The sequence below is a fragment of the Dama dama genome, chromosome 33 (genome assembly GCF_033118175.1).
Source record: "Dama dama isolate Ldn47 chromosome 33, ASM3311817v1, whole genome shotgun sequence".
Lineage (NCBI taxonomy): Eukaryota > Metazoa > Chordata > Mammalia > Artiodactyla > Cervidae > Dama > Dama dama.
In genome coordinates this window covers 23,764,181-23,908,359 of record NC_083713.1, presented here as the reverse complement: position 1 = coordinate 23,908,359, position 144,179 = coordinate 23,764,181, and the positions used below count along the sequence as shown (strand labels likewise).

Sequence of the window (144,179 nt, the reverse complement as noted above, 5' to 3'; positions counted from 1 at the left end):
AAATGTCTGTAATATACATGGGTATACACATGAGTCAAATAAATGATAGATAAGGTCTATCATTCATTTCTTCAACAGGGAATTCAGTACTTGAATGTCACATATGTTCAATTTTCATCCTACCGGTTGGAAACCAGCTCTGAATTGTGCTGATAAAAGCAGAATTCATGACTAGCAAAAGAATAAGGATACCTTTAGCTTAAGTAAAATGGAGAACCAAGAAATATGGAAAACTGCACTTCTGATTATCATTTTTTCATACCTATAAAGCAAAACCAAAGGAATGCTGCCTTATATGTTAAAAGCAAGTTTATAAAGATACAAACAAGCTTTTTATAAGAATCCACATTCTTAATGAGCTTTGCATTTTCATGGAGAGCAACACAGAAATATTCTTTCTTGCATTTTCTGTTGCAGGAAGACAAAATTTCACAGTGGTTTGTGAGATAAACATACAAAAGAACAGGTCTAGTTAAGCCTCTGGGGGCTTCCCAGGTGGCTCAGTGGTAAAGAATCCACCTGCCAATGCAGGAAACACAAGAGGGGGTGGGGAGGTTCAATCCCTGAGTGGGGAAGATCCCCTGGAGGGGGAAATGGCAACCCACTCCAGTATTCTTGCCTGGAAAATTCCATTGACAGAAGAACCTGGTGGGCTACAGTGCCTGGCATCGCAGAGTTGGACACGGCTGAGTGACTGAGCACACACACAGGGTTGAGCCTTGAGGACTGTAGTTAGGAGTTAGATAACCATGGTGAGAAGATGCTAGTTCTTTCACTGTTTTATTTCAAAGTTGGCTTATTTCATTAGTAACTTGATACCTCTAAGTACGTGTGATAAAACTTAAAATAGATGCTTATTTTTTCTAACTATATTGTGTATCTCCATTTGTCTGAAATTGTGAAAATTCTGTGGAGCATCAACTCTGCAGTGGGTTCCATCATTTGGTTGTTCTGGGTTTCCCAGTACCCACTCTTCCTTCCTCTAACAACTCTTCACTTTTCCTGTGGGGAAAGGAATGACTGGTTCTCATGCCCATGGTGGTGATGCCACCCCTGGGACCTTTCAGGGTGTTCTCAGTGGCCTGTGGAGCCACCCCCAAGCCTAGTTCCACAGCCCTCCTGGAGATAACTAAAGTTAATCTTTTTTCTTTTTTGTTTAAATGGATTTGAATGGGTGTGATATTTGTCTCTCAAAATCCTGTGTGATGCACTGCCCTCAAGGAACTTATACACTCAGAAGTAAGGAAGATGAGACAAGTCCAAAAATAATGTTAAGTGGTTTAGGGGAGTTTCACATGCTGAGGATGGTGTCTACACAGCACAAAATGAAGTGGCAGTCTGGCGTGCATCCAGTAGCTTTAATAATTTTGGCAGCTCACTGAATACATAAAGCTGCAGAGTGAATCATATCTCTGGAGAAGGGGATCCTACAGCTTCCACTGGGAGCTTGCTGGAGCTGCTTCACAGACTCTGGCAATGGAAAAGAAGAGAGGATGTTTTTTTCCTTTATCTCTTTTGGTTCCCAAGAGCTTTCTCAGATCAAAGTGGGATTTTTTTTTTTTTTTTTTTTTTTGCCACATGGCATGTGGGATCTTAGTTCCTCGACCAGGAATCAAACCCATGCCTCCTGAATTGGAAGCACGGAGTCTTGACCACTGACTGCCCTAGAAGTCCCTCAAGGCAGGAATTTTGACAATGATAATAAACATCTCAATATCAATTGCTTCTTGCTTGGGTTCATAGTTTGATTAATTGTAATTCCTTCTGTTTCCATGCTCTTCTGTGCTCCACAATGAACTTCATACATGTCTTTGATTGCAGGTTATCACAGTGATTTGTGTCCATGTCTCTCTACTCCAGGGCAGGAGCTGTAATATGTTCATCTTCCTAACTCTGGATTCTCTACCACCCCCAGTTTTGCTGTGTTTAGTGTTATGCTGACTTTATTTATCATAATTACTGAAGACCTTTTTTTTTTTTTTAAAGAATTGTCCATGTGCTCTACTTTGGTCCTTTTAGAAGTTGCTGCCTCCCATGCTCAGGTTAGAATGATAAAGTAAGACAAGTTTGTCTCTCTATCTTCTTTTTCTGAGGTACCTTCTGCCATTACTCCCGTGTGGGTATACCTCCCAGTCAGTTGTGGATTAAGTCAGCTCTAAAGCACTAAGCTGACGATGTTCTGTCTTAACCTGGTTACATGAGTGGTCCCATTATTGTCTTTTAAACTGTACCCCAAAATTCACTGTACCCTTCTGCAATCAAATTAAGTGAAACAATGCACATTGAAAGCATGGGTCTACCACTACATATTACTGGGTTTCCCTCTGTATGAGAGCGAAGGCTGTTTTAATACATTTTAAGCTTCTTCTAGAGGCAAGAATGAGACTGGGCGTATCAAACACTGAGATGACATGAAAAGCAGCCTTGTAAGATGAATTAGATGGGAAGAGGCAGAAGTCAGCCAGGCCATTTCAGGGTTCATTTCAATAGCCTTGATGAGAGATGTTGAAGGCTTGAGGCGAAGAAGACAAAAACATAAAACAGACATTTTGGAGGAAAAATGGGAAAGCATTAGTGACTGATGTAAAAGGGGAGCAGTAAGACCAGATACAGACCTTAGAGCTCTAGAAACAGAAATGACTAAAATAATTTTTTATCATGTTAATATACATAATTTAAAATTTATCCTTTTACTCATTTAAAAATATACAACTCAGTGACATGAAGTACACTCATATTGTTGTGCAATCATTACCGCTGTTCATCACCAGAAGTTTTTCGTCATCCCAAACCAAAGCTCTGTACCCATTAAAAACTAACTCCCCATCACCCTCCCCTCATTCCCTGGTAACCTCTACTTGCTTTCTATCTCTGTGAATTTGCCTATTCTAGGCACCTCATATAAGTGGAATCATATAATATTTGTCCACTTGTGTCTGGCTTATTTAAATTAGCATAATGTTTTCAAAACAAACAATTTTGTTATGCCTTGCCTCCATCACAAGTCACTTAAGATAAAGTTGTATTTTTCAAAATGACATCAATTATGTATATGGTTAAATTTAAAAGGCCTATTTCTGGGTTTTCTGATTGCAAATTTCCAGATAAATGAAGCCAAACTTTTCTACGTGTGTCTGGGGTGTGAGTGGTGTGTGTGTGTGTAGGGGTACCCTCTGCTCCCCTACTAGGTGTTCCTTCACTACTCAGGAGGCCTTCTAACACCTAGAAAAGCTACAATTTCAGATCTTTCTTGGATTCTCCCCAGATTCAAATGTATCTGGCCAGTCTCCTATTCCCTTTGGGCTCTGTTCTCTACTAAAAGGTCAAGGAAGGTGACAATAGATTGGTGTGCATTTCCCAGGTTAAATATTTACATTTTAACCAGGAGTTTTTTTTTTTTTCTAATAGACCCTAATGAATCCTGGAGACAGTGTGGGAATGGAAACTTCAGGAGAATGACAAGCTGATGGAGGAGGTGAGACTTGTGTGACCAGGGCAGGAGTGTGACTCTCCCAAACCCCCTTTGTAGATGAGCACTCGGGATGGCTGCATGGCCCCAGCACACCTGGCTGAAGGTGGAGGTCCTTTAGGTGCCATGAGGCAGGGTAGAGGCAGAGCCCCTTGCAGCACAGAATCCTAATTGTTTGGGCTGGAAAAAGGCTTAGTGATTGCCTGGTCCAGTCTCAGAACGTAGGCCTGGTAATCAGAGGGCCTGGGTTTGAATTCTGTCTCTACTCCTTACTGTTTGACCTTGGGCATGTCACTTGACCTCTTCTGTGCTTCAGTTGCCTTGTGGGGAAATGAACAAAATGGTATCTACCTCATAAGATTGTCATCAGGATTAAATAAAGACAATCTATTAAAAAGTGTTTAAGGACAGTTTTTGGTATAGCTTGTATCTTTACTATATAGTAAGCACTAAATCTATGTTAGCCATCCTTCACTTTACTCTGAAGCCCAGAGATATTGCCCTAATAGCTCAGTGTAGAGCTAGATTTGGAGCTGCAGTAATGGGAGCCATTATCTCTCCAGGTTTCTTTTTTTTTTCAATTGAAATATAGTTGATTTATAGTGTCACATTAGTTTCAGTTGTACAACATATGATTCAGTGTTTTTGTATCTCTGGGTTTCTTTTTTTTGGGCCGTGCCACATGGCATGTGGGATCTTAGATCTCCATCCAGAGATTGAATCCATGCTCCCTGCGCTGGAAGCACACAGTCTTAACTTGAACCACCAGGGACGTCCCATCTCTGGGTCTCTTAAGGCCAGGAGGAGGGGGAGTACCAGGTCATAATCAAGAATCTTTCTATGGAAGTCTGAGGGAGAAGATGTAACCTAATGCTCAAAGCACTACATTTTGTTTTCCCACAATAGAAAGAAGCCAGAGTGGGGGAGGGGCTGTGTCAATGAGCCTGTTTTACACACACACTCACACACACACACCCTCACTCATAAACATCCCTACCTGTCATTTCGCCTTTTTATTTTTAAGTGAAAGATTCTGGTTAAAGTATAAATGTCCCTCAAGAGAGGTTATATATTAACCCCGTATATTGGTTACCTACTGTGGTATAACAAATCACCCCAGACTTAGTGGCTTAAAGCAACAATAACCATTCATTAAACCTCTCAGTTCCTGGGGTCAGGAATTCTGGAGTGGTATGACTGGGTGGTTCTGGCTCAGGATCTCCAGTCAGGTTTCAGCCGGATGCCTGCTGCACTAACTCAGTCTGAGGGCCTGAGTGAGCCGGAGGATTCACTCCCAGCAAGTTTCCCTCACGTGGCTGGTGGCTCTGTCCCCTCTCGTGGGCCACTCTGTGAGGCTGCTGGAGCGGTCTCCTGGCATGGCTACTGCCTCCCTCCAAAACAAGCAACCTAAGAAGCCAAATGCTTTCTGATCTAGCCTCTGAACTGACACGCCATCACTGAGGAATGTTCTGTCAGTCAGCTGTGAAGACCAGCAGGTGAGGCTCTCAGAGACTGGCTACCATGCCCATCTTCAGCTCCAATGCCAGTCATGAATTAACCAGGAACTGGAGAAACATGGAGGTGGGGTGGTCTGGAGGGAGGTCTTAAATTGGCCCTGAGTGGGGAAACAGGAAGACAGGAAAGCAAGATTCATCCACCTTTCTCCACCTCAACAGAGGCCGAAAGTCAGCTTGAATTGGGAAGGTGTGGCCCCCGAAGGTGCTTTGCTAGAGCAGCTATGAAGAGATACCCCACATCCAAGGTAAGAGAAATCCCAGTAAGACAGTAGGCAGTGAGAGAGGGCATCAGAGGGCAGACAGACTGAAACCACAATCACAGAAAACTAGCCAATCTGAGTACATGGACCACAGACTTGTCCAACTCAGTGAAACTAAGACATGACGTGTAGGGCCACCCAAGACGGACAGGTCGTGGCAGAGAGGTCTGACAAGGTGTGGTCCACTGGAGAAGGGAATGGCAAACCACTTCAGTATTCTTGCTTTGAGAACCCCATGAACGGTATGAAAAGGCAAAAAGATAGGACACTGAAAGATGAACTCCCAGCTTGGTAGGTGCCCAATATGCTACTGGAGATCAGTGGAGAAATAACTCCAGAAAGAATGAAGGGACAGAACCAAAGCAAAAACAACACCCAAAAACAGCACTGTGGATGTGACTGGTGATAGAAGTAAGGTCCAATGCTGTAAAGAGCAATATTGCATAGGAATCTGGAATGTTAGGTCCATGAATCTAGGCAAATTGGAAGTGGGCAAACAGGAGACGGCAAGAGTGAACATCGACATTCTAGGAATCAACGAACTAAAATGGACTGGAATGGGTGAATTTAACTCAGATGACCATTATATCTACTAATGTGGGCAGAAATCTGTTAGAAGAAATGGGGGAGCCATCATAGTCAACAAAAAGAGTCCAAAATGCAGTACTTGGATGCAGTCTCAAAAACGACTTCTGTTCGTTTCCAAGGCAAACTGTTCAATACTATGGTAATCCAAGTCTATGCCCCAACCAGTAATGCTGAGGAAGCTGAAATTGAACAGTTCTTTGAAGACCTGCAAGATCCTTTAGAACTAACACCCAAAAAAGATGTTCTTTTCATTATAGGGGACTGGAATGCAAAAGTAGGAAGTCAAGAAACACCTGGAGTAACAGGCAAATTTGGCCTTGGAGTACAGAATGAAGCAGGGCAAAGGCTAATAGAGTTCTGCCAAGAGAACGCACTGGTCATAGCAAACACCCTCTTCCAACAACACAAGAGAAGACTCTACACATGGACATCACCAGATGGTCAATACTGAAATCAGATTGATTATATTCTTCGCAGCCAACAATGGAGAAGCTCTCTACAGTCAGCAAAAATAAGACCAGGAGATGACTGTGGCTCAGATCATCAACTCCTTATTCCCAAATTCAGATTGAAATTGAAGAAAGTGGAGAAAACCACTAGATCATTCAGGTATGACCTAAATCAAATCCCTTATGATTATACAGTGGAAGTGAGAAATAGATTTAAGGGACTAGATCTGATAGACAGAGTGCCTGATGAACTGTGGACAAAGGTTTGTGACATTGTACAGGAGACAGGGATCAAGACCATCCCCAAGAAAAAGAAATGCAAAAAAACAAAATAGCTGTCTGAGGAGGCCTTACAAATAGCTGTGAAAAGAAGAGACATGAAAAGCAAAGGAGAAAAGGAAAGATATACCCATTTGAATGCAGAGTTCCAAAGAATAGCAAGGAAAGATAAGGAAGCCTTCTTCAATGATCAGTGCAAAGAAACAGAGGAAAAGACTAGAGATCTCTTCAAGAAAATTAGAGGGACCAAGGGAACATTTCATGCAAAGATGGCCACAATAAACGACAGAAATGGTAGGGACCTAACCGAAGCAGAAGATATTAAGAAGAGGTGGCAAGAATACACAGAAGAGCTGTACAAAAAAGGTCTTCATGACACAGATAATCACAATGGTGTGATCACTCACCTAGAGCAAGACATCCTGGAGTGTGAAGTCAAGTGGGCCTTAGAAAGCATCACTACAAACAAAGCTAGTGGAGGTGATGGAATTCCAGTGGAGCTATTTCAAATCCTAAAAGATGATGCTGTGAAAGTGGTGCACTCAATATGCAAATATCAAATTTGGAAAACTCAGCAGTGGCCACAGGACTGGAAAAGGTCAGTTTTCATTCCAATCCCAAAGAAAGGCAATGCCAAAGAATTCTCAAACTACCACACAATTGCACTCATCTCACACGCTAGTAAAGTAATGCTCAAATTCTCCAAGCCAGGCTTCAGTAATACGTGAACCATGAACTTCCAGATGTTCAAGCTGGTTTTAGAACAGGCAGAGGAACCAGAGATCAAATTGCCAATATCTGCTGGATCATCGAAAAAGCAAGAGAGTTCCAGAAAAACATCTATTTCTGCTTTACTGACTATGCCAAAGCCTTTGACTGTGTGGATCACAATAAACTGTGGAAAATTTTGAAAGAGATGGGAATACCAGACCACCTGACTTGCCTCTTGAGAAACCTATATGCAGGTCAGGAAGCAACAGTTAGAACTGGACATAGAACAACAGACTGGTTCCAAATAAGAAAAGGAGTACTTCAAGCCTATATATTGTCACCCTGCTTATTTAACTTCTATGCAGAGTACATCATGAGAAACGCTGGGCTGGAGGAAGCACAAGCTGGAATCAAGATTGCTGGGAGAAATATTGGTAACCTTAGATATGCAGATGACACCACCCTTATGGCAGAAAGTGAAGAAGAACTAAAGAGCCCCTTGATGAAAGTGAAAGAGGAGAGTGAAAAAGTTGGCTTAAAGTTCAACATTTAGAAAACTAAGATCACGGCATCTGGTCCCATCACTTCATGGGAAATAAATGGGGAAACAGTGGAAACAGTAGCTGACTTTATTTTTCTGGTCTCCAAAATCACTGCAGATGGTGATTGCAGTCATGAAATTGAAAGACGCTTACTCCTTGGAAGGAAAGTTATGACCAGCCTAGACAGCATATTAAAAAGCAGAGACATTACTTTGTCAAAAAAGGTCCGTCTAGCAAGGCTATGGTTTTTCCAATAGTCATGTATGGATGTGAGAGTTGGACTATAAAGAAAGCTGAGCACCGAATTGATGCTTTTGAACTGTGGTGTTGGAGAAGACTCTTGAGAGTCCCTTGGACTGCAGAGATATCCAACCAGTCCATCCTAACGGAGATCAGTCCTGGGTGTTCATTGGAAGGACTGATTTTGAAGCTGAAACTCCAATACTTTGGCCACCTAATGTGAAGAGCTGACTCATTTGAAGGGGACGACAGAGGATGAGATGGTTGGATGGCATCACTGACTCAATGGACAAGAATTTGGGTAAACTCTGGGAGTTGGTGATGGACAGGGAGGCCTGGCGTGCTGCAGTGCGTGGGGTCACAAGGAGCTGGACACGACTGAGCGACTGAACTGAACTGGCCCCTGAAGGAAGAGACAGGCCTCAGAAGTACACTGGTACCTGATAAAACGATTTCTCTTTTAAGCAAAGTAAGTACCACTTTGAAGATTTTGACAAACATTCCTCGTGCTCACTATCACCTGGCTGGACAGCAGTTTGAGATAGCTGCTGTTGCTCCTGCTAGCCTACTGTGTGTTACCAGAAGTCTGGCTCTTTATGTCTTACTGTATCATCCCTAGAATGGGTTTGACAATATTAATTCACTGGTGGTTGTTTTGAAGGACAGGTTTATCATTATCAATACATAATAGATTCATTTTCATGTTATCATTTTGCTTTAAAAAGTTCATTCATCTGTTTAAAAGATAGTGCAAAGATTCTCACAGATGCATTAATCAACACATTTACTTGCTCATTTTTCTTTTAATTTTAGTTTTCAAAAATACCCAATGGCTGCATCCATTACAGGGTAATGGACTGCAAAATCTTACTTAATTGCAATGAACATATTTACTGGAGTTACAGAAAAGGAAAAATATATAATTTTGTGAACTTCTATCAATTTAAAGGAATTAAAACAACCCCCGGCGAGGGTAAGAGAACGCTTCCTTGTCTTCTCACTCTCCCTCTCGCTCCCTTCTCTCCTCATTCACTTTATTATTTATTTTATTATTGGAGTACAATTGCTTTATAATGTTGTATTCGTTTCTGTTGTACACCAAGGTGAATCAGCTATACACATGCCCCTCCCTCCTGGGCCTCCCCCCCCACACCCCACCCCACTCCTCGAGGTCAACACGGAGCACTGAGCTGAGCTCACTGGGCCTTAGCCCCACTGACCTTGAGAAATCAGGGGACCTTGGGCCAGAGAATTCTTGTACACTCAGAAGGCCCGAGATCCGTGGCTCAGAACTCTTGGGAGATGGATGTGTCTAACACACTCCTGGTTTGATTCTGATACAGGGCTTTAGGGTGACTCCCCACCAGCAATTTTCCAGAGCCTTCCTCCTCTGCAGACCGAAATGCTCAGCAGTTGATCATCTGGGGGACCCTTGTGCCTCCAGCTGCCCCACTGTCTGTGAGTTGTTCTGGTGTATTCCCTACTCACCTCAAATATAGTCAGGGCATTTTTTGAGGCGACTAACCATGACCTTACACCAACAATCTGATTTATGATTCTTGGATTATAAAATAATTGAAAGAAACATTTTCCCCATACATTTAAAACTGATAATTAAAAATAGACAAAATACACACATTCGGGTACACGTAATTCACCCCCATTTTTCATATCCTGGTGCCGTGATTATTTCGAACTGGATTTGCCTGCTGTCTATTTCTGGTTCCTCAGGGATCCTGTGAAAAATCCAAGGAAATTCCTTGCTGATTGGGGAGATATTAGACCACAACATATGGCTCACACATGTGATTAGTATTCCTCCAAGGAAAAATGCAAAGGGTTATATTTAGAATATGGGATACGTGTTCAGTGGTTCTGGATGACCCAGGGGATTATTAGATTCTTTGTGTGGAATTTTCTGTAGTTGAAAGAGGAATCTGGAATTCTGAGTGGAGTGAACGTTGGAGCCCATCTGTAGGTTTTGTCAGGTGTGAGGTCTGCCACATTTTCACCATTGTGTAGTTTCTTGAAAGCTGTTCCTATGGCTCTTGAGAGATTTTCTGCATTTGGAGGTCTCTACCATATATTTTAGAAGAGCCTTTTGACACAGGTACTCTCTAAAGTAAAAATTAATAGTTCATGAACAGTGTTACTGGCCCCCAAATGAAAAGTATTGAGCCTATAATAGCACTGGCACCTAACTTAAGTGAAATAATTATACATTTTATTATTTTTCCTGATGTTTCACTACAATTGTGTTTTACTATGTATTTGGGCATGAAACTAGATAATAGGACAGGGTTTCTGATGAAATTCTGATGCTCATGTAGTGGTCCTGAGAGGCAAAAGCTGGTAAGTCAGGGTTACTGCTGCTTTGGTCCAAGGCCTTGACTCATGAGACCACCTCAGAAGTTCCGCAGTCCCTCCTCCATTGCCTGGTAGGATTTCGTGTGCCGCACTATGAGCTCCTAGTTTTGTGTGTACAACTTAAGCCACTGAAGGCCCTAAGAATGTAAGGGCTGTCTATGCTTGACTTTTCCACCTCAATACCCTACGTCCAATTCAAAATCAATACCCCCACCCAATATCCTTCTCAGAGCTGAAAGAGTCCCCTTCCCAGTCACCTGACTACTGTCCATGTGGGGACACCTACCTCTCTTTTTTAGACAGGTGAGAACTCTTGGGAACTACACTTGCCTTCACTGTCTTACACTGATGTCTAAGTCCCTTTTTTCATTTTTCTCTTCAAGTGTTTGGATTCACTTTCCATGTTCTTCTTTAACATCTCATGGGAAACTTTGACCTAGCTCTTTTCCATGATGCCCATGTTCTTGCCATCCAGCTGAGCCTCAATCCTTCTGCCAGTGATTTTTCATGAACCGTCTCTTTCCTTCCCTCCCTGTCCTTCTCCCTCCTTCCCTCTTTCTCCTTCCCCCACCCTCTTTTTCTCTCTGTTGTGAGTGCTGACCTGAGCTCTAGGCAAACTGCAGCAAGCTTAACTAGTTTATCCCACTTTCAAAGGATGACTCTAATAAGAATTTGCTTAACTTACCTGGCCCGATTTTCTACTACTGCCAAAAAACTCTTCACTTCAGTCACACTAATTGCCTTTTGTCTTTTATTCATATTAAGATTTTATTTACTTCTGTTTATTTTTTTTTATTCCTGAAATATTCCTTTTCCCATTTCCCAATTCCCCATATTCAGACTTCTGATAACCTTAGCTCAAAGTACTTTCTTCCTTTCCTGCACTTAAAATGAACAAAATAGATCAAAACCATAAAAATGTGTTCATGTTCTTTGACCCAATAACACCATTTCTAGAACTGCGTCCTAAGAAATGAACCATCAACAAATGAGAGAAACCCCTTGTGCACAAAGTTTACTCTCCCATACAGTGCTATTGAGGATAATATTGAAGAACTGGAAATAAATTGTATATCCAATAATATAATTAAATAATTGTCTTATATCACTCTATGGAAATTTTGCATGCACCAGATGAATATTATAAAGACTGGAAATAAATGAAACTTTATTTAAACTATAAAGTTAAACAATAGAAAGAGAACATATATTATATGCATATACACATTTAAAGTCAGTCCTTAATGTGCAATTTTTAAAAAAGCTTGGTTATTCCATCTTTCTAGATAATTTAACACTAAAGACATTACTGACAAAAGAAAAACACATCCATTTACAAGTTTCTATGTAAGTTTAAATTTTTCTTAAAAAGAATCTAACATCTAGAATTCATATATGACATTCTAGTTACTTTATAATCATTTAATCCTTACAACATACCCAGTGAGACAGGGGTTACTAGCTCCATTTTATTGATGAAAAACAAAGAACAAGTCAGAAGAGGGTAAATCATTTTCCCAGGATCAATTGGCTAGGAAACGGCCGGTTCAGAATTTTCACCTGACTGCAGCATGATCATCTGAAAACAAATGTTCATCATTTGAGGACTTGAATATTAAATAATGTGACAATTATGCTCCTTTATAAGCAGAGGGTAAGAGCAAAAGAATTTTGGAATTACTTCCATGAACTTCTTCCTAAAGAGCAGTGGACAACATCACAGAGGTTCATGACAAAGGTCATGCTGGTGGACAGGGTGCCTTCTGGGAGTCTCAGTTCTCCATTTTTAGCTAGGATTTATGATCCAGAAGTGACAGTGATAAAACTGTTCAAGCACTTGAATGGCTTGATTAGGATATAACCTATCCTCAAAATCAGATAGCAGATTGGATGCTACCATCTTCTATAGGCATCAATTCAGCGTGGTCCTTCATGACCCCTTGTTTATTTATTTATTTTTGGCTTTTCTGGGTCTTCATTGTTGCATGGGCTTCTCTCTAGTTGCGGCAAGTGGGGGCTACTCTCTAGTTGCGGTACACAGACTTCTCATTGGGGTGGCTTCTCTCGTTGTGGAGCACAGGCTCTAGGGTGCACAGGCTTCAGTAGTTGCGGCTCATGGTCTCTTGAGCACAGGCTCAATAGTTGTGGTGCACAGGTTTAGGGTTTCGCAGCATGTGGGATCTTCTCAGATCAGGGATCGAACCTGTGTCTCCTGCATTCATTGACAGGCAGACTCTTTACCACTGAACCACCAGGGAAGCCCCGTCACGGCACTTTGGTTTCATGTGATCTGTCAGCTTTCCAAAGGTAGTTGGAGCTCCAGACTCAGGGCTGTTTCTGGAGCACAGAGGACACTGGAGTTATCTCCTATGTACAGATCATAAGAAGCTGTGAGGTACGGGCAATCCTTGGCTGCAAGTGATACCTTGATCTGCATAGAATCTTGGAAAAATAATGTTGACAAAAAGCTAATTTTACTGAGTTCATAGAACTGGTAGCCACCTGGGAAAGGGTATTTCAGAGATTCATATACTTTTCTCTGGGACTTGTAAGTGTGGATTCCTAGTTGAAGAGGACAGGTAAAATGCTGTTTTGGGGCTTCTTCCAGGCTCTTCAGTCTCTATGGGGGTGACCTAGGCACCATGGATGAAGTGCTAGTGAGAATTTTAACCTCACAGTGATTTGATTATTAGGTCAACTTTGATTCTACCCACTGTATTGTACTTGTCAGAGCCTACAGATAACTTATGCCATTAGTTAAAAAGATGAGACTGTTTATACTTAAGAAAACTCAAAATTTATTTCTCATGGCGTGGGCAGAAACCATTTCTCATGGTTCAGTGGTCATTTATTTACTCACAAACACCTGCAGGTAATTCTCAGAACAGTCCATGGGGGTAGCATGAATTGGGGCAATACTGCTTGGAGAGCTCTTTGTTGCCAGAATGTCCAAGACAGGCAAAGATGGAGTGTCCATGTGCAGTGTGGGAGGAGGGTTGAGGTAGGAAGGCTGAAATTCAGGTACAGCCAACTCTTACCGAGGTAAAAGGGAATGGAACGGCCTGTCCCCCTTGCCCTACACACAATTCAGGCTTCATGTTATTCATATTGCATTTATAGGTATTATTATTCATATTATTCATATTGCATTGTTTTCACATTTTGTTTGCTTTCAAATCTGCCCATACTGTATATTTTAACTTGAAATCTATCGTGCAAAAATTCTAGGGTACAGAGGTAGTGAGGAAATCTTAATTTCCCCAAACATGGTGCTAGCTTTTGTATCTCTCTCAGGGTGGCACTACATTGGTTACAATTTGCAGTTTTATGAAATCTGTTCCTTGTTGAAGAGTGAGGAGTCCAAGGTTGGAAGTGCCTCATGTCCACCAGTAGCCTTAACTCAGCTGTGTGCTATTTGCTAATGTGGATTTTAAAATCCCAAACAATTAAAAAAATAAAGCTCTTGATGTGAGCAGCTTCAGGGGACAGCAAATGTTAAAATAGGCAGAGGTGCATGGAATGGTGAAGAAGATCCACAAACCCCTCTACCTGAAAACCTTAAGTCCAGAGAAGAGAAGAGAGGCCCACTGGATCTTTTTCTTTGTTTCTTTTAAAAAGTACTTTTAAGCCTACCTAAATTGTCTTTTTATTATGGAAATTTATGAACAAATATGAAGTCTAAACTTACCTTGAGTATTCTATTCACCAGGATGATTTCCAAGCTTGATAACTAATGAAGCAACTTGGATATTTTATTAGGTTATGTTTTCTGAAAAAAGATCCAATGTTTTGCTTTTGATGTATTTCAGATGAGCCAAGAATAGAATATTATTCCTAAGTATGCTATTTAGGGATTCTATTATAGCAAAATTTTGGAGTTGTCATACTGGTTGTTACATGAATAGTATCAGTTTTAATAAAAGCGTGACTTTTGGCCATCACATTATTCCTCTCTCACTGGGATATAAGCAGCATCAGATAACTTTCTTGAGACTGTGAAGAAAAAGCCCTATTATTCTATCAGTGACCTTTGGCAGGCAGCTGCTCTCTTGAACTGCTCATGTCTCTGGGGTGTCTGAGTAAGGTGTCTTCCGGTCAAGTCATCGACAATCCAAATGTCAAACAACAATATGGCCATTTTTCATCTTGAAATAAGTGTTTCTCTAATAAGATGATCAATTAGTCTCATTCACATTTTCAATACACCTCTCCATGTATTTTTATGCCATGCAAGGATCTCTATAGTCCTATTACCTTCTTATTACAAAACCTCTTCATTTAGATTTCAGGCTATTAGAACACATAATCAATCCAAACACGCCTCATATATGACCTATATGTATTGACAGTTTCATTATACCAATACATCCTGCAAAGGTGGTATTATGAAAAAAACTCTCTTCTTAAGGAATGAACTAAAGTCTTTCAGAGAAAATATATCACTTTATTTCAGGTTCTGGAATTTTTTTTTATTGAAGTAAGCATATTTAATTAATTACAAATAGTTTTTTTTTTTCACTTGGAAATAGGCATTTCATGGAATGCTATGTAAGAAAAATTCCAAAGTGTATTTGCATTTTTCTGGAAAGACACTTAAGATGTCATATTTTCTTCTAAAGAAAATTATAATGTGGGAAACATCAGATGTACATTTTGAGAAGAATTCTCAGAGAATCATTCCGTATGATTTTTGGAAAGTATGACTGCTGTCTGGGTTTGTGTAGATACAGCTATTACCACTGCTTCCAATGCAGCCTGATTTTCAATATTTTAAACTATTGATTTTTCTTAATTCCTTGTTAATGTTGCATCACCCACATCTACCCAGGTTTTGGAAACCATTTTGCATTACAGTTGGATGAAACATAAATCCTGTCCAACAGATACCTACATTTTAGAGAGACTTATGAATGCTCTCATTTTTAGAGAGCTCATTTTTAATTAATGAAATTTAAAAAGGTCCTTTCAGAGAATGTTACTTGGGAACTCAGAGTGCTTACACTTTTGAATATAAACTATTTCAAATTATTTTGGAAAGCACAGTAAAAATATCATGCTAAATATGCATGTCCATGTGTGTCTCTGTATAGTGAGAGAGGAAAAATATTTTCACGTCCAGAATCAGTTTTCAGTAACACACTTCAGAAACTTGGAATATTTAACATATTCAAAGCAGCTGGCTTAAAATAATAACAAAATGCTTTTCGACATTTGAAAGTGAAACAGCAGTTCCAGTAGGCATTATAAATAGAATGATCTTCATTGGTTTATTAATTCTTTCTTTCCTATGACAAGTCAGTGACAAGCACCTAATCTGGGCCAGGTAATGTACAAGGCACTAGAGATACAAAGATAAATGACAATCTGTGCCCTCCTGGAGAGTTTTTTTCCTCCTGGAGTTTTAATGTTTAATTTCTTTTGTGCTTTTTTTAGGAAGGAAGGGCAAAAGAGGAGGAAAATGACCATCTAAAAAAGGAATGGAAGCTTGAGTCAAGCTATCATTCAGCTTTTCTTGGGAGATTCTGAACTCATTCCATTATTAGATTGTTCTCAGTTCTCCGACTGAGATGAAGCATACAGATTTCTTTTCTCTCATACAAAGATAGGATGGATAGTAACAAGAATAAAGCATGGGGGTCTGGAGTCAGGAAGGTATGGGCTGGAATACTAATCCTGCTGCCAGTGTGATTGTACCCTTCTGTAACTGACTTAACTAGCCTCTTCATAGATTGCTTTCCTCATTTCAGAATGGAAATAGAAATATCAGTTGATCCTTAGTAAAAGCCGATTATTCCCCCTTTTAGTCCCTACCTTTCCCTTCAAGCACTGAATATATTTGATTGGAAAATGAGGCTCCAAACAAAAAATTTAAAATAATTTGAAACCTGGGAATTGTAATTTTCAAATGATGTAGCTTAACTGCTACCCTTGGTGTTTTATAAGATGCTGGAGTAAAAATGATGTCAGAGCCCCCTAGTCTCTTGGTCTGGCGGTACATGCTTGGCATTGGTCCCAGACTAAATATAGCACATCTTGCTCCTTGGGTCAATATAATTTCTAATCCCTAGGCTGAATGAGCAAACCTCCCCAGACAAGATTTAATTCTCAAATACATTTAGGTAGGCACTGGATGTATCTACCAGTGCATCACGAAGTGAAAACAGGTCATCAACATTAGCTCAGCTAACTGAAAAGAAACTTGCATTAAGAAACCAGCAGTCTCACCAACAAATCCTGCTGGGGATTGACTGAACATAATTGGTAATTGAAAAAAAATTAAACATGGAGTATTAGGGAAATATTCTCTCACTGATAGCTGCACATAATTCCCTGAAGTGTTAATACGGAGCTCAGCAAGTGCATCCTCTGAAGAATCTACCTCTTAACGTCCACATTCATCTCTCAAGCTCCATTCACAGACTCTTGAAGGGGGGGGGGGTGAAAAAAAAGAAAGAAAATCCCATGGGATTTGCATGTAAGAGGAGTCCATCTCTTTGCCCTTCCAGTTCATCACAGCACAGCCTTAGCTTTAGAATGGCTGAACTGTTTGGAGTCACGCATTCCCATTCTGAAGGATGGACTTGGTTCTTTACCTTTCCAGAATAGAATAATGGGTTTTATCTCACTTACTTCCATGAAGGACAAGGTTTAAAATGCCAAGCCCCTCTGATTTAGGTGGACAATTAAGCACTTATTTTTTAACTTTGGTTCAAATGTTTCTGAATTCTTAGACTTAAAGCTGAAAACAGGCTTTATGCTCACAGAGTATCAAGAGAAGTTAAACGTCTTTATTTTTCCATTCATTTCCCTTGAAATAAACAAGCCTATTTTTTCCAATTTCTTCACTAACTGGAATCAATTTCTGTGGTAGATGAAAGTTACTATCACAACTCAGTGTGAAAAGTCAATGAGAAATTTAAGACTGCTGTTTCTGCCACCACTCATAACGATTACCATGGCAGCCTTAGACTGCCTGCACAGTAGTCCTACAAGCCAGACCCCAAAGATTCCTTATATCTCTGTGCAATTCTTCCTAGTAAAATAACCATTCAATCTAAATGAGACTGAAAAAACTATCCTTTGGCAATTTGTCGTTTGGCTTGCGGCTTGTATTAGTTTTCTGTAACTGCCTTAGCCGAGTAACACAGGCTTAGTGGTTTAAAACAATCTAAATTGATTATCTTACAGTTCTGGAGAATTCTGATGTGGGTTTCACTGGCCTAAAGCCAAGGTGTTGGCAGGGCTATATTCCTTCATAGGCGCCTTAGGGGAGAAACTGTTTCCTGGCCTGTCCAGTCTCCAGAGGCACTGGATCCTTGGTTCAGGGTCCTCAAGGCCAGTAGTAGTCAGGTGAGTCACATCGCATCCCTCTGACACTGATTCTTCTTCTGCTTCCTGTCCCATTTTTAAGGACCCTTGTGAATACTGGAAAACCCAGGATAGTCTCCTTGCCTTAAGGTCCATTGACTAGCAACCTTAACTCAGTTTGTAAACTGTATCATTCCTTGCTCTGAAACATAACATATTCACAGTTTCTGGGGATTAGGACACAGATATCTTTCCCTACCATAGGCTGTGTAAAACCTCCTCCCCAAACAAATGAAAACAGGCAACAACCAAAAAGCCAATATGTTTCCCTTTTTCAGAAGAGTAGAATAAAACCTCTTCTCAGATGAAGACATTTGTCATTTGGTTGGAACCTTTGGGAGCAACTATTTTTGAATCATAAACTCCAGTTGAGTCTTGTCGAGCTGGAGGAGTTCCCGGACTAGTGACAGTCACAGCTAAAATAAAGTTCTGAGTCTTCTGGGGGTTCACCTCCTGTTTCAAACAGTAAACTGGAGTAAACAATTACTTTCTTAGAGGTGTCTGGAGGCAACAGTTTAAATATGTATTATTCTAATCTGAACTGGATTGAGAGAGCTGGGCAAGTCTCCGTTCCTAAAAGCTTACAAGTTCCTGTTCTGGGATGTGGGGGTGGGATGAACTGGGAGGTTGGAACTGACAGTCCCAAAGCATAAAATAGATATTAACTAATGAGAACCTACTGTACGGCACAGGGGACTCAACTCAGTGCTCTGTGGTGACCTAAGCGGGAGGGAAGCTGAAAAGGCGTGGGTATATGTGTGTGTGTAACTGATCCACTTTGCCGAAAAGCAATAAACTAACACAACATTGCAAAGCAACTATATGCTACAATAAAAATTAAAAAAAAAGATTTAGGTGTGAGGACCCTATGGTACTGGTAATCCAGGGTGGGCAATTTTGCAGAGAGTGATTTTAATGGCAGCTGGGGCATGGTTGGAAACAACTATCATTCCATAATTGATGAATTTTTTTCTGTTTCTTTCTGATAATTTGGGGGTATGGAGTTGTCTTTATTTCTTCTTCTTCCTCCTAACCCTAATTTCTTACTGCTTGTGTCTTTGATCTGTGAGGGTTACCCAGTGCCTCCCAAATGGAAGGGTAGAAGTCACCTTTCTGTGAAAAGGGTGAAGCTTTTACACTATAATCCTATGTAACTGAAACAAACCACCAGATTTGGCTTGGTTTTCCTCTGTTGCATTCTTCCTCTGACTTTAAAAATGTGCTGTAAAGGGTCTTTCTGAAGTCAGAAGATTGAAAGACTAGTCGGTCAAGGATGAAACATAATAAAATTCTTTAGGATTTGGGTGGTGGGTGGTAAAAGGAAAAGTTCTTCTTAGATATCAATAGTATACTGTTTCTGTCCCCCCTCACCCCTTAGGCCTCACCCTCATGCCACCCCTGGGCCTTTCTGAAATGGCCCCAAAGGGCCCGTACATTCCTAGAAGCGTAAACTTTCAGTGTGCTTAGAGGCTTCTGATTTACTCCTACTGATACTTTGCTAGAAGACGTTGCTGATTCCTATTTCCCAAGAATTTATGGGTCACGGGCTGATTTTAGACTAGCAGGTGATAAAAAGAAAACAGCACTTATTTCACAGGTCTTAGGTTTTAACAACCACTGTGGTAGGCAGCCTTTAAGATGGCCTCAATGATCTCCCATTCCTCGAGTCTGGGCTGAACATAGGGATTTTCTTCCAACCCACAGAATATGGCACAAGTGAGGACATTTTGGCTCTGAGATTAGGCTACAAAAATGACTCTGGCTCCTGTCACACTTGTCCGCGTTGTATGTTTGCTCTGATGAAAACCAGCTGCCATGTTTTCATGGAGAGGCCATGTGATGAGGAACTGAGGTAGGTACAGGGTGGCAGCCATGGAATCAGAATACTGGCCCTCAATGTGATAGTGACCTGGGTCCTTGGGCTCTTTAATCAGCAGAAGTTGAAGAGGCCAGGTGAGGAATTCAGGCAAGGCTTTATTGGGACTCATGCTGAAGCACGAAGGAAAGGAGAACAAGTATCAGGTACGCAGCTCCACCTCTGGGGAGAGCAGGATGGTTCCTTAAGTGGGTGAAGCCGGGGGCAGACTGGTGGGTTGGGCCTGAGGGGTGGGGCACCCCCTTGCTGGTGATGTGTGCATGGTATCCTGCTTTTTGCTCCTGTCTCCTCAGAAACGGCAGTTGGTTTGTGGCCATTTTGTAGCTTTTGTTCATAATTTGCCCCAGCTGTGCGTGTGAGCCGTTGTTTGAGGAGTCATTTGCCCAGGTACAAGGGCAAGGACTCCAATAGGGGGTCCCAGGCCCCAGCCTACCTCAAATGTCACAGTTTCACTTATAGAGGAACTGAATCTCACGGCGACCACCTGAATGCTCTTGGAAGTGGCTCTTTTCTTGGTCAAGCTTTGAGCCAACTGTTGTCCTGGAGGCTGAAGCATCTGGCAAACCCGAGTCCTTGACCCACAAAACCTTTGGGAAAACAAGTGCTTGATGTCTTAAGTCTCTAAATATTAGGGTATCTTGTTCTAAAACAGTTGATAACTAGTACAATAATGACATGGTATTACAGTTTGGAAAATAAAGGAGGAAAAGAATCACCCATAATTCTGCCACTCAATCACAACCATCCCTTTAATTTTTGCATGTTTTATTTAAATCTGCATACATATGTACACATATATTTATAATGCTGATAAGCATCCAGCGAACCAGTGAATTTGTTCAGTCGTGTCCGACTCTTTGTGATCGCATGGACTGCAGCCTACCAGGCTCCTCCATCCATGGAATTTTCCAGGCAAAATTACTGGAGTGGGTTGTCATTTCCTTCTCCAGGGGATCTTACTGACCCGGGGATCAAACCCAGGTCTCCCGCATTGGAGGCAGATGCTTTACCGTCTGAGCTAACAGGGAAGCCCTGATAAGCATAATTTTAATAAAATTCTGCATTTTATTTTTATTAAACATAAAAACATAAGTATTTCTATATAGCTGTAAAAAATCTTGGTACTTAGAATTTTTAATGGCTGCATGATATTCTCTTAAGTGGAAGCACAATAATTTAGCTGATTTCCTCATTTTGGGGGGCATGTTGATTACTTCCTATTTTATTTGCAGTTGAAAATAACATAGCAATTATCTTGTATATGTGGCACTGTCTCTCTTTTTTTACTACTTTGATTTTTCCCATGCCATTGCTTTCTTTGGTACAGTTCTCAATTTGCTATAGTAAATCCTTCGATAATCCTTAGTGGTAGGTGATGACAAAATTTCTCTGTCATTTCATGTCCAAAGCTATCTTTGTTTTTCTCTTCATTAAATATTAATTTAGATGGCTATTGATTTTTGGTTGAAAATTGCCAGGTACAAATATATGGCAATAGCAAACAAGAAAAATTGTATCTCTCCATTAAGAAGATAGTTTAAAATTTTTACACCTAAATTGAATATACAGTTTTATACATGAAAACATAATAGGTAATATGTGTTTGTAATATCTAATTTTATCATTAATTTTGTAACACAAGCATTTAAAGCAGTATATTACAAAAATCAATTTTTATTTTTGGTTTGAAACACTGCTTTCATCATTTTTACTGAAGTCTTTGATTTTTTTTTGTGATCAAATATACACAACACAAAATTACTGTTTTAACAATTTTTAGGTGTACAGTTCAGTGGCACTAATTATATTTAAATTGCTGTGGAACGATCACTACCATCTATCTCCAGACTGGTATTATCTTTCTTCTGGATTAGGAATTTACTGTGGGTGTGACTATGGGGTTAGAGCAGGAGTCCCCAACCACCAGGTCGTGGACCGGTACCTCCTGTCAAATCAGTGGTGGCATCAGATTAGAAATAAAGTGCACAATAAATGTAATGTGCTTCAATCATCCTGAAATCATCACTTCCACTCCCAGTCCTTGGGAAAATTGTCCTACACGAAACCAGTCCCTGGTGCCAAAAAGGTTGGGGACCTCTGGGTTAGAGGGTTTGAATCACATGCCTGCTTTGAAATTCAATAATATGTAGTGTCAACTGCATAGACTTAAATCTTGTATCTGAGTAATATTTTGCAACATCGGGGAAGTTATCTAATTTCACTAAATCTCTTGTTCCTCTTCTCCAAAGTGGCAATAATAATGGCACCTAATAATACCTAATAATAATTGGCATAAAATACTTAGTATGGTGCCTGGCACACAGTAGATATCCATTATTTATTTAATAACATGTAAACATGCAGTATGTAAGCCTGTTATTTATCATTAAAATTATCATATTCATAATCGTATGGAATCAATTGTTCTCTGAATACTGTGGCTTCTGGCATTTTACCGCTTCTGTCATATACTGCATTGTAAGGAGATTTTAAACAATATTTGCATTGTGATAGTATCAGGATTGCATAAGGTGCCAGTAGGGTGATTCTCGTTAAACTTGAAGGATCACCTTAAACCACAACAGTACTCGCAGCAAAAAGTGAAAGTCGCTCAGTGGTGTCTGACTCTTTGTGAGAGTCCATGGAATTCTCCAGGCCAGAGTACTGAAATGGGTAGGCTTTCCCTTCTCCAGGGGATCTCCCCAACCCAGGGATCAAAGCCAGGTCTCCCGCATTGCAGGTGGATTCTTTACCAGCTGAGCCACAAGGGAGGCCCAAGAATACTGGAGTGGATAGCCTATCCCTTCTCCAGGGGCTCTTCCCAACCCAGAAATTGAACCAGGGTTTCTTGCATTGCAGGCGGATTCTTTACCAACTGAGCCACAAGGGAAGCCCATATCACAAGGTAAATTTCAATATCAGATGAAGTGCAGTGGAAAAGACTGAACAACAATGAGATAGAGATAAAGATGGAGACAGAGATAGAGAAAGCTAGAGAGAGAGAAATAGATTGATTTCGAAGAGATAAGTAGAAACAGAGCCGGAGAAGCTCTTTGTTATTAAGTCAATAAGGAAAGCAATTGTAGAAAAAGAGGGGATCAGAATATAATCACATTTCCCTGGTGGCTTAGTTGGTAAAGAATCCGCCTGCAATGTGGGAGATCTGGGTTTGATCCCTGGATTGGGAAGATCCCCTGGAGAAAGAAATGGCAACTCAGTCCAGTATTCTTGCCTGGAAAATCCCATGGACAGAGGAGCCTGGCGGGCTGTAGTCCATGGGGTTGCAAAGGGTTGGACACCACTGAGCAACTGAGTCCTACAAATATCTTCACAGTACACTCATGAGACAGTGAAGGGTGATTAAGCCAAATACAGAAAAGCTTACTTTTCCCAATATCACACAGCCGTTTATTCGCTGATTAGAATTTAGGCCCCCAATCCCATGATTCCATTTGCCTCTGGCTCACTGACTAAGGACTGATTTTAAGAAGAGTTCCTTTTTACTTGAAATAAGTAAATCTTTACACAGGCACAGACTCATGGAGAATGGAGACTCACAGAGAGCACAGCTGAGCCAGAGAGCTGCCATTTGTCCCCTGAGATCCCTGCCTGCCCTTCTCCATCTTGTTCCCTGCATCAGAAGTGGCAGGCAGAGGTTGCATTAAAGGGCTCTCTCTTCGTCTCCAACTTCCTGTTGGCTTTGACCAAAGAGACAGGAGGGATGAGAGTATTATCCTTCCAGTTTCCTCCCTGAGGGTTTTCATCAGGCTGGCTGTGTCCTGGCTCCTGTTTGGCATCCCTCTGGGCACAACCTCTCAATCTTCAGGTTTCAATAACTTCTCTATACCTTGTTTTGCAGAATGAAAACAGTCCCCTGGGCAGTACCGTACTATTCCTTGTTGATTCCTTATACTCTGATCATACCCTTTTAAATAGTCCTTTTACCAAAATTTCCTCCAACTATTCTCATATTATCAGTTTTCGGCTGAGATTCTAACTGATACATGAGTTTTATTGCTACCAACCAGAACTTTTGGGGAAGAAAGAGAAGGTGACCTAGCCTAAAAGGGATCTAGTTTCTTACCACTCCAGACTGGGATTGGCACATAAAAAGGGTAAAGGGAGGTGAGGAGAGTTATTCCAACAGCTGTGGATCCTTGCTCTTCCAGTCAAAGGTGAGATGACATTTCCATCAGTGGAGTCTCACCAGATCAAGAAGAGAGGTCTGGATCAGGAGTTGTCCTGTTGCTCTGGGCTATCATGGAGAGATGGCCATGAGGTCCCACCTCTGGGGACAACCTTGTCTAGAGTGGCCTGGCAATTGGGGGTGGGCTGCCTAGGCATCTGCTTGTTCTTAAAAGTCATGAAGCTAAGAGGCAACCGAGTCCTTACATTTCAGACCTATCACTAACAACCTAAATTAAAATATCATAATCAAGCTTTATATCTAAGACTTTCAGGCTTTGGATACTTTAAGGACTTTGGTCCTTTAAAGACTTTGGTCTAGTGACCAAAGACAGTCAGCTGTTTGGCAGTCTCTAGACCCAAGAGAAGAGACTGTCCTGGGAACTCCTACCATAACACCACTGTTGTCCCATATGGGGATGGCAGTTTTACATTGGAGTTGCTCCCTTATGTCTTCTTTTGGGAATGTCTCAAAGGGCTTCCCTCGTAACTCAGTTGGTAAAGAATCCACGTACAATGCAGGAGACCTCAGTTCGATTCCTGGATTGGGAAGATCCCCTGAAGAAGGGATAGGCTACCCACTCCAGTATTCTTGGGCTTCTCTGGCAACTCAGCTGGTCAAGAATTCGCCTGCAATGTGGGAGACCTGGGTTCGACCCCTGGGTTGGGAGAATCCCCTGGAGAAATGCTACCCACTCCAGTATTCTGGCCTGGAGAATTCCATGGAGTGTATAGTCCATGGGGTTGAAAAGAGTCAGGCATGACTGAGCAACTTTCACTTTCACTTTCGATAGGACACGGTCCCCAAAGCTGCTAGGCTCTAGCTAGGAGAGCTTCTTTTACTCTGCATGAAATGGGAAGGCCCAATTCTAACCTTATCTCCAAACCCATTGACTGTCATTTAGCTAACTTCCCTTCTCTATCTGCTTCAAACTTTAATTTGCTACCCCTCACTTTGGTACCCGACTATGTAGAGTCTACCTTTTTTTGTTACTTTGATGATGTATGCTCATTTATTTATTCAGTATTTATTGTGTGGGTAGAGACTGGGCCATCACAGGCTGCTGTAAATATAATGAATATCATCTCTACTGTCCTAGAATTCATAGTCTAGTGGAGGACACAGATACATGAATAGATAATAACACATTTGTTCCTTGTTTTGCAAGTTTATTGTAAGCTTAAACTTATATACCTACTGTTTTGTATCCATCAAATATCAGATATATAGTAACATTCAGTAAATACTTTGCTTTATATAATACATTTCCTGCTTATAGTTCAAAGTTTGTTATTCTGTATGCTTTGTTGTCAAAGGCGTCAGAGCTGGCCTCCAGGCAAAGAAGGAAATCAGAGTGAGACTGGGAACTGATGCTTCCTCATCCCTCTCTGAACACTCTGGGAAAGGCGTCAAATGAGATTAGCCCACTCTGGGTGTCTGCTAGACCCAGCCAACTCTCCCATTCTAGGCCTTCTTCCTGGAGGCACAGGTGATCTCCTTACTGATGAGCCTCCCCATCCCAGTGGGAAGAACTATTTTCCAGTAAGGAAAAGAACGAGGAAAGGACAACAAGCTCTGTAGCTAAACCAGTTTCATCTCTCAGGGATAAGAAGCTGTTCTCCAAATGACTTCACTGTAAGAAAGGGGAAAGGAAAGGCTCTATATGAGGCTCACTGGAGTTCAGCCACTATCTTTTACTTCAGTTTCTGGCTAAATTCTGGATATTTATTGCCACTGCTTTATGTATTTTGCTGTTGCTCTTTTAGGAACTAAAGCCTAATTATTCCGAGTAACATATTCTAAGATTGTTTGGGAATGGTTTGTTTCAATTATTAATTTGATTTCCAACATTCTTTTTTTTCTAACCAACATTCTTGATATTTTTAAACTTTTAATTAAAATGAATTTGTTAAATGCATCAGGATTTGCATGATGGAAATGGTTCTTTGCAAGCAGATTCTTTCCAAACTGAGTGGTTTAAAATGGACAGTAGAACGCGAGGGCTCCATAGCTCAGGGGTTAGAGCACTGGTCTTGTAAAATGGACAGTAGATATTGGTCAGTATCATTTGGTATTAATAATACCCCTTCCATCTAGATCAAATTAAAGACAAATAAAATTCAAATTAAAGAGTTAAATCAGCTATAGTACTAATTACATTCATAACCTTCTTCAAAATTTTATTTTTATGAAGTTACTACTTACTTACCTTAATTTTCATTCATCTTAACCAGTTGTGATTTTTATTTAAGATTGTGATTTAACCTGTAAACCTGTGTATCTTATATTTATAGTAATTTGTTCATGACCTTGGGCTTTATTATGTATGTATGTATGTGTTTCCAGTTTTATTGAGAAATAATTGACATATATCACTGTATAAATTTAAGGCATACAGCAACATAGTTTGATTTTCATATATTGCAAATACGTTCAGCTAACATCCATCTTTTCATATAGACAAAATGAAGAAAAAGAAGAAAGGAAAAAATTTTTTTCTGCTTGAGATGGAACTCTTAAGATTTACTCTAACTTTCCTACATATCACACAGCAGGGTTTTCTGTAGTGTATATTACCACCCTAGTACTTATCTTATGATTGGAAACTTCTACCTTTTGACCAGTTTCCTTTGATTTCCTCTCACAAGTCTGATCTCTTCTATGAGCTTGGCCTTTTCTTTCCTTAGATTTCACATGTGAGATAACATGGTGTTTGTCTTTCTCTGTCTGACTTATCTCACTTAGCAAAATGCCTTCAAGATTCATCCATGCTTCTGTAAATGGCAACATTTCATTCTTTTTTATGACTGAATAACATTCATATATATATGTGTATATACATGCCATATCTTCTTTATCCATTCATTTGTTGATAGGCATTTAGGTTTCCTCCATATCTTGGCTATTGTAAATAATGCTGCTATGAACATTGAAGTGCGTATATCTTTTTGAATTAGTGTTTTCATTTTCTTCAGATATATACCCAGGAATAGAATTGCTGTATCATATAACTGTCCTATTTTTAGTTTTTTGAGGAACCTCCATACTGTTTTTCATAGTGGCTGCACCTATTTACATTCCCATCAACAATGTAAGAGGGTTCCCTTTCCCCCCACATCCTGGCCAGCATTTGTCATCTGTGGTCTGTTTGATGATAGCTATTCTATTCTGGTGTGAGGTGATGTCTCATAGCTTTGATTTGCATTTCTCTGATGAACAGTGATGTTGAGCATTTTTTCATATGCCTGCTAGCCATCTGTATGTCTTCTTTGGAAGAATGCCTATTCAGGTCTTCTAGATTAGGCTTTATTTTAAATTTTGAGGCCATTGGAACTTCTACCACTGTCTACAGGGCACTACCTAGGTAAAGGGCTCCTCTGCTGTTTACTCTGCTGCTAGGCTAAATCCTCAACTACTCTTCTACACCCAATCTGATTTTCCTCCACCCCACTGAGATTTTCTCCACAGGTGACTATAGCTCATTTATCCATTATAGATCATTTATGTATCTAGTTCTCACCTTGTCCTTGGGATTGGAAGTGTTCCCTTGTCCTCTGGCTTACAGCTTCTGTATTTCCTAATGTCCCCATTCCAGCAATAACTTCAATGGCTACCACAGAAAATGCTCTCCCAACCTCCACATCCCAGGGGAAGTAATGTTTCCTTCAGACTTCTCCCAGGCTTGAGGTAGAACCCAGATGCCCTGTTCTTTAAAAAAAAATTATTTTGCTAATTAAACATTGTATTGTGTAAGCTGGTAGGTGGGTAGGATCAGAAACCAACCTAAAGTTGGGGTTAGGGCTGAATGCTTTAGATAGAATTAGAGTATAGCATTTGGGGGTTCCCCAATGGCTCAGATGGTAAAGAATTTGTCCACAGTGTGGGAGACCTGGGTTCAGTCCTGGGCAGGAAAGATCCCCTGGAGAAGGAAATGGCTACCCACTCCAGTATTCTTGCCTGAAGAATCCTATGGACAGAGGAGCCTGGTGAGCCACAGTCCATGGGGTCACAGAGAGTCGGACATGACACACACAGAGACAGAATTTAGCATGCTTTAGCAGAATTAGAATATGACAGAAAGCCAATAACTGATATTTTCAGCTATTACTTTAATATTTGCAGCTATTCCACTATTTAAATCCTTTTTATAACTAGGATGAATTAACTAGATCTGCGAAGAACATAACTTTCCTTAAGGGGTCTCTAACAGGAGCAATGATTTCCAAAGTAGAGATAAAAGTTTAAGTGTTAAGACTGAATAAACCAGGAATCTGTAAGAAAATGAGTAGGGCCCAGCAACCCACTCCAGTGTTGCCTGGAGAATCCCACAGACAGAAGATCCTGGTGAGTTGCAGTCCAGGTGTTACAAAGAGGCAGATACAACTAAAGTGACTTAGCACACACGCAGAATTATAAGAAATATAAGAAAACATATCTGTGACAATTAGACCTTGTAGCAAGTAACAGAAACACAAAATAATAATGGCTTTACCATCGTGGAAGTTTATTTCTCTTCATGTAGAAATATTTCTAGATTTCTACTTCTGAAATCATCAGGGATTAAGGCTCCCCCTGTATTTTGGCTTTACTGTCTTTAGTACTCTACTTTTGGCCCAAAGTGGCTGCTAAAGTTCCAGCTGTCACATTTCAGCCAACAGGAAATAAAGCTATTACATACATATATCTTATTTCTGTCACATTAGTTATAACTTAGTCATATGGCCATACGTAGTTGCTAGGGAAGCTGGGAAATGATTTTTACCAGGTGGCCACATGCTCAGCTAAAAATCAGTACTATTGCAAGGAAGAAGGAAAAATGTTGGGGAAGAGATAAAAACAATGTACCTGGGGACTGTTTGGGGGTAAAAGGATCCATGAGCATTTTATGAAAAATCTCCCAAAAAATATTTGCCTTCGAACATTGTTATTCAGTCAGTAGGTTGTGTCCAACTCTGTGACCCCATGTACTGCAGAACACCAGGTTTCCCTGTCCTTCTCTATCTCCTGGAGGTTGCTCAAACTCATGTCCACTGAGTCAGTGATGCTATCAACATTAAGCAAATAATTTAAAATAGACGTTAAATCATTTTCAGGAACACTTTAATATGGAACTACAGTACAACTCTCAAGAGCGTTTGTAGAAGCACATCACAAGTTATAGCTCTTAATGTAGGTGTGGAGAGTGAAGAAGAGTGAGTGAGTGTTGAAAACAAAGACCTCAGAGACGGTTGGATGAAGAGACTCCCGCCGTTTAACAGCAGCCTGTGACAATGTAAGAATGATTTTGATCATTGTCATAGGAGGACCTCTAACTCACAGATTTGGGACTTGGAGAGTTTTACTTGGGTCAGATTTTCCCAGGCAGCAATTTAGTACTTAGATTTTCAAATCAGAGAAACTACAATCTCAACTCCAAAGGATACCAGTTTTCTTTTCTTTTTGTTTTTTCCAAAGGAGCATTTTTCCTCTCAAATGAGTCAATTTCAGTCCTTTCTTGTTATTTTCCTAAGCAGTAATATATTTATCCAGGGTTCAGGTGTGCTAAGTTGCTTTAGTCATGTCTGTCTCTTTGAGACCTTATGGAATTGAGACTCTATGGGCTGTAGCCCACCAGGCTCCTCTGTCCGTGGGGGTTCTCCAGGCAAGAATACTGGAGCGGGTGGCCATGCCCTCCTCCAGGGGATCTTCCTGACCCAGGGATTGAACCCGCGTCTCTTATGTCTCATGCATTGTCAGGTGGGTTCTTTACCACTAGCACAACCTGGGAAGCCCTTTATCACGGGTACTTCAAATTAACTTTAGGTACTTAATCTGTTATGAGGGAATGATTTATTTACCCCCAAAAATTGAGTTCACTAGTTTGTGTGTGTGTGTAGGAAACCCAAAAGAATGTTCCCTGTGAATCAACAGATCACTCACCATTACCTCTGGCCTCACGTGTTACCTCTGCAGAACTTTTAGATCAAACTCTCTCGGGGCTGGGGAATCTTTCACTTGCTATATACCAAGTGCCTAGCACAGTGGCTCTCACAAACCTAGCTCTCTGTAAACATTTGTTGAAATAGTCTGAAGATGGTTCATCAGAGATACTGACAGAAAAGCACACAATAAAATTTAACAACACAACTCTTGATTAGTCTTCGGTCATTTTTAGTACTTCCAAGATAAAAGAAAATTCACGGCAAGTCAGCCCTGGGAAGTCTTGAGCTTTTGTAAAGAAGTGATGAAGGAAAAATATTTGTTTGACAACTGCTCTTCAGTGTGAAAAATCCACAGCTGTAAACTACAATGAAGCAAAGAAAACCTAATCTATAAGAGCTTAAGCATTTTACCATATTAGATTTCAGGACACATGATTATTCCTTTTGCTACTTCTGTTTGCCAGTTCTGCCCATTTGCCAAAATAAAGATGTCCTTTTTCCAGCCAAACCTCAGCTGTGAGAGTGAATTAATGACTTCAGAATGGAAGACAGATGCTTCCTACAGAAGGATTCCTGGGGTAGACAAAGAACATGTAACCAGAACTGGCCGCAGAGTTTGTGAGGCTGGGTGCAGAAGGAAAATGTGGGGGCGACTTTGTCCAAAAGTCAGGAAAAAAGTGGCATTAAAGGTACTAAAATATAAAACCTTTTCTTTCTTCTGCCGCCTCTCTTGACTTGTTATATTGCTTTTTACTGTCACTTAATTTTATTCTAAGTAAAGAAGAATTAGGCATTTTAAATTAGTGGCATGATTTTTATCATTCATCTTTTTATTTTAGAACTCCAGTTTTAAATGTAATTATGAGAACATTTAACTTCCATGTGGAATCACTGAAATTACACAATTTGTATTTTGTAGCTATTACATGTATATGCATTTTGTTCTTACTAGAACACTGGAAATGCTGGAAAAAACAACTTGCATGTGTTTTATTTCACTTCTTGATAGACGCACATTCTACCAACATTCCACAGAAGCCAATGGCTTCTGTAAAATGCTTACCTTGTATTCACTGAGTCCTGCTCAACTTGCACACTTAGTTCACGGGAATTCTGTCTCTGCAGCACCAGGGGTACTATATGCAAACGGGCTGGCCGGGAACTATGGATGTACACATATTGTGCATATCTACTCATGCTGTGCTAAGATGTGCCTTTGGACTTGATTTACAAAACACAAGTTCAAAGATAAAATTAATATGAATTTAACATAATGACAGTAGAATATTAAACTTAGGGTGGGGCCCTTCTGAATGTGGGGCCTTGTGTGACTGCCCAGGTACATAGCCATGAAGCCAGCCCTCCGTGTAGCCAAAGTAAAAGTTACTCTCCCTTTTTCAATAATTTGAAAAATGAGTAATCATAAATGTTAGTCACTCAGTTGTGTCTGACTTTTTGAGGCTCCCTGGACTGTAGCTTGCCGGGTGAGCCATTCTCTTCTCCAGAGGATCTTCCTGACCCAGGGGTCGAACCCAGGTCTCCTGTATTGCAGGCAAATTCTTTACCATCTGATCCACTAGGGCACAGAACAAAATGAGCACATGAAAGTAAAGTTCAATCGAGAGTCTGAAGTGCAATAGTTACATAGTTATGTGGAAAATTAGTGGATTAAAAATTTTTAAAGTCTGAAACAATTTGGTTTATTACTGCAAATCTTACAACTTTTAGGAACTAATGTTTTAAATTATAAAGTGGTAGTATTAACAAGATACTCTCACAGTTTTAATATATTTTGAAAAGTTCATTGCATATCTCTATAATAACCATTTTTACTTCTAATTCAGCAAGGTGATTTAAGAATAAGCAATCTTGTTCTTTTCATGCACTAAAATTTTGTGTAACTTTATTGATGAGAGTCAGCACCATAATAGCCGCAAAGGAAAATCCATCTAACATTTTCAACTTGAAGGGTTTAAAAAAACAATGATAAATAAGCCATTAATTTGTTTTCATTTTAATGTATCTTGTTTTATATTAGGGTGAAGAATTCAGCTTTATTTTCAAATGATCTATAAAATATAAATAGCTATATTAGAATGATACGGGAAATCATTTGTGACAAGAGGGCAATGATTAAGTTGTATGATATATAGCTTTATGAATATTAAAGTGTTGCTGCAAAATAAAGATGTATTATATACTCACTAATAATTTTTATAATAAAATTAACCAAAAGTCAGATTATTCTTTTGCTTCATCAAATATCCCTTAAAAATAACTTTTCTAATGTATATTATCTAGGGTGAAACAGATCACCAGCCAAGGTTGGATGCATGAGACAAGTGATCGGGGCTGGTGCACTGGGAAGACCTAGAGGGATCGGGTGGAGAGGGAGTTGGGAGGGGGGATTGGGATGGGGAACACATGTAAATCCATGGCTGATTCATGTCGTTGTATGGCAAAAACCACTACAATATTGTAAAATAATTAGCCTCCAACTAATAAAAATAAATGGAAAAAAAAACTTTTCTAAACACACACACACACACTTGACTATGGATTGAATATTTCAGAAAGGACATTCAAGAATATGTAATTATGTGGTTCCACTCCTCTGGGAGTGAGAGGATGTTGAGAGAAAGAATTTTACTTTTTACCTTTACCCCAGCTTCTATGCTATTTGAGTTTTTGTCACAGACTTGATTTTATTTTAATAATTTAAAACCTGGTTAATTAGCAAAAGTAGCCCTTCAGTGTGTATACACTAAAATACAGTCGACAGGCACACAAGGAGTGTACAAGTTTCTACATGTATGCCTGCATGCCTTTAGGTTGGCTCCAGTCAGTCTCTAGCCTGGGGGGAATCTTTGTATTAATAATGTCATTGGGGTCCCCAGAAGAACAAGCATCTGCAAATGAGAGGAACTTTTTACAATAGAAAGGCTTCTTTTAAGGAAGGGCAGTACCCATAAACTTTTTCTTGTCATATGTTGTATGTAAATGACATGCCCTTATACTATTAAAACATTTTTTTAAAAAGAAAAATTCAGATATATATACAAAGGTGGAGAGAAATGAGGCCCCACGTATCCATCACCCAACTTCAACAATGGTCAACTTATGTAGAATCTTGTTTTGTTTATAACCCCCTCTCCCAGCTGAATTATTTTGGAGCAAAGCCAAATATACTATCTTTTCATCCATCAATATTTCAGTATGTAGTCCTACAAGGACTTTTTAAAAAAAGTAACCATAGTGTATTATCACATCTAAAAAATTTTCAGGAATTCCTTATTATTGTTAAATATCCAGTTATTCTTAAATTTTCCCTGTTTGTCTCATAAATGTATCTTTTTTCCAGTTGACTTGTATCTCTAATTTTTTCTCACCCTTTGTTTGTGGAAGAAACCAGGTACTTTGTCCCATAGAGTTTCTCAAAATCTGAATGTTGCTGATTGCATGCCCCTATTATTGTTTAACACGTTTTCTGTCCCGTGCATGTCTTATAAATTGGGAGTTAGCTCTGGGCGCTTGGTCAGAGCAGCCCCCACTGTTGGGGAAGGCTGCTTCATAAGTAGTGCTGTGTGCTCACTCCTGCTTCGCCTCAGAAGGGGTACAATGCCTGGTCGTCTCTGTGTGAGGTTAGCCTTGGCTGGCAGCTGAGGGGCTGTCAGCAAAGTGCCCTGCAGTAGGTCTCCCCACTCTGCCCTTGCTCCCACCCCACAAAGGGTATTTTCCAGGGGGAATGAGTCAGGGGTTGGCTGGGCGATTCTACTGATCTCAGCTGGGCTTTGGCTGGCTGGTTTTTCTGGGCTCATCTAGGGCTCTCACACCAGTTGGTCAACCAGCTGTCTGACAGGATGGCCTCCAGTGGGATGGTATAAGCCCAGTGGGATGATCCAAGAGTTTCCTGTGTTTGATACAATCTGACTCACTAAAAAGATCAGTCTTAGCAAATTCTTCATCAGGCTTCCAATTAGTTTTCAATATGAGCATTTAATACAGATATACTATCTGATAGAGTTGACCTTTCTGAAGTTTTGGCAGTTTCGTTTTGTCTCTTATGTAACAGGATAAGGTTTATTATTAATGCTTTCTAGTTCTTGTACTTACATAGTCTTATAGACCTTCCAACATGATTAAAGGTCTTTATCATTTTATTCTTGAGCTTGTCAGTTCATGCCACACTAGAATTCTTTATTTCCTTTAATTTGTCTCATTGACTCTTTTACTTCCTGCACAATTCTTCTCTTTCTTTTGACAGCCCAAGCCGATTTACAGTTTTAGCTATGCTGGCCTATCTATTCAGTTTATCCTTGGGAGACTCAGGAGAAATCTGTTGTAGTTAGCATTTATAAGCTTTTGTAATATTTACTTAACAAGTGTGGCCTTTAGGAGATCAAGATAGGCATAGACTGAGTTGACAAATAAGAAAAATAGTGGAATGGCAAACAGGCACAGGTAGACAAGAGTCACTTATATGAGATGAGGAATATTTCCCCCCATCCACCCCCCACAAAATAGAAGCAACTCTGTCAAATTATTCATTTCTTCAATAATTTACAATTTCTTGGGTCTTTTAAAGTATACAAACTATAAATCTCTATATTTATATCTTTTCCTCCAGTGGTTTGACCAAATGTAATATCTTATTTGTTGTTTCATGTTCTTCAAACTATTTTAAAAGTAATAATTCACTTAATAGTGACAAGACATTGTATCCTACTTCAGGAAGTATTAATTCATAGGCAAAAAAAAAAAAAATCCTAAAGCTCAGGAAGATGGCTTTCCTCTAATTCATGGGAGAGATGAGAGCACAGAAATCCAATTGTATGTTGACAGGCAATCCCATACTCACCCCATGTTCGGAGACAAGATAACTGACAGCCAGAACTTGAAGGATGTTACATAATCAAGTATTTTGCTGGAAATTAAGAATTGAAATCTTTGGATGGATTTTGCGAAACAACACAGTGATCTGTGAATGCCAGATAAGTAGAAAAGAAAAAGAAAAGCAATTCTTTTTTCAGAGCTTAGCCAGCCTCATGTGGGTCTCTAAGGGACAAGTTCAACACTAATTTAGAACAATAAAAAGCTTGAGTGTCTTACATTATAAGCATACTTGCAATCTGGGAACTACAAAAAGCCTTCTTGAATATCATTATCACCAGTTTAAAATATTATCAGTTTAACATTGATCATCAATAAAACACTATCGGTTTAAAAATATTTCTTGAATGACTTAACACCGTGTTCAGTATTTCTGAGGAAGGCAGATGAAATTTGCCCTTGTAACTTTTTAAAGAGACAGTAACTTCTTTTGGTTACTCTCTTAAGGATCATATGAAAGCTATGAATTTTCTCCTCAGGAAATTACACATCTGAATATACACTTCAAATTTTACATTGTTTTGGGGGGCTGTATGGGCTTTCCAGAAAGTGAAGAGGAATTAAGGAGCCTCTTGATGAAGATGAAAGAGAAAAGTGAAAAAGCTGGCTTAAAACTCAACATTCAAAAAGCGAAGGTCCTGGCATCCAGTCCTGTCACTTCATGGCAAATAGATGGGGAAAATGTGGAAACAGTGTCAGATTTCATTTTCTTGGGCTCCAAAATCAATGCAGACGGTGGCTGCAGCCTTGAAATTAAAAGACGCTTGCCCCTTGGAAGAATAGCGTCTATAGGTTTGTCTATAATAAACCTGGACAGTGTATTAAAAAGCAGAGACATCACTTTGCCAACAAAGGTCTGTCAGCTATGGTTTTTCCAGTAGTTATGTACAGATGTGCAAGTTAGACCGTAAAGAAAGCTGAGTGCTGAAGAATTGACGCTTGCAAGCTGTGGTGCTGGAGAAGACTCTGGAGAGACCCTTGGATAGCAAGGAGATCAAACCAGTCAATCCTAAAGGAAATTAACCTTGAATATTCATTGGAAGGACTGATGCTGAAGCTGAAGCTCCAGTACTTTGGCCACCTGATGTGAAGAGCTGACTCATTGGAAGAGACCCTGATGCTGGAAAAATTGAGGGCAAGAGGAGAAGGGGGTGACAGAAGATGAGATGGTTGGATAGCATCACTGACTCAATGGACACGAGTTTGAACAAACTCAGGGAGATAGTGATGGACAGAGAAGCCTGGCATTCTGCAGTTCACAAAGAGTTGGACACAACTCAGCGACTGAACAACAATAACGTGGGCTTTCCAGAAGCCCTTTCATGGGTCCTCTTGGGATGAGTTATGGATTTCAGTTGCCTCTGGTGTACTGGAAAGAAACCAAGTAGAAGTCAGATATACTTCTAACTTGCCATCTGATTTTGATGAAGTCATTCAGCATCTTTAGGACTCAGTTTCTCCATCTGTGAAAAAAAAACAATGGCCCACTAAACTTTACATGACTTCCTCTCTCCTTTGGGAACCAATAATCTGGCTAGAAAGAGAAAATGATCACAAAAAATTCAAGGCATATTTTCCCAACATTTATAGTGAAAAGTGTAAAACAAATAGTGAAAACAGGAGAATTTTACAGTGACCAGCCATATCTCCTTCACTTGAATTCTACCATTAAGTTTTATCCATATTTATCCACTTAGTCATTCCTCTAGTCATCTCTCAATTTATCCCTTTAAACGTGCATTTCAAAGTAAATTAGACATCCCTACTTTCTAAGTTCTTCTGCTTGCATATCATTAAGTTGAGTTCAACATTTGTTTGCAGTTTTCTTCTTTTGATGTGAAATCTACATATAAGAGAATGCCCAAATCTCAAGCTTACATTTGTTGAGTTTTGACAGACTAAATAGTCACTCTATAATTGATCCCTTGCTATGCCCCAATTCTCTTTTCCCTTCTCTCTTTATTGTACTCAGCTGGAGAAAACAAAACTCTGCTTAAATCCAACTCTCCAGCCAATAAAAGCTTATCTCTACTGTTGAATGAGATGGGATAGAAGAAACTGTTTTGACTGTGTGTATTTTAAATTCATGATTACTAACATCAAGTGGATGCTTCATGCTTCCTAGTAGTTATACTGTTTACTTAGTCTCTCCCATATTTTAAACGAGGGTTTTTCAAATTGTGGTGAAGGGCCAGTTTCTTATAATTTAAAATTTATCTTAGAATGTTACTTTTATAAAATACAGGCTTCCCTGGTGGCTTAGATGGTAAAGAACCCACCTGCGATGTGGGAGACCTGGGTTGGGATGATCCCCTGGAGAAGGGAATGGCTACCTATTCCAGTATTCTGGCCTGGAGAATTTCATGGACAGAAGAGCCTGGCAGGCTACAGTCCATGGGGTCACAAAGAGTTGGACATGACTTTATAAAGTATAACTAAAATGAGTTGCAAGAAAAATTAAATAAAACAAAAACATGCAAAATGCAAGTCCCAAATTTTTATTATTAAATTTAAATCTAAAAATTACTCTGTCAAATTGCTAGAAAAGATTCTAAATGCTCACTATTAATTTCTGTACCTATCCTTTCATGGGCAGGTAACAAAAAATTTGCAAGAAAGCACTGGTCTCTTACTATACTTTGAGTAACGCTACAATGGCAACCCTCCTGGAAAATCCCATGGAAGGAGGAGTCTGATAGGCTACAGTCCATGGGGTCGCAAAGAGTCAGACACGACTGAGCGACTTCACTTTCACTTTCACTATAAATGTCTAGATTATTTTGTACCTTCCCTCCTCAAACTGCCTGCACCTCCTTGCCTTTCTAAACTCTCAACTGATGACTTTTATTCACCAGTACACTTGAAGGAATCATGAGGGAATTTCCAAACTCTCACCATCACATCTGGTTACCTACCTACTGTATCTGTGTCCATATGCACTGTTGCTTTCTGATGTTACTGAGGATGAACGGCCATGTTCCTAGGAAAGGCCAATCTTTTCACTCATACCTGAAGTCATGCTTTCTCAACTCAAGGATATTGCTCTGGCAACTCTCTCCCTCTCTTCTGCATCATGGTTGTGCCTCCGCCTCTCTATACATCATTCCCTTCAGCATACAATCACACTATTATTGCTGCCATTTAGAAAACTTCCCTTGGCTCTCCCTTCTTGTCCAGCTACACACTTACCTCTCTGTTCCTTTCTTGCAAAACTCCTTGAATTAGATGTTTATATCAACCCTCTCCAATTTTTTTCCCTAATTCCCTCTTGGACCCACTTTAGGCAGATTTTCACCCCAACACTGTGTGGAAACTGCTGCTTTTTTAACATCACTAATGACATTCACATTTCCAAACCAGTAGTCATTTCTCAGTCCTCACCTTCCTTGACCAATTAGCATCATTTGACAGCTGATGATTCTGTTCCTTGGAACATTTTCTACAGTCTTCCAGGAAACCATTCTGGCTTGTTTTTCCTCTGACTTTTCTGGCCTTTCCATTTCAGTTTCCTTTAGTAGTGTTTGAATACCCAGTCCTTGGACTTCTCCTTTTTCCTGTCTCTACTTATTCTTTACATGGTTTTATTCAACTTCATGATTTTAAATACCATCTATAGGCTGATGAATCTTAGGTTCCAGGAACCTCTCCCCTGAACTCCAGATCACCTATTTATCATCTCTCATTGGTTGTCTAGTGAGCATCCGAGCATCCCAAACTTAAAATGTCCAAACATGGCTGATATTTCCTTCTGCCCCCCACATGATTTTTAGTCCTCTCTATTTTACTTAATAGCAGCTCCATTTGTCCAAAGCTAAAACTTTGGCATCACCACTGGCATTTCTCTTTTTCTCACACATCATATCTAATACCTCAGTGAGTCTTGTTAATTATCTCAGTTTATCCAAATGTGAAGAGTTTTTGCATAAAGATTGAAAAGTAATACTTTCTTTTTTGATAAAAACCAAATTTATTTTCCAAAGTCAATTCTAACATTTGAGCTTCATGTAATTTTCCCAAAGCCACCTATAATTTGATCATTACTGTCTGATATATAATTATTTGGAAATTTAAAAAATGCTCCTACTTATATGTTTTGAGCTTACTATGATTTCCTGGAACATTTTTAGCCAGCAAATCAATAGTTACAAACACTCTTGTTAGCAGTCTGATCTTGCTACAACTATTCTTATGGATTACTTTTTAATAGAGTGATTTGTTCTGGTTCACTTAAAAAAAAAAAAACAATTTTCCTTAGGTTTTCTTTATAGTAAAACATCTACAACTATTTATGAGTATCATATCAAAAGGCAACTTAACCTCATAGATCAGTGTGACTACTTTGAGTTAGGTAAGCAATGCAAATACAGTGAATGTAAGATAGAACATTTTGGGCATTAAAGCCAGTCACAGACATAATCCTGAAGGAGTATTACTTTTCAAAACAGAAATACTGTGAGAATGCAAAGCTTCTGTGCCCACTGACTATGGGGATGGAAAATGAGCAGCCCCCACTCCAGAGGCTGCAGATGGTTGCTGGGGCACAGCAAGTTGTGAGATTCTCCCCAGGCAAGAGATGAGTCAGGTTTTGTGAGGAGACTGAGGATGAGAGGAATTTGCTAATGGCAGAATTACTGTTCCAGAAGGCACAAAAGAGAAGATATGGGAGACACCTGGGAGATTGTGTCATCATCCATTACCATCATCATTGAGCTAGTCGCTCAGTCATGTCCGACTCTGCGACCTAGGAGGAGCCTGCCAGGATCCTCTGTCCATGGGATTCTCTAGGCAAGAAACTGGACTGGGTTGCCATTTGCTACTCCAACCATCATCATTAAGTACTCTAATACCATATCAGAAGAATAGTAGGGATACATATACATATAGGTACATTGGATTGGATCCTAACATCTTAAATATAATATACATGTGGCCATGGTAACTTAATAATTTAATGCCAAGACCAATAAATCAATAAAGAAGTTCTAAATTGTAGCTAAACTATAAGAATTGAAGAAAAATGATAAATGCTGTATGATTCCACTTATATGAGATACCTGCTGCTGCTGCTGCTAAGTCGCTTCAGTCGTGTCTGACTCTGTGCAACCCCATAGATGGCAGCCCACCAGGCTCCTCCGTCCCTGGAATTCTCCAGGCAAGAACACTGGAATGGGCTGCCATTTCCTTCTCCAAGGCATGCATGCATGCTAAGTCGCTTCAGTCATGTCCGACTCTGTGCGACCCTATGGGCAGCAGTCCACCAGGCTCCTCTGTCCACAGAGATTCTCTAGGCAAGAGTACTGGAGTGGGTTGCCATTTCCTTCTCCAATATGAGATACCTAGGGCAGCCAAATTTACACAGACGGAAAGAATGGTGATTGCCAAGGGCTGAAGGAGGAGATGAGGGAGGGGAGTTAGAGTTTCATGGGTAGAGAGTTTTGTTTGGGGAAGATGAAAAAATTCTGGAGATTGATGGTGGTGATGGTGGTTGAACAACAATGTAAATGTACTTCACGCTGCTGAACTGAACACTAAAAAATGGTTAAAATGGTACATTTTATGTTTTTTATTTTTTACCACAATACAAAATTGGAGCCGGGTGCATTTTAACACTTGCTATTTCAAGTGAGTTCACAATGTCAATGGCACAGCCTAATAGGGATCTGATGCTGTGGAAAGGGTTCTATTCAGTTTTTCTTATTTAATCCTCACTCAACCTCATCAGGGAAGAATAGCTATCTCCATCATTGAAGAAGGAAAACTGAAAGAGAGTGTTTCTTTAGCTCTTTTTTTTTTTCTTTTCGGTTGGTTTATAATGTTGTGTTAGTTTCAGGTGTAGAGCAAAGGTTATATATGTGTGCTTAGTCACTCAGTCATGTCCGACTCTTTGCGACCCCCAGGACTATAGCCCTGCAGGCTTCTCTTTCCATGGAATTATGCTAGGAAGAACACTGGAGTAGGTAGCCATTCCCTTCTCCAGGGGATCTTGTGACCTAGGGATTGAACCCAAATCTCCTGCATTGGAGGCGGATTCTTTATCATCTGAGCCACCAGGGAAGCCTTTGGTTTTGTTTATATTTATATATCCTTTTTCAGAAGAATATATATTCTTTTTCAGATTCTTTCCCATTATAGGTTATTACAAGATATTGAATATAGTTCTTCCCTGTGCTATGTTGTAGGTCCTTGTCGCTAGCCAGAGTAGTATTCTCATCCAGTCATGTAGCCAGTAAACAATGGAGCTGGGGATTATATCTAAGCAAATGTGTCTCCAAAGCACTATGTGCGTTCTGCCTGTTAGCCCCATCACACTGCAACAGGGGAGATGTCAATTCCGCTTTTAAAATGCTCTGAAGTCCATATTTGAAGCACATGACACAATAGTGGACCCCTGGGAGGGGTCCTTAACTGTCTAGCAATAGACAGTTAAGGCAACTTCTTTTAGACAGAAGCCAGACTGTGCTTAAGTTGAGAAGCCAGTTCTCTGAACCAGAGCGAGTTCCAGAAGTGGCCGAGCCCTTGAATGAAAGAGCACTGCTCAGTGGGAATGCTGTGGACAGACTCACACTCATGCATCCGATTTCTCAGTTCTCTCTGCATACAGAGGCAGTAATTGCTCTCACTGGGCACCCCCCCTGGATAATGCACAGCCAAAACACGATGTGCTCAGAGGTAAAATTAAAATTTTATATCAGTACTTTAGAAATATAAGTGTTTCATAAATACAAGGCATTAAAATGATTTGGATTCCACAAAGCAGTCTGGGAACAGGAACAGTTTTATCAGATGAGTGTCATAAAGCTCATGAACTGCCAAAACAACAGTGCCCGAAAGGAATTAGGTACAGACCACTCAGGGAAGCCTTTTATAATGCAAACTTGAACATTTTTTTTTTCTTTTCCCCACCAAAGCATGTTTTGGAAAAGCTATGTATGTATCCTATTGTATAGAGAACTTCAAAAGACTAAAGTGGACCACTGCAGAAACCTCAGAATACTGTCTTGAGAATACTTCAAATATTTCCAAAACACATCAGTATAAAACATCTGCATTGTAAATTAAAGATGCCAATTGGGTTGCCAGTAAAGGCAAAGTTTAATATTCCCAGATGGTATTATACAGTATCTATGATATGTTGGCTGAGTAGGGTATGCACATTTGCGCATTGTGGTGTTTTTTCAAAATGTAAATCTAGTCCCCAGAGATATAACAAGAGCAAGACTGAATAAATTGTCTGAAAAGTAAAATTCATATTTCTTTTTTTATTAGTAGTTTAAAAGGTGGGGGAAGGGAAAAATTAAGAAAACTAATTTCTCTATTAAATGATATTTTTTCTTATCAAAGTTATAAGCAAATTCTTAATATTATTGATATGAAAAGAATAGTTTTTTATTTTGGCATTAATTATTCCTATTACACTGCTTTGAAAGGAAGCAGTGGAAACCAAACATGTTCATTTGCTTAATAAGTTCTCTTGCTGAGGTACTGACCATATTATAGCATACTCTATTTTTAAAGCTTCCTGTATTTTAAGACAAATTTTATCTAAGATGTTCAAAACAAAATGAAGCAAGGTGATTTTACAACATCAAAAAGTCATACCTATATTATAGAAGTGTTTTGGAGGGTTTAGTAATTTGTAAGTTCCCTTGTCCTTGTTGGAGTTGGTAGCAAGGATAAAATAGTAGCAGCAGTTTCATTCTGGAAGCTTTCTCCTACTTAATTCCATTTGGAGTTGAAACTCAGTGATAATAACCATAAAGAACATTTTTTTAAGTGCAAAATTATTTTGGTTAGCCCAAAGGACAATTTTTACCCAGTCACTGTCTCGTTCAATTATTCAATAGATTTTGAACTCAAAATATCATTATAGAAAGCAGAAGAGGAACATTTTCAAGTATGTATATTCTTTCTAAAAACAACACAGCTAACGTACCATTCTCTAAGTACTTTGACATTATGCAAAAACTTTCAAGGTACAGATCAGGAAATGAGGTTTCTAAATTCTAACACTAGCTAGTTGTGCGACCTCGGAAAAATAATGTCAGCTCTTTGGAACTATGTTTCTCTATTTTAAAAATAAGAAAGTTAAGTTAGACTAGTTTTTCTGCCCCACCTCATCATCAGAGTATCTAATTTCAGCAGTTGTCAGAGGAGTCCTAGTTGGGAACCTCTAATTCATTTATGCAGTCAATCTGAGGACTAAGGCACAATATCTGTTAGATGTGAGGCTAGCATCATGGAGTTTTCAGTTTCCTTCCAACTCCAGCAGCCCATGGGCCTATGACTTATTTGGTGCCTATCCTTCAATCACCTTCAACAACAACGTGTTATGGGGTGCTTATTATTTTACCATACTGGGCAAGGCAAGGAGGATACTAAAAGTTTTAAAAAGATTCCTCTTCAGTCTGGTTGGGAAGAGAGGTTACATGGATAGAATTAGGGTAATAGAATAATGTGTCCTGGTTGGGAATGATGCTCTAGGGCCAGAGTGTTGAGGAAGGCCTTCACAGATGGCACTGGAGAGAGCTTAACAAGGTAGAAGAGGGTGGACCTGTAGAAAGGAGTGATAAGGTCTTTCTAGGTGGGATAAACAGAGTAATTGGGAATATGGGAGCGGGGATATTTAATGCCTGTCTTGGAATAATGTGTAGGCCAGTTTGACTGGAAAGAATTGTGTTACTATTTAATGAGTCTTTAATCCCAAATTGTGTATAGCAGCTTAGCTGTTATTTTAGCAAACGTGGTAGCTATTATTGCTATATTTAGCCAGTCTGTGGTACATCAGACTATCCAACTGTTCACAATTACTTTTATTAACCCTAGGGAAATTATCGATGTGTCTCAGAATCTAACATGGACATAGTGGAACAACTGACAAATATTTATTGAATCCATATAGTGTGCAAGTCTGTATGGGGTGTAAAGCTGGATTGGACAGTTTCTGGCTCTAATGGAGAAGACTAGTTGCTGTTATAAAATGCCGTCAAGGAAGAAGCAAAATAAAATCCAAGACTATACAGCCCGTTTACCACTTTAAAAAAATAAACCTTCAAGCCAACTGTACTTAGAAAAATGATCTTATTCATGCCCATGTTGAGAATGATTATCTTCATACACTGATCAGACTAAACCTCTAGCTCTGGCCCAAGTCACTTTGTTTTTTTTGGCCTCATTTTGTGGCTTATCTTAGTTCCATGACCAGGGATTGAACCCTGGGCCATTAGCAGTGAAAGTGCAAGAGCAGAGTCCTAACCACTGACTGCCAGGAAATTTCAAGTCACTTCTTATCCTCATAAGCTCTGAAACAGCATTTCCTCTATTTTTTTTCACTTTGCAGATCTTTACATGATATCTTGCAAGCATGCCAAATTTTAAGCTCCTATAGAATACATAATCCTCTTTCCCAGGATATCATCTCTCTCCAAAACAATATATAACAAAAACAGAAACCACTTCCATGGCCCCTGCTATCATAAGAAGTTCAGTTCAGTTCAGTCGCTCAGTCATGTCCGACTCTTTGCGAACCCATGAACCACAGCATGCCAGGCCTCCCTGTCCATCACCAACTTCCAGACTCCACCCAAACCCATGTCTATTGCGTCGGTGATGCCATCCACCATCTCATCCTCTGTCGTCCCCTTCTCCTCCTGCCCTCAATCTTTCCCAGTTCAGGGTCTTTTCAAATGAGTCAGCTCTTCGCATCAGGTAGCCAAAGTATTGGAGTTTCAGCTTCAACATCCGTCCTTCCAACGAACACCCAGGACTGATCTCCTTTAGGATGGACTGGTTGGATCTCCTTGCAGTCCAAGGAACTCTCAAGAATCTTCTCCAACACCACAGTTCAAAAGCATCAATTCTTTCGCACTCAGCTTTTTTTATAATCCAACTCTCACGTCCATACGTGACCCCTGGAAAAACCATAGCCTTGACTAGTCGGACCTTTGCTGACAAAGTAATGTCTCTGCTTTTTAATATGCTGTCTAGGTTGGTCATAACTTTCCTTCCAAGGACCAAGTGTCTTTTAATTTCATGGCTGCAATCACCATCTGCAGTGATTTTGGAGCCCCCCAAAATAAAGTCTGACACTGTTTCCACTGTTTCCCCATCCATTTGCCATGAAGTGATGGGACCGGATGCCATGATGTTAGTTTTTTGAATGTTGAGCTTTAAGCCAACTTTTTCACTCTCCTCTTTCACTTTCATCAAGAGACTCTTTAGTTCTTCTTCACTTTCTGCCATAAAGGTAGTGTCATCTGCATATCTGAGGTTATTGATAATTCTCCCGGCAATCTTGATTCCAGCTGTGCTTCCTCCAGCCCAGCATTTCTCATGATGTACTTTGCATATAAGTTAAATAAGCAGGGTGACAATATACAGCCTTGACGTACTCCTTTTCCTATTTGGAACCAGTCTGTTGGTCCATGTCCAGTTCTAACTGTTGCTTCCTGACCTGCATACAGGTTTCTCAAGAGGCAAGTCAGGTGGTCTGGTATTCCCATCTCCTCCAGAATTTTCCACAGTTTATTGTGATCCACACAGTCAAAGGCTTTGGCATAGTCAATAAAACAGAAATAGATGTTTTTCTGGAACTCTCTTGCTTTTTCAATGATCCAGCGGATGTTGGCAATTTGATCTCTGGTTCCTCTCTCTTTTCTAAAACCAGTTTGAACATCTGGAAGTTCATGGTTCACATATTGCTGAAGCCTGGCTTGGAGAATTTCGAGCATTACTTTACCAGCATGTGAGATGAGTGCAATTGTTTGGTAGTTTGAACATTCTTTGGCATTGCCTTTCTTAGGGATTGGAATGAAAACTGACCTTTTCTAGCCCTGTGGCCACTGCTGAGTTTTCTAAATTTGCTGATATATTGAGTGCAGCACTTTCACAGAATCATCTCTTAGGATTTGAAATAGCTCAACTGGAATTCCATCACCTCCACTAGCTTTGTTTGTAGTGATGCTTCCTAGGCCCACTTGACTTCACACTCCAGGATGTCTTGCTCTAGGTGAGTGATCACACCATTGTGATTATCTTGGTGATGAAGATCTTTTTCTGTACAGTTTTGTGTATTCTTGCCACCTCTTCTTAATATCTTCTGCTTCAGTTAGGTCCATACCATTTCTGTCCTTTATTGAGCCCATCTTTGCATGAAATGTTCCCTTGCTATCTCTGATTTTCTTGAAGAGATCTCTAGTCTTTCCCATTCTGTTGTTTTCCTCTATTTATTTGCACTGATCGCTGAGGAAGGCTTTCTTATCTCTCCTTGCTATTCTTTGGAACTCTGCATTCAAATGGGTATATCTTTCCTTTCCTCCTTTGCTTTTCATGTCTCTTCTTTACACAGCTATTTGTAAGGCCTCCTCAGACAGCTATTTTGCTTTTATGCATTTCTTTTTCCTGGGGATGGTCTTGATTCCTGTCTCCTGTACAATGTCACAAACCTCTGTCCATAGTTCATCAGGCATTCTATCTATCAGATCTAGTCCCTTAAATCTATTTCTCACTTCCACTGTATAGTCATAAGGGATTTGATTTAGGTCATACCTGAATGATCTAGTGGTTTTCCCCACTTTCTTCAATTTCAGTTTGAATTTGGCAATAAGGAGTTGATGATCTGAGCCACAGTCAGCTCCCGGTCTTGTTTTTTGCTGACTGTATAGAGCTTCTCCATCTTTGGCTGCAAAGAATATAATCAATCTGATTTCAGTGTTGGCCATGGTGATGTCCATGTGTAGAGTCTTCTCTTGTGTTGTTGGAAGAGGGTGTTTGCTATGGCCAGTGCGTTCTCTTGGCAGAACTCTATTAGCCTTTGCCCTGCTTCATTCTGTACTCCAAGGCCAAATTTGCCTGTTAATCCAGGTGTTTCTTGACTTTCTACTTTTGTATTCCAGTTCCCTATAATGAAAAGGAAATCTTTTTTGGGTGTTAATTCTAGAAGGTCTTGTAGGTCTTCACAGAACTGTTCAACTTCAGCTTCTTCAGCGTTACTGGTCAGGGCAGAGCCTTGGATTACCGTAATATTGAATGGTTTGCCTTGGAAACGAACAGAGATCTTTCTGTTTTTGAGATTGCATCCACATACTGCATTTCGGACTCTTTTGTTGACTATGATGGCTACTCCATTTCTTCTAAGCAAAACACAAAAGCAAAAACAATACCCACTTGTGGATGGGACTGGTGATAGTGCAAGGTTAGATGCTATCATAAAAAAAACAACCACCAAAAACTCCAAACCAAGTATATCCACATTCATCTTTTCTCTGGCAAGGCCCCCCTTGATGAATGGCACTGCTTCCAATAACCCAGTCACTAGGTCTGAAACTTTGGCCTGTGGAAGAGTGGTTGATGAGATGAAGGAGCATGGCATACAGGAAGAGGGCAGGGAAAGTAACCATTATGAGGCCAAAGGATATGTTTGTCTTAATCACTGTGTTTCTACAGTACTTGTCACTTAGTAATTGTCTAATAAATGTTTGTTAAATTAAGTAGAACGTTGCCCAAGAGCAGAAATTATTGCTTTGTCAAAGGGGAGGAGTTGTTAATATTTATACTTTTGCTTTTTCTGGACAGCGTAACATTTTGACCCACAGATTCTTGAACTGGTACTGAGCACTTGAGTACAGTTTCCTTAAAGGCCTTAGATGTCTGTGAACTAGCTTCAAAATCTAACCAGATACAAATGAACTTATTTACAAAACAGAAACAGATTCACAGACTTAGTGAACAAACTTATGGTTACTGGGGGAGGTGGGAGACAGGTTGGGATAGGGAGTTTGGGATGGATATGTATACACTGCTATATCTAAACTGCATAACCAACAAGGTCCTTTGTAAAGCACAGGGAACTCTGCTCAATATTATGTAACAACCTAAATGGGAATAGAATTTGAAAAACAATAGATACATATATATGTATAACTGAATCACTTTGCTATACACCTGAAACTAACAGAACACTGTTCATCAACCATACTCCACTATATAATAGAATGCAAAAAGCAATCTAACTATCATTTATAATCTGACTTCTGAGGGAGATTGTATTCAGAGCCACTTCATTATTTTTTAGTATTTAATTAAATCACAATAATGCAAAAATCAACTAAATATTACTGAGCACTTTTTGAACTGCATAATAACATGCAGTAATAGAGTATCTAATTTTTGTCTTCCCAGTACCAAAACTTACCTAAATGTTCAATTTTATTCAACAATGACCAACAAAGTAGACCCCCTCAAAAAATACTGTTAAGCAACCACTTTATAAAGTAACTTTTCCAAACTTTTTTGTAAATTAGGGATTCTCTGTATTATATGTGACAAATGATGAGTAAGTATTTCAGCTGCTAAACACTAATGGAATGCTCAAAAGGGTAAGCTTATTTCCAGGGGGTAGATGAGAGAAGTTTTCAAGATGAAAGATTTAAACAGAAACTTTAAAAATGGGCAGCGGTTGAATAGGAATAGAGAAGGAAGAAGAACATTCTAGATGACAATAAAATTATGAACAAAAGCAAGGATTAACAAGGAGTACAGGGTGGTTAGTGAGTAAATGTCTAAGTTGTGTAAGGAAGTATGAGAGATAAGCAAGAAGCATGTCACTACAAGAGCAGCTTTTTAGGAGGATTATCTGGTGATTATCTGTGGCATGATTTGTAATCGAGGGAGACTGGAAATGGTAAAATCAGTTAAGAGTCTATTTCATAAGTCCTGGTATGAGGTTTCATCCTATTTATTTAACGTTGATATTTAAAATGTGAGACAGTTTGGCTGAGGCTTAGTGGTAGGGATCTCCGTGAAGTAGTGCTAGTTTTAGTTGGATGATGAATAGTGGTTGTGGGATTTCTATCCAGCTGGGAGCCAGACCCCAGCCATCAGGTACAGCACAGGAGTAGTGGTGATGATCGTGGTGGTTAAGGGGTCAGAGTGAGCAGTGGAGGATTGAGCGTGTCAACCTGCTGACACGAGGGTGATTGGCAAGACCCTAGTCAAGAGGGCTTGAGTTTAGGGTAGATGTATATCCTAGGAGAGGAATGAGTTACAAAACAAATTGGAAATGAAGTCCTGTAATGCAGGTTAGATGTGCACAAACAAGGGGTAGGGAAGACACGACACATTCAGGATTTGGACTACTGGTGCCCAGGCTACCAGACTTCGATCAACAAGACTAATTCCAGACCTCACATACTGATGGGAATGAGGTTTCCAATATGCTGCCGGGCTGGGTTAAGACTTGATGAGAACTTAAGCAAATTTAAGACCTAAAACTGAATGAAATTCCATGAGACAAGCACGAATACATTTGATTGTATTTATATACCCACTTATTTCTTGCCCTTATCCAATACCCACTTATCCAATGTCCTTAGGACTTAAATGAAGACTCTTACATTAACATTGGGTAATAAAGCAATTGTCTTCCTCTTTAATTTACTAAAAAATATACAAATATTCCTTTTACACACAATATAGTCTCTATTTAAGTGAATTCTAGTATTCTTGCCTGGGAAAGCCCATGGGCAGAGCCTGGCTACAGGCTACAGGACATCCCGTGGTTAGAGGGCTACAGTCCATGGAGTCGCAAAGGAGTTGGACACGGCCTAGTGACTAAGCAACAAGGAACATCTTGATGAGCAGATTTATCATAAATTCATCCAACTCTTTGTTATCTGGCTCACACTGTCACTAGAACTTCTTTTTTGGTGTTTACTAGAGAAATGTTTTTCCCTTTGATGATAAAGTATCTTTTGAGGAGTGATTTTTTGTCTTAGAAAATTTTAAATAACATTTTAAATGAGTGAGTTTAGAATATTTTGTTTGCAAGGGGAAATTCCAGTCAGCCCTGTCCCCACCCTAACTGCCCACCATGTTGGTGCCCGTCTACAGGTTCCATCTGGACAGGCTGTGTCAGGAGCTGCTCCCTTCTGGAAAAAGCCTGGAGCTGCCAGACTCCCAGCATTGAGGATCTGCTTCTGAGAACCAAAGACTTTTTGGCTCTCGAGCATCAAACCTCTTGGGAACTGTGCTACCAGATTGCGTGTGAGTTTCCAAATATTCCTGGGCCTTTTGATTCCACTGGTTTAGTGTTCTCTCTGCCCTCACAGAGCCCCTCTCTTCCTCAAAGCACCCTCCCCTTCCCTTCAGCTCTCAGGTGCCTGCTTCAGGGTAATTCTCAGCACGCTGTTCAGCTGGGGCAGGGGGGTGTCAACACTGGGAGTACTCTGTGGCAATGTACCAGGGTAGGAAAGTTCTGTTTCCTGTAAAATAAAAATAAAATTCCTAGATTCTGTTTTTGACTTTGAAGGCAGAGAGGAGGCTGAAGAAAACTGATTTGTGGCATGGTCTAAATTTCCGAAGTGTATTCCAAGATACATCTTATCCTGAGAATCTTCTTTGGAAAAAAAAAAGATGTGTAAAGGCATGATTAGGTTAATTTGCTACAAAACATTATGCAAATATTTCTTTTTGCACATAGTATAAGTTCTGTTGAAATGAATGCTACTTCTCAATGAATAGATTTATGGTAACCCCCATCCAGCTCTTTATCTGGCTTCCACTGTTGCTATAACCTCATTAACCTTTAGTTGGTTAGAAAAAAAAGTGTAGAAATCTGCATACTGCTGTCTCTTATGGGAATTCATAATCCGTGGCAGCATGCTAACAGTTCTGAGAAGTCCTATTTGATTTTGATTAATCCAATGTTTTTCAAAACTTTTTGATCTCCATAACGTTTTTTTAATAATACCTATCCTGAAGGAACTAGAATGCTGGGGACCCAGCTTTGGAAAACATGAGAATTACCTGCATCTAATGGCATTTGCTTAGGTTTCATTGACTTTACAGCTTTTGCAGAGAGGCCCACTTTTACTCTGGACAGTTCTTTCTTGGCCTCCGTGACTTCCCTTAATCTGATGTTCCTCCTACCTCCACTCTGCATCCTAAACCTGGATATTCCTCACGGTTCAGGCTTCAGCTCTCAGTTCTTTTTCTTGTTCTTCTCCCCCACCCTTTCCTTTTAAATAACCCTCTTTCTCTTATATTACATTTCCTCTGTAATTTCCTTATATTACATTTATATTACATTATAAACATTACATATTACATTTTATATTTATATTTATTATATTTATACTTACACTTTATGTTTATTATGTAATTATTTTATATTTGTTTTGTAATTATTATTATATTATATATTTATATTTATATTTTATATTTATATATAAATATATTACATTTATATTACATTATAAACATTTCCTTATATTATTATCATCACCCATATATAGATAAAAAATTCAGTCCCTAATTATTTCTCTTAGCCTGAGTCCTGCATCTCAAAATGTTTCCAGAATATTCCCCTTGAATATTGTTCTGCCACCTAAAATTCAACATGTTTCCCCACTTCTCTTCCGATAATATATGTCCCTTTCTGTGTATATATATAAATAATAACCAGTTATAGACTATGAATTTAGAGAAAACCCCATTTTTAATAGCAATAAAAAAGATTAAATACTCAGGAATAAACATAATAAGAAATGTGCAAAACCTAGATGTGAAAAATTTAAAACACACCTGAAAGCCAAAAATGTAGACTTGAACAAATGGAAAGACATTCTCTCTTCCTGGATAGGATGACTCAACATTATAAAGATGTCAGCTCTCCTTAAATCAATTTATAGATTTAATGCAATTCCAATAAAAATACCAACAAGCTTTTTTTTATGAAGCAATATAAATTGATACTAAAGTTCATGTGGAAAAATAAACATGAAAGAATGTACAGGGTAACATTCCAAATTTATGAGAAAAGAAAGACATTGATGATGATGAACTACTTCATGTAAAAAGGAAGGGGATTTTAAGAAAATAAACATTTATCTGCTAACTTGTACAAAAGAAACATAGGAAGGATAAACCAGAAATAATGAGATACAAGGAGTGGATGAAAGTGAGTGGAGACAATGTGTACTGTGAATGAGAGGAACTGACATTTCTCTGTGACTTCTTTTTATATTTCTTTGACTCTTATAACCATGGTAATGTTTCACAAGCTCATCCCTTTCCAAAAGAAATAACTGAAATAAGCCAAGACTTGGGGATAACCTCAAATAGAATATGAAAAGCAATAAATGAAACCAAGTGTATTAAATGAATAACACAGTCACACTGAAATGTGTGGTGAAAAAAAGAACTAACCTAACTAACCTTGGAAAAATAGTTTTTTGGCTATAAACTATAATGCTTAAGCCAAAAGTCCTGCACAGAAATGCTGTACTCAACTTAGTAAATTTATTTCCCACGGGGATATGGGTTTGCAATTCTGAAAGTACTTTATATGTACACTGTGTATGTGTGTATGTTAGTTGCTAGTTGTGTCCGACTGTTTGAGACCCCATGGACTGTAGCCAGCCAGGCTCCTCTGTCCATGGATTTCTCCAGGCAAGAATACTGGAGTGGGTTGCCATTCTCTTCTCCAGGGATATGTACACTATGATTGAACAAATAAGAAAATATATTGTAGATAATGAGAGCCAGACTTCTCAATGTCAGATAAGGATATTACAAACAAGGAAAGCGGGGAATGGGGTGGGGGTTGGGGGAAACTTCTTGGTGGTCCGGTGGTTAAGACTCTGCACTTCCAGTGTAGGGAGTGTGGATTTGATCCCTGGTTGGAGAACTAAGAGCCCACATGCTGTGGGGCTTGGCCAAAAAAATAAAAAAATAAATAAGGAAAGGGTGACAGGCTAAAATGAAATTTGGATAAACTTGAAGGTATCAGTATGAACTCATGGTTTTATATATATACATATGCATTGTGAAAATAAAGGAAATCTTATTTTAAATGGTGTGAGGGAGCTCTCATACACTACCATTTGCCACTGCTTGCAAGATGCCAGCAAGAAGAAGCTTGCTTTACACCTCAGCAGAAGGTGGAAAGATTTTTCCTCTTTCCTTAGCAACAGGCTAGCCAATGAGAAACCACCACTCCCAGCCAAGAAGAAGCGACCACCACCTCCTAACTTCCTCCTTTTCACTGTAAAAGAAGATGGCCTCTATTGTGTTCTCTAGACTTGCCTGTGGTTCTCCGTGGTTTGCATGTCCTGAATGCAATTCCTCTGCTAGTCTTTAATAAATTTGATTTTGCTGGCTAAATCACTAACCCTTTTGTTTTAAGGGTAGAATATATATATTTGCTGTTTGTTATTCTGTCGCTCAGTCATGTCCTACTCTTTGCGACCCTATGGACTGTAGCATGCTGGGCTTCCCTGTCCTTTACCATCTCCCTGCTCAAACTCATGTCCATTGAGTTGGTGATGCCATCCAACCGTCTCATCCTTTGTCATCCCCTTCTCTTCTTGCCTTCAATCTTTCTCAGAATCAGAGTGTTTTCTAATGAGTCAGTTCTTCGCATCAGGTGGCCAAAGTATTGGAGCTTCAGCTTCAGCATCAGTCCTTCCAATGTATATTCAGGACTGATTTCCTTTAGGATTGACTGGTTTGATCTCCTTGCAGTCCAAAGGACTCTCAAGAGTCTTCTCCAACACCACAATTCAAAAGCATCAATTCTTTCTCACTCAGCCTTCTTTATGGTCCAACTCTCACATCCATACATGACCACTGGAAAAACCATAGCTTTGACTATATACATAGACTAATATGGGCTTCCCTGGTGGCTCAGGCAGCAGAGTCCGCCTGCAATGCAGGAGACCTGGGTTCTACCCCTGGGTTGGGAAGATCCCCTGGAGGAGGGCATGGCAACCACTCCAGTATTCTTGCCTGGAGAATCCCATGGACAGAGGAGCCTGGCGGGCTACAGTAAAGAGTCAGACACGACTGAGCAACTAAGAACACAGCACATAGACTATATATATAGAGAAAGACAGTATATATATATATATATATATGTATATATATATATATGCATGAATAGTTTTAGAAATAAATATAGGTGTGTGTATTACTACACACATATTTATCTCCTACCTCTGTTCACCGAATGGGTCTGAAAGCAACAATGGCTCAGTAGTATTGGGCATACCTAGCAACCAGATGTTGGTTTCTAATCACCACTCCACTAAAAGGAATCAGGGTTCCTTGGGAAATTATTGATTCTATGACTAGAGCTGGAAAAATGCAAAATGAGCCTGGAACATCTTCTAGCTCTTGAAAATATGGAAATGTTCAAAAACTGATAGTAAGTGAAAGTGAAAGTCACTCAGTTTTGTCCGACTCTATGTGACCCCATGGACTATACAGTCCAGGGAATTATCCAGGCCGGAATACTGGAGTGGGTAGCCTTTCCCTTCTCCAGGGGATTTTCCCAACCCAGGGATAGAACCTAAATCTCCCACATTGTGGATTCTTTACCAGCTAAGTCACAAGGGAAAAAACTGATACAGGAATTTTGAAAAAAGACACAGGAATCAACTTGAAAGATCTACCAATAGCCAAATCTGGGGAAATTTGAGCAATAAAATAAACAATGATAACTTTAATTTTAGAATAAAATTAATATTCACAAATCTATACTGATATAGATGAAAAATTGAATAAGTAAAAGGAGAGAAAGCACACCTTTCTTTTTTTTCAGAAAATGAAAATGTTTACTCCTTACTTTCTTCTTAAAATTTTTTTTTATTAAAGGATAATTGCTTTACAGAATTCTGTTGTTTTCTGTCAAACCTCAACCTCAATCAGTCATAGCTATACATGTATTCTGTCCCTTTTGAACCTCCCTCCCATTTCCCTCCCCATCCCACCCCTTTAGATTGATACAGAGCCCCTGTTTGAGTTTCTTAACCATACAGTAAGTTCCCCAGTTGGCTATCTGTTTTACATGTGGTAATGTAAGTTTCCATGTTACTCTTTCCATACATCTCACCCTCTCCTCCCCTCTCCCCAGGTCCACAAGTCTATTCTCTATGTCTGCTTCTCCATGCTGGCCTGTAAGTAAATTCTTCAGTACCATTTTTCTAGATCCTGTATATATGCATTAGAATGTGATATTTATCTTTCTTTTTCTGACTCATCACAGCTCTTTCTTGAAGTAGGATTCTATTTCTAAATGTGGGAGGAAAAATAAAAGTAGAAAATCATTACTAGGCAAAGATCAAAGTAATAATTGTTGCAGGCAAGAACAATCAATAGATATCAAAATTAGAGACAGAATTTTGTATAGTCTCAAAGTATCTTCCACAATGTACTTATTAATTACAAAAAATGTAACTGTATAGTGGAGAAAACTCACGGATAGCATCTTAACCAAGTGATCAAACTGAACATGACCAGTATTAAGATGTATTGATGTGTACCCCTGATATGATGTAATGAAAAAGACACAGCATCAGTTCTGGGCAAACTCTTGCCAAAAACACATAACCTCAGTTTATCATGGAAATATCAGAGAAACTCAAATTGAGAGACATTCTACGAGATAACTGATGAGTATTTTTCAAAAGTGTCAATGTCATGGAAGACAAAGAAACTAGAGAAGCTGTCACACACTGGACGAGACTAGAGATATGACAACTAAATGTGTGTGAGATCCTGGACCAGAAAAAGAAGGTTAGTAGGAAAACTGGAGAAATTAGTATAGATCTGTAGATTAGCTAATGGTAGTACATCACTGTGTTAATTTCCTGGTTTCAGTAATTTTATGATGTTTTATTTTCCATTTACAACTGCACATACATTTTGCAAATATATGACATTTGCAAATATAATTTTGCATGTACATAAAATACAAAATTATCATTTACCATAAGATATTAACATTAGAACTAAATTAACAAGAGAAATGAATAAAGTCCCAGATGGTGCTAGTGGTAACAAACTCGCCTGAACCCGCCTGCGAATGCAGGAGACGTAACAGATACAGGTTCAGTCCCTGGGTCAAGAAGATCCCCTGGAGGAAGGCATGGCAAGCCACTCCAGTATTCTTGCCACTCCAGTCTTCTCTGGAGAATCCCATTGTCGGAGGAGCCTGGTGCAGCTACAGTCCATGAGGTCTCAAAGGGTTGGACACGACTGAAATGACTTAGCCCAGCATATCACACCATCCAGCGTATACGGGAACTCTGTACAATTTTTATCACTTTTCTATAAGTCTAAAATTATTCAAAACAGATAAAAGGACTTCGGCTACTAGCAGGATATACTTCAATACTCAAGAACTGAAATTAAAAAAAATTACTGAGAAGGTTATGTTTTAATCCAACTTACACTTTCCTTAATATGCTTTCTAACCACAAAATGATTAAGCAGTGCTGGTAAGCTCCAAGTGTTTTCCAGTATGCCATTCTTTTCCTAAGAGCCTTATGTGCTGAGTTGTTCAGTATCCGATTCTTTGTGACCCTATAGACTGTAGCCCGCCAGGCTCCTCTGTCCTTGGGGATTCTCCAGGCAAGAATACTGGAGTGGATTGCCAGGCTCTCCTCAAGGGGAATCTTCCTCACCCAAAAATCGAACCCAGGTTTCCTGCAATGCAGGTGGATTCTTTACCAGCTAAGCTATCTGGGTAGCCAAAAACCTTGTATCTTGCTGTTAACATATATTTAAACATTATGGGCATTAAAGAAAAGTTGAAAGATATATTTTTAGTTTATCATAAGAAAAATATATTGATTATTATATGACTTTTAAGTTAAATACCAAAGTAAATTTATTATTATTAAAAATATTCCCTTAGATATAATTTTTTTCACTGTTACATCTCATTTTAAGATACTGAGATTTTTTTAAGATACTGAGATTGTTTTTCATGCTTGAGTTTATGTTTGTGTGAAAATGTGTGTGTTAGTTGCTCAGTCTAGTCCGAGTCTTTGCACCCCATGAACTGAAGCCCACCAGGCTCCTGTGTCTGTGGGATTCTCCAGGCAAGAATACTGGAGTGGATAACCATTCTCTGCTCCAGGGGATCATCCTGATCTAGAGATTGAACCCAGGTCTCCTGCACTGCAGGCAGATTCTTTACCATCTGAACCATCAGAGGACACTACTTACAGAGATACATTATGTATGCAAGTTCTCTTTTCTCAGATATGGGGGGGGTTTAGTTATAAATCCTCTGGAGAAAACTGAATGAAGGAGCCCTGTGTGAAGAACAGAATTCTCTTATCCCTCCATAGCTGGTGAAAGGCCTTCTTATTTGATTTTCTAATATTTCAGCCTTAGATTGCAATTTATTGTTCAGTTGCTCAGTCGTGTCCTACTCTTTGTGATCCCATGGACTGTAGCATGCCAGGCTTCCCTACCCTTCACCATCTCCCGGAGCCTGCTCAAACTCATGTTCTTTGAGCTGGTGATGCCATCCAACCATCTCACCCTCTGTTGTCCCCCTTTCCTCCTGCCTTCTATCTTTCTCAGCATCAGGGTCTTTTCCAATGAGTCAGTTCTTCGCATCAGGTGGCCAAAGTATTGGAATTTCAACTTCAGCGTTTAGATGCGACTAACGTACTTTGAATGCTCCTCATTCAGTATCTTTTCCCTCCTGATTTTGGAGTAGTAGCCTGACAACAGTACTAGTGTTATAAATATGACTTTAAAGAAAGCAAAGGCAGATGTTCTTTGTGACTTTTATATTTGAAATTAAGTTCTTTAGTGATAGTAAAGTACAGACAAAACTAAATAGAAGATCTCAGCAAAGTTCGTGTGGGTTCATGTGACCAACTGGGCTCAGTAGCAAAGAGAGGAATATTCAAAAAAAATTTGCAGAGAGAAAAGGGGAAACACTGCCATGATTGGTGAGAAGTGCTGCTTTCCAATATCAGTTGCTTTTATTCCTTTTGAGTTCCTGTGTTTTATTTCTGGAATACTGTTTTTAAAAAGGGGAAGCTGGTAAGATACCAAATGTTTTGTGCTGAAATTTGAACTGACCAACAGCTTAACATGGTTGCTTTTAATTTTGAAATGTTTTCACTTTATCTAGAAAGGAAAAATATAATGAATCCCCATGAAGAGAAGCATGTTGTGCCCCTAAGACTGTGAAGTTCAAGCATATGCCAAAATAAAGATTGCTCATTACCCCTGCAAAAGCTATTCGATAACCTTTAAGATTACTGAAGGTGCACTTTATACCACTCCGAGCACTTATTTTTTTTTTCAGACATCTAATTTCAGAAAGACATTCGGTATCCTGGTAAGGGCATCATTTCACTTACCCTGAAGAGTTGTGGTAGCTATGGCAACACAGCGACTTAAAACATTTCTTAGGTAACATTTCTTGCCTATGACTTTGGTTTGGACACTCATAATGCTTATTACATTGTGTTGAAATGGCTTGTTTGTTTGTCCATTGTCTCAGCTGGGTCCATCTCAATTAGGCTGTAATTCAGAGCAGACTCTGAATCTTGTTCACCATGGTATCTCCATGATCTTGTTTAGGGCCCAACATTACAAAATAAGGTCCAATAATTACCTGATGAGTGACTAAATCTCATGAATGAGTGACTAAACATCATGAATGAGTGACCAAATCTCACTCTGTCACAGAGATTCTGATTTGACACAAAGGCAAAGGAAAATAGTGGTGGCCGTGTTGAATGACATCATCTTATAAATGCCGAATATGTATCAGAGGTGACCTATTTTTCCACCTTGAGAACCTTTTTTCCAAAGTGTCTCCAACTGTTCAGGGGTCCTTTTAAACGTCTGCTGTCTTAGGCCCATCTACCAGTTGTTGGTGGCACCCGTGTTGCAGACACACTTGCTTCAGTCTCCCTAATCACCATCCTCAACTCTTCAGTTTTGTTTAAGGATTATAAAGTGAAATATGACAACTCAGAGTTTAAAATCAATGCCAAACCATCATCAAAAGCAAGAGTGTCTGTAATTGGTCTACAAAGTTTGCCAGTTTTTCTCTGTTCAACAGGAAGTCACAGGAGTGACTTCACAACAGGAGTCACACATTGAGATATATCTTGCCCAGGTGTATACAGCATCGAGTAAGGACATACAATCAAACGATAATGTATCTTGGACATTATTCTGTCTGCATGTGTTCTCTACATTACCACAGGAGTGAATCTCTGCTATGGAATAGGGAGGTGGTTCAAGACAGGTTCTCAACAGTATAATTAAGGCTGTGGAGACCTATGCCATGTGAGGCCTGGATATAGACAGGTCAGAGGGCTTGCCATATTAGCCACCTTTAAAAAAGTTCTACTCAGTGTGATAAAAGTACTTATTTTTCTAAGTGGTAAAACTGGCATAAAAGCATAGAAAAAAAAAATCCCATCCCTTTGTTATGACAGCTTTATTACATTTAAGAAATCCCAGCCAGGTTTTTTTCTTTTTTTTTGTACATAATTTTACATAGTGGCATTCACAATAAGGGGCTTCCCTGGTGGCTTGGAGTGTAAATCTGCCTGCAATGTGGGAGAACTGAGTTCAATCCCTGGGTGGGGAAGATCCCCTAGAGAAGGAAATGGCAACCCACTCGAGTATTCTTGCCTGGAGAATCCCATGGACAGAGGAGCCTGGCCGGCTACATTCCACGGAAGCACACAGGGTTGGACAGGACTGAAGCGACTTAGCGAGCAAACGAGTGATGTTTACGGCTACAGTGATTTAGGACTGAGTTAACTTATTACACTTATGTGAAAGTAATCACTACTTTCACATAAATATAATAATGTCATGATAAATTATATAAATAATAAATATAAATTGTTCAAAGTTCCTCAGCTCTTCCTTTTAGTTAACACAATCATCTGAATTTCTCTCCCCTTCCCTCACCTCAGAGGCTGTAGTTAAGGCATCATTACATTTTATTATCCCTTTTGTGGAAATAAAAATTACCAAAGAGCTTAAATGACTTTTCTAGCTTTAAAACTAGAAGAGGCAGCCACAGCATAGGACTCTTGAGTCTTACTGTAGACTGTGGTACTATGATTTTTGGCTCCTGGCATCTTTTCTTTCATTTATCCTTCTTGTAACAGGTCCCATTTCTCCCTGGCCTGGTTGATCATTGAACCCATTCACCTGGACAAAACATTTAATCCAGAGATGAGAAAGAAAGTGCAAGTGAAAGCTGCTCAGTCGTGTCTGACTCTTTGTGACCCCATGGAGTCCATGGAATTCTCCAGGCCAGAATACTGGAGTGGGCAGCCTTTCCCTTTTTCAGTGGATCTTCTCAACCCAGGGATCAAACCCAGGTCTCCCGCATCGCAGGCGAATTCTTTACCAGCTGAGCCACCAGGGAAGCCCAAGAATACTGCAGTAGGTAGCCTATCCCTTCTGCAGTGGATCTTCCCAACCTAGGAATCGAACCGGGGTCTCCTGCATTCCAGGCAGATTCTTTACCAACTGATCTATCACAGAACACACAAACAATTATCATTCTTTCCTGGGATTAACATATGGAAGTTTGAGCTGCCAAACCAGAAAGATGTCATGTTAGTGCTGCTGGCAGCAATTTTTCCTGCCATCTGTGAGGTGTGTCTTCAATTAAAAAAATTAAGCTGAACATAGATGAGAGGTGGTGAGACAGAAAGCTGGAACACTAAGGTCCTGGCTCTGAGAGCTCTTCATTCAGTTGTGGGAATCACCTTGTGTCTTTTTTGCCACTATGAAGGAAAATATTTTATCTTTCTTATGTTAGGTTTAATTGTGCTTCTATAACTCACAACCAGAAAAGTCCTAACTCAGTTTCTGTAACCATAGGTAAGACATTTATCCACCATAAGAGTACCTTTAGTAGATATGATTAAAAGACTCAGCTCCTAATAATAACAAAAAGCTATGAAAAGTGAGGTAGGGGCTTCCCAGGTGGCTCAGTGGTAAAGAATCTACCTGCCAATGCAGGAAACAAGACAAGAGTTCGATTCCTGGGTTGGGAAGATCCCGCAGAAGAGGAAATGGCAACCCACTCCAGTATTCTTGACTGTGAAGTCCCATGCACAGAGGAGCCTGGCAGGTTACAGTGTGTTGGGTCCAAAAGAGTCCAACGAGACTGAGCACATGAAAGTGAGGAAATGTACATATTCTGCAGAATATTTTGGAAATTAAACATTTTAATTTCTTTTGATAATCAGTTAATGTTTGTAGAATCCAGGCCCATTAGAGTTAATAATGTAGTTATTTTCTGAAGTGTAGTTTGATAGACTTGCAGTTCATGTGAGGGTGTGCTAACTTAAAATGTAAAAGCGTGGGATCAGAAAGTGAGGAAAAGTTAAGAATTTAACAGTACTGGATTGATCATGATTTCTTAGGAATTAAACAAAGTGGGAGAAAGAGGGGTTGAGAATGATAAGAACCAATGGCTGTCACAGTTCTGTACCCTTTAAAAAATGTCTTTGAAAATATATTTCAAAATATATTAGATTGCTTATAGTGGCCCTCAGTTCCATTGTTTTTAAGGAATAAATTTGTTAACAGATGAATAGAAAAGCTCTGGGGCATAACATGGTTACCTTAGTGTTTTTTTTTTTTTAAATTGTATTAAAGTTAGTTGATTGATTAATCATAGTTAATTCTGTTGATGGGATTGGGGGGAACTAACTTGATAAAAAAGGCCTGAATTTAAGAAATAATTGTAAATAGTGTAATTTTGAAGAAATCTCAGCCCCAAATTTTCTCTTGCAGGCATTTTTGATAAAAGAAAATGTTTACATTTAAAATATTAACATTCCATTACATAAAAATGAGAATAAAATGCTTTAGTACCATAATCTTAATAAAGCATAAATTCACTACAATTACCATTATTTTTTATTTAACATGGTAATATAAAATTCAGATTAGAGACATGAAAATGACATGACAGAACAGTTTTGCAAGAAAAGTGATTTTATTAGAGCTAACAATAAGGCTGTTAGTGTCATGCATTAATATTTTATTTTAAATAATTATGTGATTAAGCTTTTAGTAACATATGAATTCCTTAGCACTATTTTTTAACCTCATTCTTAAAAATTCCAGTGGCTTGTTTTCTTGTATTTTTCTTAATCATGGTGATCTTAAACAGACCTTCAGTTTTAAATCTGCCAGTTGTTCTAATACAATGCATAAATATATTTTATCCAGTTGACTATTACAAAGACAACTTGTTTGTGGGCACCGTCAGGACATCTGCATTTTATTGGATTTAATTTTCAGTAATAAAGACCTCCCACATTATAGATTATTTCCAGCCCAAATTCGCCTGTGTGGGAAGCAAAGAACGGTCAGTCAGGGAGAAAAAGTGAACCCATATGGCACCAATGATTCAGTTTCTCTGGCTACAGTGAGGAAAGAGTTGAGTATAGACAGTTTCCCCCAGCAGATCTTTTTTTTTTTTTTTCTCAAAAGCTTGCTACAACAAAATTGGTGTCAGTCCCAACCCAATGCCTTTTAGCTAGCCCAGCTCATCCGCGTACCATGCATCTAGTCATAGATACCTAACTGAAATTTCAAGGGCGAATTCTCCTTCCTCTAATGTTTCTGTTTCCCTTATATGTATGCCCAGTCCCTGCTCTGACCATTCTCTTTCATTCTGGGGCTCACTTCTGCCTTGTGGACTCATTTTAGTTTGTTTTTGCCCATCCAAATTCTTAGCGCTTTCTCAGTGCTTTGGTTCAGGCTCCTAAACAAGGTCTATAAATATGGAGAAATCTTTTAAAAAAAAATCATTGTGTCAAAAAGCAGTCAAAACATTCTATCTTCAGCTTTAAAGGTGACAAACTAAACCTGGTAATAGAACTTGAATAGATGATGGATATTCTTCACTTTTAAAAGTTATATATAATTCTCTGCTATATAGAGAACAGACAGGAACCGAAAGATTTTCTTTCAATTGACACTTAAGTACCTGGAACAGTTCATTTCTCTTGGTCAGTGTCACTCATGGGATGAGGAGGAGGGAACTGGGCATAGCGTACACTTTATTATCAGTGTTAACTCCTTCAGCACAAGAGGAAGGGAGGGAGGGAGGGAGGGAGGGAGAAAAAGAAAGAAAGAAAGAAAGAGAGAAAAATATAGCACCAAGTTGTGTCTGACTCTTACGATCCCACAAACTGTAGCCCGCCAGGCTCCTCTGTCCATGGGATCCTCCAGGCAAGAATACTGGAGTGGGTTGCCATTTTCTTTTCCAAAGGATCTTCCCAACCCAGGAATTGAAGCCAGGTCTCCCGCATTGCAGGCAGATGCTTTAGCGGCTGAGCTATGCAGGAAGCCCAAGAGATAAACCTATTATCTCTACTTCTTGGCAACTCTGAATCTCAGCCAGCAAGATGCTGCTGCTTCTTAAACACTGCTATCTTTATGTCCACGTGAGTTTTTGGTTAAGTTGAAATTTAGTTCAGCAAGTTTCCTGGTTGCAGAGGGTGATACTGATGTGCGTGCTCAGTCGCTTCAGTCACGTCCAATTCTTTGTGACGCTATGGACTGTGAGCCGCCAGGCTCCTCTGTCCATGGGATTCTTCAGGCAAGGATACTAGAGTGGTTTCTCATGCCCTCCTCCAGGGGATCTTCCTGACCCAGGGATTGAACTCACATCTCCTAAGTCTCCTACATTGCAGGCGGATTCTTTACCACTGAGCCATGCGGAAAGCCCACAAATGTTGCTTTATCCTTAAAAGAAATTATCTATTGAAGTGGGTAGAATTGTGTCCCTTCTCTCCCACAATAGAAAGGTACAAATTTCTAATCCCTGGTACCTGTGATCTTATTTGGAAATATAGTCTTTGCAGATGAAATCAACTTAAGATGAGGTCATCTTAAATGAGGTGGGCCCTAATCCAATGACTGGTGCCCTTATACGAAGAGGGAAATATGCCCACATAGACAAACAGCCTCTTGCCTATTGATGAAAGAGAAAGAGGAGAGTGAAAAAGTTGGCTTAAAACTCAACATTCAAAAAACTAAGATCATGGCATCCCGTCATCACTTTATGGCAAATAGATGGGGAAACAATGGAAACAGTGACAGACTTTATTTTCTTGGGCTCCAAAATCACTGCAGATGGTGACTGCAGCCATGAAATTAAAAGATGCCTTCTCCTTGGAAGAAAAGCTATGACAAACCTAGACAGCATATTAAAAAGTAGAGATATTCCTTTGCCAATAAATTCCATCTAGTCAAAGCTATGGTTTTCCCAGTAGTCATGTATGGATGTGAGAGTTGGACTATAAAGAAAGCTGAGTGCAGAAAAATTGATGCTTTTGAACTGTGGTGTTGGAAAAGACTCTTGAGAGTCCCAGCAAGGAGATCCAACCAGTCCATCTTAAAGGAAATCAGTCCTAAATATTCACTGGAAGGACTGATGTTGAAGCTGAAACTCCAATACTTTGGCCACCTGATGCGAAGAACTGACTCATCTGAAAAGACCCTGATGCTGGGAAAGATTGAAGGCAGAAGGAGAAGGGGACGACAGAGGATGAGGTGGTTGCACGGCATCACTGAATCGTTGGACATGAGTTTGAGCAAGCTTCGGGAGTTGGTGATGGACGGGGAAGCCTGGTGTGCTGCAGTCCATAGTGTCGCAGAGTCGGACACGACTGTGTTACTGAACTGAGACACACAGCAAAAGTGCATATTATGATGGGGGGCAAAGATTGAGTGATGTGTCTACAAGGCAGAGAAGGCCAAGGATAGCTGACAACCCCCCAAAGCTACAAAGAAGCAGGGAAGAATTCTTCCCAGCAGCTTGGAGAGAAAGCATGGTTCTGATGACACCCTGATTTCAGACTTCTGGCCTCCACATTTTTGAGAGAATACATTCCTATTGTTTTTAGCCACCCAATTTATGGTTATATGTTATGAAACTAATATATTAGTTAAAGAAGCAGAACTATGAACCAGAAACTGTAATAGAGCTATGGAAGCATAAAGATATTGCTTTCTAAATGTCATGAACAGTAATTCTCAGAACATCATGTTTCTTTGCAGAAACTTAGTAAGCTATCTGACTTTTAAATTTATTGTGTTTTTTTTTAATTGAGGTATGATTGACATAGTAGTAGTAGTGTTAATTGATCAGTTGTGTCTGACTCTTTGCAACCCCGTGGACTGTAGCCCACCAGGCTCCTCTGTCCATTGGATTCTCCAGGTAAGAATACTGGAGTGGGTTGCCATTCCTTTCTTCACGGGTTCTTCCCAACGCAAGGGGCAAACCCTGGTCTCCTGCATTGCAGGCAGATTCTTTACCATCCTAGCTAAGAGGGAAGCTCTATGATTGACATACATTATATTAGTTTCAGATGTACAGCATAAAGATTCAATATTTGTATGTATTGTGAAATGATCACCACAATACATCTAGTTAACATTTGTCATTCTACATAGTTACAGAAGTGTTTCTTATGATGTAAACTTGTAGGATTTATCCTCTTAGCAACTTTTAAATATGCAATACATTATTATCTATAGTTGCTGTGCTGTACATTATATACTCTTGACTTATTTCAAAACTAGAGAAGTTTGTACCTTTTGATTTCTTTCACACATTTCTTACACCCTGCCTCTGTCACCCACCAATCTGTTCTCTGTAACTGTAAGCTTTCATTTCTTCTTCTTCTTTTTTTTTTTTTTTTAGGTTTCATGTATAAGTGAGATCATATGGTGTTTTCTTTCTCTGACCTATTTAGTTAGCATAATGCCCTCAAGGTCCATCTATGTTGTTGCAATGGCAGTATTTCATTATTTTCTATGGCTGAATAATATCCCTTTGTATGTATATACATACAGTGTACCTATATATTGTGACCTTGGGCAAACTACTTACCTTTTTAAGCCTCAGGCTTCCCTGGTGGCTCAGCTGGTAAAGAATCCACCTGCGATGCTGGAGGCCAGGGTTTGATCGCTGGGTTGGAAAGATCCCTTGGTGAAGAGAATGGCTATCCACTCCTGCATTCTGGCCTGGAGAATTCCATGGACTGTATAGTCCACTGGGTAGCAAAGAGTCCAACAGGACTGAGTGACTTTCACTTTCTTATTTGCTCCAGCTACCTTCTTTCTGGCAAGCATGGTTGAGTAAATAATTAAACGTTAATGTCTGTCCAGGGACCAATCAACAGTAGCTGAATACAGGAAATTAATGTGGATTTGAAATCTGGGCTTGAGCGGACTCCCTGGGCAGGCAGTTTAAACTTCCTAAGCCTGTTTCTTTACCTGTAAAACGGCAATAAGATCTCACCGGCTTGTTTAGAGGATGAAATGGAATAGAATAGTGTACATATATTTTAAGTCTGGTATTCAGTGGATGCTTAGAAATGCTACTTGTCTTTATCATATCACTAATATGTGGAATCTAAAAAATACAACAAAGTAGTGAATGTAACAAAAAAAAAAAAGATACAGAGAACAAATTAATGGTTACAAGTGAGGAGGAGGAAGGGGCAATACAGGAGTGGGAGTGTGGCAGACACAAACTACTGGATGTAAGATAAGCTATAGGGATGTATTTATTGTACGACACAGGGGATATAGCCAATATTTTGTAATGTAAATGGAGTTTAACCTTTAAAAATTGTATAAACATAAAATTTAGAGGAAACAGCAACCCACTCCAGTACTCTCGTCTGGAAAATCCCATGGACAAAGGAGCCTGGCGGGCTACAGCTCATGGGGTTGCAAAGAGTTGGTCACAACTAAGTTAGCACATAGAATCATGAGCAAACAACTGCCTCTTGTTTGAAATCACTTAAAAAAAAAACTTATTTGCTTACAAAAATATCGCTTGGAAAGGAAACTGAAAACTTCTGGGGTACACCCGCCCACCCTGTACGCCAGAGTCGGGAATCAAATACCCTTCCCTTCTCCCTCTCCCTTGCTGGGGTGGCCCCCAGCGGCCGGGAGCCCGGGGACAGGAAATGCCAGAGAAGGCGGAGGCGGGGCCACCGGAAGCGCTCGCGCGCCGCTGTCAGCTGCGCCGGAAGTTCCTGGCCTGGCCTGGTGGTAACCTTGGAGTCTAAGCCGGTGGTCTGCCGCCGCCGCGGGGTGGGCTGTGAGAGTCGGAGCTTCAGCCGGGGCCAGGCCTGTTAGGTGCCAGGGGCCGCCGGGGTTGCCCGGGAGTTCGCTGAGGATCGCGGGGAGCAGGAACTGCGGGCGCAGGGCCGCCCAGCCGACATGTCTCTAGTTGCGGAAGCCTTAGTGTCCCAGATCGCAGGTAGCGTGTGTGGCAGCGGACCCGGACGGAGGCGGGGGCCGGCGTGGGGTAGTCGTAGGGAGCAGTGCGGCTTTAAGCACTGCAGCTTTCCTCCAGCCTTGCAGCATTAGACGCTGAACCCGAGGTTCGGGATAGAGGCGGGCAGTGACCGCCAACTCCTGGATGAGAAAACAGGGGGAGAAACTCGGTTACGGTCAGCTCGGAGGAGTGGGAATCCCATCCGTTTTTACTGGGCAGTACTTTGTCCAGCTACCCATTTGGTCTGGAGGTGTTGGGATAAGTGGAAAACGCTGTGGCCTGGAATTAAGGTGGGGGGCGTGGCCATATCCGAGAGCTTCAGAGTTAAGTGTGGGGGCAGCCTCGGTGTGGGACCTGAGGTTTAAGGTGCTTGTCACTAATGAGTCGCCATTGTCATTTGAGAGGCCAATGAAGTTTCCTCTCCGAGCAGCCCAATATTGCCATTTGCTGGGTCTCCAGCTTCACTGACACATTTTTAAGGCTGCATGAATTTTTTGAAACACCTTTGACTTGACGGACTGAACATGGCTGTGGTAAATAGATTTACAATATATTTTGAAAATTTCTGTTATTGAATATATTTCTGTTATCGAGATTCTTATTTACTGTAGTGAAAGATATTAAATATTGTTGAGAAAGTGAGAGACTATTGTAGGTATAGGTTGATGGGTTAATCTTTAAATGGAGTTAGTCTTAAACGTCCTAGAAGTATTTTCATTGTGAGTACGGTAAATATTCAGTTACCAGGATACTTAGGTAGCTTTGCAATAAGGTAGTATTTTTGAAATGAAAAGTATTGAATGTCATGGAATTTGCCAAAATATGTTTCATTACATTTGTGTTAACATTCAGTTCTTCTTTTTTTTCTCACTCAAAGACATTGTCTTCTAAAAATGAGGGAAGCCCCCACTAGATTGCAAGCTTCTTGAAGGCAGGAATAATACTTACATTGTTTCTAGTATCTTGAGGACCTGTCAGTTGGTGCTCAATAAGTATTCGTGACCTGAATTAATGAATACTCTTGAGATTTCAAGCAATGATTATTTGTTTTTACTGTTCATGTTTTTTAGAATGTTAGATCATGAATGTAGATTGCTATATTAAAATATTTCACAGTTGTATACTGATATTGGTATACAGTGTGCATGTTCCCCTAATGTGTGATTTCTTTTAAGGAAGAAATGAATATCTTGTAATCAGTTTGGAACTTTGCTTCAATTACTGAAATTTAGGAGTTTCTAAGAATTTTATCAATCTGCCATCTTAGCTATTTGGTGTGATCACTCTAGGAGGAGGCATTTATAGATGGATAATTCAATAAATGGTGTTGGGACAACTCCTCAGTCATGACACTGCAAGAATAAATTCTAGATGAATTAAAAATTTAAGTGTAAAATAAGAACAAAAACCAAATTGTAATAAAATAATTAGGAAAAATATAGGTGATATAGTGTAGGATGCCTAAGCAAGATACAGAGTTCAGAGTGCATGGAAGAAAAAATTAACAGAATTTTTGCAGATACATTTTAAAAGCTTCGTATGATGAGACACATAAGTTTCTACAAATTAAGAAAAAGGCAGTCCAACAGAATCAAAGGTAAAGGATGAGAACAGGCAGTTTACTAAAGGGGAAATGCAAATCAGCAGTGAACATATGAAAAGATGCCCTCCATCACTAATTTCCACCCAGTCAAATGGGCAGAAATGAATATGATAATTTTTAGTACTGACACTGGCATGGGGAAAACAGTTGCCCTCGAAGTATTGGGGAGTCTGTAAGAAACAACTGCTTTTGGGGAACTTAACATAGCAATATTTATTTAAATGCTGTTAATTGACTCAGGAATTCTTCATGGGATTTATCTGATAGAAATGTAAGGGCCAATATTTAAAGAAATATACAACTGTAGTAATTGTAGTATTATTTGTAATAGCAAAAACCCAGAAACATCCTAAACATATGTTAAATTACGGCATGCATGGTCAGTTGTGTCTGACTCTTTGTGACCCCATGGACTGTAGCCTGCCAGGCTCCTCTGTTCATGAGCTTTTCCAGGCAGGAATACCGGAGTGGGTTGCCATTTCCTACTCCAGGGGATCTTCCCCCATCCAGGGATCTAACCTGCATCTCTTGTGTCCCCTGAATTGGCAGGCAGAGTCTTTATCACTGCACACCTGGGAGAGTAAAGTTATGGCATGCCCACATTATTGCAGAAAAATGATGAGGTATAGCTGTTAAGCTTTCCTGGTGGCTCATTGGTAAAGAATCCACCTACCAATGCTGGAGACATGGGTTCAGTCCCTGGGTTGGGAAAATCCCCTGGGGAAGGAAATGGCAGCCCACTCCAGTATTCTTGCCTGGGAAATCCCATGGACAGAGGAACCTGATGGGCTGCAGTCCGTGAGGTTGCAAGAGTCAGACATAACTTAGTGACTAAACAACAATAGCAACATAGCTGTTAAGCATATTGGCTTGAAGACTCTGATTATCTTAGATATTAATAAAAACAAGTTATAGAGTTATGTATATATATACTATGAACCATTTAAATAAATGAATCCTGTGTAAACAGGTGAAGTGAAGTCGCTCAGTCATGTCCGACTCTTTGTGACCCCGTGAACTGTAGCCTACCAGGCTCCTCTGTCCATGGGATTCTCCAGGCAAGAATACTGGAGTGGGTTGTCATTTCCTTCTCCAGGGAATCTTCCCAACCCAGGGATAGAACACGGGTCTCCTGCCTTGCAGGCAGACGTCTTACCCTCTGAACCACCAGGGAAGCTGTGTAAACAGCTGTATACCTGTGTAAACAGGTGTATGTAAGCAAAAAAAAATGTAGGAGAATACTCAATTTTAACTAGTAATTTCAGAAGAATAAGGATAGTGTGTTGGAGTGAGAATATTTTACTTTTGAATTTAAATGGTTGTAATTATAAAAATTTGGAAGATTATATTTTGGCAACAGCAAAAAAAAAAAAATGATGGTTAACATGATTTATATGAAACCTTGTATTTGACTGGTAAGTGTGACTCAAATCCAGCAACTATTCACAGTATTCTGCTTCTTATCACAGCTATTTGTAAGACCTCCTCAGCCAGCCATATTGCTTTTTGGCATTTTTTTTTTTTCTTGGGAGTGATCTTGATCCCTGTCTCCTGTACAATGTCACAAACCTCTGTCCATAGTTCATCAGGCACTCTTGTCTATCAGATCTAGTCCCTTAAATCTATTTCTCACACTGTGTAATCATAAGGGATTTGATTTAGGTCATACCTGAATGGTCTAGTGGTTTTCCCTACTTTTCTTCAATTTAAGTCTGAATTTGGCAATAAGGAGTTCATGATCTGAGCCACAGTCAGCTCCCGGTCTTGTTTTTGCTGACTGTATAGAGCTTCTCCATCTTTGGCTGCAAAGAATATAATCAATCTGATTTCTATGTTGACCATCTAGTGATGTCCATGTATAGAGTTTTCTCTTGTGTTGTTGAAAGAGGATGTTTGCTATGACCAGTATGTTCTCTTGGCAGAACTCTATTAGCCTTTGCCCTGCTTCATTCTGTACTCCAACGCCAAATTTTCACAAATAGCAGTGAAAAGGGAAGCGAAAAGCAAAGGAGAAAAGGAAAGATACATGCATTTGAATGCAGAGTTCCAAAGAATAGCAAGGAGAGATAAGAAAGCCTTTCTCAGTGATCAATGCAAAGAAATAGAGGAAGACAATAGAATGGGAAAGACTAGAAATCTCTTCAAGAAAATTAGAGATACCAAGGGAACATTTCATGCAAAAATGGGCTCAATAAAGGACAGAAATGGTATGGACCTAACAAGCAGAAGATATTAAGAAGAGGTGGCAAGAATACACAGAAGAACTATACAAAAAAGATCTTCACAACCCAGATTATTATGATGGTTTGATCACTCACCTAGAGCCAGACATCCTGGAATGTGAAGTCAAGTGGACCTTAGGAAACATCACTACGAAAAAAGCTAGTGGAGGTGGTGGAATTCCAATTGAGCTATTTCAAATACTAAAAGATGATACTGTGAAAGTGCTACACTCAATATACCAGCAAATTTGGAAAACTCATCAGTGGCCACAGGACTGGAAAAGGTCAGTGTTCATTCCAGTCCCAAAGAAAGGCAATGCCAAAGAATGCTCAAACTACTGCACAGTTGCACTCATCTCATATACTAGTAAAGTAATGCTTAAAATTCTCCAAGCCAGGCTTCAGCAATATGTGAACCATGAACTTCCAGATGTTCAGGCTGGTTTTAGAACAGGCAGAGGAACCAGAGATCAAATTGCCAACATCCACTGGATCATCGAAAAAGCAAGAGAGTTCCAGAAAAACATCTGTTTCTGCTTTATTGACTATACCAAAGCCTTTGACTGTGTGGATCACAATAAACTGTGGAAAATTCTGAGAGAGATGGGAATACCAGACCACCTGACCTGTCTCTTGAGAAAACTGTATGCAGGTCAAGAAGCAACCGTTAGAACTGGACATGGAACAACAGATTGGCTCCAAATAGGAAAAGGAGTATATCAAGGCTGTATATTGTCACCCTGCTTATTTAACTTCTGTGCAGAGTACATCATGAGAAATGCTGGGCTGGATGAAGCACAAGCTAGAATCGAGATTGCCGGGAGAAATATCAATAACCTCAGTAAGCAGATGACACTACCCCTATGGCAGAAAGTGAAGAAGAACTAAAGAGCCTCTTGATGAAAGTGAAAGAGGATAGTGAAAAAGTTGGCTTAAAGCTCAGCATTCAGAAAACTTAAGATCATGGCATCCAATCCCATCACTCCATGGCAAGTAGATGGGGAAACAGTGGAAACAGTGACACTTTAGTTTTTTGGGCTCCAAAATCACTGCAGATGGTGATTGCAGCCATGAAATTAAAAGATGCTTACTCCTTGGAAGGAAAGTTATGACCAACATAGACAGCATATTAAAAAATGGAGACATTTCTTTGCCAACATAGGTCCGTCTAGTCAAGGCTATTGTTTTTCCAGTAGTTATGTATGGATGTGAGAGTTGGACTATAAAGAAAGCTGAGAGCCAAAGAATTGATGCTTTGGAACTGTGGTGTTGGAGAAGACTCTTGAGGGTCTCATGAACAGCAAGGAGATCCAGCCTGTCCATCCTAAAGGAAATAAGTCCTGAATATTCATTGGAAGGACTGATGCTGAAGCTGAAACTTCGATCCTTTGGCCATCTGATATGAAGAGCTGACTCATTTGAAAAGGCCCTGAACTGGGAAAGATTGAAGGCGAGAGGAGAAGGGGACGACAGAGGATGAGATGGTTGGATGGCATCACTGACTCCGTGGACATGAGTTTGAGTAAACTCTGGGAGTTGGTAATGGACAGGGATGCCTGGCGTGCTGCAGTGCGTGGGGTCACAAAGAGTCGGACACGACTGAGTGACTGAACTGAGTGAACTGATTCTGCTTCTGCCAGTAATATGGTTTTCTTGGAAGAGACGAACCTCGAGAGATTAGAGATATATATATCTACACAGTTCTGTTATATTAATAACTTAAGTAAATGTGAATCTGTTTTTGTAGTTGAGAGCTCTGTTTTTAAATGTATTTAGCACTTTGCTTATTATTCTTTCCTTCAGTGGGCGAACAAACTGGTGTTTCTTTTGGAAACATATAAAGATGTCTTCCATCTATCTGTGATACTCATGAGGTACCCTCCTTGAGAGCCTCATTCATAAGGACATCTTTTAGAAGCCTTCTCTGAATTCCCCCATTTAAGTGAACCATTTCTGTCACTTTACTACTAATGTATTCCCCCTCCAAGTTCTCTCAGTTCTTACTCCTTATTATGACTCAGTGGCTATTCCTTCCATCTCTACCTTAGTTTAGGGTTTGTTATTTCTGGCTTGAATTACTGTAGTATTGTCTGAATAGGTTTCCCTGATTTCAGTCTTATCTCGTTCTAGTGCAGCCTGTATACTGGAAGCCTCAGTGGGCTTTTGTTTGTTTGTGTTGAATTATTTTTATTTTCCTAAAATGCAGAGGTAACTCCTCTTGTTTGAACACCATCATTTGTTCCCTGTTGTCAGTAGATGGAGTGAGGCATGTAAGACCCTCTGTAAGTTAGAGTCTGTCTCTCTAGCTTCATCTCTTGTCACCCCTTTCCTTTAACTCTTGCTATTCTAAACTATTTGTAGTGTCCATCTTTGGCAAATGTTGACTTTTGCCTCAACTGTTCACTTTGCTTGGATAACTAAGCACATTTTAGTCTGTAAGTCTTCCAGACATTATTTCTCTGTCAAATAAGAAAGGTTTATTTTTTTTCCTTTTTTCCCTCATAATAAAAATAATACATTGTTATTGTAGAAAATGAAAAAAATTGAAAAGAATATAAAGTAAAAGTCACCTAAAATCATAAATTTGAAATCCCATCTTCCTCATTGTAACTTTGGTGAACAAAGCTACCCCATTCACTCTCTCTAAAATAAAAAAAGAAACATAAATAATATATAATATGCATACTTTTTTGTAATCTGTTTGTCATGTAACATTGACATCTCTTTTCCATGTCTGTGAATGAAATGACATATTTATCATTGCTAAAGTTTGTATTGTATTTCATTGTAATGAAGAAATCATAATTAGCTTATCTAGTCTTTTTATGATGGGTGTTCATGTATTACATTAGTTCAGACTGAGAAGCAGAAGTGGTAGGAGCTCTAGTTCTGTCTCTGTGTACACACACACTTGCACACACACACACACATACATGAATGGGCTTATGCTGTTGACACACACACACATACACATGAACTGGCTTATGCTGCACACACATGCACATACACACACACTGGCTTATGTTCTTGTGGAGGTTGTACACACACAGACACACATACAGACACACACAGACACACACACTCAGAGGCTTTTGTTCTTGTGGAGGTTGGCCAGCCAGATGCTTAAGGCCACAGGCAGATAGCCATGAAGGGGCTCCAAGAGGAGAGAGCACGTGCAGCAGGTGCTGCTTGCAGAGGCTGAGCTTTGTTTGTTAGTAAGTTCAGCCCACCCAGGATAATCTCCCTTTTGATTAACATAAAGTTATTATCAGGGCTTGCTTTAATTATGTCAGCAAAATTCCTTCCCAGCTCCCCTAGAGTAGTAGTTGAATAACTGGGAGGTGCTTGCTACAAAATGGCTGTCTTCCCTCTGTGTTCCCACTACCTGCTGGAGGATGTCCCTTGTAGCTCACCCTAATAAGACAACAGTAGAAAGGGTATTCTGGCAAAGGTAGTTTAGTCTAACCAGTTTAATAGACTTCAGAGCCATCATAGGTATATATGAATTTGCTGATATAAATGGTACTTGCAAATACATATTTGTGTATCTAACTGGATAGTTCATTTGGATACATTTTTTAAGGAGAGAATTTTGAATTTATGATGTGGAAAGGAATGGTAACTTATGATTTTTGAACTAAAGTTTGAATCTCTAGACAAGGACATGCTAGATTAAGAACTGTAAAAGGAGGATAAATAGTCTGGATGTTGAATGGTTTTCAGAATCTTTTATAACAGCCTGTGTATTTTAAATTTTCACTTGCTTTTTGTTTTAAACTGGCAAGATTTTCAACACATTACTTGAGTTTCAGGTTAAAAATGTATTTTTTACAGATAGTTGGGTATGAACATATCCTGGGGAAGGATTCAGTATTCCCATTTGGGTTGTGTGACCACATTTGGCGTGGTCACTGTAGTAGTCAAAGGCTGGGATACTGTGACAGGAAATGACTGACTCACTTGCTTGTCTCTGCACCAGGAGCATCTCCAGCTTTTAGGGTTCCACACTGTCATCAGATACATGCAAAAAACTAGAGAGATACTGAATTTAAACTGCGGGAATCTTCTTCAGTGCTGATCACTCCCTTCGCCTTGCTTTCTTTTTGTGGACTTGGAAGTGAGAGTCAGATCTGGGTTCTTATTCAGCTACTTGCTAAATGTGTGACCTTAGGCAAGTCACTTGCCTTTTTAAGCTTCAGGTTTCTTATTTGCAAATCGGTAAAGATAATTGCTGATTATTTAAGGATTAGATAAGATAGAAAATGTTTGGCATTGTGTCTGGCACATAGTAAGTGCCCAATAAGTGTTCATTAATGTTATTTTTGACACATTTACCTATCAGTTTTTCTCTCTTGCTGGACTTTGCTTCTGTCCTCTTGTGTAAAAATACAAGTTTGGTAAAACTTTTAAAATTGCTTTTAGATAGAATACATAATTCATTTCAATAATATAAAACATCTGTAAACAGTTATTACATTTATTAAAATTACCCCATAACAAATTATTCTAAGATATTTATTTCAAGATTATACCTTTGATAAGTTTCAGCCATATTTATCTTCATTACATAATTGAATCTTCAGTATAGGTCATAGGTGTAAATACTCTGAAGCTTTTTCAGTGGTTTATCATGAGGTTTTGCTGAAAGCTTTTAGCCTTAAAAAATTAGTTGCTATGTATCTGGTTGATGATAAGAGTAAGTCTCCATTTTTGATCCACTGTGCTAGATAATACATAGCTGCTGATATTAACAATTTGATCCTTTTAGGTGTTGTTTTTGTTTTATGGATAAGGAAATTGAAACTTGTATGAAAACAAGGCCACTGGAGTAAGACAGAACTGAGTTCTAAGCTCAGTTTTGCCTTTTGTTTTATAATCTTGGACAGACGTTGATAGGCCAGTTTCCTTATTTGTGAAAGACAGTATATTTTATAAAATATGGTCGGCACCTATTTTAGGGTGGTACATGGTAAGTTTAGTACATGGTAGTTTCTGTTATTACTTTGTTTTCCTGGTGCCTTTGAGGATATTGCCATTGTAATATCGTGTTAATATTTTGGACACAAAAATATCCGAAGTGTCTTTATTAACTATGCCATCTTTTCTGAATTAGTGAATATTACTTCACTAATGTGTTGATATATTTTAAGCATATTAGTCAATTTCATCATAGCACAGTTAAAATAATCTTTTGAAATCAGGGCGATGTCTGTTCTGTTCTTTATTTAGAAGCTCTGTAAACTATGTAAAGTATGAAAAAGAAGACTTGGGATATTTCATTTATCTCATTGTGGGTATGCAGGTGCTTAATTATTTAAATTTATTAATAATTTCCTTCTGGCAGTAGCATTACTTTATGGTATCATCTCAGAAAGTAGTTTTACAGGGTTCCATGACATCCTTATGTAAACATGAAGTTAAGTGTAATAAGTACAGACATGTTTAAAAGTTTTGTTTTTTTTTATCAGTAATAAGCTTTTTTATTCCATCTTTCTTTCACATGAATACTGGGAAATCTGGACTTAGAACATTTCAGGAGGATTCTAGAGGCTCAATGAAGTGGAAACTATGGGTTAAAAGTCCTTTGTATAATAGAAGTGATGCTGTTGGTCACAAGGTATATTGAGAATAAAAAAGTGATAGTCAGGGCTCTTATATCTGTATATCAAATATCTAATAATCATTGCAACAGATATTTGAAAAAATATGTTAAATTTCTTTGTTATTGAAAATAAAGATTTGTTAGTTATTTGTAATCTGCATTCTGAGGATTTTCCAGTATTGAGGAAGGCACTGAGGAATTAATAAGAAGTTATTGAATTGGCCATAACATTTTAGAGAATCTTTTTTCATTTGTGTTCATTGTAGGAATAGCCTCTACTGTAGTGCTTATCACCTTGGCACCTGTGAAGTAAATATTAAAGGGGCAGATGCAATAACAATGACAAAATAGCTTAAACCTCAGATTAGAGACAAAACACAATTTATTGACATCAGTGTGATCTATTTTCTTTTATCATATTTGTATTCATGAATAGGTTGGAAACCAAATTTTTAGAGCCAATAATTTGTTTCATTTTAGAAAACTTTGGTATGCTGTGAAGATCACATGAGAGACTTGTTTTTGACCTTGTAATAGTCCACATTAAGCATAACATGAATTTTGCTTCTGTTGTATGCTTTATTAACAATCTATACCCTGAAATTACTTGACTTTTCATTTTTAGCTTAAAAGATTTTGTTGATGTATGCCCCATAAAATTTGTCAGTCTCTCTTCTGTGAAGACTTCTGAGTTATTAATGTTAGCTCAAGTCTTTCATATTTGAGTGGAAATTGAAAGAAAACACCATCAAACTTCTTAACATTTTTCAAATGTTTTTGATATTTCTTGATAAGCAGTTATCAGATGGACTGAAGATGTCAACTGGAGATGAGATATTAAATTCAGGCTTCTCATTTTTTGTTCAAAGACAGACGTTATATTCAGCAAATCCAGCTACAGACATTTATGTGTAGAAGTATCTGCCTTGGCAGTAAGAAAAATGCATGTTTAATTTTTTATTGCTTTGTAAATGATCCTGTACTCTGTTCTTGAACACTTTTCTTATTTTTGTACGCTTTATAAATGAATCATGGTTTTGAACTTTTCTACATCAGTAATAAAAATGAAATTTGATTGGTTAGTAATAAAGAAGGTTCTTTTCATAAAAACAATCATTTTGTCATGGCAATTCCCATTAACTGTAACTGCTTTAGCAAAATAGAAACCATAAAAAGCATTTCATTATGCATATACACTTAGCTCTGTTTTTGTGCTGATTATATATTTTTTTATCTCTAAGAACTTCTATAAGCCAAAGAAGTTACTTCATGACTTAACCTGAGATGTTAGTTTGTTTAGATGGTTTTATTTCCAGACTTACAGCAATTTTTTGCTGTCAATTATCTTTTAGGCTTTAGATAGCAAAAGACCTGCTTGTATTTTCCATAGAATATATTTTTAGGCTGAGTATCTAATTTGTGCTGGGTGCTCTGCTAGGTGCTGGGGTAAAAAAATGGGTGACAATTGTTGCTTTTGATGAACTTAACATCCTTGTGTGGGACACATCCATCAAGACAGATAGTTTGGATACAAAGTGGTGTATCCTATAGTACAAATGCTAATTTAGGAAGTCTTTACTGAGTCTTTTACCTCTCTTCTTTCAAACCGAGTTTGGGTGTTAGATACTTAGTGACCATCTGAACTCCTCTCTCTGCACCCTCACCCAGCTGTCTGGCGCCCTGGTGATTATTATTATTTGTGTTTTTACTCAGTTCAGATTTCATCTCCTCTTGTGAATTTTTTCCTGTCTTCCTCCAGCAGGTTGTTATTTCTTCAAGAAGATTCCTTTAGTGCTTTATACAAACCTCTGGTCTGATGCTTATATTAATGTTGCTGAATACATTCTGTGAGCTTAGAGCTTGTATATGGTATTTACATAGTTTATCTAGTTTTATTCTTCAACAGCCTTACAAGGTGGGTCATTTTCCTCTTTTTACAGATGAGGTAAATGAGGCAAGAAAGATTACACAACTTGGCTAAGGTCACTTAGGCGATAAGTTGTAGAATTGGGAGGGGAACCCCGCCATGTCTCACTTCGAGACCTCTGTTTTCCCCAACCCACCTGTATGGGTTTATTGTATTGTGAATGGTGATGTGTATCTCAGTCACCTCCTCTCCCTCCCCCTGTTCTGCGCCCCCCACCTACTCAACAAAATTAGATCCTAGAGAGCAGTGGCAGTTTTATATTAATCGTTGTCTATTTATCATAGTCCTTGGTACATTTTGCAAGTTTAATAACCTATGGTAGTTCAGTTCAAGGCTTTAATATATTTTTTTCTGCCTCTCTGAGGATTTTCTTTCCCTGTGCTCCTGTTCATGAAGGGATTCTGTGATGGTTAGGCTGTATTATCTTATTTCCTGTTTATTTTGTCTTTTTGTTTTTGTTCTTGGGGAATCTTGCAATTCTGCCAAGATTTCTGGAGATGTAACAACAGATCAGATCCTCTGTAGGGAATCATTTGTCTCATGGCTGCCAGAGACGAGTGACGCAGGAGGAATAGAGAGTTCTCTGGTTACCTAGCTTGACAGGAGAGAGTGAATCTATGTCCAGTATTAGAACATAGTAGATATTTAAAATAACAGATAGTATTATTACAATGATTGTAATGAGTTTAGAGTGGTGGGGAGGATTGCTTCTTAGTTGAAGGGACATTTATTTTACATTTACTAGGATTAGATTTAGAAAACCATTAAATCTTGAAGGTTAACATTGTTAGCAATGTTGAGTTCTGATATTTGTGTGGGACTGTTTGTCTTTTCTCAGTTTTCTGGCCAGAAATTGCGCTTTTAATCTAAACCAGCTGTTTTTGTATAGCTCTGCTATTGATCACATATTCATCTTTGTTTCTGAGAAAAGCTCAGACATGGTGTCAGTGTTTCCTCTTTTATGAATTCCAGATTACCATTTTTAAAAACAAAATTCGCATTTTGAGCCCTAGCTACAAGGTTCATATCTATTCATAGTCACTTGGAGTTGGCCAGCTTTTTATTGGAAATTAATGAAAAATGATGGATCATTTTTATAATGAGACAAAGTCTAAACATAGCCATTTGAGAGGATGACATATGAATCCTTACTGAATAAGAATGGAACGTTTTCAGTTTTAGCTTATATTCACTGTAGTCTGGGTTATTGGCTTGATGATGCTATGAATTTGTTTTTTTCACCCTTGTTAAGCTCCAGAAATTTGTCTGTTTTGTGAAATTGATCCTTGAGTAACTTTTTGAAATTGATCTCTAGTTTCATAGATAGGTTCAAATGGCTCACGTTCAAATCTCATAGCTACTAACTTAATTTTACTTTCCTTATTGATTACATCTAATGGAAAAACTATCATTTAACCACTTTCTGGTTCCAGAACAAGTGTGGCCTCAGTTCATTAATCTTAAAAGCTTATTCTGGAACACTGTAAAATTGCAACATATTAACTAAAGCCATGTTTTAAGACATGGCTTTAAGCCATATCCGCAAATAGTTACGTAGAATAAGATTGGCAAAAATCTTCTTGAATAAAATTAATCTACATAGATCCTTACTGCCACATTCTTTAATGAGGCAAATGAATGAAAGGGGTGAAAAGAACTTACTCTTATTTCAGGTGTACTCCATGTCCTCAGGACAGTTTTTTTTTTTTTTTTTTTGTGGTCACAGACCATCTTCATCAGATTTACTGGACATGCCTGTGGCAAGTTTGGATTCTTGGCCTTCATTTCTACAGTATCAGAATCTCTGAGTTTAGAGTTTGATGGAAATACACAGTTTTATGAAGTTTTTTAGGGGATTCTTGTTTATTAAGGGTTGGGAACCATTGTTGTAGAATGATTATAATTGCTTTAATTATAATTAGTTATAGTAATTATTACCCGAGTATGTTTGTCTGTGGGTTCTGTAAGAGGTTAGCTAGTACAGTTGTGTGTTCATTGACTCTGGAGCCGCTACCTGACAAACCCTAGCCCTTGTCATTGATTAGCACTATGACTTTGGCAAATTATTTATGGTTGTGCCTTAGTTTTCTTATTGTAAAATAGGGATAATAATAGTAGTGGCTACCTCATCATGGGCTTCCCAGGTGGCACCAGTGCTTAAGAACCTGCCTGCCAATGCAGGAAACACAAGTGACATGGGTTCAGTCCTTGGGTCAGGAAGATCCCCTGGAGGAGAGCACAGCAACCCACTCTAGTGTTCTTGCCTGGAGAACCCCATGGACAGAGGAGCCTGGTGGGCTACAGTCCATAGGGTTGCGAAGAGTCAGACACTACTGAAGCGACTTAGCACACATGCACCTCATAAAGTTGTTGTGAAACAGTTACTATGTCAAGCACTTAAGTGTGCACAATAAATGCAAGAAGTGTTTTAAGATCTATTTATGATCTATAACTTATATACCTTTTAAAGTATAAAATAAATTTTTAGTGTATTTTTAGAGATGTGATTATTACCATAATCCAGTTGTAGGACAAACATTTTCTTCACCCCCAAAAGAAATTTCTTGCCCATATACAATCATTTCTATTCCCAGCCCCGCCTAAGTCAACCACTAACCTACTTTCTGTCTGTAGATTTGCCTATTCTGAATATCTTGTATAAATGGAATCATACAGTGTGTATTCTTTAGTGATTGGCTTTTTTCACTGGGAATAATGCTTTTGAAATTCATCTGTCTTGTATCGGGTTTTCTACTTGATTCTTTTTTATTGCCAAATAGTGTTCTATGGTATGGATATACCACATTTTGTTAATCCACGCATCAGCTGATGGTCATTTAGGTTGTTTCCACCATTTGATTATTATGAATAATGCTGCTGTGAACTTTCTTGTACAAATCTCTGTGTGTATATGTTTTCCCATTTCACATGGGTGAAATCCTAGGAGTGGAATTGCTGAGTCGTAATGGTAATTTTGAGAAATCCCCACCAGCAATGTGTGAGAATTCGAAATGCTCCATATCCTTTAAATATTTGTTACTGTCTGTCTTGTTAATTATAGTCATTTTAGTGGCTCTGAAGTGGCACCTCCTTATGGTTTTGATGTGTGTCTCCCTAGTGACTCATGATATTGAGTATTTTTTCATGTGCTTGTTGGCCAGTCATGGAGAAATATCTATTCATATCCTAAGCTCACTGAAAAGACTGAGTTGTCATCTTTATTACTGAGTTGTCAGCATTTTAAAATACATGCTGTATATTAGCTGTAGAATTCTTGAGGAATCTTAACTGCTGTCACCATCACCACCACTACCATCATCATCTGTGAAAGTAGAAGTCTAATTTTTTTTTAATTTATTTTTTTATTGAAGGATAATTGTTTTACAGAATTTTGTTGTTTTCTGTCAAACCTCAACATGAATCAGCCATAGGTATACATATATCCCTTCCCTTTTGAACCTCCCTCCCATCTTCCTCCCATCCCACCCCTCTAGGTTGAAACAGAGGCCTTATTTGAGTTTCCTGAGCCATAGAGTAAGTTCTTGTTGGCTATCTATTTTACATATGGTAATATAAGTTTCCATGTTACTCTTTCCATATATCTCACCCTCTCCTCCCCTCTCCCCATGTTTGTAAGTCTATTCTCTGTGTCTGTTTCTCTATTGCTGCCCTGTAAATAAGTTCTTCAGTACCATTCTTCTAGATCACATATATATGTGTTAGAATACAATATTTATCTTTCTCTTTCTGACTCATTTCACTCTGTATATTAGGTTCTAGATTCATCCACCTCTTTAGAACTGACTCAAATGCATTCCTTTTTATGGCTGATTAATATTCCACTTTGTATATGTACCACAGCTTCTTTATCCATTCATCTGTTGATAGACATCTAGGTTTCTTCCATGTTCTAGCTATTGTAAATAGTGCTGCAGTGAACAATGGGATACATGTGTCCTTCAATTTTGGTTTCCTTAGGGTATTTGCCTAGGAGTGAGTTTGCTGGGTCATACGGTGATTTTATTCCTAGTTTTTTAAGGAATCTCCATACCGTCTTCCATAGTAACTGTATCAATTTACATTCCCACCAACAGTGCAAGAGTGTTCCCTTTTCTCCCCACCCTCTCCAGCATTTATTGTTTGTAAGACTTTTTGATGATGGCCATTCTGACAGGTATGAGGTGATAAATCTCATTGTAGTTTTGATTTGTATTTCTCTAACAATGAGTGATGTTGAGTATCTTTTCATGTGTTTGTTAGCCATCTGTATGTCTTCTTTGGAGAAATGTCCGTTAGGTCTTTTCCCCACTTTTTGATTGGGTTGTTTGATTTTCTGGCATTGAGTTGTATGACTGCTTGTTTATTTTGGAAATTAATCCTTTGTCAGTTGTTTCATTTGCTATTATTTTCTCCCATTCTGAGGGTTGTCTTTTCACCTTGCGTATAGTTTCCTTTGCTGTGCAAAAGCTTTTAAGTTTAATCAGGTCCCACTTGTTTACTTTTGTTTTTATTTCCATTACTCTAGGAGGTGGGTCATAGAGGATCTTGCTTTAATTTATGTCGTCAAATGTTCTGCCTATGTTTTCCTCTGAGAGTTTTAAAGTTTCTGGTCTTATATTTAGGTCTTTAATCCATTTTGAGTTTATCTTTGTGTATGGTGTTAGGAAGTGTTCTAATTTCATTCTTTTACATGTAGTTGTCCAGTTTTCCCAGCACCACTTGTTAAAGAGATTGTCTTTGCCCCATTGTATATTCTTGCCTCCTTTGTCAAAAATAAGGTACCCATAGGTGCATGGGTTTATTTCTGGGCTTTCTATCTTGTTCCATTGGTCTGTATTTCTGTTTCTGTGCTAGTACCGTACTGTCGTGATGACTGTAGCTTTGTAGTATAATCTGAAGTCAGGAAGGTTGATTCCTCCTTCTCCATTCTTCTTTCTCAAGACTTCTTTGGCTGTTTGGGGTCTTTTGTGTTTCCGTATGAATTGTGAAATTTTTTGTTCTAGTTCTGTGAAAAATGCCATTGATAATTTCATAGGGATCTCATTGAATCTGTTGATTGCATTTGGCAATATAGTCATTTTCACAGTATTGCTTCTTCCTACCCAGGAACATGGAATATCTCTCCATCTGTTTATGTTGTCTTTGATTTCTTTCATTAGTGTCATAATTTTCTGTGTACAGTTCTTTTGTCTCCTTACATAAGTTTATTCCTAGATATTTAATTCTTTTTGTTGCAGTGGTGGATGGGATTGATTCCTTAATTTCTGTTTCTGATTTTTCATTGTTAGTGTATAGAAATGCAAGTGATTTCTGTGTGTTGATTTTGTATCCTGCAACCTTGCTAAATTCACTGATTAGCTCTAGTAATTTTCTGATACTTTCTTTAGGGTTTTCTATGTACAGTATCATGTCATCTGCAAATAGTGAGAGCTTCTTCTTTTCTGATCTGGATTCCTTTTATTTCTTTTTCTTCTCTGATTGCTGTAACTAGGACTTCCAGAACTGTGTTGAATAATGGTGAAAGTGGACACCCTTGTCTTGTTCCTGATCTTAGGGGAGATGCTTTCAGTTTTTTTACCATTGAGAATGTCTGCTGTAGACTTTTCATATATGGCCTTTACTATGTTGAGATAGGTTCCTTTCATGCCCATTTTTAAAAGAGTTTTAATCATAAATGGGTGCTGAATTTTGTCAAAGGCTTTTTCTGCATCTATTGAGATTATCATATGGTTTTTGTCTTTCAATTTGTTAATATGGTGTATCACATTGATTGATTTGTGTATATTGAAGAATCCTTGCATCCCTGGAATACACCCAACTTGATCATGGTGTATGAGCTTTTTGATGTGTTGCTGAATTCTGTTTGCTAAAATTTTGTTGAGGATTTTTGCATCTATGTTCATCAGTGATATTGGCCTGTAGTTTTTTTGTGTGTGTTGTTTTTGTCTGGTTTTGGTATCAGGGTGGCAGTGGCCTCGTAGAATGAATTTGGAAGTGTTCCTTCCTCTGTAATTTTTTGAGAGTTTTAGAAGGATAGGCATTAGCTCTTCTCTAAATGTTTGATAGAATTCTCCTGTGAAGCCATCTGGTCCTGGGATTTTGTTTTTTGGGAGATTTTTGATCACAGCTTCAATTTCAGTGCTTGTAATTGGGTTGTTCATAATTTCTATTTCTTCTTGGTTCAATCTTGGAAGATTGAACTTTTCTAAGAAAGAATAGATAGTCTTTCTTAGGAAGAATTAATAGTTAATTCTATTAATTGGAATTAAATAGTTAAATAAGTTAAATAGAGGTAGTTAATAGTTAAATAGAGGTAGATGAAGGTTTATATACATTAAAGATTAACTCCAAGGAGAAAAGAACAGTAGGAAAGGCAAAGAAGGGAATAAATGTAGAAAAAATATAATAGGTTTAAAAAATTAAAAATTAAAATTATAAAAAAGAAAAGAAGAAAGAAAAAAATGGAAGAAGAAAGAAAAAAGGAAAAGAAAAAAAAAGGAAAACTCCACAGAACTGTAAAAGCCCAACATAGAGGCAGAGTTTTATAACATCAGTAAAAATTGTGACTGAATATACACATATACATATACACCCATAAGCAAAATGAAAATAGTCCAAGAAAAATAAAGTACAATAGATTGACCCAGTGAACCAAGGAAACCAAAAATTATATCTACCAGACAAAACTAACTAAAGCAAAAACTGGAAAACAAAACTAAAACAAGGTGCCAATTGGGGAATAAAGCAATAAAAATAAAACTAACAAATATGTTGAGGAAAGAAAAGAAAGAATAGATATGCAAAGTTATATATAGATAGATAAAGAAGATTTATATATGTTAAAGATTAACTGCAAGGGGAAAAGGACAGTAGGAAAAGCAAACAAAGGAATAAATGTAGAAAAAATAATAGGTTTAAAAAATTAAAAATTAAATTTAAGAAAAGAGGAAAAAAAAGGAAAACTGCAGAACTGCAAAAGCTCAACAGAGAGGCAAAGGTTTATAACTATAAAAAAATGTGACAGAAAAAAAACAAAAAAGTGCAAAAGCTTAATTAGATTTCGTAATGCCAGTAAAATCGACAACTACAACAAAGCAGGGGAGAAAAGGAAAAAAATCCAAAAGAATCTAGAAAACAAATCAAAACATAAGAATAATAAATGTTTTTCTTGAGTCACTACTGTCAGAGTCCTTTCCCTCGCTGGAAGTCACAGTCCACTCACTTCCCTAGGATGCTTCCAACACTGCTGATCTCTGGACCTGCTGTGGGGGCAGCTCAGGTTCTAATCTGGTCCTACTCCTGTGTGTTCTTGCCTTGAGTGTCCACAGCTATCAGAACTAGTGAGTTCTCTTTTGTGGGAGCTCTTGATGACCTTTTATATATTCCATAGACACAGAGTTGCCAGGTTGATTGTGTGGATTTAATCTGCAGCTTGTACAGCTGGTGGGAAGGTTTTGGGTCTTCTTCCTTAGCCACACTGCCCCTGGGTTTCAGTTGTGGTTTTATTTCCACCTCTGCATGTGGGTCATCCACTGGGGTTTGCTCCTGAGTCTGCCTGGAGGACTTGGGTTTGCCCCTAAGGCTGCCCTGGAGGACTTGGGTTTGCCCCTAAGGCTGCCCTGGAGGACTTGGGTTTGCCCCTAAGGCTGCCCTAGAGGACTTGGGTTTGCCCCTGTGAGGGCCAGTTGAGGTGGTGCAGCTGCTTGGGTCGCAGGGGTTCTGGCAGCACCAGGTACTCAGGGGGGTTGGTGGCTAGAGCAGCAGGAAATGTAGTGCTCTAGAAGGGTATGGCAACCAGTATTGGCCCATACGTTCCAGCATTCTTGCCTGGAGAACCCCGCTCCCTGACAGAGAAGCCTGGCAGGCCACAGTCTACAGGGTTGCAAAGAGTCGGACACTACCGAAGCGACCCTGTGCGCATAGATGCAAGACTTTTTTTGCTTGTGGCAGCTGTGCCCAGTGAGAGTTGAGTGTGAAGGTGGCGCAGCTGCTTGGCTTGCGGGGACCCTGGTGGTGCCAAGTGTGCAGCGACACAGACTGCCTTCGCTGCAGGAGTTATGGCCCTATGAGAGTCTTTTTTGAGCCTCTTGTAGCTGGCAATCAGAAGGCCCCTTTGGCCAGTCTTTGTCTATAGCTCTGCCTGTTCAGGCACTTAGAGGGCTTCCTTGCCTGGGTTCCTTCTCTGTTGTTTGGTGGATTGGGCACATAGAAGGGCCCCCCTGGTTGGGGTCCTACTCTGTAGATCGGCGCGTCGGGCACTTAAAGGGGCACCCTGGGTGGGGTCCTACTCTGTAGTTCAGTGCTTCAGGCGTTTGATGGCCCAGCCTCTCTACTGTTCAGGTGCTGATGCTGGTGTGTGGGGTGAGAGAGGCTATGGTGATGGCTAACCCCTACGCATGACTCAGCAGTATCGCCTTGTTTCCATGGCTGCCTGGCTTTCCTCCACAGGCATTTCCCACCATAGCCTCCTCCCTCATATCTCCTCGATCCCGTCTCTTCGCAGCCAACAGCAACCCTCGCCCTGGGATTGCTCCACAGTTCCTAAACTCCAGCTCCCAGCTGCTGCGCTTTCTAGGGGACTTGTGTTCCTGTCTGGGGTATGTATGGCTGCAGCAAGGACTGTCTGATTTTCATTCCATTTAGGCTGCCACAGATCAGCTGTTTCACTCTCAGCCTCAAATGTTTCTCCTCTGACTCAGACAATTTCCCCAATGTGGGGATTGGACCCCTGCTTCAGTTCCCCCACTGGCTGAGGGCAGGTCCAGTCCTACTGACACTCCTGTTTTTCCCCCTAGTTCCTTTGTCCTACCGAGTTTTGGGTGGTTCTATATATTCTTTTCCACTGGTCAGGTACTCCTGTCCGCTCTCAGCTGGTGTTCTGCATGCACTTCTGTGTCTGAAGGTGTATTCCTGATGTATCCGTGGAGAGAGATGTGCTCCACGTCCACCTACCCCTCTGCCATCTTGTTCTCTTTCTAGGTAGATTTTGACCAGAAGGAGATCATCATTGTTCTCTAGTTTCATTTGGGCCCCCACTTTGGTTGTAAGGAGGAAGTTCTGCCCCTTACTAGTTTTCCTGAATTTTTAATCAGTTTTGCTTTTCTTCCTCTGCTTCCTGAATGGCAGGGTATTAGAACCCATTTATCTAATGTATCACTCAGTCATATATCCTCACTTTGAGTGTTTTTAGTCTCTTATTTACCACTTTGTTACAAATGAGTGGGTGGTTGGAGATATTGATGATGGGTTGGTGAGACTGATGATTTATCTCCCGTGGGCTCAGTAGATTGGCATTCCTTTGGCATTCTGGAGATTGTGCACTGTTGTATGTAGTTCTTAGTTGTCTGTAACATGTTGATAGAATTGAGACTTGTTGCGAGTGTATCGTGCGTGTGAGCATGCATGTTCGTATGCTCAGTTGCTCAGTTGTGTTCGACTCTGTGACCCCATGGACTGTAGCCTGCCAGGCTCCTCTGTCCATGGAATTGTCCTGGCAAGAATACTGGAGTGGGTTGCCATTTCCTCCTTCAGGTTGGAATCTTTCCAACCCAGGGATTGAACCCACGTCTCCTCAACTCCTGCGTTAGCAGGTGTACTCTTTACCACTGAGCCGTATCAGGTAATCCTTACTGTTATCTTCAGATGGGCTCCAGTATTATAAAGATAAAAAATATGGAGATGGGCCATATGGTACCACTAAAGTCTAAGTACCTTAAAGGCAGGTACTTGGTTTTCTTTGTAATTTTATCCTTAAGTGCTTAGACTGGTGCCTGGTACACTATATTTAAGGGGGGGGGTATATTTTATATATATAAAATATGTGTGTGTGTGTTCTGTGAATATATGTTGAATGACTGATAAAGCAGATTTGTAGAATGTGACTAAATTTACTTTCTAAAATGAAAGCTATATACAGTTTACTACATATATACAACAAGCAATAAAGAATATTCAGTGAATTTTGATGTCAGTCAACAAGTTTTTTCTCCTTAAGGACTGATTGATCAAGCCAAGGAAATGGTTCTAGTGTGGATCTTCTTTTAGAGTTTGGCAGTCCCTTTGTATTTATCTTACACTTCTCCAGTCTGTCTTAGAATGTCTGCTTCTTGCTTCAGGGCCCTTATTTCAATCTAAGGTAGTCTTTAATCTTTTTATCTGCACTTCCTTGCAGTTTATTTTTTAAGCGGCTCCTATGAATGTATCCCCCTCCCCCCTACTCATGTGTTGAAATCCTAATCCCCAAAGTGATGTTATTAGAATATGGGGGCCATTGGGAGATGATTAGGAATCAGTGCCATTATAAAAGAGATCCCAGAGAGCTCCCTAGCCCCTTCCACCATGTGAGGACCTGGCAGGAAGTCAGTAGTCAGTGACCTGGAAGACGTCTCTTACCTGAACCCAACCGTGCCAGCACTCTGATTTTGGACTTCGAGCTTCCAGAACTGTGAGAAATAAATTTCTGTTGTTTGTAAGCCACTCTCTCTGTGGTATTTTGTTATAGTAGCCCAAATGGACTAAGAGAGTAACCTTACTACTATGTTACAGAATACTACCTGTCAGTATTTTAGGTTTATGGAAATGACAACATGACACTGCATCTCTCCATTTGCTAACAGGAGCCACTTTCTTTTTTTAAATTTTCTTAAAAATTGAAGTATAGTTGATGTGCAATGTTGTATAAATTACAGGTGTACAACATAGTGATTCACAATTTTTAAAGGTTGTACTTCACTAATAATAATTATAAAATATTGGCTCTATTCCCTGAGTTATAAAATACATGGACCACTTTCCCACATGTTGAACATTGATCTCCGACTGTTGAGGTGATTGGAGAATGGTTTTAAACTCCTGTTAGGTGAAGAGTCACTTCCTGCTTACACATCCTCTGTAGTGTCATTAAACATCCCCTAAGAGACAGTGCCTCAGGGACATTGTCATTTAATCATTTCATCATCAGTATTACCTGGGATATAATGTTATATTTAAATTGTACTGTAATTTGAGAATAGAATTACAGGTTTAATAGTTCTTAAAATTCTAGTTTTGATAAGGTTACATGTCATTATATTTTAAGTCTAAACGTCTTGAAAATCTGTTTTAAATGAAGGCTTCATATTATAACTTCCTAAAACTTAGCAGGTTTTGAACTTAGTGGCTATGTTGATATCACTGAGATCATCAGTATAGTATTTATGACAAACTGGTAAATTTATTTCCTTTTCTCTGTGTGTCTTGCAGCAACTTGTCCATGTTTTAAGAGCTGCCAGATGTTCTTTGAACATTTTGTTATATTAGTAGTATTTGCATTTACACCTTTGGCAGAAAGACATCCAAATTTGGAGATGGGTTACATGTGTTTCTTACTCCTTTTGTATTACACTGTCTAAATAGTCTTTGGAAGCTGAAGAGATGACATCTATGAGCTTTTGGAGTGTAGTTGCCTAAGGATAAACTGGGTTTGACTTCATTAGTGTACAAATGATAGGTTTGTGTAGAGTTATTATAGCATTAATCAATTTGATGGATTGGAAATATGACAGTTCTAAAGCAGCATGTATTATTAGTGCCTTTTATTCTACAAATTATGTCTTCACCTGTGTTCATATGCCAGAGGAGTCATGTTGTACATTAAGAATGCAGAACTTAAAAAAAAAAAATCAACAAGAGAGGGCATCTCTTTTCACTGCCCTTCTCTTGTCCTTTTAGATTAGATCATCAAGAGGTGGACTTTGGAATTAGACTTGTTTATTAGGTCATAGCACTTTCATGCTGTGAAATGAGTGGAATGCCCTGAATTGAGTGGAATAGACAGATCATCTGGCACCAGAATGACTTATCACCCAACTTGATACTTGAGAGAATACTGCAGGTAAAATGGAGTATTTAAGAATCTTAGGTATATACATATGTTAATTTGTTGGCAGTAGTCATTTCTCTAAAAGTTGTAATGGATTAATAGTAAAGAATGTTGGTGTTTTTGTTGTATTGGTTGATAAAACTTAAAAGTAGTAGGTACCTTAAAGAGAATTAAATGAGAATCAAATATGTATTTTGGGGGTCTATGAGAGTTATTTTACCATTTATGTATTTCTAGCATAAATTTATTTGTTTATTTATTTATTTTATGTTAGGGTTTTCACAAGTCCAAGAGTGTGTATTCCCTCTCTTTCTAAACTTTCTTCTCCTCCAACCTAAATACTTATAGGAGATAGAAATTATCTTTGAAAAGCTTTGAAATTCATTTCCATAAAAAAGCCCTCTATCTCACTAAAGGTTGCAACCTTTGCTCCTAGTAAAAGAGACATTAGTGTAAAATTCTCAAGACAATTTTACCTAGACAAAATTGGAAAGACAGTAAAGGACAAAGGGGTTAAAAGACTTCTAACAGTGTTATTTGAATAGGAAGTGTTGAAGTGCTCCAATATTTGCTTTATTTCTAGATGTTTTAAATTTATACCTATCAAATAGGAGTATATTTCTTCTTTATAAAAGTGATAAACATTTTCATGGATCTTTTGCTAGGGAATGGGAAGTGATTGTAATTTTTAAAAATGAATTAATATAGGTCACTAGGAATGTCTTAGTGTAAGTTATTTTTTTGGTATGGAAATGAGATAGTAGTTTCTGATTGTAAAAGAATTAATTTCTGAAAGGTGGGTAATTTTACCTTGGAACTTCTGTAATAAAGATTAGTTTTTAAATGATACTTAGACCAAAGTAATTTAAATATTGCTTAATTTGAATTTCATATCTTTCCATATAGTGTATATATTGTTATTAATATTGTATTCAGTTTGGGGCAGTTGAGAAGTTGAGTCTTTAATAAATACTCTCAGGATCATGGGAAATTTCACATTCTAGGAACTTACTGCCTAGAAAGGAAGATAAGATATTGACATAATAATAGAGTAGAAAGCAATATATGATATAAGACAAGTGCAAACTGCTATGAGCAGTAGAGATAGAGGAGAAATTAGATTTGTTTACAGAAGCCTTCTTGATGGAGGCTTGGTCTTGAAAAAGGTGTAGGATTTGGTCATGCAGTGGGAAGAAATATTCTGGGTAGAAGGTAACAGTTTGAGCAAAGTCACTAAGGTGAGAAAGTATAAAGTATACGGGGGAAATTTTAAATATTCTGGTAAGATGCAAGGGTCCTATTATTAGCTGGTTGGGTAGTCAGGTCTTCCCCCCACCCTACATTGATTTGTGTGTATTCTTTCCAAGCTCTTTTTGTGGTCAAACAGATGACTTCCCTAGGATAGAGGAGGACTTGTCTTTGATCAAGGGCGTGTGAATGGCCGAGTTCCCTGATGAAACTGCAAATAAGGAGTTATTTATTTCGAACCGTGTTTTCTAAAGTGGGGTTAGGTGTACATATAGGGGTTTTCCTGGAGAAGGAAATGGCAACCCACTCCAGTACTCTTGCCTGGAAAATCCCATGGACAGAGGTGCCTGGTAGGCTACAGTCCATGGGGTCGCAAAGAGTTGGACATGACTGAGCAACTTCACTTCACAGGGGTTTTAAGCTATATAATTCTTTTAAGTACAGAAAAGAAATATTGGAATTTAGGTTTCAACTTTTTAACCGTTTTCTTTTTTAGTGTGTTTTGTAATGTGCATGATACACTAGATTAGGAATACTAGCCATATGATTTCCAAATCTATTTGGGTCTGCCTACTCAAATATTTTATTGATGGGGACAAGAGATTTTAGAAAGTGGTAATCCCTAGGTTAGAGTTAAAGAATATGGACAGGGGAATAGTGAGATGACTTGTCAGATGGTTGAGGGCATTGGTGATGGCCTTAGGAGTATTGCAACAGTAATATCTAATGGAAATTATGTATTTGATAGAAATCAGAAACAGATTTCCAGTTTCAGGGTAAGTTTACAGGATTAGATTCTGCCAGCTGTTTCAGGGAGCTGTTTAATATTTTTATAGTTGTGTTATTGGCTGTAGAGTTGGAGTTCTCTGGGGCTTCCTTGGGGGCTCTGCCAAGGAGTTGGTAAAGAATCTGCCTGCAATGCAGGAGACCCAGGTTAGGAAGATCTCCTAGAGAAGAAAATGGCAACCCATTCCAGTATTCTTGCTGAAGAATTCCATGGACAGAGAAGCCTGGTGAACTACAGTCCATGGGGGACTGTAGAACTGCAGTCTACAGTCGTAGAGTCAGACATGACTGAGCAAGTTTCACTTTCACTTTCACTTTAAGAGAACCCCAATGTATGTGTTAGTCTCTCAGTCATATCCGACTCTTTGCAACCTCCTTCTCTATAGGATCTTCCCGACCCAGGGATCAAAACTGGATCTCCTGCATTGCAGGCAGATTCTTTACCATCTGAGCCACCAGGGATAAAAATTTACCTTTTTTGGCCATTTTGTATAGTTTTCTTGTTCTTCTCTGCTGCATTTATTTTTTTAGCCTTAACAGTACAGAATCATTAACAATAATGATAGCAGTAATAGTAAAAAACATTTATTCAACCAACATTTACTGATTGCCTATTTGGTGCTGGGTTCTAGGAATGAAGTGGTAAGCAAAAATCAGAGCTGAACACTGAATTTATGGGGCTTACATTCTAGTGGGGGAGATAAACGAATAGTCCTCAAACCCCTGTGAAAATGTTCACTATGGTAAGTGGTACAAAGGAGTGTACATGCTATTTAAGCTTGGAGAAGAGAGGGTTTGAACTATTCTAGAGGTCACTGAAGTTTCCCTGAGGACAGGACCAGCTACATAATTTGTACGGCCCAGTGCAAGATGAAAATGTTGCATGATGAAAACAAAGGAGGCCCTTTGTTTAAAAGAATTCTAGGACTGCCATAAGTAAGTAAGTAAGTGTAGTTGCTCAGCCTTGTCCGACTCTTTGCGACCCTGTGGACTCTAGCCCACCAGGCTCCTCTATCCATGGGATTCTCCAGGCAAGAACACTGGAGTGGGTTGCCATTTCCTTCTCTATAGTAGAATGTTAAACTGAGAGTAGAACCCTTCAAGTACCAGCCCTGTGCAGCTGCTCAGCTTGTATGTCCATGAAGCTGGACCAACATAAGGAAGTGATGTTTTTGCTGAGATGTAAGGACATGGTGGGAGGGGAAGATTGCTCCAGGGTAAAGGAAACACTCTATTGGCAGAAAGCGAAGAGGAACTAGAGAGCCTCTTGATGAAGGTGAAGGAGGAGAGTGAAAGAGCTGGCTAAAGACTAAATATTAAAAAAAACTAAGATCATGGCACCTGGACCCATTACTGCATGCCAAATAGAAAGGGAAAAGTTGGAGGTAGTGACAGATTTCCTTTTCTTGGGCTTCAAAATCACTGTGGATGGTGACTGCAACCATGAAATAAGAAGATGATTGCTTCTTGGCAGGAAAGCCATTACAAACCTAGACAGTGTGTTGAAAAGCAGAGATATTAGTCTGCTGACAAAGGTTCGCATAGTCGAGGCTACGGTGTTTCCAGTGGTCATGTGTGGTTGTGAGAGCTGGACCATAAAAAAAGCAGAAAGCCAAAGAATTGATGCTTTTGAACTGTGGTGCTGAAGAAGACTCCTGAAAGTCCTGTGGACAGCAAGGAGATCAAACCAGTCAATCTTAATGGAGATCAACCTTGAATATTCACTGGAAGGACTGATGCTGAAGCTGAAGCTCCAGTATTTTGGTCATCTGATGTGAACAGACGACTCATTGGGAAAGTCCCTGATGCTGGGAAAGATTGAGGGCAGAAAGAGTAGAGGGCATCAGAGGATGAGATGGCAGGACAACATCACTGATGCAATGAACATGAACTTGGGCAAACTCCCGGAGATGATGAAGACAGGGAGGCCTGACTTGCTGCAGTCCATGGGGTCACAAAGAGTTGGACGCAACTGAACAACAACAACAGCAGCAACAAAGGAAACAGCTTAAATGAGTTTCTGGTGCAGGAAGAAACATGATGCATTCAGAAACTGGGTGAAGGCCAGTGTGGCTGATGTACAGAGAGGTTGGAAAAGAATGATGAGGCCAGAGAGGTAGAGAGAGCGATGTGTAAGGTCAAGTTGATCTTTATTCCAAAAGCCACAGAACTATTAAGGTGTATTAAGTATAAAGTCTACTTTTGATATACTGATTATACCAGTATCTTGTATCTTGACAGCCTTGGACAGTGTTCTCTCTCAGTCCCCATTTTTTTTTTATCAGTCTCCTTTCCAGAAACTTTTAGTCTAACCTTCTATATTTATCCTAAGACTGGTCCTTCCTTAAGGCAAGTCTAAAAAGGCTCTTCACATCAGGGAGAGATTTTGGTGGTAGAACTTGAAAGTAGGATGAGTCATGGAATTTTTATTCACTGTTGGATGGATTAGTGTGGTCTAAAACATTTTAGGTTGACTGAGGTAAAACTAGTAAGAGATGAAAATGTTTTAATACTGTTTTAAAAAGATTTTTCTTTTTAAATGCTGAGATATTTAAGGCTTTTATCAGTACTATGGTTTTGAATTCTTCCTCTCCCTCTCTTTTATACATGATCAAGGGCAAGGGTGGGTATTGACTTGCTTGACCTTTGGAAAGAGGAGTGAGGAGTGGGGAATAATTGTACTCTTGGACTTTGTCTTTCACATAATAGGCATTCTCAGTGAAAAGGCTTTATATAATATTACCCAAACCAAGAAATAGGCTTTGTATTTGTTATGTGTGTATAATGTTTATGATTCCTAGACTTACTTATTATGAAGGCTTCTTTCCTAGAGAGATAGCTACATGGTTGATTTGTAGAGCCAATGCTATGCCACACAATTTAGGATTTTTGCTGTTTTCTCTCTATTGAATAACACACCAGCTATTTCTTCTCCCATGTCATGCTTAAAATGTGAGCTGATTCACATAGGTGATGCACTTAAATCAATGATGTTTATATTTTCTGAACTGCTCATGGGTGAGATCATTCCTTGCATACTCTGCCATTTCTTGGCTTCTGCTCTGTGGATGTACTGGAATTTCAAGCTGTTGAAATAGCATGGTTATATAGGTTTATATCAGCTTGCCTTCCCTTTTTAAATGAAATGTTCTGTTTGTGACCCACTCCAGTATTCTTGCCCGGAGAATCCCATGGATGGTGGAGCCTGGTAGGCTACAGTCCACGGGGTCACAGTTGGACACGACTGAGCAACTTCACTTTCTTTTCTTTCTTTTTTATGTTTGTGAAGACAACATCAAATGCTTTGGCAGAGTTACTTTCTGAGAATTTATTTTCAGTAATAGTTTCTGAGAGCAGAAATTGGATAAAGAAAAATATACTCTGCCAACCCCATTTTCAGCTGTAGGTTCTTAATAACAACTTTTAAAAAATAATTTTCTTTTCTTCCTTTCTTTCTTTATTTTCGGTTTTGCTAGGTCTTCGTTGCTGCATGGGCTTTTCTCTACTTGCAGTGAGCCCGGCTACCCTTTGTTGTGGTGCACAGGTTTCTCATTGCGGCCGCTTCTCTTTTTGTGGAGCATGAACTCTATATCTCCAGCACAATGGCTTCCGTAGTTGTGGTGCATGGGCTTAGTAGTTCTGGTTTCTGGGCTGAGTAGTTGTGGCACATAAGCTTAGTTGCTCTGTGACAAGTGGAATCTTCCCGAACCAGGGATCAAACCCATGCCTCCTGCATTGGCAGGCAGATTCTTTACCCCTGAGCTACCAGAGAAGCCCCAACTCCTTTATTCTTATTTGTGGTTGAGTAATATGTTACAAGATTTCTTTTAAATATGCCAGTTGTATTAGATCATGAGAATAGGAGTGGGGCCGGTGATGATAAATGAATTTTTAACTGAAATTGTAAACATATAAGTTCCTGTTCCTATGAGACCTCTGATATTGCAGAGTAGTGACTTTAGCTTCTGATTTATTAAAGAACACTTCAATTATATTCAGCATATATTTAATGCTAAATGTATGTTACTCTTTTGAAAATTTGTAATTCATGGTCTCGTATGTACACAAATAGCTAATCAAAAATTAAAATTATCAGAATATTTAATTAGAGCACCCTAGTACTTTAATATATTGATTAGTAAAACTTTGACTAGCCAGAATGTTTAGGGAATTGAGTGATAAGCTTAATATCCCTTTTCTTTCCATGCATGATTAATGAATACCAACTGTATGCAAAACTTGGCACAGTGTGGCATACACAATGCATGTGACACATTTTTGCCGTCAAGGAACTTAAATTCAGTGTCTTTGGAACTTTTGTAAATTTTATTCCTTTGCTTTATTGCTTTAATAAGATAATTGAATCTTTGATGATTCTTAAAACAAATGAACCTCACAGTATTGTTCTCATATGAATGTAAACGGTATAGGTGTGCTGACCATATAGTTTATCCTAAAAGGTTATTTTTGAGTAGTTTGCAGATGTCAGCTTATTTTTGTTTCCCTGTCTTTTATTTTTAAAACTGTTAACACTGGTTAATTGGAGTCTTATTGAAGTTTTACTTTGTTAAAAGTTTACAGTAACGTAGTAAGTATTTAATTGCGCTGCCTTTTTGGTATGTGAGTTGAAGTTCGGTAGCTTTTATATATATGTATACAGACAGTCTCCAACTTAACAATGGTTTGACTTAGAATTTTCTGACTTTACAATAGTGTAGACATGGTATGCATTCAGTAGAAACTGTACTTCAAATTGTGAATTTTGATCTTTGCCTGGGCTAGTGATGTGTAGTGAGATACTCTATCTTGATGCTGGGCAGCTGCAGGGAGCCGGAGTTCCCAGTCAGCCAGAAATCGCAAGGGTGAACAACTGGTACAGTTAAAATCATTTTATACCCATAAAATCTTTCTGTTTTCACTTTCAGTACAGTATTCCATAAGTGACATGAGATATTATCAACACTTTATTACAAAACAGGCTTTGTGTTAGGTGATTTTGCCCATCTGTAAGCTAATGTAAGTGTTCTGAGCATGTTTAAGGTAGGCTAGGTTAGGCTATCACGTTTGGTAGGTGAGGTATATTAAATGCATTTTCGAGTTACAGTGTGTTTATCAGGATGTAACTCCACTGTAAGTTGAGGAAGGTCTGTAGTATTGTGGATAACTGTACAAAACTATGAATTATTTGTTTGGTGATTTCATGGTGTCCCTAAGTATAAGTTTAATTTTATGTAGCCCAGACCAAACCAAATTTTACAGTTTATAATAATTACTACAACTTTTTCTTTTCATTCTAAAGTGGAAGTAAAAGCAAATTAAGGTGTCCACCCCCCACCCACTCCTAAGACTGTTTGAGTGAATACATCTTAAATGATCATTCTTAAAAGAAAAAATGCTTCATGTGTATAAATTTCTTTTTTAAAAAACCAACTAGAAGTGTATATTAAAAAATAATTTGTTGCTATGTCACAGAGACTGCGTTAGTTTAAACACCATAAGAAAAGTTAATCAAATTTCATATATTTGACTGACTTTCTTGCTAACAGCAAATATAGTTAGTGTGTTAGAATTGGTGATTTTGATGTTTTATGGATTTTACAAAGAATTCAGCAAATAATATCCTGAATATTCTGTCTGTGGAGGCACTGCTTCTTATGTGCAGTTGATTAAACAAATTCAAATCTAGGGCTTTCTCCAAGCACTGGTAGGTTGCTAATACTCTTTGTAGCTGGAGTCTTCTCTAGATGGGAGGTTGAGAGTCAAGGTCAAGCCTGACTTTAGGCCTAAAATGAGCTTCACCAGCTTTATTTCACATTGTTTTGATAGGGACTTACTGTTTCATCATATTCTCTGTTTTTGTGAGATGATGTTGGTGGGCTCAAGGCAATTAAACATAGACAACAGGATTCCACTGTTTAAATACTATCAGCTTATAAGGAAAGACGCACAGCCTGATATGCATAGATTTGATTCTTTCGTACAGTGTCTTCTGAAAATTTACTTTGTTAAAAGTTTACAGTAAAATACAAATATTGTTTCACTATATTTCTTTTTGATAGTGAGCTGAAATTCAGTGTCTTTTTATGTGTATGAATATCATTTTGGATATGTCTGTGTTTGAAGGAGGGTAAAGGAATAGTAGCATATAGGCAGTTTTATTTTTTAAATTTTCACTTTTGATTGGGCAAAATGTCTTCCATTTCCTCCCCATAAAAAATTAAACTGCCACCAAACATTCATTTAAATGAAATTATCTAACCTGCTTATATAGGTTCTCATAGAATCTACAGTAATGTGATTAGTTGCCATATTTAAGGTATCCTTGGTAATTTAATCCTTGGCAATTTATGCTTGACATTAAATGCTCTAGGCAAATGTATGTGTTTATTAATTTGGTTGGTTATTGATATATTTTTGCCCTGTGTACCTGTTTCCACAGCTGCAGAACCTTGGCCTGAAAATGCTACATTGTATCAGCAACTGAAAGGTAGGTGCTTATTCTCCATTAAAAATGGCTTCATATCAAAATATGTGTGTTCAGTCATGTCTGACTCTTTGTGACCCCACGGACTGTAGCCCGAGGCTCCTCTGTCCATGGGATTCTCCAGGCAAGAATACTGGAGTGGGTTGCTATTTCCTCCTTCAGCGGATCTTCTAGACTCAGGATTCAAACCTGCGTCTCCTGTGACTTCTGCATTGACAGGTGGATTCTTTACCACTGAACCACCTGGGAAGCCCAGATATATCAAATACATCAAAATATATTATTTATTATAAAAAACACCCATCGATAATGCAATTTAATGCAAAGAGAACATGAAACATAAAGAAGGAATTCCCTTGTATAATTTGTCTAGGAGGTTTTATCTAAACTTGTATGTGCCAGTGTAAACCAACTATTCATGGCCTGTAAGGTGCTTAGTTTATTATTGACTCATTATATTGGCTGCTGTAGGCAGTGTAATATGATGTGGTTGCAGGAGCAGTTGGCAGATTTACTGCACCAATAGCTGACACAGCAGATTTTTGAAGTCCTGTGGTAAAGTGGGCTCTCACTAAAAAGGAACTGTTAAAATGTATAGGCTAGGATGGTTCAGGCTCCCTTTAGCAGCTCTTCATATATCATCAGATCACATTATGGACCCCATTTGGGGCTCAGCAGCCTGCTCCAGTTGTCAGAAGACTGCAAAGTAATGAAGACTAATAGGCAGCAGCCCTAGTCTTCTAAGCATGGAATTTTTATTGCAGTGAACTTGTCATCTTTCTTTTGTGTGACAGATCTAGACACACTGTGCAATATTAACTGGAAGCTGGTTTTGTACGAGTTTGAATGCTTTTACTTTTAACTAGAGAGGTTTGAGCAGAGATACTATTTTACTTAATTTTAATGAAAGGGATTATTTCTTAAAAACTTGAGGAAAGCTTTCGTTTTTAAGTGAGCAGTTTTACTTACATATTGCTGATAAAATACAATAAGTGATCAAATAGATTTAGAGGAAATAGTCTTCATTGTTATTTACATAACATGATACTTTAATCCAAATTATAATCTTGTAACATTGATATAGAACTTCATGATTACGCTTTCTTTTTAGAAATAGGAATAGTTTTTTAAAATAAAAAAGCACTTGTTTAGTAGTTATGCTTTTGACTCAGACCTTTCATTGTATTTTTACAGGGGAGCAAATTTTGCTTTCTGACAATGCAGCTTCTCTTGCTGTGCAGGTAAATATGTAAAGAATGCAGTATTTTTTTACTTTTTGCTTTTGGCTAAATATGCTAGTATTGATTATTTGGAATGATTTCTTCATGTATAGGCACAAACCTATTTTCTAACTTACTTGTAAAGATTTATTCACTACGCGTATTTAAGTGTCACTTTCTCATTGTACTCATTCTAGCCTTAATCCATTTGGTGGTTATGAAGCAGACCTATTTTTCTTTAGCGACGCCTTATATATTTATTGATTATATTAGTGCCTGTTATCCCCAGACCACTTATTGAACATAATAGCTCTTCGAGTTTTATAGCACAGTTGTGTAATCCAAAAGATTTGTGGCCCTGTAAACTTTAAACTGCACTATAGGAAGAATAGGATACTTGGGGATTGTTTGCTTTTAAAGAAAACACAATGTTTATGTAGATTATGGAATTATAAATATTGAAACATTTTACATATTTAGCTGCTCTTGTTTGGTTAGCTTGCATAGTTTGAATCACAAAGAGTATTTTAACGTGTAGCACCTAAAAGATAACTTAGAAATTTAAGACATGCCATTTGTTGGAAATGAGATTGTGAGCTTCTTGAGAACAGAAAGAAAAGAAAGAGGGACTGCTTTTGCCTCATTCTAGGCATGATGCTAGGCACTTGGTCATCTTGTGTTTTTTTTAAACACAACTTGGTATTTTCTGGACTTAATAACTATGACTGTTACACATCCATAGTATGTCATTCAGTACATTTTACTTTTAAGTTGGATAAAGAAGGAAAAGATAGAAGGAAATGTGTTTGAACAATATTTGTATGAGTATGAGTATTGTAAAGTTTCTTTCATGGATTTTTACTTCTTTGAGAAGATTTGTATATTTTTACCAAGAATGTAAATTTTATTTACTTACATTTATTTTATCTTTAGGCACTAGTACTATAACCAGTGTATTTCCTTTCTTATGTTAATCTTTGAGAAGCAGAAATTCTCGGTTGGTTTTATTTAATTAATAACTGCTTTATACTGCCTTTTTGCCCGGGGGCATAAGGAAGTTGGAGTTTGTTTAGTTTTCAAACACTAATAATATAGTGCCTAGCATATAAAGTGTGCTCAGTAAATATTTGTTGAATGAAGGGTTTACAAGTGGGGTAGAAACAGTCTTGCTTGATAACTGATAACACAAGTAAATTATTTATTATGTATGAAATAGTGTCTTTAGTCTTTATATTTTTGAAAAGATGGCTTCAGGGCACAGTAACTATTTTAGCTGAAGCACTAATTCTTAACCCTGTCTTAGTTGCCTTTTTGGGGATAATTCTTTCAGTCTTATGAAGCTATGGGATATTTTTCCAGAAAACATCCCAACATACACACAGGTATAGACATACCTAGGCAATTCTGCATATAGTATCAGGTTTATTGATCTCCCAGCTGAAGCTCTCTGGGTATCCTGTATGAAGAGCCTCTAAAACTAAAGAATATTAGTTTAGGAAGTACGGAAGTAATTTTCACCAGTAGGAATGTTATTTTGGGTAAGAATAGACCAGTGGTTCTTAGCTGAGGGAGGGTTTCAAACCCACAGAGAACATTTGACAGTGTTTAGACATTTTTGATGGTCACAGCTGTTGGGGAGGCTGTTTTTGGCATCTGTTGGGTAGATGCCAGGGATTCTGTGAAACAGTGCACGAGACAGTCCCACCCCAGAAAGAGTTATCTCACCCTAAATGTAAATGGTGTCAGTGTTGAGACACCCTAGAATAGATGGCTTAACTAGTTTTTGGCATAAACCAAGATATCAGTATATTACCGTTAAAAGAAATTTAGCATTTTAAATAATCTGGAGAAGGAAAGAAAAAAGAAATCTTAGTGTGTACCTTCTTTAGTAATTCTGTTTTTATGGTTCTTATTAATTGGTTTTCTCAACATTCATCTCAAATCATAGTTGCAATTAAAGCTAAGACCAGAAAATAAGACTCTTTTAAAATGCAGAATTTTGCATAACTGTTTTAATTTTTTGCTATCCTACACATGTCACTTAGATGATGAATTAACCAGCATATATTAAAAATTCTTGGTTTTCTTCAATATTCTTTGACTTGACAGCTGATAGTAGCCATGACTATAAATGTGACTTTTCCAGATATCTGATGTAAACTTTATGGAGTAATTTTCTTCTATATAGTGGATGAGTATCCGTTTGGAAGAATCAGTTAAATGTATAAAATTGATCTAACAGTGTGACAGGTATCCATAAATTGGATATTTCCTAGAAAATACCAGATATTAAGCATTAGATCCTTTAGTAGTTAGCCACCTAAGCCATCAGGAAATTTAAATTTTACATACCACATAGGCTTTGCATTTATTATGTTCCTGGAACTAAATGGTTAGACTTTTTAAAAATTTAATTAAAGAAACCTCTTTATGATTTCAATTTAAAAGAAAATAAAAAAATTTTTCTCCTATGGCTGTTATTTTTGTCTTAGATTTTGCTTTCCTTCTTTCATCCATGAAGTATTGTTATTACCTGAAGTGTTTGCCTAGTCATAAAATAATCTTGTATGTTGAATATTATGAAGTATTAGAATAGTGTGTCCCTCTGGTTCTCACAAGCAGTAGTACTATGTGTGTGTGTGCATACATACATATATATGGCAGTGCGTACATACAGTGTTATACATACACAAACATTAGGGAGATAAATCTTCCATTTCATAGTATTACTTCCACTTTGAAGCTTGTATTGATTGGAAAAGAACTTTGATAACAATTCTCTGTTACTATCCTCTCATCCCCTAAACCAACTGCTTGATAGATACGTAATGTATATAATGTTGCCTACATATATGTAAGGTGGTGGGTGTTGTTTAGTCACTAAGTCGTGTCTGACTCTTGTGACCCCATGGACTGTAGCCTGCTAGGCTTCTCTGTCCATGCAAGAATGGACAGGCAAGAATATTGGAGTGGGTTGCTATTTCCTTCTCCAGGGGATCTTCCTGACCCAGGAATTGATCCAGCTTCTCCTGCATTGCAGGTGGTCTCTTGCATTGCAAGTGGATTCTTTACCACTAAGCCACCAGGGAAGCCCAGTCACATATGTATAATAGTTTAAAATTTTCTAGTAACCACACTAAAAGAAGTAAAAAGAAATGTGAAATTAATTTTAATAAATATATTGTATTTAATATTGTCAAATATTATCATTTAATCAATAGAAAATTTATTAATGGGATGTTTTTCCTTTTTTTTAATGTTAGGTTCAAAATCTGATGTGTATTTCATACATCTCAGTTTGTGCCAGCCACATTTCAAGCACTCAATAGCCATATGTAGCTGGCAGCTCTTGTATTGGACAGCACATATCTAGAAATACTATATAAGCAAATATATATGAACTTCAAAGTTTTCTGCAGAAAATTATTTGATTTTTCTTCAAGAAATTTATGTCTTTACGAATTTAGTATCTCTTTTATAGTAGATTCCACAAGTGAAATGAGTGAATAATCTGTTCCAGATACCTCAAACATTACTGTTTGTCTTAAGTTTCCTCATCTTTAAAATGCAGATATAATAGAAGCTGTCCTACTGGATGTCATTAAGATTGAATGTGTTTAAAAAAATATATGAAATGTGTATAAACATTAAAGCACCTAGAAAAGCACCTGGCATATTGTAAACATGTGGTGAATATTGGTTATTTCCTTCTTTCCTGGTTCTTTGACAGAAGTACACATTATCAGTGTCAGCAGCAGGAATGGAAGCTTGTAGGCTTTGTAATAACTAAACTGATTAAAACAAATGTTAGGTGTAAGAATTATTTTTGGATGTATTTAAATCTATATGAACATTAATAATTTTTGTAATCATTCTTTCATTGTATGCCTAAAAGTTGTTAGTGTAGATTGCTTTAATTCAAACAAAATATTATTTTAATAGTATTTACTAAATAAGGCTTGTTTCAGAATTAAGTATTGAATGCTTTTGTTGTTTAAGGCACTCTTTTTAAAGAGCTCTTCTGAGAGACATCTTATTCAATCATTACCATAACCCAAGTGTATGGTACTGTTATTAAGCTCATTTTTAAATATGTGGAAACTGAAGCTCAGGAAAACTCTGGCCAAGGTCATAAAGCCCATAAATTGTGGAGGTAAACAGACACCAGCAGCTCTGGCTGAGTGCCTACTACATGCTAATCACTGTGCTGAGCATTTAATTCTTAGGAACTCACTTAGTCTTTATAATAACTGTATGAAGTCAGTGCTGCTCAAATCCCCCTTCTGCAGATAATACTGATAGAACAACAATAATAACTAGCTAAAATTTATACCATACTTACTCAATGTGCCAGGTCTTATTATATATACTTTAGATGTCATAGATAATCCTCACATGCAGCCACTATATGAGGTAAGTAGCACTATTATTATCATTTTACAGATTAGGAAGTTGAGGCAGAAAAGTTAAGCAGTTGGCCCAAACTTATATAATTAGTACTTGACAGAACTGGAGTGCAAACTCAGGGAGTCTGGGTCAAGTCCATGCTTGTAACACTTTGCTGCATACCAGTTCAGTGTGTGATACAGACCTTTGGAGTTTTATCTGAAAATAAGTAGGTAACTTAATTCAAAAATCATTTCTGACATTTCCTAGCAAATTATATATAACAATTTATGGATTACATTAAGACGTGAAAGCTATATTGCTGCTTTTGGATCTCTAAAATGTGATGAAGATAGTCTTACCTATATTATGGGTTATTACGAAGTCCAAGTTAGGTAGTAAATGGGAAATTCTTTTGAAAGAGAAGAAAGCAGTATAACTACAAGATGATGTTGAATGCTGAATTAGTGCCTATTTTTCAAGGATCTGTGCATATTTTGTGAATGTCTATATAATAAAATGTTATTTCTAGTAAGTTTATTAGAAAGAATAGGATTACAAAATCCTATTCTAGAAAGGATTTTGTTTAGTATATATGAAGCCAATTTAAAAAGAAAACTGTTTCCCTTTTTTGTATGGCTTAATTTGAATACTGTAAAAGTTTAATTATTGAATTTATTTTTTAGACAGTGTCTCAAACTGATTATTAGAATGCTGCATGAAAAAGTAGCCTTACTTTTTACTTCTACAGTTTTTACTTACTTCCAGTAAGAATAACATTTAAACTCAGGTTAAGGGAAATGTCCCTATTTTACTTAATATTCTTATTTTTTCCTATCCTTTGTGAATAAATACTTAATCTCTAAAAATGAAAGGGAATGCAACAGAAATACACTGTATTCTTTCTGTTGAATGTGTTTTAATCATTTAAAAAGTCAACATTTTTATAGGCTGCATTAATACTGGGCCACAAACACTAATATGTTAGATACGCTGATAAATAGCTGACACTTGCTTTTTCCTTTTTTGCAAATGATGCCTTTTAGGTGGACGTATTAATCTGAGGTTAGATGGTAATATCCTGATATAGTGGTTGGGGAAGAGCAGAAGAGAGGAGTATCTTTCTTCTTTGAGACTGCAGGTCAGTTGTGTGGGGAAACACCTGTGGTTAAGAAATTACAGCAGCTGTAAACTTGTATCATTCAGAATGTCACAGTGGACAACTTACCTGCAGAATTTTAGAGGAAATGATTTAAAATTTTCAGTTTCGTTTAATGCATTTTTTGGTTTGCTGGTTCTATGCAGTTTCTAAGTGTCAGTTTAAACCTGATATAAATACAACTGGTAGGAATGCACTAGTGCATTGACTTTAATAGAGAAGTAACAGAATGCTATTTTATGTAAAACATTTTAAAATTGATATAACTTTCTTAAAATTTCATAAAAGATACAATATGTTTATCCTTTCCACTTTGATCATTTTCTGCAAAATGAGGCTCCTGTGTTCCCTTTCAGGATGAGGAGAAGGAAAACTAAGGGGTGGAAAGAATTCAGTGAATCCTTTTCAGGATTCTAAAATGAGCAAAATGCAGGCTGCAGATGTTTCCTTGATTTAAATTCTTCAGGTTGAATGTTACATTAGGTTACCTTTTTTATCTCAGAAGTATTACAGAGTGTTTTGGTGATATATGCTTATAGCACCTGTAATGATTTAAATGTACAAAATATGACCTTTAGAAAAGATAACTGTGAGCTTAAATTGCAAATAGAATTTAAAAAATTCTCAGTATTAATCCCTCAACACATAAATGGTGTGGTATATAGAAAACATTTAAATTAGTCTTACAAAATTTGTGAAAATGAAGTATATTCAAAACAGAATTGGATGGGTATTAGAGTTGTCATTATTAGTAATTAGTGAAATAATGTAAAGTGGTTACACAGGGTAATAGTTTGCTAATATCAGTATCTACCTAACTTAGCAAAAAATTTACACTCCTGTAGTTCTGAGAGATTACAAATTAGAATATCAACCATAGGCTTTCTCTGTTTAAGAAGTAAACAGCAAGCAGAATTTTACAATTTGTTGCTGTTAAACAGAACAATAAAGACATAGCAGTAAGATGAAAAAAATGACAGTCTATTTTCTTAAACAGAAAAAGGCTAGAATTCTTCATTATTAGATATACAGTATCAACATAATCAATCTAGCAGCATTATATTTGAGCTGAAAATACACTTAAATTTGAGGTCATACACTACCCCATGTGAGTGAAACATCTTTCATATAGTTCTAAGATGAAATTACCCTTGAATGAATAGCATCTTCATTTATCTTCAAACCTCTTCTGTGCTTTTAGTGAATCTACTCTTTCAACATTCTACAACAAGAATTACATTATACCATTATACCAGAGTATTTCTGCAGTGTGAAATAGATTGGTTTGGAAAATGAACCTGGCTTTGCTATAAATTACATTCCCAGGTACAAAGGAATTTGTTATTTTGTTTAAAATAGTCACAAATATAATTAAGGTCTTAATTTATGTTAAACTACAAATGTGGCTATTGCTTTAACTGGATTAGGAACTTAATCTGTCACTTTAAGAATGATACCTAACACTTTCCATTTGTAACCTTTAGATACATTATTTCAATTATAGGGTCTACAGCTGTTTGATATAAAAAATGAATTATTTTAAAATTTGTTCTTGGTTTTTAATTTTAAAACATGTCTCTTAGTAAGGTGGAAAATAATTCTTCAGTTTTTGTCACAGATTTTCCTTTGTGTCCTGACGAAACAAGATATGAATTAAAATTTGGAATCATTTTTATTTTGTGCCCTGAAAATGGCATTGCATGATTTAGAAGAGTCCTTAGTGAGTTCTTACCTAAAATATTTCAAATTTAATTATGAAATGAATAGAAGCTTTGTCCTAAAGAGGAAAACCTGAGGTCTGCTGTCTATGCATAGCTGATAACAGCTGAACTGAAAATGGATTTTTCTCTGTTTAGAATTTCGATAGTTTTGTTAATTTTAAATTTATGTACATTTAGAAACTATGTTTATAATCCCTTAAATTCTACCATGTTAATCAGTGTAAAGCACCCAGTGTTTTAAAAACTTATTAAAGACAATTCTTTAAAATTTTGAGTTATTTTAATATTGGCAGGCAATGTTGATTTTTTTTGCTTAAGTGCAATTAAAGAGTATTGTTTTGTATTTAATTTATAAGACAAATGTTTCTTCTGTTTTTGGGCTAAAGAAGAGGAAGGAAATTAATTGTGTTGTTCATTGGTAAATGATTTAGTATTGAGTTTATCATTAGGTTAAAAAATGAATACATTTTATATTGCTGCCATCTACCACTTAGTTTATCCTAAGAATTTTAAATTTAGTGGGTTTGTTGTTGTTGTTGTTATTGTTATTTTTCTCAGTTGGAATATTTATCTGTGAATCACGAAACTTCACAACATTCATAGGAGCTTAGAAAAAAGCAGTTTCTTATCATTAGACCCAGATTGTTCATTGAATGCCAATTATGTGACTGGTTTTGTATTAGGTTCTTGGGTTACAAGAGTTGCTTCTGGGTCTTTAAACTTTTAACTCTTTTACTTAAATTTTGACTCTACAGTTTACATTTATTTATATTTAATTCTAATGGGGAAAGTTTATACCTTTTCCGTTATGGTCATCTTTTTTTGTTGCTTTCTTTCTGAACTTGATTTTTTTCTACAGCTATCAGATATTGATATATCTAAACTTGAGTCATATATTCCAAGAGTGGTATTCAGGTGAGAGTTGTGTTAATTAGGAAGGTCCTCTTTTATGTGATCTGTTTCATTTGTGCTCCCAGTAGCATTTCATGTTTTTGGTAACAAAGTTTCTCTATTTAATATAAAACTTTTTGTGCTTATTGAATTGTAGTTTCTGATGATTTCTGCATAGCTAAGTTTTTAAAAAGTTGAATTCCTGTTACTGTTTTTCTAAAACATTACTTGTTTAAATACCTCTGAATTTAATAGGAATCACATTGATCTTTTTAATGCAGTGAGCTTTGGTACCATAAAATCATGAAATGCTAATTTGTGTTGTAGCTTACTAGGTTTCTGTGAACTTGGGTATGTTTTTATTTTTATGGATATATGTGTCTTATTCATTAAGAAATGTTTATTGAGAATCTGGTGTGCCAAGGATAAAGTAGTGAACAGGATAGGCATGGTCATTCTGAACTAATGGAACTAATGTTCTGGAGGGGGAGGCCTTTTATCAGTTTCATCAATGTGTGTGACTTTGAAGAGTTATTTGTAAAGTAAAAGTTTGTCAGTATTAAAATATCTTCATTTTTATTTTTGCTTTGTTGAATCGAGTGTGTATTATATAGGCTTTTGGTTATATTCTATTTATTCTTTTAATATCTACTTAGAGGTTTTTATCTTAGTATACAATTTTTCTATTTTGATTATAAATAGTTACAGTATATAATTATTATTTATTTACCCTTTTCTCTTAAGGAGATGTTAATAGGTAAAGTTTTCTTTTGAAATCACCAATGTTGAAAAGTCTTTTTTTCCCACAGATAGATCTATCAGTTCAGTTCAGTCGCTCAGTCGTGTCCGACTCTTTGCGACTCCATGAACCGCAGCACACCAGGCCTCCCTGTCCATCACCAACTCCCAGAGTTTACTCAGACTCATGTCCATCGAGTCGATGATGCCATCCAACCATCTCATCCTCTGTTGTCCCCTTCTCCTCCTGCCCCCAGTCCCTCCCAGCATCAGGGTCTTTTCCAATGAGTCAACTCTTCACATGAGGTGACCAAAAGTATGGAGTTTCAGCTTCAGCATCAGTCCTTCCAATGAACACCCAGGACTGATCTCCTTTAGGATGGACTGGTTGGATCTCCTTGCAGTCCAAGCGACTCTCAAGAGTCTTCTCCAACACCACAGTTCAAAAGCATCAATTCTTCAGTGCTCAGCTTTCTTCACTGTTCAACTCTCACATGCATACATGACCACTGGAAAAACCATAGATAGATCTATAAGTATTTATTATTACTAATATTATTACTACTAATTTTAATAGTAATATATTTATTAAAATACTGTGTGCCAACTGGTGTGTAAAGTGTTTCACATACAACACCTCAGTTAATCTGCCTAATAAATTGTCTTTCTTTTAGAAATGGGGAAGCTTATGAGGTAAAGAAACTTTCTCAGACTAACACAGGCATCAAGATTCTACTCTTGAGAAGGCTCACTGGGAGGCTTCTGCTCTGTTAAATCTTACTGTTCTGTGAGTGAAGTTGCTCAGTCGTGTCCGACTCTTTGCAACCGCATGGACTGTAGCCTACCAGGATCCTCAGTCCATGGGATTATCCAGGCAAGAATACTGGAGTGGGTTGCCATTTGTTCTGTATTGACTCTTAAAAGACTGATGCAGAGGTTTCCATTTTTTAAAGATACTCTAGTCTTCCACTCAAACAGCGTGCTTCTTAAATCTCTACTCTGTTAGGATCCACTAGGTTCTGCTGGGGCACTAAACCAGTGACAAAGGAGTGGGAGTGTGCTAATAGTAGCCCCGTTATAAGAGTGGTAGGGCTTCCCGGTGGCTCAGGTGGTAAAGTGTCTGCCTGCAATGTGGGAGACCTGGGTTCAATCCCTGGGTCGGGAAGATCCCCTGGAGAAGGAAACGGCAACCCACTCTAGTACTCTTGCCTGGAAAATTCTGTGGACAGAGGAGCCTTGTACGCTATAGTCCGTGGGGTCTCAAAGAGTCAGACATGACTGAGCGACTTCACTTCACTTGTAAGAGTGGTATGGCTTATGAGTCAGCAACAGCAAGTCATATTACTTTAAATGATGATAAGGACAGCATCTCAATGAAGGAGCATCTTCCCTGTGTAGATGCAGCAACAAGGGTGGGCTTGTTGTTGGCTGGCTGTGTTTCCATTCAACCAGGATTGAGCCCTTTTCACCATTTCATAAACTGAGTATTTTTAATTATCTTACCAGAAGCCTTGCCACCATGTTACTGAAGGATTGCTGTTATAGAATCTGTCTATAATTCCTGGTGCTCTTTTTAAAAAAATTTTATTTTATTGAAGTATAGTTGATTTATGGGCTTCCCCAGTGGCTCAGTGGGTAAAGAATCTTTCTGCAGTACAGGAGACACAGGAGAGACAGGTTCGATCCCTGGGTCAGGAAGACCCCCTGGAGAAGGAAATGGCAACCTGTTCCAGTATTCTTGCCTGCAAAACCCTTTGGACAGAGGAGCCTGGCGGGCCACAGTCCGAAGGGTTGCAAAGAATCAGACACAACTAAGCACGGAGGCATGGCATAGTTGATTTACAATGTGTTCATTTCTGTTGTACACCAGAGTGATTCAGTTATGTGTATGTTATATATTCTTTTTTCCTTTATGGTTTATCACAGGATATTGAATATAGTTCCCTATGCTATATAGTAGGACCTTATTGTTTATCCATTCCGTATATAATAGTTTACATCTATTAATCCCAAACTCCTAATCAATACCCCCCTCCTTGCCCTCAGCCCGTTGTCAACCGCAAATCTGTCCCCTGCTGCTGCTGCTAAGTCGCTTCAGTCGTGTCCGACTCTGTGCGACCCCATAAATGGCAGCTTCTCCATCCCTGGGATTCTCCAGGCAAGAACACTGAAGTGGGTTGCCATTTCCTTCTCCAATGCATGAAAGTGAAGTCGCTCAGTTGTGTCCGACTCTTAGCAACCCCATGGACTGCAGCCTACCAGGCTCCTCCGTCCATGGGATTTTCCAGGCAAAGAGTGGCGTGCCATTGCCTTCCCCAATCTGTCCTCAATTGCCATTCTTTTATCTTCAGCTGTGTTAGGTTTTTCCACAACATTTAAGCTGCTAGTTTTATAATCTAATCAAAGCAGTTGCATTGTTATCTACAATAGCAACTTTTGAATATAGGATTTAGGATATTTGTAAGTGTCAAATTGATTGGTAACAGGTTGTTCTTATTTCTTTAGACTCTTGGCCTTAACTTTAATTGTATGTAAATGAAATATATTTTACTCCTCAGAGTTATTTTTTTATAAAATATCTGAGCTGTAGTTCCCGAAAGGTATGATTCAGAAGTAATTACTGAAGAAATAGACTTTAAAATCTTCATCGAATATCATAGGTGTCATCTTCTGGAACTGTTTCTAGAATTTCTCTTATTTAAGTTCCAAATGAATGCTATTTCTAAAAAATGTAGAGTTAAGAAAAATGTATAACCTTTTTATCTTTACTTTTCCCTTTAATGTAATAGCAGTTGGTAACATATATCCTTTTTAGCTTGGGATTAGAAATTTTGGAGTTGCTGCTCATGTTAGTGGGCATTTGAGTTCCTGTTACTTGATTACATGGATGAAGTTGCTAGGGGCATTCTTGTATGTTAGTGGCTCTGTGCCTCCTTTCTTGTTGATATATTTCTAGGAAGGGGGATTGTTGGCTGATAGAGTAGGCATCTGCTTAGTAGTCAGTATTACTAAACAGATCAAAGTGACTCATTTATACTCCCACCAGTAATGTATGGGAGGCCTATCACACAAAAAATGTATACTGTCCCACCCTACCCCAAATCCTGATACTCAGAGACCACCTCTTTCAGTTTTTTAGCTGTATTTTTTCCCTTGGGTATTCATTGCTGTAATTTCAAAGTAAGATGTTTGTGTTTCTATTTCATTTTTTAATTTAAATTTATCTATTGAATTTCACTGTGAAATTTAATTTTCCTTTTATAATTCTCTCCCATCTTCCCAATAGTTCTCTGTTGGGGTTAAATTAATATTCAGTGTTTATATTATAATTAGAATGTAAATATTGATACTAGCTGAGTGGCTTGGTGTACAACAGACATATTCTTTCTATATGATTTTTTTTCCCTTGAGTAAATAATTGCTTTATCTAATTCATTTGAGTAATTTTCTCTTCTATACTCTTTGAACTTTCCCTCACAGTAGTCAAACACAGCAGGTCTTTTATTTATTTATTTCTTGGAAATATTACGTTTCTACTTTAAAGGGAATGGTTCCTTTCTTGATGGGCTTCAGAAATGTTTTCTTATGACTGCTATTCATTATCATTCAGGGAATTCTTTTTTCCTTTTTTAAATGTTGGATCCCCTAATTTCTGCATTCTGTGCTCGTTTTTTCTTGGTTTATTATTTTTATTTTGGCTTTTTAAAGACCTTGCTTGTATTATGGTGTTTTTATTCTGTCCACACTTGATTGATACCTTAGCCACATGGAGAATTTAGGTTGACAAGATTTTCCCTTAGAATTTGGAAGGCCTTTTGTCATCTTCTAGCATTTGGAATTGCTGTTGAGATATTCAGTGTCATCTCAGTCCCTTGTATGCTTTGCTTTTTTTCTTTTTTCCCCTTTTCTTTGTTTCCTTGTTTCATTTCTTTCCCTTTTTTCCTTCTCTCTTCCCTCCCTCCCTCCTTTCCTTTCTACCTATATGCCTTAAGTAGATTCCTTAATCTTTCTGTACTTCTGTTTTCTTATCTTAAAATAGGTTGTTGTTTTTTTTTTGTATCTGCCCCATAAAGTTTTTATGTAAGTACCTGGGACATAGTAAGTGCTCAATAAATATTAGCCATTATAAATTTTCTTTGAAGTTGCTCTCTGCTTTCTGCCTTTTCTGTTTTCTCTCGCCTCCGTTTTTTGTGGTTTGTTTTGGCTCTGTATGTTTGAGGCTATCCTCAAATATCTCTTGATCTCTGCTAACAATTTATATTTAAGAGTGAGGCACTAAAAAGCTGATGGGGACTTTTTGACATGTGGGCTTCACTATAGACTGATTGCACAGCTAGCTACTGTTTTTTTGGCAATTACCTAAATGGCCACCTACCCCTCACTAAAACCATCAGTATTTGCAGGTGTTTTCTATGGAGAGATAGTCTATAAGGACTAAATTTGGCTGCCAGTGTTTGGGAGCTTAGAGAGAGAGGGACGCTGTGGGTCTCTACCATCAGTGTACATACTTTCCCTTCACTTTCTTTTCATTGTTACTCTTCACTCCTCTTTTCATTGTTACTCTCCACTCCGGGCCATCTGCTTTGCTTGGATCCTGAGTCAAGAGTCTCTCTGGTTTAGTTCTTCCAGAGGATGAACCTGTGAATTTTGCCAAATTGGGGATGGGCTGGTTGTCTGATGACTTTCATCCAGTTCTCCTGCTTTGACTCCTTTTTCTCGCCTCTGCCTTCTGTGGTACTTGGCCTCCAGTTTAGGAGTCTTCCTAGTTTCTGTGATGCAAATGTATTGATTTTCTCCTCTTTATGCTCTTAGGTTTCAGCTTCCTCTGCCCTGCTAAGTTTGCTTTTCGTCTTACAAAAACGGGTTGACATCTCTGGTCTGCTTTGGTCTCCTCTTCCATTCTGTGTGTTTTTCTGAGTTTATACGTTTTCTGTTTCTTTGCTGTTATTTCATTGGATTTTTTTTGAAGGTTTGCAGAGATAAATATAGAAGTTCAATCCTTCATATTTAACTGGTTGTCAATGATCTAGTGTTACTTTTTCCTTTGAATTTTTTTCAGAAATAAAAAAATGTACCAACACAACCCCTTCAATGAATTTTTTTGTGTGCTATGAATTTAATTAATTCATTCAATATGTTGAAACTACATCAAGCTTATTAAATTTCAGGGTCTCAGCCGTTAGGTGCTGGGTATTATGTTCTGTGTGTGCGCGTGTATTTGTGTAAAAAATTCCCACTATGTTATGTGTTTAGACACTTGGCAAATTTATATTCATAGAATCAATACATTTAATAGCGGTGGTTTTATTTAATTTATTCATTCTAAAGTCTTAGTTTTCACTGTTTAATAAACTTACCTGACCATTTTGTCAATTGGGATTGCTCAGCAAATGAGTAAACCCTATACTAGGTCTTTCTGAAATGGAAAATATTATGGTATTTAATGTGTCACTGTCATCAAAAGGTGATTGATCACTTGCAGGATTTGTGGACACTGTAATACTATGCAGGCTGTTTTTATAATATTTAGCCTAATCTCTTTCAGATGCTGTCAGCCTCTTTTGCTTAGATGTCTTTTATGCACTGATTGCCATTGCAATAGACCCATGCTGTCCAATAGAACTTTCTGTGATGATAGAAATCTTCTGTTATTTATACTGTTCAATAAATGTGGTAGCCACTAGCCACATGTGGCTGTTGAGCACATGAAATGGCTAGTGCAACTGGGGAGCTGAAATGAACTTTTCAACTGTAGTCAATTTAAATTTATGTTAAATAGCCACAAGTGACTAGTGGCTTCCATGTTAGACAGCACAGTTACAAGTCATTGTTCTTATAGGATGTGCTAACTTTTTGATTTAAGTTATTTTATGTTGTCAGTCACTTGAATTAGTTTGGAATAATGTATCCAACAGAGGAATAGGAGTTGACTGAGTTACCCTGACTTTCCTTATTATTATTGGAACTACATTTTTCTTTGGATTTATATAAGAATAAAAATATGCAGATTGCTATTTCAGAATTGAAAATAAAATGTGTTTTAGGTTGGTGTATCATGCTTGTTTTATTTGGAGTATTTGAGGTGCAGATAAGGATTGAAAATCCAAGTGAAAGGTGAAAGTACTGTTTTGAAACCTCAGAGATTTTTCTCCTAGCCTATAAGAGAAAGGAGAAATACTGCTGAATCAAAGCCTGGTTTGGATTTAGAGTTTTTATATTCTTGAAGACAGTCATGGTAATGTTTTGTTTTGCAATTTTAATGTTTGGATGAAAATACTGTGTTTGTGACCTCAAATGTCTTTGTGATTAATTCAGATTAATTCAGAAAATTTCTTTTGAATCAGGGATGAAGAATAATTGCAGTGAATGCTATAGCATTAATCTTTGGCTAAGTAGAATTGTGGCATCAGTTGAGGTCTGTGGTAAGTTGAATATTGTTAAATTGGTCGAAATTAAGTCAGTTATTTTTTAGTAAAGAAGTAAAAATTTCATAAGACTGAAAACATGGCTTTGATTGTAGAGCATTACAATTTTGCTTAACCTTTTTTAGTGAAACAGAGCTTTTTGGAATAATGTTTAGTATAGTTACCAATATAATACATGTAGGTTAGCAAAATATACTGTATTTGCTATTTTATATAGTATTATGACTGTGGCTTCCCTTGTGGCTCAGCTGCTAAAGAATCCGCCTGCAATGCGGGAGACCTAAGTTTGATACCTGGGTTGGGGAGATCCCTTGGAGAAGGGAAAGGCTATCCACTCCAGTATTCTGGCCTGGAGAACTCCATGGGCTATATAGTCCATGGGGTCGCAAAGAATCAGACAAGACTAAGCGACTCTAGCTTTAATGACTTAACTAACAACTGAATATTATTGTGATCTTCAAGAAGATACTTAAAGCAGTTCTTTCCAATTCTTTTTGTTCTTCTGAAGCCTAATACCCCCCCAGGTCCTTCATTCTCGACAGTTTCTCCTCCCATTTCACAGAATGTGGCACTCCCTCATTTTCCCATCCTCACTTATCAGCTTATAGTCATCATCGCTGATTCTGACCACCCCCTGCAAGTACAGTGAAAAAGTGTCCTGTTTTCACTGCAGAGGCGGGGGGAATGCTTCTACCTATGCTCTTATTTCATTACTTTTTAATCTTCTGTTACTTGTATATCAGTTATTACCTGGTTCTTGTCATTTCAGCCTATTTCCACTGTTTTTCCCTGCTATATATGGTTTAATGAGTTCAACTTTTTTTGTATCATTAGGTACAGATACATATGTAATGAAGAGAGTTGATTCTTCTTAATTCCTTTCTCCCTTTTCTTCTGTCTTCTTGAAAGATCTCTTTATACTTATTTTAATTCTTTCCCTCTCAGTCTGTGTTTTAACAAGCCTTCCGCATGATTCTGATGCACACTGAAGCTTGAGAACCGCTGCCTGCAGTCCATACTTGTGGATTAACCAAGAAACTCACTATTATTGTTATAAATTGGGAGCGTAGGTTATAGTTTTTAGAGGACTGTTAGTGTATACTTACATAGACAGAGTCTATGGTTGGATGAGTTGTTCTTTAAACCTGGAAACAGTTAATTGTTGGTCAATTAGGATGAGGTTTGGCTTTTGGCTTTGGAAAACCCGAAATAGCAGTGGCTTAAAAAAGAGGATTCTTTCTTTCTTTCTCACTCTCTCTCTCTTTCTCTTTTTTAATACAAGTAATCCAGGTTTGGTGACTGCATGATTATCAAAGACTTAAGCTTCTTTACTCTTATTGTTGCTCTACCACCTTCAACATTCAGCTTCTACTGTGATTCAGTTTGGCTACTGTGGCTATATGATCAGCCTTTTCACATTCTAGTCAGCATGAAGGAAAAAGAGGAGAGGTCATATCTCTTGTTTTTAAAGACACTTCACAAGCAGTTGCCCAAACTTTAAGTCCCATAGGCCAGAATTTAGACACTGGTCACACCCAGTTGTAAGGAAGCTTTGGAAATAAAGTTGTTATTTCAGACAGCCTTGTGTGAAAATATAATTAATGATTTAAAAAATTGTATAGCATTATGTGGTTTGCATTTACCATAAATGATTTACCAGTTCCCTATTGTTAGACAGTTAAGTTGCTTATAAAATTTTTGTTGCTATTTTTGTTGTTCAGTTGCTCCTACTCCTTGCGACCCCATGTACTGCAGCATGCCAGGCTTCCCTGTCCTTCACTATTCCCTGGAGTTTGCTCAGACTCATGTCCATTGAGTCGATGATGCCATCCAACCATCTCATCCTCTGCTGCTCCCTTTTCCTCCTGCCCTCAATCTTTCCCAACATCAGGATCTTTTTCAGTGAGTTGGCTCTTCGCATTAGGTGACCAAAGTATTGAAGCTTCAGTTTCAGCATCAGTCCTTCCAATGAGTATTCAGGGTTGATTGCCTTTAAGATCGACTGGTTTGATCTCCTTGCAGTCTAAGGGACCCTCAAGAGTCTTCTCCAGAACCACATTCAAAGGCATCAATTCTTTGGTGCTTAGCCTTCTTTATGATCCAGCTCTCATATCCACATGTGACTACTGGAAAAACCATAGCTTTGACTTTATGGACCTTTGTCTGCAAAGTGATGTCTCTGCTTTTTAATACACTGTCTCGGTTTGTCATAACTTTTCTTCCAAGGAGCAAGCATCTTTTAAATTCATGGCTGAAGTCACTATCCACAGTGATTTTGGAGCCCAAGAAAATAAAGTCCCTTCTAAAATGTTTGTTGCTATAAACAAAGTAAAAATAAACAATTCTCTGTCTTTTAAAAGTGAATTAGTGAGCATAAAAGCTACATGTTAGGATATTGAGTATTATTGGAGAGAACTTTGAAGTAGTAAAAAAAAAGCAGTTTGAGAGTTTCAGCCTAAGACGAAGATAAGAATCCTGAGAGTAGTGGAATTAAGTAATAACTTACAACGTTTGGACTTTTTAGTCATCTGTTATAGAAAATTAAAGAAATACACAGTATTGCTGACTTACCTAAACTAATGCAGTAAAATAGTGTGGATAACTTACATTTGAGTATATAAATGCTTTAAGCTTCATACATTTACTTGAGTCTGAGTCATATGTATTGATCTTTTAGTATTGAAATGACATTTTATTTTTGTTTTAGAGTACAAATCTTTCACTTTAAATTGATTTATTCTTTTCCTTTTCCTGAGCTTTACTTAAGAAATAAAACATTGTGTTCTAATATGCATATACTTTCATTAGACTTACTATAGATTTCTTTTGATTGACAGGCCTTTTTGCAAATGTGTAATCTGCCTATCAAAGTGGTCTGCAGGGCAAATGCTGAATATATGTCTCCATCTGGTAAGTGTCGTCCCCCCCCCCGTTAATACTCTGCATTGATAGAATTGCAGTGATAGTCCAGTTTGTACCTAGAATTTTTTAGAATGCCTACACTATACTGTAGTCTGTTAAGTGTGTAATAGCATTGTGGCTAAGAAAAACAATATACATATTTCAATTAGAAATACTTTATTGCTAAAAAAAATGCTAACCATTGTCTGAACCTTCCGTGAGTCAAAACCTTTTTGCTAGTGGAGGATCTTTCCTCCATGCTGATGGCTGCTAACTGATCAGGGTGGTGGTTGCTAAAGCTTGGGGTGGCTGTGTCTGTTTCTTAAAGTAAGACAACACTGAAGTTTGCCTCATTGATTGACTCTTCCTTTCACAAATGGTTTCTCTGTAGCATGCAGTGCTGTTTGCTAGCATATTACCCCACAGTAGAGCTTCTTTCAGAACTTCTCAAATCCTGGTGCTCTGTTATAAACTAGGTTTATGTAATATTCTCATTCCTTTCTTGTCATTTCAATAGTCTTCACAGCATCTTCAGTAAGAGTACATTCCAAGAAACCACTTTCTTTGCTCATCTATAAGCAGCAACTCTTCATCCTTTAAAGTTTTATAACAGAATAATAATGAAAATGTTTGAATTATTGTGAAAATTACCAAAATGTGATACAGAGACATAAAGTAAGCAAATGCTGTTGGAAAAATGGCACCAATATACTTAGTCAATGCAGGGTTGCCACAAACCTTCAGTTTATAAAAACGCTCAATATTTGCAAAACACAATAAAGCAAAGTGCAGTAAGATGAGGTATACATAAACTCTTTGTTCCAAGAACTCCAAACTGGATATTGGAAATGAGAGATACACTTTGCTCTCAAAATGTACCACCCCAAAATACTCTTCAGTCTGGATATTCACTCACCAATAGTTTTCATTCTGTAATCACATTATCTCAGAGGACCTGCACTATTTCTAGCAGTATAGTAGTTGTAAAGATTTTATCCCAAGTTAAAAAAAGAGTGTGATCTAATGCTTACGCAGATAAGATTTTTTTTTTCTCTTTTGCAAGATTTATAAAGCCGTAGAAAAAAAGAATGCAGAATTCAGTGTTTTTATATTGGTAAATGGAAATGTCTTCTAAATTCATTTGCTGAGTTGTATTCCAAAAGGCCTGTGTTTCCTTTGTAATGTTATCCTATGGATGCAGATGAAGCTTTTGTTGGTGCAGTGCACCTCATCCATTACCCTCAGGCTGTCTGAGCCAGAGAGGAGTGAATCTGTTGAAAAGGACCAAGAAGAAGCCCGCTGTTAGTGTGAACTCTATTTGAACTAGGTCTGACAGAGTTTCATTCTCTAGCATTTGAGGTAGACTTTATTACTATTTGGAGATTGTCATCTCTGATAATTTCACCAGTTATTAGTATTTATAAAATTAAAATATTACTTTTTAATGTGATATTTACTTAGAGAAGCTAGTTTTTCTTTAAATTAAACTAATTTATTTTAATTGGGGGCTAATTACTTTACAGTATTGTAGTGGTTTTTGCCATACACTGACATGAATCAGCCATGGGTGTACATGTGTCCCCATCCTGAACCCCCCTCCCACCTCCCTCCCCATCCCATCCCTCAGGGTCATCCCAGTGCACCAGTCCTGAGTGCCCTGTCTCATGCATCGAACCTGGACTGGCAATCTGTTTCACATATGATAATATACATGTTTCAATGCTATTCTCTCAAATCATCCCACCCTCACCTTCTCCTACAGAGTCCAAAAGACTTCTTTACATCTGTGTCTCTTTTGCTGTCTCGCATATAGGGTCATCAGTACCATCTTTCTAAATTCCGTATATATGCATTAATATACTGTATTGGTGTTTTTCTTTCTGACTTACTTCACTCTGTATAATAGGCTCCAGTTTCATCCCCCTCATTAGAACTGATTCAATGCATTCTTTTTTAATAGCTGAGTAATATTCCATTGTGTGTATGTACCACAGCTTTCTTATCCATTCGTCTCCCAATGGACATCTAGGTTGCTTCCATGTCTTGGCTATTGTAAACAGTGGAGAAGCCAGTTTTTATAAGCATACTATTTATTCTTTTTTTCCCACATGTGTTGGGAGCAAACTTTGTATTATAATTCATAAGTTAGCATACCTTCAAAGATTGTTATTCACTTAATTCCTAATATTTTTGAATCAGATACATTTATTAATGTACCATTATGTGCTTAAACAATTGACCTCAATGGTTGTCTGAGATATGAAGGTAGTAGATGTAAAAAAAAAAGTTTATAAATATTGTTTAAATATAGGTTGATTTATTGTAGTCTGAAGGGAAGGCCTAGTTAAAGTTTTAAAAATCTATCAGTCGTGAAACAATGTCTAGGCTTAGCTCATATAATTTAGATAATTAGTATTTACTGCTGCATAGTGATTTGTTAGTGTTAGCTCTGAAAGGGAGTATTATGTTATTATATGCAAGTGAGAGCTCTAGAAATGAATCTTGTTTCTTTTATTTTAAAATTGTTAGAAATTTTTTATAATTTAATATACATGCTTAACTATAATTTTAAAAAGTCATAATGTTACAAAACTCTGTATTAATAAGACATAACCAAGTTTTGTGTTGATTTCCTTTTTAGCACAAACTTTAATTTACTGGTCATGTTCTCACATTGTTTTTCCCCCTCCACAGGTAAAATACCTTTTATTCATGTAGGAAATCAAGTAGTATCAGAACTTGGTCCAATAGTCCAATTCGTTAAAGCCAAGGTAATAAAAATGATATTAAATGCATTTGATCACAGTTACTCTTAAATAGGTCATTTATCATCTTTAGTGTGTCGTAGCATTTACATTGATTTTAACCTAGTTTTATAAAATGCTGATATAAACTCCTGGAGAAATATTCTGAAGAGTAAGTTTTTTTTTTTTTTTAACTTTCCTAATGTAAATCAATGGCAAAAGAGGCCATTTGATCTTTACAAAATGAGAGATAATTTTCTCACTCATGTTTATGAGAATTTTGGTCACAAATGAAAATGTTGTAAAATATCAGGTTAACTTTTGAGAAGGGAGTTATAGAATGTTTACAAGTTGAATGTACTCCTTTACCCATTATTCAGTTTAGATTTTAACAGTTATCAAAGAACAACCTCCATTAACATTTTGGGGGACATCCATCCAGAATTTTTTTTGCATATGTAGAAAAGTATAGGTAATACTATTAGTATTATTTTGAAACTTGCCTTTTAAAATCATCAATATGTTTAGAAATTCTTCCATGTTAATGACTATAGATGTGTATTATCCTTTTAAATTGTTGCATAGTATTCTTTTGTATTCAATTCAGTTCAGTTCAGTCCCTCAGTTGTGTCTGACTCTTTGCGACCCCATGGACTGTAGCACGCCAGGCCTCCATGTCCATCACCAGCTCCCAGAGTCTACTCAAACCTATGTCCATTGAGTTGGTGATGCCATCCAACCATATTACCGTCTGTTGTCCCCTTTTTCTCCCGCCTTCAGTCTTTCCCAGCATCAGGGTCTTTTCCAATGAGTAAGTTCGTCACATCAGGTGGCCAAAGTATTGGAGTTTCAGCTTCAGCATCAGTCCTTCCAGTGAACACCCAGGACTGATCTCCTTTAGGATGGACTGGTTGGATCTCCTTCCAGTCCAAGGAACTCTCAAGAGTCTTCTCCAGCACCACAGTTCCAAAGCATCTTTTGTATTAGAATTTTTTTACTTAATTCTTTATTGATGGACACTTAAGTTGTTGGCAATTTTTTGCTGTTATTGAGTGCTAAGATAAATATTCTTTTATATACACCTTTGTACACTTGTTAAATTATCTCCTTAGCATAAATTTCTAAGAGTGATATTACAGTGTTATAGGATATACATTTTAAAAATTTTACAACAGATCATCAGATTGAACTAAAGTTTACACTATTTTATATGTCTAGTCATTACTGTAGTGTATTAGAATTTAAAAATTAGTGTCTGTTTCCCTATCTGTTACTAATAACACTTTAAAAAATCTTTGACCACTTTATAAGTAACACATGTCAATCTTTAGAATTTATTTTATCACTAAGGTTTAGTGTCTTAAAAAAACACAGTTTACTGACCATCCTTGTTTTCTTCTTTGGTGAAATAATAAATTTTATCTCTTGAATGATATAGTTTTATAATGACAAGTAAATATTTCTTATTAATATTTTGTAGTCATAGCAAAGTATTATTTTTTCACATAAAATAATTATGTTTTGGGGACATTTTGGAAACTAATCCTTTGGACATTTGCAGTAAAACATTGATGTTGTATTACTTGGTAGTAAGATAACTGAAAGTTTTTGTGTTTAATATGATGCTGTTTAAAATTTTTTAAAATTTCCTCTAGGGCCATTCTCTTAGTGATGGGCTGGATGAAGTTCAAAAAGCAGAAATGAAAGCCTACATGGAATTAGTCAACAATATGCTGTTGACTGCAGAGGTATAATAGAAGATAATAGGCCTTGAAAATAAGCTTTTTCTCTCATAACAGATTATCTTTCTTATGGATTATTTTTAAGTTACTGAAATAAAGGAAAATAGTCAAGTAAACTCTAGGGCTAGTATGGTTACCCAGATCATTATGATCATTTGATCATTATGTTTGAATAAGTTGCCTGTTTTTTCATTTCTAGTTTTTCCTTTTTGTAAACAGGAGTAATCATTTTATTTTAGTCTTGTGAAGTTTTCCTAAGTAATATCCGTGAAATACTCTAATGGCATTTAGAGATATATTTTATGAATAAAAAATATTTTTAAGGTACCATCATTAAGCTTAATAATTCTGTGTAGAACATTAGCCAAGGGAAGAAAAAAACCCTCACATATGTGACTGCTATGATACTGGTTTATAAAAAATTACTCTGGCAAGAAATAACTTACTTTATCCATTTTCTCTTTGATATTCTAAAGTTTTGGTGACTGGTTTTTTTTTTTCCTAGCTGTATCTTCAGTGGTGTGATGATGCTACTGTAGGAGAGGTGAGTGGTTCTGCAGCATTTATCTTAATTAAAATTTAATGAAAAAACACTTTTGCTCAGAATCGTAAGTCCCTGCTCATAAATGAAACATTGTGGTTTGTACCATTAGTGATATAGTTTTTCACTTAACTTTAATTTTGCTTGCACATACATTTTGGGGAAGCTATGTGTTTGATATAACTGGTTGCAAAGTACATAAAAGTTTATATATTTTTAAAGGGAATGGTTTAAAATTTTAATTTTAAGATTGCAAGGTATGTTTTTGTTTCTCTGCAAGTATATTTCCTTTAGAAATCTATTTGTGAAAGCACTTTATTTTTAGGATTGCAATTTTAACATAATCTTTTTGCTTTAGATCACTCATGCTAGGTATGGATCTCCCTACCCTTGGCCTCTGAATCATATTTTGGCCTATCAGAAACAGTGGGAAGTCAAACGTAAGATGAAAGCTATTGGATGGGGTAACAAGACTCTGGACCAGGTCAGTTCAGGTTGAACTTGATAAAACCCTCAACTTTAATGCATAAAGAAAAAGAATTTTTAAAATTCATAGTCCTTTAAAAAAAAATCCCAACATAAAAAAAAAATTAACAAACCATTTGTTCTTATTTTCTCTGACATGAAGTAGTTTATTGTTTTGTAAAAATCACACGTGCTTATCGTAAGAAAAATTATGTAATACAGAAAACTTCAAAAAGGGAATAGAAATTGCTCTGGATCCTACCACCTAGAAATTGCCATTGTTAACTATGTGAAAAACATTCTTCTAGATGTCTCTTAATAACATTTTTAAAAAGTGGGATCATATTATACTCACCACTCTCTAACCTAATTTTTTTTTCCATTCAACAATACATTGTGGGCATTTTTTATGCCAGTAAATATAGATCTGCATCATCAGGGCTTAAAAAAAAAACAAAACTCTGTTAAATGCAGTGCTTAATATTCCCACTTTTCTTTGGTCTTAAATTTACTGAAGTAGCAAAATTATAAAAATATGAGTTTAAGTATCATTAAGCTTATTAATGTCTCTCTTTCAAGGATACCCCTAGTCCTAGCAAGCCAACCATTGATTTGTGCCACTGGCCATGAGGAGGATTGGGTAATTGAAAGGAACAGAGGAAATAAAATCTGTTTTCCACTAGTGGAAAACAATTCAAATGCTTTCTATTCATGGTAGATCAGTAGAGTCATCTTTATGAAGCAGATATTTTAATACATGTGAAATCATTCGATTATATGGATTCAGGAAAACTTTTATAGTGAGTAGATTTTTTTTTTTGGGGGGGGAGTAGAGTTTTTAGATAAAAACCTTCTTGATCATAATCCTTATGAGTAACTTAAATGTACTTGCATTTAAAGGAAATTTGTTCTCAAATTTTCCTATTTCTTATATAGAAAGTATTATTTATGCTCTCTATGTGGTCTCTTGTCTGATTTAAATATACTATAAAAGGTTACCTAAATTTATTATAAGCTATGTTACAAATGAAGTTTTAGACACATTTTTTTTGCTTGCTAATTTAAATATTTTTCTTTGGGGTCTGTTGTTTGTGTTAGGTCTTAGAAGATGTAGACCAGTGCTGTCAAGCTCTTTCTCAAAGACTGGGAACACAACCATATTTCTTCAATAAGCAGTAAGGATTTTATTCTTTTTAGTTAGTTTCTTTTCTATATTGTTATTTTATCATATATATAATATCATTTTGTCATAGAGGAATTGTTTTATCAATAAATATTTATGAAAACAGTTACATTAAAATTTATTTTTGCATTCATTAAACATTTAACTTCTTGAGTATCAGGCACAGCACTAGCTTCTGGGAGACTAAGATTTTTAAACTGTGGTGCTAGCCATTAAGAATTTTCTTCTGAAGGCAGACGTGTAAACCCGTCATTATAGTATGATATAGAGGTTCTACTAGAAATATGTCAAGGTGCTTTGTATGGAACTATGACATCTTAAAATTCTGAGCTTGCAAAGTACTATTAAAACATGAAGTGTAGCCATTGTATGTATAGGATAATTCCCTGAGGACTAGAAAAGTGAATAAAACTAAACAGTATACTGTTGGATGGACAAGCACTATTAGAAATTTTTTCTTTTTTAAATTTAATGAAAATATTGTAAAGCATAGAAATGATTGTGAAGGATATAGATTCAAAATATGTATGTATATATGTGAATTGAGTATTTCATGTTTCATTAAGATAGAATTTTTTGTAATTTGGAAAATAATATCTAATGTAGGCAAAGAATGAATTTTTCCTTTTTTTTTTTAAAGTTACTATTTTACTATATCAGAATCAATTATCCTGTGATCTAGTTTAAGATTGGTTTAAATAAGCATTTTAACCTCAGTGGTTTGCTTGGAATCAAATCTTTTTTTAGCTTTAATAAAAATCCCTTGACTTTTAGATTGATAATTTTTAAAAAGATTTATTTGCTATTATTTATTATATCTTCATAGGCATTCATCTGTAGCTATATCAAACATCTTTTGGTAGAGATATTAATATTTGTAGCAAAAATGATGATGATGATAGCCAGGAAATATTTAAGTTATATTAATGTATATGCTATACAATTGATATTCAAATAAAATTGGAGTCTGTTGATCTTTGAAGCAGAAAATGTCATAGAGTTCAAACCATGAAATCCTGGTAGGTGAAGCTTCTATAGCTATATGTTCTTATTTCTAGTGATGTTTGCTATACTGATTCTAGTTGTTTAGTCTCTAATACAAAAGAAATATATCAAAATGTTACTATTATGTAGTTCCTTTTCTTTCTGATACAGAATTCATAGGAGCTGAAAAGCTCAAAAAAGGTATAGTTTATTAATCCACCTTGAACATCTGGAAGTTCACGGTTCATGTACTGTTGAAGCCTGGCTTGGAGAATTTTGAGCATTACTTTACTACCGTGTAATTATTTTTAAACTTGTAACTGAAAATTCAAAGTTTAGAATAGGTGCAAAAATAAGGTTTGTAACTGAGAAACTGTTTAACTGGTATTAAGATGTAGGTTTTTGAAATAATTTTATCTTATATGAGAGTTAAACATTTTTATTTTTGAAGTATAGAACATGTTTAATTTTAATTTTACCCAATTGTTTAGTAATACTAAAATTTATTTCCCTGTGAATCTTCTGCTTACCCTCTAAAATTAGAATCAGCTTTTCTTCTAACTTACTTACTGGACATGTTGAGAGGCCTCATGAAAGAAACTCAGTCACTCTTGAGAAGAAAGGGAAAGAGTTGAGGGAGATGTTGTGAGAATTTGTTGTTGCCGTTTAGTGCTAAGTTGTATCTGACTCTTTGCGACCCCATGGACTATAGCCCATCAGGCTCCTCTGGTTCATGGGATTCTCCAGGCAACAATACTGGAGCGGGTGGCCATTTCCTTTTCCAGGGGATCTTCCTGACCCAGGGATTGAACCTGCATCTCATGCACTGCAGGCAGATTCTTTACCAAGGAGCTACCAGGGGAGCTCTGCCACAAGAATAGTAGTTGGGAAAAGGAGACAAAGAAGCTCAATGGTAGAAAGGAAAAAGGAAGGTGAATTTGAAAACAAATTAGAAATAATACAAAGTAGATACTAATGATTGTTGGCCTTTTTATCCTTCATGATACACAGTGTTGGTGTGTGCTTTATCGCTCAGTCATGTCTGACTCTTTGCTCCTTTGTCCATGGCGATTCTCCAGGCAAGAAAACTGGAATGGGTTGCCATGCCCTCCTCCAGGGGATCTTCCCAACCCAGAGATTGAACCCAGGTCTCCTGCATTGCAGGCAGATTCTTTACCATCTGAGCCACCAGGGAAACTCATATTTCTAAAATGAAAGTCAAATAAAATCTGTGCTATCTGTTGTATACACATGACCGTGCTGATGTGATGCCTGTTAAGACACCTATACAAAGACTGGATCATTTGTTCCCTTTGACCTGGTGGGTGGATTTGAAATAAAAACCTGAAAGTTTTCTTAAAGTGATATTTTCCTGTTACTTTTTAATAAAGAGGAAGAAGTAGAAAAAAAACAGTTTTTATAAATGTAATCAGGATAGTAAGAGTTATACTACTCTAAAGCATTTATGAGCTCCTTGCAGGTCTAAGTGTTTTCCAAACAAAATCTGTTAGAGGAAACTTAGTAGATGTTGGTTAAAACTAGATTAAATTGAATGAGAAATTGAAAAAGAGATTTGAAAAAGAAAAAAATACTGCTGTTAACCATTAAGTAAATAGTAAAATTTGAAAATTATACCTTCATATATAGATTAGAAATGCAAAAATTATACTTGTGAACCTTAAGAAAAATTTCAGGGGGGAGTAGGATTTCATTGAGGTTTTTTAAATTAAGAAATCACCAGTTAAGAAAATTAAGAAGAAATTGCTCAAAAATATCCACAGGCAAAATACCCAAAGCATAATATAGCAAAGTTAATGGCAAGAAGCTTGATTTACAAATTTGAGTGATAGTCCTAAAGATCAGTGATCGATATAAAGAAAGGATATGTAAATTGTTTCTGTTAGTATGAAGAAATGACAAGTTAATAGTATAACAGGAAAGAAAAATAAGGGAACACTCAGACAAAATTAATGTTTTTGGAAAGAAAAATTAGAGAACACTCAAGACAAAATTAATGTTTTGGAAACTATAGACTATGAAAGGTATCCAAAAGAAAGAAATGTGGAACCATAACAATTGAAGAAAATGAAAAGGATGAGTGCAAAAATTTTTAATGGAAAGGTTAGGAAAACATTCATATTTTATGGTACTGTTTTTATTTTGATATGCAAATAAAAGACTAGTAGGTAACTGATGGATGTTAGCTGAACCTATTAATAGCAATTTTATAATATATGTAAGTCAAGCTATCATGCTGAACTTACACAGTGATGTATGTTAATTATTTTTCAGTAAAACTGGGAAAAAAGAGAATAGTGGATAACCAACAGAGAAGTAGAAAGATGATAATGCAGGATGAGAAGGTAACATTATGAAAGATGTTAAACGTCTTAGGAGGGGAGTTGCTGTTTATATCCAAATTACAATCCACAAACTACAGAAATTACACAAACTACAGTGGGCAGAAGGGTGGAAATGTTATGTTTTCTCTCCATATTATATAGAAAGGGTAATTAAAGCTGGAGGTACATGAAATCTTGGCTTGATTACATGATTCAGTAGAAATATTGGATGTCTCATAGGAGTTGCAAACATTTTTCTGAGTTTACTGTTTTTTTTTTAAAAAGTCAAGTTTGTGGTATAATTTACAAAAAGTAAAATTGGCACTTTTATGTGTATATAGTTTTGTGAGTTATAGCAGTGGTATATAGTTGTGTCCCACTACCACGGTGTACTCTTTATTTATTTTTAACAATATCAATATTTCAGTATACAGTCATTAAAAGAAAAGAGAAACAGAAACAATAGAGAAGAGTAACAGCACACACACGGTGTACTTTTTAAAAAGAGAATTGTGGGAATTGGTAACTTACATATGTCAGAGTCAGCTAATGTAAGTAGTTGCTGAAGGATTGCAAAAAATACGCATTGGAAGTTATGCATGTATTTTGATTTAGTGTAGTTTATCCTACTTCCTGTTAGGTGTTCTAAAAGTAATTGGTCGTGAAGTTGCGGTCTTTAGGTAACATCATATCAATTTTTATATGCTTGTTACCTGTATATAATTCAGCACCTTTTGAGTTATATAGATTACATTTGCAGCAGATAACATTTTAACCACTTCAGGGGTGCTACTAGACCACTCTGTTTAAACATACCTTCATACCGAAGCTCATTCAGAGCGCCTTCATTTATTGAGAAAAGGTGCCCTACTACTAGAAGTTGCATCGCAGAATATATTCATCTCTTTTAGGCTCTAGTACAAGAAACAGAGGGTGGTTAATCCTAAGTAAAGATTAGAAAAATAAATCCTAAATTGATAAGATACACATTTTAAGAAATATGCTTAGGGATTTGGAAGGATTAGTGTTCGTATTACGTCTCATAGAGTGCCTCAGCTCTACGTTATCTACCTTCTGCATCTTTGGTTTTTTTCAGGTGTTCATTTGTTATTAATTCTTAATCTGTGATGCTAGGATCATAGTGCTATTAAGTCCCAGGACACTTGTGATTTCTTTTAAACTATCCTGTTGACTACCTTCTTAAACATGGCCATAAATTGCACATTTGACTTTGATTAATAGTTCATGAATGTGTCAAAAGAGGGAAGGCTTTGGAAGACTGTGAATAACTACTGTTGGAAAATTAAATATTCTATATAGCTTAGGATGCTTTTTGTTTCATTATTTATTTAGCATATAACCATTCAGTCCCTTAGATTCCTTGCTAAGAACTGGGATTATAAAGATGTATGCTTTGTTACCTTTAGAGAACTTAGGGAATAAGAGAAAAACATTAAGTAAGTAGTTATAATATGGTATGAAAAGTACTTCACCTTTTTATTGATTCATTTAAACACATACTTATTGAGAACTTACTTTGGGCCAGGCGTTGTTCTAGATAATGGGGACATAATAGGAAACAAGTAGACAATGTCCTGGTGGAAGGAGACAGACAATTAAAAACAAATATGAGAAAGTTTTAAGTGTCATATGGAGAATTAAAATAGGATCACATCACAGTAAGTGACTATATGCCCAATTTAGTTTGCATGGTCAGGGGAGACTTTCAGATGTGACATTTAAGCTGTATTCTGAAAAACAAGGAGGAACCAGCAATGTAAAGTCAAGGGAAGGGTGTTCCAGCAGCAGGAATAGTTGGGTCAAGTCCCTAAGATTGGCTACTTTATGTTCAGATGAAAGAAGCAAAGCCATTTATGGTTGTGTGTTGAAAATGGTGTGGCTCAGACGGTAAAGAGTCTGCCTGCAGTGCAGGAGACCTGGATTCAATCCCTGGGTTTGGAAGATCCTCTGGAGAAGGAAATGGCAACCCACTCCAGTACTCTTGCCTGGAAAATCCCAAGGACGGAGGAGCCTGGCAGGACAGAGGAGCCTGGCAGATACAGTCCATGGGTTCACAAAGAGTCAGACACGACTGAGCGACTTCACTTTCACTTTCACAGCTGCAGAGGTGAGCCAGAGCCAGATCATCTGAGACTTGTACGCTTTGGGTAAGGAGTTTGGCTTGATAGTGTAAGTAGAGTGGAAGTTCATTGGAATGTTTTATGCTTGGCGTGGTATGAGCTGGTGATATTTTTTTAAAAAGTAGCAGAGCAGTTAAGTAGAAGCAGGGAGATAGGGTAGGAGGGTAGTACAGTTGTCTTGGTGAGATGATGGTGGTTCAGATGAGGAGATAATAATAGATAAGTGGTGGTATTCAGGACATATTTTGGTGGTTATGTCTCACCTGGCTTGCTAATAGATGTGAGAGGATAAGAGAAGACTCAAGGGGAACTCAGATTTTTGGCTTGAACAGTTGGTGCATATAGGTGCATATAGACTTTAATTTTAAGAAGATGAGGAGACAAGCTGATTTGAGATCATTATTGAACATTCATGTGGAGATGTTTGAATGTATTATTCTGGACTTCAGGGGAGAGACTCAGACTGGAGATAAATATTTAGGAATTAGTGACATGAAGACATATAAAGCCATGCAGCTACAAGAGGTCATTCATGAGTGGCGATCAAGGTTACATAGCTAGTAAGTTAGTGGCAGAATTGGGATTTGACAAAACCCCGTTGTGGAGAGAAATATCAATAACCTCAAACATGCAGATGACATAACCCTTAACGGCAGAAAGCGAAGAAGAACTAAAGAGCCTCCTGATGAAAGTGAAAGAGGAGAGTGAAAAAGTTGGCTTAAAACTCAGCATTCAGAAAACTAAGATCATGGCATCTGGTCCCATCACTTCATGGTCAATAGATGGGAAAACAGTGGAAACAGTGATAGACTTTATTTTTTTGGGCCCCAAAATCACTGCAGATGGTGACTGCAACCATGAAATTAAAAGACGCTTGCTCCTTGGAAGAAAAGTTATGACCAACCTAGACAGCATATTAAAAAGCAGAGATGTTACTTTGCCAACAAAGGTCCGTCTAGTCAAAGCTATGGTTTTTCCAGTAGTCATGTATGGATGTGAGAGTTGGTCTATAAAGAAGGCTGAGCACCAAAGAATTGATGCTTTTGAACTGTGGTGTTGGAGAAGACTCTTGAGAGTCCCTTGGACAGCAAGGAGATCCAACCAGTCCATCCTAAAGGAGATCAGTTCTGAATATTCACTCGGAAGACATGCTGAAATTGAAACTCCAATATTTTGGCCACCTGATGAGAAGAACTGACTCATTTGAAAAGACCCTGATGCTGGGAAAGATTGAAAAGATTGAAGGCGGGAGGAGAAGGGGATGACAGAGGATGAGATGGTTGGTTGGGATCACCGACTCAATGGACATGAGTTTGAGTAAACTCTGGGAGATGGTGATGGACAGGGAGGCCTGGCGTGCTGCAGTCCATGGGGTCGCAAAGAGTTGGACCTGACTGAGTGACTGAACTGAACTGAAAAGGTCTATTTTGCCAAACCAGGTTACTGCAACATATTTTTACATTTCAGGTGGATTAACATATTTTTTCTATAATTTAGGACTGCCACTGTAGGATTGACAGCAATAATTACTGATGGCATATAATGATGTGTTTTCTCCTTTTAGTAATACCATGCTGTGCTTAATCACTCACTTGTGTTCAACTCTGTGCAACCCCATGGACTGTAGCCCTACAGGCTCCTCTGTCCATGGGGATTCTCCAGGCAAGAATACTGGAGTGGGTTGACACGCCCTCCTCCAGGGAATCTTCCCGATCCAGGGATTGAACCCATGTCTCCCCCATTGCAGGTGGATTCTTTACCATCTGAGCCACCAGGGAAGCCCAATATTGTGCTAATACAGTATAATGAGAGGGTTCAGGGTGCTGACCCTCTGCTACAGTTGAAAATCCATGTATAACTTTAAAGTCAGACCTCTGTGTTTGTGGCTCCGCATCTGCAAACAGATTCAGTCAACCATGGATTGTGTAGTAATGTAGTATCTATTTATTGAAAAAAAAACTTGGCATGTAAGTGGACCTTAACAACAATTCCAGCCAGCCTTGTTCACAGGTCTACTGTAATTATTTTAATATAATGTAAATTTGTGATATCCCATATATAGTCCATTGGTAGCAAGGTAGATAAATTTCATCTTTTTGTTAGGGATATTTAATTAAAGGGGAAAAATTTTTGTTGAAGCCATTTTTGTATATCCTTCAGAAAGCTAAGTTTACTTTAAAAAGGGTAAGTAAACTTGCTTTCTTACTTTTATATCTTTAGCGTCTGGCACAATTACTGGCTCATTGGAGACCTGTTATATATTTAGTGAATAACTTAATAAAATTAATGTGATTATTTACACTAATATTATTTTAACACATTTAAATGGTACTACTATTTAAGAAGGGCTTCCCTGATAGCTCAGTTGGTAAAGAATCCACCTGCAATGTGGGAGACCCCAGTTTGATTCCTGGGTCAGGAAGATCCACTGGAGAAGGGATAGGCTACCCACTCCATTATTCTTGGGTTTCCCTTGTGGCTCAGCTGGTAACGAACCCCCTGCAGTGTGGGAGACCTGGATTTGATCCCTGGATTGGGAAGATCCCCTGGAGAAGGAAAAGGCTACCCACTCCAGTATCCTGGCCTAGAGAATTCCATGGACTGTATAGTCTATGGAGTTGTAAAGAGTCGAACAGACTGAGTGACTTTGGGCTTCCCTGGTGGCTCAGACAGTAAAGAATTTTCCCATAATATGGGAGATCCGGGTTCAGTCGCTGGGTTGGGAAGATCTCCTGGAGAAGGGAATGGCAACCCACTCCAGTGTTCTTGCCTGGAGAATGTCACGGACAGAGGAGTCTGGTGGGCTACAGTCCACGGGGTCGCAAAGAGTCGGACACGACTGAGCAACTAACACACACACTATTTAAGAAAGCAAGTCACATAACCAGCACATCATAGTTCAGAAGTTTTCATATTTTTTAATAGAAACTCCAGTAAAATAGAATAAATTCTATCAGGTTGGGGTAGGATTTATTTCTTAAATTAGTTTTTTCTTTTAGATATAATAATAAAGTGTTTATTTAAAAAGTAGTGTATATTCTACCTTGTAAGTTAAACCCTGTTCATGTTGCTCTCATTTATGCTTTTGTCTTAGGCCTACTGAACTAGATGCACTGGTATTTGGCCATCTGTATACTATTCTTACTACACAAATGACCAATGATGAACTTTCTGAGAAGGTGAAAAACTACAGCAACCTCCTTGCTTTCTGTAGAAGAATTGAACAACACTATTTTGGCAAAGGCAGCTCATCTATCAGATTGTCTTAGAGTTATGTGTCAATTCAGTTATTATTAAAAAATTTAAACTTTTGAAATATGTGTTACTTGAATGATGTAATAGATAATAGTATGAGAATTCAAAGCCCAAAATACTGCTTTTCAAAACCTCAGAACAAATTATGTAATGTATCATATACATGTCCTTTATACTATTACTTGTGTATACATTAAAATAATTTTAAATGATTTCATTTGATATGTTGTACCCCGTATCTTTGAAATTTTTGTTTTTTTGACACTTGTATGCATATAAAAATAAAGCTCAAACAACTATATGGCTGGTGTATTTATTAATACTTTCCATCTTTCTGAAAGCTGTTCTTTGAGCTTTATATGTGTAATAAACAGTGTCTTTTCTAAGGCAGTAATTTGTGTTCCATACTCCCAAGATTACTAGATACATGATGAACCTGGTCATGGGAAATACGTTCTTAACAGTGTACTTAGAAAATGCAAATGATTACAAAGCATTTAAATCCTGGAACAGATTTAAGAGCGTTTTTCTTACGTCAACTTTATTGAACTTAAAAACATTTTTTCACAGGGGCTATGCTTTACATTTGATAAAAAGATAGTTTTAAGAACTTAACTTTTTTTAAACTTCTTTTGGAATAGAATATTTTAATATTGCTGTTTTATTCCTTTTGTGGGGAAGTTGAGGCTTTCATGCAGGCTTAGACGGTAAAGAGTCTACCTGCAATGCAGGAGACCCGGATTTGATCCCTGGGTCAGGAAGATCCCCTGCAGTAGGAGTGGCAACCCACTTCTTTATTCTTGTCTGGAGAATTCCATGAACAGAGGGGCCTGGTGGCTACAGTCCATGTGGTCGGAAACAGTTGGACACAACTGAGAGACTAACACTTTCTTTACACTTTTGTTTTCTGAGGATAGTTTTCACAGAAGTATTTATTTATACCTAGACACTAGGGTTATATGCTGTATTTCTTTCAGTTTTTTTAATATTTTATGTAAAACCAGGGATGCTATAAGAGTCAGATGTAAAAATCATTTCATAAAATTGTCTAGAATAGTAGTACTTTTATGTTTATTTATGTACCAGACATTTTAACTCATTTAATCCTTACAAAAACCGTGAAGGTTATTATCCCAAGTTCACACAAGAGGAAATGGAGACACAAAAAGTTAGTAAGTGGTAGAATTGGAATTCAAACCCAGGCGGTCTTGGCGTCTGTTTGGATTTTTTAAAGAACACTATAATTTTTTTTTTAAGATGATAGATTTATACCTTTTAAGGAATGTATTAGGTTCTCCTTAACCCAAGTCCCATGTAAACATTGGGTTCTCCCTTTTGACTGTAGTGCTATTTATTAAAGCTTTCCTGAACTAATTTTGTAATTTGTATTATTATTTAAAAAAATTCCAATTTACGTGTGCTTTTGTACAATTTTTATGACAGGTTTTTTGGCTCTGTATTTTTATATGATTTTTTTTTATACTGGATAAGATTCTCTTCTTTTAATAATATCATTATTAAAGGAAATTAATACACTCTTGTAAATGCTGCTGTTCTCTCCAAGGAACCATAAGGGACAGTTTCTAAGGTTCCTGCCATGCCCCCCATTTTTTGTTTTCTTTTTCCTTTTTTTTGGTGAACTTCCTGTGAGGTCCTTGGAGAAAATCCTGTGAGTAAATGTGAATTCCTCTTGGTTTGTGGCCTCCAAGGTTTTGATGGTCTCCTGTTAGCTCACACTCTGCCTTTAGTCATTAAAGTATTAGATGAGTTCTCACTATTGTCCAGTACTGTCTTTTTCAGGTAAACAGCTGCTCATGTCCCTTCTCTCCTTAGATTTGGGTTAATTGGCCCTGTAACCTCAGCTTTCGGCTGGGTTCAAGAACCAGAATGAATTTTTGTATGGTGTTTATTATTATTACAAGATAGGGAGCAATGCTTTTCTTTACATTCTGAAATGGGAAATCTGGGAATCTGGGTTGCTTTTTATTCTTGAGGTAAGAAATGCTCATTAAGAATTAAAAGCGCTGAATTTTTAAAGTGGCTTTATTATGAAGAATTTCAAACATGAAGAGAAAATAAAAAGAATTCCCATGTACCTATGAACTTACCTCACTTCAACAGTTAGCAACTCAGGGAGGTCTATTCCCCACCCCACCCCCTTTTTTTATATGCTTTATAATATATGTTGCACACAAGTTCATGTAAGTCTGCTTTTGAAGATGTAATATAGAAACATATTCTTAAAAATATTTTCTTGTTATTTGACACTATTTTCATCTAATCCCAGTCCCTTACTCTACCACTGGAAGTTGCCATTATAGTGAATTTTGTGTTAACCATTCCCATGATTTAATTTTTTGCTTTTGATGTTTATATAAATGGAATCACACTCTACGCATCTTCTGTTTTGCTTCTTTCACACAATATTACATTTAAAAATTTCATTCATTTTGTTGTACCTAGCAGTGGTTCAGTTCAGTTGCTCAGTCGTGTCCCACTCCTTACGACCCCATGGACCACAACACGCCAGGCCTCCCTGTCCATCACCAACTGCCGGAGTCTACCCAAACCCATGTCCATTGAGTCGGTGATGCCATCCAACCATCTCATCCTCTGTTGTCCCCTTCTCCTCCTGCCCTCGATCTTTCCCAGCATCAGGATCTTTTCAGATGAGTCAGCTCTTTGCATCAGGTGGCCAAAGTATTAGAGTTTCAGCTTCAACATCAGTCCTTCCAATGAACACCCAGGACTGATCTCCTTTAGGATGGACTGGTTGGATCTCCTTGCTGTCCAAGGGACTCTCAAGAGTCTTCTCCAACACCACAGTTCAAAAGCATCAATTCTTCTGTGCTCAGCTTTCTTTATAGTCCAACTCGTATCCATACTGGAAAAAGCATAGCCTTGACTAGACGGACATTTGTTGGCAAAGTAATGTCTCTGCTTTTTAATATGCTCTCTAGGTTGGTCATAACTTTCCTTCCAAGGAGTAAGCATCTTTTAATTTCCTGGCTGCAATCACCATCTGCAGTGATTTTGGAGCCCAAAAAAATAAAGTCAGCCACTGTTTCCACTGTTTCCCCACCTATCTTCCATGAAGTAATGGGGCCAGATGCCATGATCTTAGCTTTCTGAATGTTGAGCTTTAAGCCAGCTTTTTTACATAGTTTTCTTTTATGTGCAAACATAGCACTTCTTTTCTCTGTTCTCTTGTCAGTGGACATTTTAGTTGTTACAGAAATTTGCTATTATAAAAAATGCTACTTATGAACAATCTGTACATATGTCCTGATATAAATATGTATGAAGTTTTCCAGGGTATATACTTAGGTGTATTATCACTGGGTTGTCAGGTATGTGTCTGTTTAACTTCTCTAGGTAATTCCAAATCATCTTTCTAAATATTTGTGCCAGTTCACACACTTACACTTAGCTACTTTGCAAACATTTGGAATTACTAGTGTTTTTTTGCTAATTGGTTTTTATTTAGTATTCTCTGGGTGACATCAATGAGTTGAGGATACATTTATTTATTTATTCTTAGCTATTCTGGGTCTTGGTGGCTGTGAAGGCTACTCTCTAGTTGCAGTGTGTGGGCTTCTTATTTCTGTGGCTTCTCTTTTGTGGAGCACAGGCTCTAGGGTTCATGGACATCAGTAGTTTTGGCACATGGGCTCAGCAGCTGCGGCTCTCAGGCTTTAGAGCACAGTAGTTGTGTTGCACAGGCTTAGTTGGTCTGAGGCATGTGGAATCTTCCTGGATCAGGGATCGAACCTGTGTCTCCTGCATTGACAGGTGGATTCTTTGCCCCTGAGCCAGCAGCAGAACCCCTACATTTATGTTTATTGGACATTTTCTTTTTTTTTTTTTTTGAAGTGACTACTTGCTATTCAGTCACTCTGTCATGTCTGACTCTTGGTGACCCCATCGACTGCAGCATGCCAGGCTTCCCTGTCCTTCACCACCTCTCTGAGGTTGCTCAAATTCATGTCCATCGAGTCGGTGATGCCATCCAACCATCTCATCCTCTGTCGTCTCCTTCTTCTGCTCTCCATCCTTCCCAGCATCAGGGTCTTTTCCAGTGAGTGGGCTCTTTGCATCAAGGGGCCATAGTATTGGCAACATTTTTCTATTGGGTTGTTTGCTACTCTTACGACCTATCAGAATCCTATTTGTATCATTGATATTAATGTCTACTTGATTATAAATGTTACAAATATCTCCTAGTTTGTTGTCTTTTCACTCCCTTTATGATGTATTCTAATGTACAGAAGTTCTTAATTTTTATATAATTAGTGATGATCAATCTTTACCTTCATGATTTGAGCTTTTTGTCCTGTGTTTATACAGAACATCCTTCCCAGTCATTATATATGAGTCAGGCTTCAGTGTTACAGTCCTGTCATTCATGGGACTCCAAAATATGGCCTTATTTCCTTTCCATGGGAAGTGACTCCTAAGTCCCTGTGCTTGCTTTATTTTCTGTATTTTAATCAATCCAGTGGACACAGTCTTGGGAACCAGTATGGTTATGGTATATCTCAGTGTCACGGAGCAGGTAACTGAAAACTATACCCACCCATTGTATGATGTTAAGCAAAATATTTATGTGAACTTATTTTAGTGTTCACCTTGTAAGTTCTTGCCTACTTGTATCAACAGAGGGGGATAAATGTTGTTAAAAAACAATATGTCAAAGAACATTTTGTGAAATTCCTAAGCACATTCAGTTTACTTTTTGTAAAAATTTGTAGAGAAAGACAATGTGAAACTGACAGCAGACATGTTGAGAAAAGTATAATCTCAACTGCATAGCACTCCTATATAAAACTTGGAAAAAAAAAAACAAAACACCTTAAGATACTCAAGGATTGGTTAGCTTGAAGAACTGTTCTACAAAAGCCCAACTAAACTCTGCCTACCTGGCTTCTGTGTTCTGTAGAGTTTTTTTGGCATAATTTATGATGACTCCATTAATAACTCTTAAACATTAAAAAACAAAAATCCCAACAGAATTCACTTTAGAGTGTTCTAGCAGGGGAGCATTTATTGTAAGGTATGAAATGGCTTACAGGACCACTGAAAGTACTGAAGAAACAGTAGATTGTACTTTCAGTAATGACTCCACAGAACTGGGTCACCAGTGAAGCTCTTGCCTCTTCTATGATCAGGAAGCCACGGGCTCCACAGCCATTTCTCACTGTTGTGATCAAGAAGCTACCGTGATTGGAATGCTCTGGTCACTGCTGCAGCATTCTGAGCAAGAATCAGATAATGCTTGCTGTAGTAAGCGTTAGCAAAAACAGATGCCTCTTTTTTTTTTTTATTATTATTATTATTTTTTTTTTTCCAGTGGGTTTTGTCATACATTGATATGAATCAGCCATGGATTTACATGTATTCCCAATCCCGATCCCCCCTCCCACCTCCCTCTCCACCCGATTCCTCTGGGTCTTCCCAGTGCACCAGGCCGGAGCACTTGTCTCGTGCATCCCACCTGGGCTGGTGATCTGTTTCACCATAGATAGTATACATGCTGTTCTTTTGAAATATCCCACCCTCACATTCTCCCACAAAGTTCAAAAGTCTGTTCTGTATTTCTGTGTCTCTTTTTCTGTTCTGCATATAGGGTTATCGTTATCACCTTTCTAAATTCCATATACATGTGTCAGTATGCTGTAATGTTCTTTATCTTTCTGGCTTACTTCACTCTGTATAATGGGCTCCAGCTTCATCCATCTCATTAGGACTGGTTCAAATGAATTCTTTTTAATGGCTGAGTAATATTCCATGGTGTATATGTACCACAGCTTCCTTATCCATTCATCTGCTGATGGGCATCTAGGTTGCTTCCATGTCCTGGCTATTATAAACAGTGCTGCGATGAACATTGGGGTGCACGTGTCTCTTTCAGATCTGGTTTCCTCAGTGTGTATGCCCAGAAGTGGGATTGCTGGGTCATATGGCAGTTCTATTTCCAGTTTTTTAAGAAATCTCCACACTGTTTTCCATAGCGGCTGTACTAGTTTGCATTCCCACCAACAGTGTAAGAGGGTTCCCTTTTCTCCACACCCTCTCCAGCATTTATTGCTTGTAGACTTTTGGATAGCAACCATCCTGACTGGCGTGTAATGGTACCTCATTGTGGTTTTGATTTGCATTTCTCTAATAATGAGTGATGTTGAGCATCTTTTCATGTGTTTGTTAGCCATCTGTATGTCTTCTTTGGAGAAATGTCTGTTTAGTTCTTTGGCCCATTTTTTGATTGGGTCATTTATTTTTCTGGAATTGAGCTGCAGGAGTTGCTTGTATATTTTTGAGATTAATCCTTTGTCTGTTTCTTCATTTGCTATTATTTTCTCCCAATCTGAGGGCTGTCTTTTCACCTTATTTATAGTTTCCTTTGTAGTGCAAAAGCTTTTAAGTTTCATTAGGTCCCATTTGTTTAGTTTTGCTTTTATTTCCAATACCATTCACCATTGCAACAAAAAGAATAAAATACTTAGGAGTATATCTACCTAAAGAAACAAAGGACCTATACATAGAAAACTATAAAACACTGATGAAAGAAATCAAAGAGGACACAAACAGATGGAGAAACATACCGTGTTCATGGATTGGAAGAATTAATATTGTCAAAATGGCTATTCTACCCAAAGCAGTCTATAGATTCAATGCAATCCCTATCAAGCTACCAACGGTATTTTTCACAGAACTAGACCAAAGAATTTCACAATTTGTATGGAAATACAAAAAACCTCGAATAGCCAAAGTAATCTTGAGAAAGAAGAATGGAACTGGAGGAATCAACCTGCCTGACTTCAGACTCTACTACAAAGCCACAGTCATCAAGACAGTATGGTACTGGCACAAAGACAGAAATATAGATCAATGGAACAGAATAGAAAGCCCAGAGATAAATCCACGAACCTATGGACACCTTATCTTTGACAAAGGAGGCAAGGATATACAATGGAAAAAAGACAACCTCTTTAACAAGTGGTGCTGGGAAAACTGGTCAACCACTTGTAAAAGAATGAAACTAGAACACTTTCTAACACCATACAGAAAAATAAACTCAAAATGGATTAAAGATCTAAATGTAAGACCAGAAACTATAAAACTCCTAGAGGAGAACATAGGCAAAACACTCTCTGACATAAATCAAAGCAAGATCCTCTATGACCCACCTCCCAGAATATTGGAAAACAGATGCCTCTTAACACACCTCCTCTTAACTTCACAAAGCTGGTGGCTAAATACCAGGATCTCTGCTGATGCTCAGTCGTGTCTGACTCTTTGCGACCCCATGGACTATACAGTCCGTGGAATTCTCCAGGCCACAATACTCGAGTGCGGAGCCATTCCCATCTCCAGGGGATCTTCCCAACCCAGGGATCGAACCCAGGTCTCCTGAATTGCAGGTGGATTCTTTACCAGCTGAACCACAAAGGAAGCCCTTACTGATGCTACTACAAAAGAATCAGAGCCTATATGATAATGCTACCAGAGAGAGAGTAGAATTGTACCTTCCACCTGTGAAAAGATTTGCTTTTCAAATCTTTCACACATGCATCTGATTGGCTTACTCTAAATAATATCCAAAACCCTATTTGTAAAGCATCTGGAAGATGTAGGTTTTAACTTACTAGCTTCTGTAGGAAAGAGTGATAGAATGAATGTTGAACACCAATCCACACTGTATTCATCACCCTTGAGTTTATAAAACTACTCCCCAACATATTCCTATACAAGTTTTGCCTCTCATACTAAATTTCTTAATGTATCTGGAATATTCTTTTTTAATTGTTTGAGGTGGCTGTTTAATTTCTTTCTTGTCTGAAATGGATAACTAATTTTTCCAGCATCATTTACTGATTTTATTATCTGGTCTGACTTTTTCCTATTGGTCCACAATCCCAGTTGTATTACCAGTTTGCACATAGGATTGTTTCTTGGTTGTTCTGTTACATTGGTCTAGTCCATGTATGGCTATCTTATTTGGCAACAAAATAAAATTATCTTAGTTACTATATTTTATGTCAAATTTTGATATGTGATAAGGCAAATCCCCCATTTTCTTCTTCACCTTTATAAATTGAAGTTGGACCTTTGCACTTCAGTGTAAGTTTTAGAATCAATTTTTAAAATTCCATCAAAAACAAAAAAGTGGAATTTTGATTGCATTTACATTGAATCTCTGAATTATTTTGGGGAGATTCACGAAATTCAGTTTTTATATTCATGAATGTGTCATGCTGCCACATATCTCTTTAATGTCCTTCAATAGGTTTTTCTTCATAGAGGTTTTGAAAATCTTTTGTTGATTTTGTTTCTATGTTCTCCCTCTTTCTATTTTTAGCCATTATAAGTAATTACAAATGCAAATTGTTGATATAAAAAATCTTCATGAATTTTGTATATAATCTCTCCAGTCATCTTGTTAAATGTTTTTATTCTAATGGTCTTTCTAAGGATCCTTTTTGGTTTTCTGTAGATAAAATAATATAATTCCTAGATAATGGGAGTTGCGTTTCTTTCAAACTTTTGTTTTCTACTTGTCATATTGTGGTAACCTGCACCTTACATTAATGTTAAATAAAAATGGAATATCCTTTTTTGTAGATTAATTAGATGGGAGTTGACAAGCTTAAACATATTGTTTCTGCTCTTAAAACGTGGTAAATATCTCCATTCATTTATAATTTTCTTTAAGTACTTCTTGAAAGCTTTGTATCTTGCTGCATATAAACTGATTTTCCCCCTTATTACAGGTTGTATTTTCCTGCTTCTTTGCCTATCTGGTAACTTTTTGATGTTGGATAATGTTAATTTTGTCTTTTGAGGGTCTGGGTTGTTTATTTCTCTGAATATTGTGAGCTTTGCTCTGGGATGCAGTGTTCTGTTGCATTTTGGAGTCTTTCTCCCGTGAAATTGGTTCTCTTTGTACGTTTGCCAGTTCTCGGTTGTCTGCTTATCTGTCTTTGAGGATCGCTGTACATCTCTTTGTGGACGCTAGTTACATTCCTTTATCTGGTTCTTTTTACTTCCACGATGTGCTTCTAAATAGTTTGGTGGCAGTCTGTGAGTGCTGTGTCTCCTCCTTGGATTAGCTGTTCGCGTGCCCCGCTGTCTGTCTAACCTCAGATCTGTGCTCGCTGCATCGTTCTGAGAGCAGATGCCCTGCTGCTGCCGAGCACTTGCTTCTTAGCCGGAGTTGAAGGAGAGCCGCACTGGCCCAGCTGCTCTGAATTCATCTTCCTAATGAACCACTTGAATACCTAAAATCCTTCCCGCACTTTGTAGAAGGTGCCATCTATCAGTGGCGTTTCCTTAGACTCCTGCCATTCTTCTGAGATAACTTTCTGCTTCTACTTGGAGCTTTGCTTTCCTCCAAACTTATTTCTGTATAAATTTTATGCCATCTGCATCATTTTTAAAATCAGAAGTTCTTCAGAATTTGTGCCCTTTAGTAGCCCTTTTGTGTGTGTTTGTTTTCCACTGTTGCTATAGATATATTCTTTTAAAATACATATTTATTCTGACAGTTTATGGGCTTTTGGGTAGAATATTGTGGACATATGGTTAGCAGTTACACTTTCATTACATGAAGGTGTATAGTAAGTGTTTATCACCCTGATTAATAAGGGATTTAGGTGGTTTACAGTGTATATGTTATAGTGTAATAAACATTCTTGAACATATATCTTTAAATACGTAAATATTTCTGAAGTGTTAATTTTTAATGGAAATTTGTTGTTCTTGCTTTTGGTAAGTTTTAAGAGTTAACATTGTCAAATTATCCTTCTAAAAAATGTATACTTGTCCAAACCCATAGAATGTATAATATCAAGAATGAACTGCAAACAGTGGACTTTGAATGACTATGATGTGTCATTGTGGGTTCATTAGTTGTAACAATTGTACCTCACTCTGTTGAGGGATGTTGATAATGGGGGAGAAGCTACGCATATGTGGGGGCAGGGAGTATATGGGGAATCTTTGTACTTTCTCTTCAGTTTTGCTGTGAACCTAAAACTACTCTAAAAAATTATTTTAATTTTTTAATAGTGTATTTATTGAGTAAAGACTTATAGTACTTGCAATTTTGAAGCATTATTCTAAGCTTTTTACAGATATTAAAACTATGTTCTTCACAATAACTCTGTGATGTAATATTATCCCCATATTAGAGATGAGAAAACTAAGGGCTCACAGAAAAATTAAGAAATTTGTTCAAGGTTATATAGCTAAATTAAATCAGTTTACGTCCCACAAAACTGTGTTTCACCATTAAACATTTAAATATTTGCCAATCTAAGTGAAAAGTAACATTTCATTACTCTTTGACTTTGTGTCTTTATATAAGTGAGATTAAACATTTTCATATCTTTATTAGTTATTTGTAATCTTGGATTTTATTTGTAGCCAATTGGATTGTTTCTTTTCCTTATTGATTTACATGCGATCTTTGTATCATGCATAAATTAACCCACTGTTTTCATAGGGACTGTGGATCTTTGTCCTCAGCTTGCCATTCACTTTTGACTTCATTTTTCCTGCAATGTGAGAGACCTAGGTTCGATCCCTGAGTTGGGAAGACCCGCCCCTGGAGGAGGGATAAACTATGCACTCCAGTATTCTTGCCTGGAAAAATCCCATGGACAGAGGAGCCTGATAGGCTACAGTCCATGGGATTGCAAAGAGTCGGACATGGCTGAGTGACTTTTGCTTTCATTTTTTCCAGGAGTAAGTAAAAATTATTCTAATATGTTGTCAGCGTTCAAATAATTAAAATGCAGTAGATTGTAATTAATAGTGAAATAATATCAGGCGTAACTT

General features: G+C 37.8%; 1 protein-coding gene and 1 long non-coding RNA gene across 6 annotated transcripts; both read left to right on the top strand.

The window, feature by feature from the left end:
• Positions 1–66,497: 66,497 nt before the first annotated feature.
• On the top strand, positions 66,498–133,639 carry MTX2 (metaxin 2). Of its 5 annotated transcripts, none has more exons than XM_061135055.1 (11): positions 66,499–66,752; positions 98,458–98,505; positions 99,697–99,743; positions 117,880–117,952; positions 120,638–120,714; positions 122,343–122,435; positions 122,935–122,973; positions 123,329–123,454; positions 124,534–124,610; positions 127,895–127,965; positions 133,180–133,313. In XM_061135055.1, exons 1-10 carry the CDS (start codon positions 66,713–66,715, stop codon positions 127,923–127,925), a joined length of 651 nt encoding a protein of 216 aa, XP_060991038.1. In that variant the 5' UTR covers positions 66,499–66,712; the 3' UTR covers positions 127,926–127,965; positions 133,180–133,313. The 5 variants fall into 5 exon arrangements, with proteins under 5 accessions (XP_060991037.1, XP_060991038.1, XP_060991040.1 ...); XM_061135057.1 differs by lacking the exon at positions 127,895–127,965 and adding an exon at positions 67,201–67,303 and having other exon boundaries at positions 66,500–66,752; positions 133,180–133,639; XM_061135056.1 differs by lacking the exon at positions 127,895–127,965 and adding an exon at positions 67,173–67,303 and having other exon boundaries at positions 66,500–66,752; positions 133,180–133,639.
• LOC133050800 (uncharacterized) lies at positions 102,678–116,987 on the top strand. Its single transcript, XR_009691698.1, has 3 exons — positions 102,678–103,411; positions 105,155–105,249; positions 114,962–116,987. It is a non-coding gene; the product is annotated as an uncharacterized LOC133050800 (long non-coding RNA).
• Positions 133,640–144,179: the final 10,540 nt, after the last annotated feature.

What these genes read in the sequence shown, in the direction of transcription:
- MTX2 (XM_061135053.1), top strand. Translation starts at nt 66,713, where the DNA reads ATGTCTCTAGTTGCGGAAGCCTTAGTGTCCCAGATCGCAG. An exon ending in ATTGTATCAGCAACTGAAAG is followed by an intron (nt 98,506 to 99,696) that starts GTAGGTGCTTAT and finishes GTATTTTTACAG; the next exon opens with GGGAGCAAATTTTGCTTTCT. An exon ending in ATATGCTGTTGACTGCAGAG is followed by an intron (nt 122,436 to 122,934) that starts GTATAATAGAAG and finishes TTTTTTTCCTAG; the next exon opens with CTGTATCTTCAGTGGTGTGA.